General features: G+C 39.7%; 1 protein-coding gene and 1 long non-coding RNA gene across 4 annotated transcripts; one reads left to right on the top strand and one right to left on the bottom strand.

Annotated features, from left to right (window-relative positions):
• Positions 1 to 31,994: 31,994 nt before the first annotated feature.
• SLITRK4 (SLIT and NTRK like family member 4) lies at positions 31,995 to 44,671 on the bottom strand. Of its 3 annotated transcripts, none has more exons than XM_072818353.1 (2): positions 44,286 to 44,671; positions 31,995 to 39,958 (listed from the first exon to the last, which is right to left on the bottom strand). In XM_072818353.1, exon 2 carries the CDS (start codon positions 39,906 to 39,908, stop codon positions 37,392 to 37,394), a length of 2,517 nt encoding a protein of 838 aa, XP_072674454.1. In that variant the 5' UTR covers positions 39,909 to 39,958; positions 44,286 to 44,671; the 3' UTR covers positions 31,995 to 37,391. The 3 variants fall into 3 exon arrangements, with proteins under 3 accessions (XP_072674454.1, XP_072674453.1, XP_072674455.1); XM_072818352.1 differs by lacking the exon at positions 44,286 to 44,671 and adding an exon at positions 43,480 to 43,605; XM_072818354.1 differs by lacking the exon at positions 44,286 to 44,671 and adding an exon at positions 42,898 to 43,332.
• LOC140628823 (uncharacterized) lies at positions 43,769 to 134,239 on the top strand. Its single transcript, XR_012026764.1, has 3 exons — positions 43,769 to 44,218; positions 59,110 to 59,269; positions 134,138 to 134,239. It is a non-coding gene; the product is annotated as an uncharacterized lncRNA (long non-coding RNA).
• The last annotated feature ends 9,940 nt before the right edge of the window (positions 134,240 to 144,179 follow it).

The raw sequence follows: 144,179 nt of genomic DNA, 5'->3' as shown, positions 1-144,179 counted from the left end.
GAGGCCAAACGCTTCCTGTTACCCATGTTGAGACAGGGAGAGGCTCCGCCTGGGCGGTTTTGAGGTCTCTCAGGCAGCCGAAGCTGGTCCGCTCGCCCCACTGCGCCTGCGCGTACTGCCCTGCTGCTCGGCTCCCACCTTCCCCTGAGCCAACATGCCTGTGTAGAAGGAGCCCTACTTTCTGTCTTTGCTGGGTGATAGGCCTGCGAGGAGGTGTGGGAGGTAGAGCTGAGCAGTGGAAGATGCCGGCCTGCAGTGGGGTCGCAAATGGGGCCTCGGGTGATTCCATGAGAGCTCCAGAGCTGGGGTGGCCCTTCAGAGTTCCCTGGAATTCAGGCAAGGCTGCCCAAGGCTGTGTCCCTGAGTTAGCCAGTTGTTCAGCCCCCAGAGGTGGGTGTAACCCAGGGTAACTCCCAATGAGAAGAAGCAACTGGGAGCTTCCAGCAGCCTGACTCCAAGTAGCTGAAGATGGTGCCTGCGCAGCGGGTCTGAGCCGAATCATCCACTGCGTCGATGGGAAACTAGCCACTGATCCTCCCCGTCTCTGTACTCCTGTTCCAGACCTCAAGGAGATTGCCTCCCTCCTCACCTTAAAAATCAAAATCCGCCATGAATATCAGTGAATGAAAAAGATGCAAACAAATCCGGGATGGATACAAGGGATAAGCAAGGAACAAGGGATAAGCTAAGATACAAGGGAGAGCAAGGAACAACTGGGGAAAACGGACGGGCATGCCCTCTACATACGTTTGAGAACTCTGGAGGAGTGTTTCTCAAGCTGTGGTTCACAGATTTTCCTGGGCTGCTAGTACCTTAATGCATTAAACTTGTGTTAAAAAACAAAACTCAACTGAGTAAATTTGAAGATCTAATTGGCTTTACTCCACGACTCATGAATCGGGCACCATCCCATCTAGCAAGCAGAAAGGAGTTCCAAGGAGCTGTACAAAATGGAAGGATTTTATAAACAGATACAGGGTGAGACAAGGAGAGATTATTAGGCAAAGGAAAGAAAGAACTGTTTCAGGCAAAATCACCTTCCGTCACAGGGAAGGGCATGGGGGGGGGGTGTCTTACCTTGCTGAGTACCTCACTAGTGCTGATCAGGAAATTCCAGACTGATTGGTTTGAAATTCCACTCTTGGGAGAGGCTAATATTGCAATTAGGTTAGGTATTAAGTCTTGGTGGGGCTTAGCAAAACTGGCTCCATTTTGGGCCTTTTGCTCTTTTTAACACTTGATAAGCCAGTCTGTGGTTTTGTTTCTGAAATGAATTAGCAATATACTCATGGATATTTAATGAAAATAAAATTGAAAAGTCAACGGACACCATTTGTTCCTACTTAATCAATGTCAGCCCAGGTTTCTCCATTCTTTCCAAAGAGAGGTTTTTCTTCCTGAATTGAGTATGAATTTGTACCAACTTGAGCTCGGGACAGAAATATTGTAACTCTTTTGTCATCGCGAGTCGAATTCTTTGTACATCTTTTTTCCTTCTTCCAAGAAGCACTTACTGAGTTCTCTTCTGTGTCAGGGATGATTCTATACCCTGTGGAGGAGACAAAATTTTTTTTTTCCTGTATCTTTCTACCCTTGATTACTGCCACATAAGGCACAGATAACTTTGCTAGGGCAATGTCAGTGGTAAGGGAGAGGCGAAATACAGTCCACAGTTAACTGAGGAGCTAATGCTAATGAAACGTACTTTGTGCAAACCGCTCTTTCTAAATTCTGCAAATCAAAAAAAATTAAAAAAATAAAAAAATAAATTCTGCAAATCTGGAATCTAGAAGCATTGCTGTTCTACGTTGGTAGCTCAGTGGAGATACAGGGTGGTGGGAACATGTGTTTTGTTCTCTTGTTTTGCATTTTGTCCTATAGTGGGAGAAACTGAGCATGTTTAATGCTGATGAGAAGGAAGGAAGAAGCCACTAGACTACATTGAAGATAGAGGAGATAGGATCATTTACCTGAGGAGAGGTGGGGAGAGATGGGATTTGCCTCATACTAAAGGAAAAGTACCTGTTCAGCTGTGACTGGGGAAGGGAGAGGTTAGAGCAGGAGGCCAGCGAGTTAGACAGTTGGACTGACTCAGGGTTATGGTTTTTCCAGATACACAGGACAGAAAAGAAAGGAATTGAAGGATTTGGCCAGTGACGAGTTGAGGAGATAGGTCTAGCATCTAGATTAAAATAGAAGAGAGGGTGAAAACCGAAGAAAACTAGGGAAAAAAAATGGAAGGGCCTGAAATTGGGAGATATCAAGTAGGTTTTAAAAAGCAAGTGTTGGGATCCCTGGGTGGCGCAGCGGTTTGGCGCCTGCCTTTGGCCCAGGGCACGATCCTGGAGACCCGGGATCGAATCCCACATCGGGCTCCCGGTGCATGGAGCCTGCTTCTCCCTCTCTCTCTCTCTCTCTCTCTCTGTGACTATCATAAATAAAAATAAAAACTTAAAAAAAATAAAAAAAAATTTAAAAAGCAAGTGTTAAAGGAGAAAGAGAGAAAAAAAAAAACTGTAGCAAGAGCTAGCACTTACTATAGGCCGGTCATCTTTCTAAGCAGTTAATTCAAAAATAACCCCAAGAAGGATATTCTGTTACTTTCCATGTTTTATGTAAGAGGAAACTGAGGTAGGAAGTGGTTAAATCATGTGTGCAAGGTCACATAACTCAAAAATGGCACAGCTATGGTCAGTCTGGTTTTTGGTTTTGGTCAGTGCTTTTCTCTGCTTCCCACCAGAGAGGAGAGTTTGGATTTGTGATTTTAACTCGCCTTTTGGGTAATGATGAGGTCTAGGATATGGTCTGCGGCATGGCCTAGTGATGTGCTACTGAACTAGAACAGATGTTGGACCTAAACCCCAACATCCTCTCTGCCCTCTCCTTCTGCTATGCAGACAGGACTGCAGCATCCCAAGGACCTTCTGCTGGTCATTGTAATTGCAGCCTCACTGGCCTCTGTGACCAGCTGGGCTGTGACTGGGTACCCAACAGAGAAGGTGACTGTGAGGCCAACCCAATAGGAACTGCATCGAGGAAGTTCAAATTGAAATATCCATCCATATTGAAGATGTAAGAGAGCATGCCAAAATACACAGGAAAAGCATAGCCCTGACCTATGCCACATTTGCAAAATCTTCACTGTGAGTTTTCTTTTGCTAGGTGTTCTCTGTGATTCCAGCTAAATGTCTGGCATTGCTCCAAGAATGTCAGTTTGGGGCACACAGCTAAAGCAGCCCTGCATTATAGTTGCGTCATCGGTGGAAACCTAAAAAGTCTTAGTCACCCCAGCAAATGTGGAGTGCCCTGGGTTCAAAGCCCCAGACTTGAGATACAGCTCTTTGAGTCAGAAGGTTGCTTTATTATCTGTTTTATCCTCAGAGCCCTAGTGCTAAGAAAACTAAGTACACAGTATCTCCTCAATCTGCAGGAGCTGTTAAATAAATGCCTTAGAGCTTTCTAGCATTTCATTATGCTAGCATGGGGGGTATGAGAAGAAATTGCAGTTTGTATCCTAGTTATGCCTCCTACTGACTGTAACCCTGCCCGTGTTCCATAAGCCTCTTGGGCCTCACCTTTCTTCATCTGTAAGATGGAGATATCGTGTAAATGAGATCATCCCTGAGGAGTGCTTAAGTGAGCCTGGCTCAAGGAAACGGCACATTCGTGGTGGTGGTGGTGGTAGTTGTTGTTATACTTGTTTGTACTTCCTCACCGTCCATTCACTATTTTCTGTTCTATACCTGCCCTTCCACTGAAAAAGTTCCCACCCAGGTCATCAACATCATCCCTTATGCTAAAGCTAATAAATACCTTGCAGTTCACATCCAACAGGGCCTCTTGCCAGAGGTCACAGAGCCAGTGAGTGATGGCCCCGAGATTCAGATTCACACTCCGTGTTCCTCAAGTTACTGTCCTAGACCCTCTTCTCATCTCACTTTACACACTTGACCTGTGTAACCTTATCCATTTTCCTGACTTCAAAGGCCATTTTTAAGTGTCTATGATGTGCCGAGTGCCAAGTACTGTTAAACATATATGTGTATAATGGATGGATGGATGGATTGATGGATGGATGGATGGATATAGATTTAAAAAAAAATCTCAGCAATAGCCTTATGAGATAGATATTAGGATTCTATCATTATCTACATTTACATGGAGAAATTGGGGCTCAGAGGGATTAGTTACAAGGTCACCCTGCTAGTAAGTGACTGACAGAGTCGTGATTTGAACCCATGCCTATCTAATTCTAAGACAATCCCTCTTGGCCATTGCATTATATTGTAGTAGAGTTCCCAAATAGTGCCCCTTCCAACTTCATGTAAGACTAAAATGAACTAGACCTGAATGGAACTCAGATACAAAGTTTATTCAAGTAGCAGGGTATTAAAAAAAAAAGTAGCAAGATATTCAGGTGTCACTTTGCAAGAGTGGAGCTGGATGTGCAGAACCGCTAGCCTCACATGCTGGCTCCAAAATAATGAAGGCCATCCCCCCAGCATCCTTCATGACCATGAGCCTCTAAGCCCAGGTGGAAACACCGAGGCTTCGTATCTGAGAGGTAGAAAACAAGGGTTTTAGCATTCATGCTGCAAGTAAAATAAACTGTGGCCTCAGTTCTCTGAACATCAGGATACCCAATCATCTACTTCCCTCAGAAGGGATGAGGAATGGGCCCTCCTTACCTCTGGTGTGGCCATAACTGTACCCACAACCCCCCTATATCTACTAAGGCAGAAGGTAGGACCACTGAAGGGAATTTGGCAATGATTGCCACTGCCATAAGTAAGATCTACCATTTTATGATTCAGCATTTCTCTCTGCATGGTTCTTCTAAAGAGTATAAATAATTCACACTAAATTATAGCTACTAGAAGGATATTTTAAGCCTAAAGTTGAAATTTATACAATTAGTGTCTAAAACCACCTTGAAGGGAGAAAAGCAAACATTTTGACTATCTAAATAACACTTTATCAGGCTTTTAGGTAGCTTACTTAACATTCCTTAAATTAATAGTGATGTCTACATGAAAGTGAAATATGTATAATTTTTACATTAAAATGAAATATTATAAAATATAATTAAGAGGCTTATCGGCATTCTCACATTTTTGGGGTGGAATGCAAAGGTATGAATTCAGAAGCTTATTAAACTGGATGACTGATTGCTATATCTGTTTCTTAATTATGAAATATTTATACCCCTGATGTCATAGACCATGCAGTATTTATGCCAGATGTGCAATGAAATCTATATTCAATATTTGGGCAACTTGACAGGGGAAAGAACCTATCCCCTAAATGGATTCTAAAATTATCTTCAATTTAAGGCATTATCTCAGAATTGCACATAAAGCTCTAAATTCAAGAGAAAGTCAGATTATTTTTACTTGAATTACCATAGAATTTGCTTCAGGTCTTTAGTCACTTTGCCAATAGAGATAGCCAGAGTTTTATTAAGCACTTCTCCATCTGAATGATAATGTTGCTATAGGCCCTTTCCTGTCCCTATCCCCACGTGCCTATTTTTAGAAAGAAATCCACGTGTCTTTAAAAATTAAAATACAACTGACTCTTTCATCACCAAGGCCAGGTTTGGAGGTCTTCCAACAGAGACCAGATTATGAACACATGAGAAAGCAGCTTTCTATAAGGACCTTTGTTTTCCTTTAAGCATATAGGTGAAAATCAAGCGAAGTCCTAAGGCAGAGAGTTCTCAAACTATATCCTGCATAGAATTATCTGCAAATCCTTTGACTCAACCTCCAGGTGCTAAATCAGGGAGTAGGTGCGGGTTGGGACCAAGGAATCTGCATTTTAATGAGCTCCCTCAAATGTTTCTGATGTACATTGTCCCCGGATTTCACTTCGTATAATTTGCCCTAAGGATTCTTCCCCCGACACTCAGGGATTATATATTCATGTATAAAGGAAAGAGTTTGGGTGCTGGGGCAAATCACTTCATCTCTCAGATCCTGTTCTCTCATCTATAAACACAGAATATTAATCCTCATCATGTACCTACCTCCCAGAGTTCTTGGGAGGATCAAATTAGACAACGGCCATGTATGGCAGAGATATCATGTGTTCACAAAATTCTTTTCCCTTCCCTTGTGAGCACCCAGCTGAACTGCTTTTCCTAGCCCCCCGGCTGCTCTTAGGGGGGCCCCGTAGCTGTGTTCTGGCCAGCAGGTGATATATGTTGCTTTGCTCCAGATTCCTCACCACTACCGTCTTTTTCCTTTCACCATCTAGATGTCAATTCTCAGAGCAATCTTGAGAGCCATGTGTGGAACATGGGCAGCCTTTGACTTGAAAGACTGCTTGGAGCTGAGCCTCCTCTCTATATACCTGTGTTGGACTGAAAGGTGCACAAGAAACAAACTTTATTGGGCTAACCCACTGGACATTTTTGAGTCATTTGCTACTGCGGTTAGTCTACTCTGTGAAACACAGTCATATATAGATGTAAGACATTAAGTCAAAGGATAAGAACTGGGGCAGTGAAAAAGGAGAACTGATAGACCAGGCTGGCTTTTTTAGAGTAGGCATTGGATCTGAGGGAGACCTTCTGCCCACAGATGGCCTCTTCACTACATGTTTATCCATTCCATTGGGCCTTTTGCTGACAGTGGATCAGAGAGAGAGAATGGGAAGCAGGATGGGAGAACAAAGACATTGGCAGCTGTAAAAGTGATGGGCCAGGTATGGGGGCACAGGTGCCTCGATGGAGGGTGGCAGGCTAGGCTAGCACAGAAGAGCATCCTGGACTCAGGAGTCAGGCAAATATCCAGGTGTCAGAGAGGACACAGGTAATGAGTGTCAAGAAAGGCAGCAAAGCAGAAAGTAGGCGCTTTGTCCTGAGCCAAATAATATGTAGAAGCAAGTGGTTAATATAAGCTATGGGATTGGAGAGGACAGGTTCAAAGACCAAGACTATTCTTCTGCACCACCAGTTATATATATATATATTAATATATATTTTAATATATGTATTTGCCACCTCTTTTTTAAAACTTCTGATTTAGTTGAAGGCTTTATATCTGGAGTCCATAGACCCAAGGAGTATAAGAATGAACTTCCTAAGGGTTCTTGAATCCTCTGAATTGAATGCAAAATTATGTGCTTGTATTTTGGGGAACAGAATCCTTACTTTGATAAGCTTCTTAAAGGGAGTCTATGAAGCAAAAACTGTTTAAGAATCACTTCACTGGTTTTGTGAACACTTGAAATGCAGGCATTTGTTCTTATCCATCTCTTTACCCTCATGCAGAGCACAAAGTGGTGCTCAGTAAATGATCATGGAAGGGGTATATGTGTCTTTCTCGGGTTCTCCGAGGTGAAATTGCTCTCTTGGTCTTTGCGTTTCCCAAAGCACTTGGGCAATCTTCACAGACTGCATTGCGTCTAAGGTGATTGTGTACTTGCTGTTTTTCCCAACTTATAATCACTTTTAAGGGTAATCAGAGTAAGATTCATCTTCATATTCTTAAGCACTAAGACAACAAATAGCATAACTCAAAATACCCATTATGCCATTTTGTTTTTACAGCAATCATGAAACATGTAGTATCATCGTCCCCATTTTACAGATAGAAAACTAAAGCTCAGAAAGATAAATAGGTTTATTGAAGGTCATATCAATAGTAAGTTGAGAGTCCCGAGTCAAATTCTTGTCCATCTGATTCTAAGGCCTTGTACTATGTTTATATTATATTATACTTCACAGTATTGTAATATGCTGCTGTAGCTGTCTCTCAAGGTTGTTGAATGGAACTGCCTTGAACCGAAATAAATCTTACGGCCACGAAACAGGGACGGACTAGGAGGCTATCAGAAACTCTCAATCTAGTCCAACCATCTCATTTTACAGGTGGGAAAATGGAAATTTAGAGTAAGAGAGTGACTTGCCCAAAGTCAGGCAGCAAATAAGTGGTTGAGCTGAGTGTCTTGCCTGCTGAATTGATGCTCTTTCTTCTATTATGTTCGGTTCCTCCCTTGTTTCCTTGGTTCATGCTGTGCTGGAGTGAGATCAAAGGGTCAAATCCAGGTAAATTCCTATAAAAAGATTTGGCATGTCTTTGTAGCTTAATTTAGCTCATTAAATATTTTAAGATATCCTTTGACAGCTGGTAATGATCATGGTTCTTGATTAGACAATGCATTTTCACGCATCTAATTTTCTCCATTTTTTCTTTCAGATATTCTTTTTAAAATGGAAGCAGAAATGTGCCAGATCTTCTGATAAATGCAGTCTACTTAATTCATAGTAATTGCAGTCCCTCATTAGTAATAAATTAAATATTGAAAAGACCAGATCATTTCAATGTGTCAAAAAGAGCCTTGTCACTTGGCATAATTTAAGAGGTCAAAGTGTACATTTTATAATGATCATCCATATCCAGTATTTCTGATTCAACTCACTCAGCTTCTATGACTCATGGGACATACCTAAGACACTTGTTGAGTTACAAACAGAGCCAAATATGAGGAGCAAAATAGAATCATAATTTGTGCCTAAGAGTTGTTGGACAGATATTCAGAATTGATGCATTACATTGAACTAGAGGTTTCACCAGGAGAAACTGCATTTAATTGTTTCTATGCGACTTCAATATATCTCTTCATATTAGACTATATTTAAAAAAATCAAATTAGTTTGGTACTGATTTTACCAAAAACAATGCCATTGAAAAGCAAATAAATATAAACCTTCAAATCTCAAAATACCAATTCAAAGTATTAGCTTATTTTTTCATTTATTTTTTACCTAAATGCTTGATAATAGTACCATTTTGGGCTCCCCTAACGGACCAAGGTCAACCGCTAAGCTAGTTCAACCAATAGTGAAATCAGTCATAAAAGATGATTTTTGATAAAGAGAAACAGAAAAAAAAAACTGTGAATTAGGGATCAAACATATATTGCTTTAGTTTAAACACAACAAATCAAGTCCCTCACATAATAAAAGAATCCAGCTTTCTGTGAGAAATTTACTCAATGCTTTTTTGATAATTTTGTTACCAAATTTCGAAAAGTAGGGAGCACTAAGCAGTTCTTTATCAGAAAAGCTAATAGGGTTAAATATTATAATAGCATCTTTTATTTTTTAAATTTTTTTATTTATTTATGATAGTCACAGAGAGAGAGAGAGGCAGAGACATAGGCAGAGGGAGAAGCAGGCTCCATGCACCAGGAGCCCGACGTGGGATTCGATCCCGGGTCTCCAGGATCGCACCCTGGGCCAAAGGCAGGCGCCAAACTGCTGCGCCACCCAGGGATCCCCTAATAGCATCTTTTAAATGATGAAACCATATCATCAAAGGGAAAGGGTGTGATAGAAATGCAATATAAGTAAAAATGTCCGTACATAACATTTAGTCATTTGACAAGCATTGATTGAATGCCTTGCAATTGAATGCAAGCTAACAGGTCTAGGTCCAATGGCACCTAGGTTGCAGAGTTGACTAAAGCAAGAGTCCACCATCCAGGAGCTATCACCTAATAGTGGTGGCAGCAGTGCAGAAGTAACTGTAATAAAAGGCGCTTAAAGCAAGAGATAGATGAAACATAATGGTAGTTTAGGGAGGGACGAGAGCAATTTCAGCAGGGAAGATATTTGAAATCACCTAGTGATTCTCTCTCATGCTGGTACGATCATGTTATGCTGGTGGTCTAAATGGAGTATTTACAGGAGCCTGAGGAGGTCTGGGAAAAATCTCGAAGTAAGTCCATGTGAGCTGGGCTTAAAGAACAACAGAATAGAGGTGCCTGGGTGGCTCAGTCGGTTATGTGTCTGACTCTTGATTTTGGCTCAGGTCATGATCGCAGGGTTGTGGAATTGAGCCCTGCCTTAAGCCCGGTGTTGAACCCTATGAGCTCTGTGCTGGTGCTGGGCATGGAGCCTGCTTAAGATTCTCTCAATCTTTTCCTCTGCACCACCCCCCCCCAGAAAAAAAAAAAGAACAACAAAAAATAAAGATGGAGAGGTCAGTGGAGACTTAATTATTTAAGGTCTTAAAGACCATATTAAGGTATTCAAATTTTGTCCTGTGGTCAATGGAGAGCCAGTCAAAGGATTTTCAGCAGAGGAATGATGTGGTCATATTCGCACTTCAGAAAGATCACTCTGGCTACAATGTAGAAAATAGATTTGAGGGGAAGGGAGCAGGTGAGAAGGGAGGTAAATTCATTGAATTAGTTTTTAAGCTAAAGATGATGAGGACCTAAGAAGGTAGTGGTGGGGAGGCTGGGGAAAGTGAAATTTATTTAACTGTGGAAATGGAACAGAAATGATTAATCTTAGAGATACTTAGGCAGAGTTGAGTAGACATGGTAAATGATTGGGTTTGGGGGCATAGGAAAAGAGAAGTCAAAACTACCCCTCAGTTTTTACCTTGGCTGATTATAGTGAATAATAACATTTTATCAAGATACAAAACACAGAGGGAACACATTTCAATGGGAGTAGTGGCAGGGGTAAAAAATGGGGAAAAAGAAAGTCGGAAACTGATCAAACTCCATGAAAGCATGAATCACTTTACTTTTCATCATTGTAGCCACAGTGCCTAGCTCAACAAATACTGGAATGAATGAATGAAATGAATTATTGCATTTGAAATGCCACTGAAGGTATTTGAATCTGTTGAGTAAAAAGAAAGCTCATTTCATTCTTTGATGTAATAGTTATTGAGCACCTACTATATGCCAGGTAGAATTTTAGGTACTGGGGATATACTGGTGAGCAAAACAGTGGTGGGCCTATATTCATAAACTTATATTTTAGTTTAGATATAACTAACAAATAAATATTTTTTTCAGTCAGTGATGGGCACCATGGAGAAAAATGAATCAGCGTAATGGGATTAGAGAGTGGCCACATGCTTTTACAATAAAATGGTTTGGGGTAGTCTTTCTTAGAAGGTGATATCTGAACAGAGAATGGAACAAAATGGAATAGGCAATGTGGCTGTCTGGGGAAAAATGTATTCCAGGCAGAGGGAATACCCAGTGAAAAAATCCTAAGGCAGGAACATGACTAACAATGTTCACATTCAAAGAATAGCAAGAAAGCAAGTATGACTTGCAGAAAGTGAGCAAGAGGGAGAGGGGTAGAAGATGAGGTCAGAAAAACTAAAGGACTGGATTATGGAGAGCTTTAAAAGCTACTGTAAGGACTTTGGCTTTTTCTTTGAATGGTACAAAGAAAAGAGCTTCAGTGGATGATTTTTAGCAGAGAAGTGACATGGTCTGACTCGTTTTAACAGGATCACTCTGCTGCATAGAGAATAGTCTGTAGAGAGGCAAGAGTAGACGCCAGTAGACAGGCTAGGAGACTCTGGAAGCCATCTAAGCAAGAGACCATAATGGTTTGCACAAAAGTGAAAGCAGTGGAGATGGCATGATAAGAAGGGGCTTGGTTCTGATCTTGTTGATTTTTTATTTGATTTTTGTCTATTTTCTTAAAGTAAAACTGGCAGGATTTACTAGAGAAAAAAAAGGAGGCAAAGCAGATTCCAGAGCATTTGGTTCACACAGTTGAACAACAACAACATTGCCATCTACTGAAATGGTAAAGATGACAGGTGGAGCAAGTTTTAGGCTGGAGTATCAGTAGTTTGGTATTGCGTGTGTTAAGTTTGAAATGCCTGTTAGTGTAGATGTATAGTTGGCAGTTATGCTTACAAATCTGTAGTTCAGGTAAGAATTCTGGGCAGGAGATAAAAACCTGGGAGTCATCAGTATATACATGGTATTTATATCCACGGGACAGAATTGGATTGGATCACCCAGGAAATGAGTATAAATAGAGAAAAACATAGATCCAAGACTAATCCTTGGGACATTCCAATGTTTAGTTTGCAGCAGGATGGGAAAGAGCTAGGCAAAGAGCAAAAGAGATCGGTTAAGGTAGGAGAAAAAAATGAGAAATAGCGGTGTCCTCGAATCAAATGAATTAGTATTTTGCACAGGAGAGGACAATCAACTTGCCAAGTGGTGCGGACAGGTCAGGTAAGGGGAGGGCTGAACATTGATCTTTATATTTGGCTACTAGGAAGTCACTTGTGACTTTGACAAGAGCTGTTCAGCGGAGTAGTGTGGTTTGGATGTAAACATGATTATAGTGAGTTCAAGAGAAAATGGGAAGAGAAAAAGTGGAGACAATATGTGGTAATTAATATTCCAAAGAGTATTGATGTAAGGGGGAAGACAGAAATGGGCCACTTGGTCAGAAAGCGAGTGGGGTGCAAATCAGGTAGGGTTTCATAGGCCAGAATGAGTCACTTTGGGTTTTACTCCAAGCTGGGGAACCATCATCCTAGAACCAGAATTCTGAAGAATCCAAATATTTAGAGGTCTAGGAGAGAAGAAGGAAACAGCATAGAAGACTGATGGACTGATGAAGTAGAAAGGAAAACCAGGAAAGTATTTATGCAGAAGCCAAGACAGGAGAGGACACAGTGGTCAACTATGTCAAATGCTGCTTTGCAGGCAAGTAGGATGAAGTCAGTCCATTGGGCTTGGAAAGATGGAAACTTGTTTTCCTTGCAATAGAGGTGTTTCCAATGTTTCAGTGGAATAGGAGAAGATAATATGATTTTATACTGTGTTGAGGAAAGTTGGGAAAGCTGAGAAGATCCAAGAATAAGGGTGTAATTAGGCACATTGATCTAGGAAAGAGGAGATCCTCTCCAATGACATATACAGAAGGGGAAAACGTGTGTGTGTGCATGTGCGTGCACCATAAAATCCATAATAGTTCCTTTAAAAAATTACCACCAGGGATTAAGGATTTAAAGAGTTAACACAGGAGGGCGCCTGGATGGCTGAGTCAGTGAAGCATCGGACTCTCGCTTTGGGCTCAGGTCATGATCGCAAGGTCTTGAGATCAAGCTCTGCCTCCATGGGCTCTGCACTCAGTCTGGGAGTCGGCTTGGGATTCTCTCTCTCTTTCCCTCTGCCTCTGCCTCTGCCCCTCCTCTCTCGTTTTCTCTCAAATAATTCATTTGGGGAATATAAATAATAGTGAAAGGGAATAGAAGGGAAGGGAGAAGAAATGGGTAGGAAATATCAGAAAGGGAGACAGAACATGAAGACTCCTCACTCTGGGAAACGAACTAGGGGTGGTGGAAGGGGAGGAGGGCGGGGGGTGGGGGTGACTGGGTGACGGGCACTGAAGGGGGGCACTTGACGGGATGAGCACTGGGTATTATTGCATGTGTTGGCAAATTGAACACCAATAAAAATAAATTTATTATTAAAAAAATAAATCTTTAAAGACTTAACCACTGAGCTTTAGGGAACTAAAGATTGCTAACCATTAAAGAAGATTTGAATGAATGACCAGTATAATTCTAACTCTTATAAAGGTGTGAGGTTGGTGATTAAAACCAGGAATAATAATAATAATAATAATAATAATAATAATAATAATAAACAAAACCAGGAATGAAGTGACTGAATTTGAAAAGTAAGTGGAATTCAAATTTTAATGACTTCAAAGCTAAAATTAGTGCATAATTACAATAATTACATCTTCCCTTTTTCCTGGTACAATTATCTCCCCCATCTTTCTTTGGTTTTGAACTCTTCCTGATATTTAAGTCACCCTTTGTGAATGTACTTTTACTATGAGTTTTTTCATAGTAAATCTCTTTTGGAAATATGCAACTACACCCAATACATACTTTAAGAACTAGTGCTGAGTTAGAAATTTTGAAAAGGAAGTAATTCTAACCTGTGTCTCTCCTACGTAAGAATGTTGCTCGGAAAGTCTTACAGAGAAGTATTTGGTAAATGTGAAGCTGGCCAGAGGGTAAATTAGTGCTGGAGAATTCTAACAGTATACTTCAACTTTGACAGATTAATGTGGTAGGGGCTGACCTGTTGAGGAGAGAATCTTTGTGGACACTGGTCAAAGCAACCATCTACAAGGTTACTGGATACATATAGAACATTACTGCTTTCATTCTCCCCCTACTTGCCCCCACCCCGCCCCACTGAATTTCATACCGACTCTAGCCTTCCTGTTAGCATGTTTACTTCTGATTAAAATTTAACTACCATTTATTGAGCAATTACTCTGACTCAAGTATTGGTTAAGCTAAAATAATAGCTTATGTTTAGTGGAATGCTCACTGGAAGTACTTCAAGGCCATTCAATGCTCACAACAAATCTCTTTGGTAGGTACTATTATCCTTTCATTTACTAATGAGAAAACAGAGGGAAAGTATGTTGAAATAACTTGCCCAACATCACATAAATAGGTAGCCATGGAGCCATGAATCGAACCCAGGTGGTGTGGTTCCAGCATCTAGGCCCTTAAACACCAAGCTCTAATACCATCCTGGGGCTAGCATACCTTATTTCACTCAACATTTTAATCTCCATTTTATAGAAGGGAAAATCGAGGCTCAGAGCAAAGAATCAGTAAGGTTTCAAGGTAACACAAATAGAAAACAGAAATAATTTCCATGGAAAGCCTGTTACTCTTTCCACACTCACAAAACACTTGATATATTTAGAGCTTTTTTTTTCCTTAACTCAGTAATTGCCAAAATGAGTTCCATGGTCTGTTTCAACAGGCATGTTTTTTTGTTTTTTGTTTTTTTTTTTAAAGGGTGGGGTGTTCCATTAGCAAATACTTTGGAGAATGCTGGGTTAAGCAAAACTAAGAGGTATTTTTCTCTACAGGTCTTTTCAATGCCTTTGATATGGTAATGTACCTTTTGAAGCTTTGCAGGGTGGGTATTTAGCAACTTAACCATGTAATTTTTTTTTTTTCTCAGAGCATCTTACTAGCAAGTGCATAGGACATACTTAGTCTAACTACATAACTACATTCCTGAGCACATATACTCTGATGACCTTAATTAGATTGAAAGGCAATCTGGTTTCTGGTTTCTGTATTCAATTAGGAGACACTGATCTTCATGGCTGAGATGCAGGATGTAGCCTTTTCTCAACAATCCCAAATTTACATGCCATTCATTATGGTAAGTTATTTTGAAGATGTCCAATCATGTCTAATCGATATTTGTTGTTTTAGAGAGTGATGTTTTCAGATTTGGTCTCAAAGTTAGGGGGAAGTCTTTGTTTGCAGGCATTCCATGCCCTAACATACTGACAATCATCTTCAAGGGTGCTGACAAGCACTTGTGATGTAATTTTGTGGTTTTTGTTTATGTAAAGCTAAGTGAGTGTAGTCCATTCACTTCTTTCATGAGTGTCCCTGCGGTTGAATGAGTTACATGAGTAGTAACCAAGATAAGAAATGAGAATATTTAAAACATGGGAGGATAAGAATCTGATAAATATATTTATTGATTTTCATATTTTAGCTCCAATGAGGTGACACCTAAAATGATTTCTTTTTCAGTGATGACACATAAGTGATGATAGTGATGAGGAGGTCTCAAGCCAGAAATTATTCCACATCCCTATTATGACATCAAATGGAGAAGGGGTATTTTGAGATAGCACTAACCTTAGAGAATCTACAGGAAGGTGCAACCCCCCAAAATATAAATAAATGTAAAAATATTTTATGTGCTAGAAAAGAAAAGGCTAAAATGCAAATGCTCTTTTGTTTTTTCCCCCTCAGGGAAGTCATTAGGAATAAAAGCCAATAGTCAGGTCATTGTGACATATTGCCAAATTTCATAGCTGTTTGGAAAAGGAGCAGAACCTTGGTTTTCTTAAAAAGACCAATTGAGATGGGGTTGAGTAAAGTCCGTATAAAGTACATATGTCTTAGGCCTAGAAAGGAAGAAAAGGGAAAATACAGACACAGACACATGCACTAGTTTTGCACTTGGGTTCTTATAACCTGTCACAGAATCAGGCAATCATGGAATACCAGAGTTGGAAGAGACCAATTCAGTTATCTGGCTTATCGATCCCATCTATGATAGTTCTCCCGAGTGATTATCAAATATTTGCGTGAGTTAACTAATGAGATACTCTTTTTCATTGTTATAGAACTTATACTGGCCATCTGGGAGGCCTTGTATTACAAAAAATAACACAGATTTTAGGAGTAGAATAGACTAGGTTCTACCTCTGACTCTTCTGTTTATAGCTGAATCAGCCAGGATGGGCTATGTTACAGTAATAAATAACTCCAAAGTCCCAGTGATGAAAAAGACTTTATACAACAGAACATCTACAGCTTAGACCAAAAACATAGACTAAGGAGATAGGTAGGTAGGTAGGTAGGTAGGTAGGTAGGTAGGTAGATAGATAGCAGCCCTCTCTTGGGCCTTCATGGCCAGTGAGAAATGTTTATTTCTTATGATATCTAGCCAATCCGTATTAGCAGTCCCCCCCCCAACCTTGTTCCAGTTTGTCTCTGCTTCCTCTTAGAGTGATGGTCATATCTGAGCACAGTGTCCTAAGTTATAATCTCAACTTGGTGCTATGTTGATGAGATGAGAACAGGCCTCATCCTGGACACCATGTTTCTCTTCATGCAATTAGGGACATGTCACACTCATAAAATCAAAGGCTATCATTGGACCACTTAAACCAGTGGTTCCTAAGGAACCAGCAACATTAGGTTTGTTTGTAGAGTGTTTCATAAGGAGACATTCAGGAGCCCGACTCCTTTGATTTCTTGAAATTGGTACCGGGACAAATTTGGTGACTTCTCTGTAGCATCCCCACAGCCGTTTCTCACTCTGTATCTTAGGTTATTTCCAAATGTTCACCATGGACCAAACATATAATTCAGAATAGTTGGAGCACTTGTTTAAAATGGTTTCTAGAGCCTTCCCACAAAATATAGAATCAGAATTTCTGAGAATTGGGTCCAGAAATTTACATTTATAACAAATATTTCAGTTGAGTCTGATGTGCAGTTAGATTCGGGAACCTGTGATCCAGTTAAACCTTCTAGCTAATGTTTGAACTACCCATAATCCTGCCAAAAAGTTCACCTTGGGCTCAGTGAAGAGCTTACACAGTATAACACTTACAGATTAATTGCCAAGAACATAGGATAAGAATGCGTGTACATAGCAGCCTTCGCTTTGGTCTTCATGGCCACTAACAGAATCATGAAATCATATATATATTTGGAGGTAAGAGGGGACTTGAGATTCTGATTAGTCAAGATTTCCCAAAATGTGTTCCATGGCACATAAGACCTTTAAAAAGGGAATTGCAAATGAAGTTGGACTGAGAAATACAGAACACTCCATCATGTGTCTTGGAGTGTTAAAATGCACATTAGTACAATTAAACACCCTGAGAAGTACTGCAGCAAATAAAACTGTTTGACTTTAATAAAATCAACATTTTCCAAAATTATTTAAGCATAGAACCTATTTTTAAAAAATCACCCTTAGCCTGAAGAATAAGTGTTCTATGGAATGATCTTGACAAATAGTGATCTATGGCATTGTTTATCTGATGCCTCAATGTCCTATCCAATGCTCTAGCAGGAACCCAATAAAATTGGAGACTAATAATTCCATTTCTAACATCTCTAATGGTTCACACATGGATCAGCATCTTGTCTTCTATCTCTCTCACAACCTAACTTCAGGCCATATGTTTTATATTTGGAGACAACATAAGACAGTGGAACGCATGTGAAGTTTACTGTCAGAAGTCCTGGGCTTCAATCTTGGCTCTACCAACTACTAATTATTTGACCTTGGGAACTATTTAGGCTTCCTGAACATAATTTTTTTTTCATAATTTTTCTCATATACAAAATAATATTCATCTCACATAGTGTTGTGAGAATTAAGTGAGATAATGCCCATGAAAAGCCTAGCATGGTGCCTGGAACACAGTGAGCACTCCAATAATAGCAGTATTCATTTTATTTACAGATGAGAATGCAAAGTGTTTAGTTTCAATACTGAGGGAAGGAAATTCTGTCTTGTTCTTGCCCCTACATCCTGCCCCATATACAAATCTCCTTTCCTCAGTGCTTTCCCTCCCAATTTTCCTGACCTGTACAGATTCATATCAGTCTGATAGTAACATCCCAACAAATTTCATTTTAATAAAAACAATTCCATTGACTCGATTATTCTCTAATATGTTATTTTCAGAACACCAAGGAATGAAATACAATGTAAGCATATTAATCTTCTAAGAAGACATGATAAATGAAGAAACACTGAAACAAACTTTGTGGGACAAGTGGGGAGGTGCAGGAGATGCTATTATAAGAACCAGTGTGTTCTGTGAAAAGATTTTTCTTGGAAATATTTAGTGGTGACTGCAGTGGGATTAATTACTCATTGACACTACACGTTTATAGGGAAGTTAAGTCGATAGGACGTTCCACATACTGAAGCATATGGCTGCCTTACAATGAAGCAAAGAGTGTAATAGGGAGACAATTATGGCTGTACCTATGTGTTAGCAAAGATGAAAAGTGGTGTTGTTTAAAAAGCAGTGCAGCTGCTCCCATCAGGAAAAAAAAAAAGAAAGAAAAACAAGGAGGTGTTAAAATTCCAGCCCTGTCATTACCTAACTCTAATATTAAATTATTTGAGACTTCGTTTCCTCCTCTATAAAATGGGTAATGCGGGAGGGTGTTTTTTTTTTTTAATTTAATTTGGCATCCGAATTCTAGAAACTTCCATATAATAGGATTGATTTAAGATAACTTTTAAAATGATAATCAGCTTTAAAAACCACTCAATTGTCAAGAGCATAAACAGGCAGTTAATATAAAAGGAAGTATAAATAGCTTATAAACATAGGAAAATATGTTTAACTTTAATCATAATTAAAGATATGCAAATTAAAACAGTAATGATACTATTTTTCACATATTGGAACAGTAAGTAAATAAGACAAAATTAATAGTTCATGAAGTTTTTGTGGGTGTGTAAAAACTAACACTCTCATACGATGTTGATGGGAGAATAAATTGGTATAGCTTATTGGAAGTCAATTAGGCGTTGCAGATCAACATTTCAAGTACATATCCACTTAAACTTAGCAACGCCACTTCTCAAAAATTATCCTAACAACGCATTCGCATGTGTGTGCAAATGTGGTATGTGTAAGGAATCTCCCTGCAGTAATGTTTTGAACAGTAAAAACCTGGAAACTACCTCAATGTTCATCAGTAGACGACCGGTTATATAAATTTTGGTTCAAATACTATAAGGGCATTAAAAAGGATGGTGATAGGTAGGGAAGCTGTTCATGGCACAAGATGCTCTATATACACTAGATGTGAAGAGATAAAGGAGGGGTGGGCTAACTCATATCTGATAATTACTGAGTGACTGGAACTGGCCCTTTATTTATTAATTCACTTAGTCTTTTTTTTGCATTTTTTAAAAATATTTTATTTATTTATTCATAGAGACACAGAGAGAGACAGAGAGGCACAGACAGAAGCAGGCTCCATGCAGAGAGCCTGACATGGGACTCGATCCAGGGTCTCCAGGATCATGCCCTGGGCTGCAGGCGGCGCCACCGGGGCTGCCCCTCACTTAGTCTTTTACATCAAACCCTATGAGGTAGGCTCTCTCATGATCCCAGTATTATAGATATGGAACTGGAGATAGATACACAGAAGGTTAAGTGGCGTGGCCATGTTCAAACAGCTGGATATGTGACAGACGCCTGCTGTAAACCCAGGTAGTCTGGCTTCTCAAGACTGCACTATATCAAGTGCTATGTTTTTCTGCCTCTTCTTTTTTTTTTTTAAGATTTATTTATTTATTTATGATAGACAGAGAGAGAGAGAGAGAGAGAGAGAGAGACAGGAGGAGGGAGAAGCAGGCTCCATGCTGGGAGCCCGACGTGGGACTCCATTCCGGGACCCCAGGATCGCGCCCTGGGCCAAAGGCAGGTGCCAAACCGCTGAGCCACCCAGGGATCCCCCTTTCTGCCTCTTCCTATAGAGAAGCCTCTATATTCTTCTATTGGAAGAAAACATAAAAGAAAATATGTACGTATGCCTAGATATGACTAAAACAAGTCCGGGAAAGATATGTAAGAAACTGTTAGCAGTAGTTGACTATGTGTATGTGTGTGGGGGTGGTGGGGGGTGGTGGAAGAGTTGCTCTGGGTCACATTCATCTCTTTGGTTTTGTTTGTCTTTATCTGTTGCCTAAATTACTTTTCATTGATTGGTAACTATAAGAGCAACTATCTTTTTAGGGTAAAAATAAAAGAAACTAATACCTTCATTCGATAGATTGGGAGGCTGAGGATGAGAAGGGGGACAGGACCCACTGAGTTCAAGGAGGCAATTTATGGATGAGTAAGAACCACAAACCTCATCTGTTTTTTTTTTTTCAGCTTTCTTAGTTCTCTAATCCCTGACCCTCAGAGACTCTGGGTCAGAGATAAGAGAGACTTCAGTTTCATTGTTAATCTTTTTTTTTTTTTAAGATTTATTTATTTGAGATAGAGAACTCGTGAGCACACTTGAGTTGCAGGGAGGAGCAGATGGAGAGGTAGAGAGAATCTACAGCAGACTCCTCACTGAACGTGAAGCCCCATACAGGGCTCCATCTCAGGACCCTGAGATCATTACCGGAGCCAAAACCAAGAGTTGGATGCTTAGCTAACGGAGCCACCCAGGCACCCTTCATGTTAATCTGTTTAATTTTTTAAAAAATATTGTGTATTTTTAAAACTAAATTCTTTGTTTAAAATTCCTTTGTAATGAGGATCCCTGGGTGGCTCAGTGGTTTGGCGCCTGCCTTTGGCCCAGGGCACAATCCTGGAGTCCCGGGATCCAGTCCCGCATCGGGCTCCCTGCATGGAGCCTGCTTCTCCCTCTGCCTGTGTCTCTGCCTCTCTCATAAATAAATAAATAAATAAATAAATAAATAAATAAATAAATAAATAAATAAATAAATCTATCTATCTATCTATCTATCTATCTTTCTATATTAAAAAAATTCCTTTGTAATACTAGCAAACTGAATTTAACAGCACATTAAAAGGATCATATGCACCATGACCATGTGGGATCTATTCCAGGGATGCAAAGATGGTTCAACATATGAAAATCAATTGATGTGATAAACTACACTAACAGAATAAAGGACAAAAATCACATAATCAATCATCTCAATAGATATAGAGAAAGCGCTTGATTAAGTTAAATAAACTTCCATGATAAAAACTCTAAATAATGTAGGAATAGAAGGAAACTACTTCAACATAATAAAAGCATATATGACAGGTCCACAGCTAATATCATATTCAATAGTGAAAAGCTGAAAGTGTTTCCACTAAGCTCAAGAACAAGGGAAGTAAGCCCACCCATACTGTGGCCACTTCCATCCAACATAGTACTGGAAGTCCCAGCCAGAACAATTAAAAAGAAATAAAAGGCATCCAAGTAGGGAAGGAAGAAGGAAAAGTGTCTCTGTTTGCAGATGATATGATCTTACATATAGAAAACTCCAGGGCAGCCCGGGTGGCTCAGTGGTTCAGTGCCACCTTTGGCCCAGGCCCTGATCTTAGAGTCCCAGGATCAAGTCCCACATTGGGCTCCCTGTGTGGAGCCTGCTTCTCCCTCTGCCTGTATCTCTGCCTCTCTCTCTTTCTCTGTGTCTCTTGTGAATAAATAGATAAAATCTTAAAAAAAAGAAAACTCCACCAAAAAAAACCTGTTAGAACTAATCAACGAATTCAGTAAAGTTGTAGGATAGGAAATCAACATACAAAAATCTGCATTTTAATATACTAACAATCTCATCTACAATACCATCAAAAAGAATAAATTACTTGGGAGTAAACTTAGCCGAGGAGATAAAAAGACTTGTACCCCGAAAGTGACAAAACACTGATGAAAGAGAAATAAGGAGACACAGAGAAATGGGAAGATATCTTATGTTCGTGGATTGGAAGAATATTTTTAAATTGTCCAGACTACCCAAAACAATCTATGAATTTAATGCAATCCCTATCAAAATCCCAATGGCATTTTTAAGAGAAATAGAAAAAACAATTCTAAAATTCATCTATGTGTCGGCAAATTGAACTCCAATAAAAAATTAAAAAAAAAAAAACCCTTTATTGTCCCAGGTGGTCTGCTCTTACGGCCTCCTCAATTTCTGCTGATAAGAAATTATATTACATATAGTAAAAGAAACTTAAAAAAAATTCATCTAGCACTACAAAGGACCCCAAATGCCAAAATAATCTTGAGAAAGGAGAACAAAGCTGGAAGCATCACACTTCCTTATTTCAAAATATATCCTAAAGCTACAGCAATTAAAACAGTATGGCGTTGGCATAAAGACAGACATAGAGTCTGACAGAGCAGTGTCCCTGAGTTTTTAGGATCCTTGGTGCCAGAGCTATATAGGCTTTCTAGAATATCCCACTAGACTAGACTTTTCTAAAGTTGCTGATCTATTTTTTCTCACCTTGAACTACCAGTGCTGATAAAACTGTTTATTTTGCTCAGGCATGGAAACTTGCCAAGAAGTTATTAGCCTCTTTGATATGCTGGGATTCCCTAGAGGTGGAACAGTTTAGTGTACTTAATCACTCTTGTTTTTAAGCAGCACCCCTATGGAGAGACAGCAAGAATAAAGAAACAAACCAGATACACCACCAGATCGAGAGAAGCATTAGCCACACTTGACCTTTCGAATGTTCTATCCTTGTCTTCTAGGCCCACATTAGGGGAGATCTCTGGTGGGCAGCTCCAGGTGGAGACAGACATTATGTGTTCAATAGTGAAACCTAAAAGAAAACTGAAACAAGCAAGCAATGGTGTCTGAACATATTAGGTTACAAAGAAAAGCCTGAAGTGGGGTTTTTTTTAGTGTATTTATATGGAAGTTGAAGGTAGAAGCGGGAAGGTGAGAGGAGAAAAAAATTCAGTTCTTTTTTTTTTTTTAGATGAAAACATAACACAGGAAAGGTCCTCTTTTAAAAATGTTTTTCAACTTTTATAGGATGAGGAGTCCTTTGACTCTGTTTAATTCAATTCATTTATAGTCAGTGTCTTTCCAAATTAATTTTGCTCCTCTTCTCTGACCTTTCCCCTGTGAGGAAAAACTAAATTCAGTGCCCTGTAAAATGTCTCAATTTTTGCTGTGTAAGTGTGTAATGATGTTTAAGGCTAGAAAATGCTATTAGGTCTCATCTTTCCACTTGCCCTGAAAAGTTTGCAGCCCTATCCTGGGCTGCTACATAGGAGATCATCATGAGTATAAAAATAATTTTGAGTGTTGCCACTAGGAGCAAGGAAATGTCCATCTATAAGGAAGCAAGAAGGGACGGTAGTAGTGGCTGACCATAACATGACAGATGCTTTTCATATTGAAGCAACCCTTTCCAAAGTCATATGATAAAGAGTGTAGCAATGATTTCTCCAACCTCCATCCCAAAACAGAAAAAGAAAGGGAAAGGGAAAGGGAAAGGGGAAAGGAAAGGGGAAAGGAAAGGGGAAAGGAAAGGGGAAAGGAAAGGGGAAAGAAAAGGGGAAAGAAAAGGGGAAAGGAAAGGGGAAAGGAAAGGAAAGGGGAAAGGAAAGGAAAGGGGAAAGGAAAGGGGAAAGGAAAGGGGAAAGGAAAGGAAAGAAAAGGAAACCCTAGAACTTCAGAAGAGTGAAACCATGGAGCTTCAACAAATGTATCCAGGGCCTCCTCCCCCATTTGTCACTATAGTCTGAGATCCTAAACTAGGCTACCTCCTTACCACTTTGCATTCAAGACTGGGGTTCCTGCCTTTCTTTGCTGCATCCTCATGGAGCAAGGAATCATCTGTAGAGACTCCTCTTCCCCAAATCCACGTCCCATGGGACACAATCAACTCCACCTCCCTGAACAGAAGCACCTTGGGAAGAAGGGTGGGGAAGATAGGAGTTTTCCTTAATAAGAGTGGTTTGGGGTTTTTTGTTGGGGGGGGGGGGCTTGTTTTTTGCCAGTTTTATGTTGGTACCCTGGAGGCCGAAATGGAAACTCGGTTTCAAGTTAGAAAGAGGAGGCTCCTTCTCTTAACCCTGTTACTATTTCATCCAGGGGGTTCTAATTATTGAGACCCAAGTGCAACTGAGCAGACCACCCAGCCTGTTGCTTTATTTCTGAGATGAACAACGGAGTATGAGCTCTGTTCACAGAAAGGTGACAGCTCACCAAGACCCTCCTTCCTCAAACACAGAACAGACGTACGCACAAAAGAAAATGAAAACTGACTCTTATTATAGAGAAAGAGGAAAAACAGGAAAGGGAGGCAAAAAAAAAAAAAAGAAAAAAAAGAAATGAAACGACACCCTCCCTATCTCCTGAAAGCAGCGGCGAGGGCGCCCTGGAAAACATAAAGACCTCATGTGGAAATTGCTAGGAGGGTGCAGAGACTTTGCCTGGGATGGAATAGTTGAGAGCTGTTTTTACAAATCTGTGATAGTCCATTCTTTCATCCCCGAGATGCCTGAAAAGAAGTAGAACAACACAAATCCCAGCAACAAAAGCTTCATTTGAGCTCAGCGGCGTGCACCCACCAATAGAAGTAGGACTAATGCAACTGCCTGCCCAGCTCTCAAGGTTTCCAAAACAATAACCCCAAACTCCCTCAAGGGCTTTGCTGAGCTAGGAGGAAGCACAAACTCTTGCACTTGATTAAAAAAAAAAAAAAAAAAACACCTTGACTTCAGTCCTTTCTCATTCAGATTGGAGATAAACAGCCAGAAATACAGGCCAGTGCAGAATGGAGGAGTCCAAGTCGGTGGTATCCCTGCAAAGTGAGATTTTTGCCCGAACAGGGCCAAACTTCTGTGTTAAGGGAAACGTTGCTGGAGTGACCCGAGCTGCAAGCTCTTTGAAGGAAGGAACAGGACTTGTTCTCCCTTATTTTTCCAAGCACATACCTCAGCACCTGGACTATGGTATTTGCTCCTTCTTGTGTTCATTTATTGGAGGATTTGTTGGAAATACTTATGGCATGTAGGGCGGGGTGGGGGGAAGGAGGAACTGCAATAAAGACAGGGGAGCCCTTGCAAGAGAGAGAAGGCCAAAGGTAAAGGATGCTCGAAAGGATGAGGTAATGGGGAGGTGGTACGAGCAAGGGTGACCCCTAAGCAGTTAGAGATATCCCTCAGGAGGCACTTGCTCCAGCCACACTGACCCGTCCACGACCTGGAGAACACCAGGCTCTCCTGTCCCTTTCTGCCTTCACCCAAACTGTGCGCTCAGCTGGGACTTCCCTCTCCACCTATCAAAATCTCATCCATCGTCCAAAGGTAAGGTCAAACGAGGCCTTCTCTTCTCCCTATGGCTGAACACCTGTTCATGCAGCGCATCATCTTTTTTTTTTAATTTTTTAATTTTATTTATTTATTTTTTGCATCATCTTTATATTACAGCAGCGAGGATGGGGGTTTCTCATTGGTCACTCTCACGTCTGCCTCCTTTCCTAGGCTGTGGTCTCTATGGGGACTGGGACACGGTCCCACTATTTTGCACGCTCCAGCCCTCAGCCCAGAGAGAGCCTCTCAGAAATGTTGGGGTTTGGTGACCTTCCATGACAGCCCAGCCCTGATGCCCTCTGGTGCTAACTCGAGGTGCCCACTCTGACCTCCTGCCCTGGATGGGATCTGGCTGCTGGCCTTGCTCTGTTTGCATACACCTCCCCCCCGGAATCCTGCTGTCTCCCCGTGCACTGATCTTTTGTTAGCCTAGTCTTCTGATCCCGATTCTCATCTCATTTCTCAGACCATCTCCATCTGTGGTTTCTGTGTTCTGTTAGGGCATGGAGTCCCACAGCTGTTCTGACATCTGTCTTGGATGCAATCCAAGTGGAACTGGTACCAGACAACCCTGGTGAGATAGTACTGAGGTCTCTTGGCAACACTGAACACCGTTGGTCACCCCCTCTCTCGAAACGCTCTTCTTTTGCTCCCAGGCCCCCTCAAGAGCTTCCTGGATTTCCCTCTGGCTGTCTGGTCCCAATTTCTCTTTTTTTTGCAGGGGCTACCTCTTCCAAGTTACTTCAACAGCAGAGATTTCCCCAATTTAATGGAAAGAATAATAGCCTGGAAAGCTTAAAATGCACATTCTTGGGCCCTGCCCACAGATATTCTGGTTCAGAAGGGGTCTGAGAGGCTGAGGTTTAACAAGCGCCTCAGGTGCTTTTCATACCATTGATGCACGGGGGACACTGAAAACCAAAGCTTGAAACAGCTGCAATCCTTGCTAGGCCTTTGTATTTTCCTTCTGGGACCTCCTTCTGGGACCTTCAGTGTCAATTCTGTCTCTGGCCCAAGATGCTCCTCGGAGCTCCTGTTGGACAAAGACACTCGCCCACCCAACAATTTGAGCCACTTCCAACTCTTCTAGAGTTCCTCATCTCAGTGAATGGTATTCTCATCAACCGAGCTGCCCCACGCAGAGGACTCTGAGAATCCTCCTTGCACCCCGCCCCATCACCCTTGACTCACATATCCAGTGTATGGGCAAGGCCCACAGGGTCTTCATTCGCAATACAGGCCACAACCATGTACTTCCTTCATCTTTAACAGCTTAGCTCACCTTTGTCTTTTTTCGGTATTACTGAAGGATCTTCCTGACTGGGTTCCCCACATATACTCTGGTCCTCACTCGCCCTCGTTCGGCCTCAATAAAGCAGCCAGTAGTCTGTCCTAAGGAAACGTAACCATGTCACCTCAATGCTTTCTCAACCTCCGTTGACTTCTCCCAAAGCATCCGGCAGTCTGAATCCTACCAGGCCTTTCACAATTTAGCTTCAGCGACGGCACCCGGGGCTTGTGGGCCAACCGACCCACCACCTGTTTCATTAATGAAATTTCGTTGAAACACAGCCACACCTGTTTGTTGAACTCATTGTCTACAGCTACTTCCATGCTACAGCAGCCGAGCTGACTAGTTACAGCAAAGACTGTGTGGCCCGCAAAGCTTCAAGTTATCTGCTCTCTGGCCCTGTGCAAAATAGGTGTGGCAACCCCTGGTCTAGTCTCTGCCTACCCCACCAGCACCACGTGATGAGCTAATTCCCACACTGGGGTCTTAGCCATGTTGCCCCCTCAGTTTCACATGCCCTGGCCCAACCCCACTCTTTGACAACTAACTTGACCTCACCCTTTAGGTCTTTCATTCAAATGTCTTTTCCACAGGACAGCCTTAATTAACCGATGCCACACCCCCTTTCCCCCACTCCAATATGAACAAGGTCGCATGAATGAAAGCCACTTAGGGGACACACGTGGGTCTTGAGGAGAGTCGGTTTAAGTCAGTCTGCCAGTTCCAATCGACCTGAGCTACAACAGCTTCACATGTGATATTCCGGAAGGGTACAAAGAGAGGCCTCAGTCCACTGTCACGGGCCGAAATGCCAGCCTTTGTTCTAGGAACATGGTCTCCTCTTCTCCTCCTCAATAGCCTCTTAAAATACCCCTGAGAGTATTAACATACTAATGTACGTGTGAATTAGCTGCAGTGTGAATTTGGTATTTAAATGTGAATCAGGTGGAAAGAAAAACATCAAACAGAATTAGAGTTTTAATGGGAGTGGGGAGGTTACTTACTTGGAGCACTCGGCCACTGTCACAGAAGAGGACTTTGAACAAGGAGCTAGGGGGCTGCACGGGCATGGGTGGGCACGTACATGAAGAAAGAGGGGAGGCCTGAGGGTCAGTGTGCTGTGCTCTAATAGACATCATGATGTGCCAGCAACCAATCAAACTAAGTATTTTTTATTCCCTTCTATTCTTTTCTACTTAAACATTAATGAGGCAGAGGTTATTTATACATTTAACACGGTGACTATTTAGAAGTGAAGTAGGATCCGGATGTGTAAAACTGCTAATTTTGAATGAATTGCTAACTAGTACCTGAAGGAATACTCTTTGTGATTAAAGGGGTCAGCGAATGCACAGTGGCCACTTTGAAGGAGCCCCTGGTTAATAACACTTAATGAAGACAAACTCAGAATTGCATTGCAGAGTGATCTCGGATGTATTCAGAATCTTTAAAAACTAACGGCACCCAATAAACAACCAAAAACCCTTGAGGTTTCAAGGGTGTCTTTCCTTTCCAAGTTCTTGTTTTTAAGAAAACTTTGACTCTATGGAATGAAATTCAAGTAAGTATTTCTGAGAGTTTTTTTTTTTTTTGGTAATTCGGATAATTTGTGGTTGCTATTCTTAATATAGTCTGTTGAGCTATAACCTGAGTTAAAATTATTTGGAATAATTTTCAATTCTATCTAATTGAGGGTAAATAATAAAAAAAATAGACCCAACTCTAATTAGGGAAGACGATATAACAATACACTAACCTTTGTGTCCCATTTGCCAAGCTCAAGAAATAACCTCAAAATTGAAATGTAGGACTGAAATAATAAATATAAGCACATCTTATCACTGCTAGTGTGAGGTTGTTACTAGAGTGCCATCTTCAGTGCAATGTACAAAGGAGGTTGTTTTTTCCTTTGTGAGAAAAAATTAAACATCAGAGAGTATTCTCTTTGGAATGCTGACACAAAATGAAAACACTAAAAATTAGAAGGAAACTTGTGTCTCTTCCAAAATGATGCTTCATATCTAATTGGTACTTGGGGTTATTGATTCGTTATTCTAATATCCAGTAGGTATCACCTATTAGCGATTGAGCTACTATAGATTGAGGATTTGAATGTTTGGGACAAAATACACATTTGATAGTCTTGGCTTGCTTGAAAAATGACTTTGGTGTATAAACCAGGGAATCCTAGGATCTTAGAGCTAGAAGTGTCCTCCAAGATCAGCTAGGCTAAGCTTGCATTCAAGTACATTTTCTTGAATAACATCCATCCTCCTTGTCAAAACCATTCTCACTTTGGATACTTGTACGGATAAAGAACTCCGTATTTTGAAATCTAGCTCATTCCTCCAGTTATGGGCTGCTATAAAACCTTATGGAAAATGTCCTTATGCTACATTGGAACGTCTCCCTGAAGCCTCACCCACAGATCCTCATTCTCCTCCTTGGAACTTCCAAATAGAACAGTGTAATGGAAATAGCATTATCCTGTGAGTCAGGAGAAACAGGTTGTAGACCAGATTGGTCTTAATATGTTGCTTGGCTTTGGGCAAGTCACCTTCCCTCTCTAGCCCTCGTTGCTCTTCCAAAAGAAAAGGAATTGGGATGAAATGATCTGATTTGCAAATTCAAGGAGCATGTATACTCTCGCCTTCCTGTGATGGTTCTTAAATGTTGGAGGTATTTACCAACAGGCTCTTGGCCTAACCCTGTTCCGATAACCTTTAAGATGGAATAAAGACCATTTAGTTCTATCATAAGGACACTATGATAGGTCAGCAAAACTGGCCTTCTTCAATATGTTTATAGTCAAATGAGCAGCTGAAATCAGATACACATTTGAGATTAAATAACCAAGTGAGCGCTCACACATTCTACACTGCAGTCGCATCTAAGCAACCAAGATGACTATGCAGAGAATGGAAATGCTGTTCCGGAACTGAGTCCTACTTCCCTCATAACGCACATATCGAAGCCTACAAAAAGCCAACACGTTCAAAGGAAGGCGATCTCCACCTTGATGTAATTAAAAAAAAAAAAAAGTCTGCATTTTGGTTCTCTTAAAAGCCCTCTTTTCCTAAGGGCAGGCTGGTTCCCTTCTTAAGCCTGATGGTTTTATCCAGTTTCCAATGCGCATTTCTTACATGTAGACACAAAATGCTTTGTGAATTTTCACGGTGAGAATTGATACAGCAGCATTTCAGCAGCTGTGCCAAATCTGAGCAAATGACTATTTTCTGAAATAGTGCAAGGAGAAAATAACAGCCATGTTTATGGCAACACATGGCAAACCTGCCCACATGTCAGCAATAATAAACTTCTTTAGTTATTGCAGGGACTCCAGAGGACAAGCTGATTTCTCGGAGTCCAGCTCAGGAGGTAAAGCACTGCACTCCAATTCCACTGCAAGGAGATCTGAAACACAAGAAATATCTTCCTAAAGTTGGCTCCCTCCGCCCCCCATAACTCACTCTATCTTCCTATAATTATTTTTGTGTCAGCAGGACTTCCTTTTAAATCAATCACTTACTGTACTAAATTTTCTATATTTCTGGAAGTTATAGAAGGAAATGAGCAGATAGAAGTGTGATGATTCTTTCTATAAATAAACTGTGAGTTTCTAGGATGGAATTACTTTCCCCTTTGAAGGAGAGCTAGGCATAAGACAACTAGAAGCTGTCGTGGCCTGCAAGTTAACTGGTAAGTAAAAACAAAGACAGCAATGTGGAAAATATATTCAATTGAAATCCCTCAGGGGACGCGTGGGTGGCTCAGTGGTTGAGCATCTGCCCTTGGCTTGGGTCATGATCCCGGGGTCCTGGGATCGAGTCCCGCGTCCGGCTCCCCGCAGGGAGCCTGCTTCTCCCTCTGCCTGTGTCTCTGCCTCTCTCTCTGTGTGTGTCTCTCATGAATAAATAAAATCTTAAAAAAGAAAAGAAATGCCCTCTAGACATGGTAATACTACAATGGAAAATATATGCTTGGACATAGAATCCTAGATTATTTTATGTGTATTGCCACTAATGACCAAACAGCAGTTAAAATATATATATATATTTCCCTGAGCTAGCCTGTGCCATAGATGATGTTGGCTGTTTATAGCAGCAGAAGAGAAGAATTTCCAGCAGGGAGGACTTGGCAAATGTGACACATCCTGCTATGGAACAAGGAGACCCATGGCAGAGACATGGCTTCCCGGGGGTTCTCGCAGGAAATGGCTTTTGAAATATGCACTTGGTAATTTGTATTGAAATACAATTGCTGAAAACAAACCAAAAGGCTCAGCAGCTTTTCACCATGGGATTAGGAACCCAAACGTTTGTATCGATTTCTGTTTCTCCTTATCAAAATTCATTATATGTACTACACATGTTTCACTGGCTATTCTTATGAAGCACAAATACTGCTTATTGTTTTTTACAGCAGAGCTCTACCAGGAGGCCCTGACAGGCAGTTCGAGATGTCAGTCATCCTGGGAAACAACTCCATGGAAGCTGAAAAGGTAACCAGTTGTTTTAATTGACCTGTGAGTTCCTTGAAAACATGTGTGTTACGTGTGTTGTGTTGGTACATCCTGGATTTCATATATATTTGCAAGAAATAAAGCAGAGAGAGAGAATAAGGAGAAAGAAGTCTGTGATTTGACATATGTTGCCACGACTCTTGTTCAGTAATCAGATTCTATCTGATAAACTTTTTTTGTTTTTTCTCTGAAAAACTCTTGACTTAGGTACAGAGCTCTTTGGTCGGTAATTTGCAACCTACTTGTTCTTCTTCCTTTTAACCTCCATGTTCTAATACCTTCTAATCAAATCCTTACCCTGGGGTTCTTTAGTTTGGATCTAGATGTCTCTACATGGTTCTCTGAATGATATTTGTGAAAGGCGGCAGCAGCATTGATTTGTACCTTGGTTGGCTGCCTGGGAGGTTCCATACCGCACTGTATCTTAAATATGCTTACAGATGGAAGGATGATAACGATGATAAAGTTAACAAGGAAAATCAAAACCAAAAATCAAGACAGTGGACATTACTGAAATCCAAGGAAGTCCCGGGAGGAAACTTGGCCAAATTTCCAGTTTTTATGAATACAGTGGTCAGGTTTCCATTCAAAGTGAACAAAAAAGTGAACATTGATCATTTGGGCCCCAATATCCACTTTGATTTGGAAAATCTAGGTAGGTAGTCAAGGCAGAGACATTTTATGTGTTTATATCACCTAAGTAATTCCCTTTGTGCATAATTCATAATTTGTATATACTCCTGTGTATGTGTATGCGTGTGCATGTGTATGTGTGTGGCGTGGCGGGGGGAGAGGAGGCAGGTAGGTAGACCTAGCCTATTTTTTTGTTGTTGTTGGGTTTGGTTTTTCTTTTAGACCTGCCCTATTGTATAAGCTAACAAAATAATCGCATTGGCCAAGAAACAAATTATTTGCATTTCTTCTTGATGTTGAGCTTTACTGATTTCACACTAAAAAACACACTAGATGGCTACAAATATGACCTATAAGAAAAGACTTTTATTAGTGAAAACAGCATTAAAATTACTGAATATCAACTCCAGAGTTTTACCACAATGGTTCAGTTTACATGAAACAATAATGAAAATATACATTGTAATTCGTAGTCAGGAGAAATGAGCTCATTATGATTTTCAAAGGCTTCCATGAGCAGTATCCATTGCACAACATGGCTTCCTCAGGTTGTTTACCAGCAACACAGGACATGATCTAGTATTTGTGAGGCGTCAACTAAGACAAATGTGTTGTTCAGAAACTTTAGAAGACTATTTTCTTCCCATAGCTAATTTGAAAGTGATATTTTGTATTTTTTCATTACATACTCATATAATTTCTCTGAAGACCTTATTCATGAGCTTTGTAAGTTACACAAGTCACTTCTCATTTCTGATGTATTAACGGCATCACTAGGATTTCTGTTTAGCCAGTGTCTACAAAAGCAAATTAAGGTGGTGGGCTGAGTGATCCTTTCCTGGTTCTGGGTACTATAGTCAATGAGTCTGGTAATTATTAGGATTTAATGAAAAATCTGAATCTTTTTCTTCTCAATAGCAATTATTTGGCTCGAAGTATTTAAGCAGTTGTCTCACAGCCCCACTTCATTTTCCCTCTGTAGACATAGGAACAACAGGCTAAACAAAACCTTTAAAAAATGTAAGAAGTCCTAGTCTATCATATAAGATAGACAACACAGTTTGCCTTCCCGGATTTCCCCTTCTAAAGTGCAATCTTATCAACCAGTGGAAACTGAGACAAAACAACAATCGAAATTGGATTAAGGGCAATTTTGTCCAAAATAAGTTATTCAAATTCATTTAGCTTCCTGTTTGCTTTTAATTTAACAAAGGACAGATAACCAGCAAATCTGAAATTGAGGGTTAACAATTATCAGGTGAACTTAGTATCTGTTGCCAGTTATTCCCGGTGAGTGAAGCCACAAACAGGATATTTTAGTTCAGCCCATCTGACCATAGTGACTAATTGAATGAGCACTGGAAATGAAGCCAAACTTTCATTTGATACCGCTTGTCTACATAACTGAGTGGCTGGGACCCAAAGTCCTATGCTCAGGACTCACAAAGAACTAAAACAAGTCATACAATCACGGGATGTGTATCCTGTGTTACGTAAAACACTTAGTCCAAAAGCACTTGTATGTGCGATCTATACTGGTCACTTCTTCAGCATAGCTAGGTATAGCCTGAAGACCACAACACTCTTCATTTATCTCCTCTGTTTTCCTCTCTCTTTACATCTCTTCCCATAAGGAAATGTGCAAAAGTTTTTAAATAGATAGGTAAGATTGAATATTAATATAAGCTTATATGCAGTTATGTCAGATTCCAACTGATTAGTGGGACTGGGCTGCCAGTGGAAAGGGACACAGATTGCAAAGATGTCTGAAAAAAAAAAAAGCATCTCGTAATATAGATTTAGCAATTAAGTTTAATACAAATAGTATTCTAAAGCTCTGAATCTTACCCTCAAATCTAGGTGAAAAGATCAATTTGGTTACTGCTTTATTTCTTCTGAAAGATAATGGAAAGATAAATATATTTAACAAACTGTGGCTTCAGAAATACCATTGTAGCAAACAATTTTATTAATACTTTCATAAAAATGGCATTTAATAAATTCTCTCTAATACCTTGATGTTATTAAAAGCAAACAAAAGTCATTAAAACAGTTTCTTTCTGTGATTTACATTAGCTTTTATAGCATTACTTGATTTTTATCTTATAAACTAACCTAAAATACTAATAATCAAATCAGGGTAAAAACAATACAATGATTTTTCTTTACTTTATTTCAAAATAGTGATTATAAATACATTCTTAATATATTTTCTCCCCAGCTCTTTGGATGCGACAATAACAAAAAAACAAAAAAACAAAACAAAACAAAACAAAAAAACAAAAACCAAAACTCACTGTGCTCATTTCATACAATGTCAATGTACAAATCATGCAAACGATATTATAGATTAATATTACTGCCATACATTTCTAGATGTGTTCTGTTATTTCTGCAATACCTGCTGACGTTACTCATGAGGCCATGCCCTGTGTATATGCATCCTTATGGCTTAAAGAAACAAAATGCTTTAAAAAAAGCAACAAAAGAAAGCTGGTCTTAAATGATTTTCTAATTAATATATTTATTCAGTTTATTTTTCAGAATGGAAAACTAAATATAGAATATAAATTGCCTTACAGACTTGAATCACTGTATTTTAATAGCTGCTTTCTCATAAAATTACACAAAGATTTACTTTTAAAGAATTGAATCATCTTTATTGATTTCATAAAAAAATAATTTAAAACTTGATTTATAGTACACGGACATAATATATTATCTCAACCCCTCTACTAATTTCATATGATCTAATCTTCTTTCCAACCCTTCTAACAGAGTCCAAGCACATGATACAATGCCAAGAAGCCCATGATGTGTCAGACCACATTAGAAGTGAGCACTTCTTGGCTTTTCTAGATTTGAATCAAATTCTACTAAAGACGCTGTACTGACCTATAGATCATCCCTCAAGGGGTTAAACTAACATCAAGGTTATAGTTGAAGCCAACAAAATGTAGATACAGTGTCTTAACTGCTCTTGTACTCAACTCAAAACTTATGCCTAACTACATTATCATAAAATGTACAAGTAGAACTAATGAGAGACAGGTGCAAAACAGTATACACTGTATAATGTAGGCACAATGACTTCGGTTAAGGAAAATAGATCAGCCTTAACCAAGGATTTGTTACTGTCATTCACTTACAATTAAAACCTCCAAATAACCACACACATTTAAATTACTTTTTTAAAAAAGTTGAACATTTTATACCTTTCGGCAGAAGAGTTATGAGATAGCCAATATGCTACAGCAAGCTTTGAGATGATGGCAGGTACTCTTGCCATTGACAACTGCAGAAACCATGAAACATCTTCAAAGCATCACCACACTGAATAAAAGGCGTCATCCCAATGACCTATTATCCCCAGATCATGGATAGAGCTTTCCGGTTCCTCCCATAAGCTTCTACTTAAGATTCCTCAATCCATACTTTATTGACAGGATAAACTAAAACACTCTCTTTGAAGCCTTTGCGTCTTTATCCTGTCAGTATGCATTAGGAGCCCTTTAATCCATGGATGCATGCAAGCATGGTAATGGCATATTAAAAGTCCTTATGAAATTGTAGATGAAAACACACTGTTGGGCACACATCTTCATGTCTTTTCTTTCAAGATCAGAAAGCAAGTATTTGTTTGTATTTTTTTTTAATATTCATATAAAGTTTTCACAGACATTGTCATGAAAATTAAAATTACACATTAAAGTTTTAAGAGCACCAGCACATACATATGGAGACAATTTTTTTTCCGCTATTTAAAAAAAAAAATCTCCAAATTATCTATATGTATGCATATATACTCAAATACACACACACGGGCACACACACACATACACACACACACCCTCTAAGAATGCCAAGTTTTTTTTTTTTTTTTTTTAATCCTGGAACAAACATATAAAGCCCTGAAATTAGTACGTAATAAAGGGACTACTGTTACAACGTCAACCATAATGTCATTTTGGAAGCTGCGCCAAAACATCTGCCACTTGAAGTTCATGAAGAATGTCTATGTTTACCTTCTTGGTCATCTGATTAATACAGTAATTATAAGAGATGGAGCACAAAGAAATATACATATGCAGGCAGGCCAAGAAGGTAATGTGTTTCAGGATGTCACTTTGCTAATTGGGAGCTCCTACAAATCTTCGAATGTCTCCCATTATCAAGTCCTTCCTCTGACCAATTTTGACTTAGAAGTTAACAGCACAAGCAAACACAGTGGCATATCATTTGTAGTTGCAGACTGTGAACTCATCTGAGACCAATGAAAGCATTTTACAGTGTGGCTTTGAGAGCCGAGAGATTACCATGATGTTCACTGCTCTACTGGATTATCTGATAGTAGCTGGAATGACGACAGAACAGGATACTGATGCGTACGAGATATAACTATTAACCTTACCCATTAATTTCTTTTTTAAATATTTGTAGTGAAAACTATTGGAATTAAGCTCATAGAATCCTGAAAAGCAAGACAACTGATGGCAAATAACAACTGCCCCAGACACGATACTTTAAAACTAAGGAACCTATTTTAAAATGCACAGTTGGTAACAAATCTGAAGATAATATGCTAACTTCTCAAGAATAGCACAGAACTGTTGTTTTTTTTTTTTGTATTTTTGTGTTTTTGTGGTTTTTTTGTTTTGTTTTGTTTTTGAATCATACCTGATCACAATGTCCAGAATATTTCTGTACACAGAAGCTTCAGTTTCGGTTTGGTATATTTTTTTTCTGCCTAGATTTATACTCATTGATAAATTCCCTGTGATCAGGAAAACAAGTCAGGCATATTAAATACATCTTAAGGAGTACATATTTTCCTATTTAGTATACAAAGTACTTCATAAATATGAATTATGTTACAAAAATAGCTTTGGGTGCGCTCACACGGTAAGCACTTTGCTAATTTTGGACAACCTTTAAGGATTGTGGGTATTTCACGTAACTGAGAACAAACTCTAATGTTTAGTTTGAGCCTTGTTTAATTCTGATAAACATCATGTATTTCTTCAGATCACCACAAACGCTATGTAACTCACGTTGACTTTTTTCTTTTAGGTTTTATGTATAGACAGGTAATGCTTAAAGTGTTCAAATTTATTTTATAGTTATGTAATGCATGGTATATTTTAAACAAATATTTGCACAATTTAACATTATAAATCCAGCGGTTTCAAGATGCAGGCCATAAAGTTTACCGATTTACAAATACTATCGAATGTTCTCTCTTTGCATGCTTTTTTTTTTTTTTAGACTTTTCAGATAATCTTTACACAGAGTTGTTACAATGCCACAAATCAAAAGGATTTATTCCAGTTCCACCAGCTTAATCTACGTGCAAGATGAAGGACCCAGCTGAGGTACAAACATCGGTACCAGTTTTTCTTGAGTTTGCTTTACAAAGCACAAAGAGACGAAGGTTTTGCATTGGGGTACAAAACAGATTTGCCTCTTGAGGTTAAATTCAGTGTATTCTGTTATATAAAGCATCCCTTTGGCAATAGAGTTTGCAGTATCCCCACAGGACTCCACAGTATAGGTTTTCTGTAGTAAAATCTATTAAGGAAATTCTCTTCTACTGGACACATCTCTGCAGCTACAGTTAATGAGACAGCCTCGGAAACACCTGCCTCTATGCCTATTGATAATATAGTATTTGGAAGTTAGAAGTCAACAAAAGGCACTTTCATCATTAAATAAATGTCCTCTGTATGAAGCGAGATTGCATGACCTAGATCTTGTTCAAAGCTGTCTGCTCCTCAAGGACCTGTAGGTAGTCAGGGGAACTCTGGAGTTTCGCCTTCAGTTCAAAATACTCGCTGCTCTTCCTCTGCTCCACGACGATTTTACTGTGGTTGCCGCCTATCAGGGACTTCTTGGTTTTTTTGTCTTGTTGTTTCTCTGGGTAGCGGATCTCAAAGCCACTGACGCCGATGCTGTTGTACTCCTTTTTGTTTTCCAGAAAATTCTGAATGAACACATTGGAATCCCTGCTCGGGAATAACTCATCCAGCTCATCAATTGTGCTCAGTCTCTTCCTACTATCCACGTGCAATAAATCTTTCTCCTTGTCGGCAACGTTTCTCATAATGACTTTCTGTCCCGGAGGATCTGAAAACATGAACCCGGTCTCTGACTCTTTCAGGCCACAGGTGTGGCTCTTGCTCATCTGTTCTATGGTTTGGGGGATGAAGGCTTCCGTGCTCAGTCCGTCTTTTTTATTGGTCTTGTGGTCATGCTTCCTCAGCTGCAGCTGCATGGAGCCACACTCGGGATTCCCCAGGCCCTCGTGCTTCACCGTGGGCTTCTTGTTCCGCCGCAGCACAAAAACAAGAAGACAAAAAGCAACGAACACAGTCAAAATGAGGACCACTAGGATACTTAGGATTAAAATAGACAGAGGCACCGGGCCACCGGGAGGACTTCGAATGGGACCCAGCGGGGTGGTGAATGTGATGGCAGGTGCAGGGCTCGTGAATGGCGCAGATGGCTTGTTCAAGAGTTTGGGACATAAGATCTCATTTTTGAGGGACTTCAGTTCGATGTTGGCAAACTGAACAGGTGTCTCACATCTCAGTTCTTTCACGACAATCCCGTCATTCAACTTCTCCAGCCACAGCTTTAACGCCACCAAGTCACAGGTGCAGTCCCACGGGTTGCCCTCCAAGTCAATCTGTGTAAGCGACTGCAGCTGATCGAGGACCCCGCTGACGGGTAAGTACATGAACTTGTTGTTTCTCAGGTTCAGCCTAGCAAGGGGGGCTCCCGCAAAAATGTACACGGGCAGGCTTTTTAGGAGATTGTTGTTTAAATACAGTAGCTGCAAATTCGGCATCGAGTCGAAGGTGCCGGCTAAGATCTCCTTAATCAAATTGTATTCCAAATACAGATACTGCAGGTTATGAAGGCCTGAGAAGATTTCAGGATAGAGTCTTTCGATCTGATTGCCATTGAGATACAGCCTGCGTAAATTAGTGAGATTGTGGAATACATCTCCCTTGATCGCTGTAATCTGATTGCTGCCTAAATGGAGCAAATCCAGTCCCTCAAACTCAGCGAAGTCTGAGACGTCCACGTCTTTGATGCTATTGCCATTGACGTGCAACTTCTTGGCATTTAGAGGTTTCGGGACCAGTTCAGACATGGACTGTATATTTTTCTCTTGGCAGTTGACGCTCAGTCCCAAATCCGAAGGATGTGTTTTGCAAAAGCAAGGTGCCGGGCAAGGTGTCAGAGGTGGCACCCTTGTCTGGTAAGAGACAATCTGACTGAGGTTGCGGTTGGAAAGGGACTTGCCTGCCACGATTCCGGAGATCTTGGAAGGATTGGTTGTTTTCGGTGGTTTGGTCACTAATCTGTGTAAGGATGTTTGGGTGGTGTGACCATTGGGAGTGGTGTAGCCGTTCTCCAGCTGAGACGGAGGCAGGACTCGAACATCGAAGTCACTGCCCGTACCCATGGGGCATAATTCTTGCTTGTTGGTTTCTTTCAGAAGCCTCCCGTATAAGTCGCTGGGAGTTTCACAGATAGCCTCCCCTATGTAAATGTTATATGGCATATTCTCCAGCCAAGCTTTCAAAGGCAACAAATCACAGCTACAGTTCCAAGGGTTATCTTCCAGTTGCAATTCAACTACACGGCCTATGTGTTCCAGAACTCCGATATAGGGGAGCTTCTGGATTCTGTTCCCTCGTATATCCAGATGGGTCAAAGATGCGAATCGGAAAATATTATCAGGAAGGAATGAAATCAGATTGTCGTTAAGAATGAGAACTTTCAGTTTGTGGAGCTTATTGAAGGCTCCTCGTTCAATATACTTGATTAAATTGTAGTCAGCCTGGAGATACTCCAAGTTCTCTATGCCAAGGAAAGTGTCAGCTCGGAGAATCTTTAATTCATTGTTGTTCAAGTGCAACTGCTTTAATGCACTGAGCCCAAGAAAGGCTCCTCCCTCAATGTTCTGCAGTTTATTATTTCCCAGCTGCAGGGATACTGCGTGTGAAAAATTCAAGAATGTATTCGGATAGAGGATATTTAAAAAATTGTTTTGGAAATTGAGGTGGTAAAAATTAGACCAAGGTGGTTTCAGCTGATTTGGCCTGTAGACTGAAACCTTCTCACAGTTGACATAGAGCACATTCTCGACTGACACGCAGGAGCACACATTGCAAATTTCCACCGATACGTCAGAATCTGCGTTTGTCGAAGAAATCAGGGCTGACAAAATCAGAAAGAGCCAAAGAAACATCTTCTTGCAATCAGCAAACAACTTTATGCTTCTGAATAAAGAGAAATAATCTACAAAATAAAAAGAAAACATTTTTTCAATGGTCATTACTTGCAAGATGATGTGCGTTTACATCCTACCACAGTGAACACGTGGCTGTAATGATTAGCTTTGTATTATGCTGCAAGTATTCTCACTCAGTTGAAAAGCAATCACCAGATATGCCCTAAGTTTTATTTCCGTACCTGGAGTCTATGCACATTTTCCCTGGGCAAGAACACACAACAAATGACCGGAGAAAAAGGCTTGACTGTGCTTAAACCTCAACAATCTGAAAATACCTTCTCTACACGGACCATCAGACTCCACCCTTGCACACAGACCTCCTGTGACTCTAACGACTGACCCAGGCCATCAACTCTGTCTCTGTAGTTTGCACCACCCAAGGCGCTCCAGTCTGTAGAAGTCTACTCTCTGGGCCTCAGCTTGACAAGAGGCCGAACCAAGGAGATATTAGAGCCCTGGGTTCAGAGGAGGATGGCGATGGGAGGATTTGGTTGCTCTAGAAGGGACAGTCCAAAGATCAAGGCGGAGGGCGCCCTGGGAAGAGATGTGCCCGAGCTTCAGCCTGTAGGTAAGCACGCTGCCGTGACTCAGTTCACTCCTGTACATGGCTGCCTTGCACAAACACAGATGACCCAGTGAGGTTCTAGAAAAACGACTGAATAGGAAATGGCCACATTTTAATTTCAAGTAAATAAATGGTATCTAGTTTCCTGACAGTCATCTCCCAAATGGGGGTGGGGGAGCCTTTGGGTCCCTGAAAGCAGGAGAGAAACCTGCTTGCTCCTGCATTGCCTAGCTGACGTCCAGACGGCTTTCCTGACACCCCCCCCCCCCAAGAACTGGCTCCCCTGCCTTCCTGGCCCATTTGTATTCCTTTCCATGCCATTTTGAACCCAGGTCCGACAGACACTTGGCTCGGATGCTCCTCTCCTTCACTCGGACCACAGACTAGCACTGCTGAGGAACAGGAGTTCACACGCTACAGTCCTGGAGGGGCTTTAGCTGCAGCACCAGATGCATTTAGTGCAGCAAACGTCTGTCCTAAAATCATCACTTCCCCAACGTCCCCTCCCAATATCACCACCCCAAGTCTCGGTCTCTAAACAAATCACGAATCACTTAGTGGAGTTTAATGCTTTGCAAATTAACCCGTTGTAGCCACTTCCTTAAATACCGCATGCACATACAAACATATGCAGTGTTTCACGGAAAAGCCTAAAAGGAAACACAAGCACTGTGCGTTTTACTGATGCAATTTTAGGCATGTGAGCCTTTTTTCCATCTTGAATGGGAAGCTGGCTGCAATTTCAATATGGTTACCACCAAATATTAATGAAATAAATAAATTACCCAGGAACACACGATGAGGGAATGATACAAAGAAGTGTCGCACAGAAACTCCTTTGTTTATTTTGCCCACGAGGAATCAGCTAGTGGTAAAAGCAAACATGTCTCAAGGTAGACAATCCATTTGCCACGACCCAGAAAGATTTGCATTTTAAGTAGTTTGGTTCAGAATACAGCCTGGCACTGCCGAGATGCTCCTTGCCTGCCATGCAGACACGCATTTCCCCTATTCACCGTGATAGTTTGATTGGCAGTGCAAAAAAGAAGTCATAAATTCTCAAGTATGACATCATCCAAGCCAACTTTCATTGTAAAATCAAGATTTCACATGATCGTTTTGCCTTCCTATAGATGTGGTTTTCAGCAGCTATTCTGGTTCAGTTGAGTCATTTCGTGGTACGACCCCCCAACCAAAAATCAACCGAACTAGAAACCAAACAAGCCAAAAAAAAAAAAAAAAAAAAAAAACCCAAAGAACCCGAATTCCGTACAAAAACAAGAACGAGGAGCATCAGCAGATCTGAAATTGCATAAGGAGCTGCCCTCCTCCTCGGAATTTCTACTTTAAATAGCACGGGGGGAAAAAAGCCACAAGGACGAGCTAGGAAGTTCCCAAATGCATCTCCCGTGCAACGGAGAAAGCCGCAGGCAGCCGGAGTGTGGGGCAGGGGACAGGGCGGGCGGATCGCCGAGGACGGGGGACCGAAAGGGCAGGCGACCGCGGAGGGTGCCGAGCCCAGGGAAGGGAGCCAGGAGGGAGCTCGAAAGAGGGGAAGGGGGCGCGGAATGGAAGCGAAAGAAACCTCCCATTCACAGGCTGCCGCTAAAGCAGGCACATTTTCAAATCTGGGGGGGGGGGGATTGGAAAAAGGTCAATAAGCAAAAAAAAAAAAAAAAAAAAAAAAAACCCCAAAAAACCCAACCAACCCCGGCAAAGTAGGAGTTGGGTACCCCGCGGCGAGAGCGGCCCGTCTCCGCGTCTCGGTGCCTGCGCCCTGCAGGGGCCCGGTCCCCCGGCCGCCCCGAGCGCCCGCGCCCGTGCGGAAGGAGCGGGCCTGCGGGGACCGACGCCGCCGGGCGGGGGCGGGGGCGGGGGCTCGGCCGGGAGCCGCGGGCCTCGTCGCCCCCGGTGCGCTCCCTCGGGCCGGCGGCGCCGCGGCTGGAGGGGCTGCCGGCGGTGGCGCGTACCGCAACGTTTTGCCGCATCCCGGTGCCCGGGGCCGGCGCGCGGCCCCCTCCCGGGTCCCGGGCCCCAGCGGCGGCCTCGTGGGGCGCGCAGCGGAGGCGGGGACCGCTCGGGATGTCGCGGGGGCCTTCAGCCGCGCTGCGCACGCATTTCTCCGCGCGCTCCCGTCCCACCCGGGGCAGCTACTGGAGTTTCCAGCGGCCTCCCCAGACCCGGGCGTGCGGTGCTGGAGGGGTGAGGGACGGCCGGCTCGGGCCACGCGGCCGGGGTCCCCGGGGCGTCACTGGCCCGCCTGTCACTGGCGGAGTGAGCCGGGGGCTCCGTGGCCGAGAGCGGCGGTCCCGGCGCCCCCTGCCCCCCACCCTGCCGACCCCCCCCCCACACCGCCAGCCACAGGAGGGCTGCTCTCACCAAGCCCGGAATCCGCTCAACATTGGGGCATCTTGCAAAGTCGCGCTGCCAGCACTTGCCCGGCTTCGCAGGGCTTTTGGAGTTAGCCACCGGCTTCTCCCGATCCCGCGTCGCCGGCTGCCTGGGGTCTCCGACCAGCTCGGGGGCCACTGCCCTGAGCCACGGATCCACGTCCGCCCGGGGTGCTTGCGAGGGGGGCGCAGAAGACAAAGCCAGCGCAGCGGCCCCGACAGCCCGAGCCGCCCTAGACCCGGACACTTGCCCCGGCGCCCCGGCCGCCGCCGGGGGAGGCACGGGATTAAGGACACCGGATCTTTGGGTCCTCGGGGACTTGCGAGCGCGCCGGGTCGGCAAGCGGCTGCTGGTGGGGTAGCCACTATGGTCGCTCTGGCCACTCCGCCGGCCCCAAACCAACACGACCCAAACTAAAAATAATAAGCTACCTGCCCCCCTCCGCGCGCACGCGCGCGCGCACACACGCACACACACACACACACACACACGCTCGCGCTGCCGAGCCGATCGGGGAAGAGGCAGCGAGTGTCAGCGCGGCCCGCGCGGCCCCGCTGGAAATTCACCCACCTCCGGAGCCCAGCAGCTGTCGCAGGGCCCGCCGCGCCGCGATCCGCTCTGCGGTTTCCGCGCTCGTGTCCCCGCGATCCGCGACCGCGCTGCTCCGCGCCGGCTCGCCCGTCAAACCCGCCGAGCAGCCCTCGCAGGCGAGCGGCGGGCAGCGGCGCGCGCGCACCCGGCCAGACACCGCGCGCGCACCCAGCCCCTCGCACACGGGCTGCACCTTTACATACACGCGCCGAGTCCCCGCCCCCGCCCCCCGCCCCGCACACACGCAGCCTCCCTCCCGAAACTCAGAACCCCCGACCCCCGCACATGCCGGGGGGCCCCCGTCCCCCGTCCACACGCCTCCACTGGATCCCTCTTCTACCCACGCGCCGAGAAAGCGCACTTTCCTCCCGGCATCCGCCCCCTCTTTATGCCTCAAAGCCCCCCCCCGGGGAGGAGCGACCCCTTTCCTCCAGCGCAGAGACCCCAGTCCCCACGCGCGAGCGCGCCAACCTCCATCCTCCCACCGCATCCACGCACACTCGAGTCCTTTCTCCTCCCTCAGTCCCCAGGAACGGAGGCGCACACACACACACACACACACACACACACACACACACACGCCCGGGGCGTTCCTTTGAGGAGCAACCAAGAACCCCGGCGAAGCCAAAGGAACGTCGGAGGCGGGGGTGGGGGGCCGAGGGAGGTAGATGGGGTCGTCGAGTCTACGCGGGATTGAATAATTCCAGGATCCAGGGGGGTGAGTCAACAACAATGACATCCAAAGGCTACACTCGCACTTGGGCTTTGTAGCTCGGGCACGGTACCTTGGGCTAGTTGTCACCCCGCAGATCAGAGGGCTCCGGGGACACTTCTTCGGCAGGCGGCGGGCGATCCTGGATGGAGGCTTCTTGGGACCGGTTTCCCGGGATCCAGCAGCGTCCTCGCTCCCCCTACCTGTCTGCGCGCAAGGGGCCGGGGGCTTTAAGGCAAAAGTGTGGAGCTTTAGCCCAGAGTGAGACTTATTTAGTGGGTTTAGGGGGAGACGGGTTAATTCTCCGCGCCTCGGAACTCCGCGTGCCTCCGGCGTAGAACGGGTTAAGCGGGAGCAGGACGCTTAGGGAGCTGGGGGTGGGGAGAGGGGATAGGGATAGAGGAAAGAGAGGTGTGGGACCCGGAGGGATGCCGCACTTGCGACCGAAAGAAGAAAAAAAAAAAATCAGCTTTGGCTACTGAGCATGCCCAGTTCCCAGCTCGAGCCCTATAAGGGAGGCATTGTGTGCGTTCCACTTCTCCGGGCTTTGGTGGTGACCGGGAGGGGACTTTGGTTGGGGAGGGTGGTGGTGAATGAGAGGCTTTAGGGAAGGGGGACGAGGTTTGGAGCTCTGGGGTTGTGCGGGAGGAGACCCTTGGGATCCCTTGGGGAGGCAGGGAAGGAGGCAACAGAGGGGACTACGAAAAGTCACTTCAGTAGCCCCCCCCCCCCCCCCGCCCTGTCGTGTCTATACCGAAGAGGCTTTAGCAATTGAATCTCAAATATCCAGAGGCTGCAAATCCAGCGTGTGGATTGTCTAGGCCCCTTTCTTCTACCCATTCGCTAGGGCTTCCACGAGCGACTAGGAATATCCCGGGGGAGAGGCTAATGTTCCAAGCAGTCTCCTGCAGACTGGGAATTTAGTTAACAAGCTTGGCACGAAAGCGGATGTACCTGTGGGGTTGGGGGACTTGGGCTATCCTGTACGTGTTGCAAATAGCTGGCTTTCCTAAGGAGGAAAGGCTAAAGCGGTCGTTTACTCCCTGCCCCCCCCCACCCCACCTTACTGTTTTTGTAGGTGCTTGGCTAAGAAAAACAACTCTCTTTACTTTGTGTCTGTGGGGATAAACTGGCTTTAGGTAAATAGAGCTAAGTTATAAATGGCAAGTCTTTTCCGAGCCCATTCTTTGCCACATTTCAGGTGATACTGCAGGGCCCGTTTCTTCAGGACCTATGTTCTCGCCTAATCCACTTACTCAAATTCCAGTCGCTCTAGCCACACTGGGGTATAGCCAGTACCCAGAAATGCTTTTACTTAAAAATGAAAAACTCTTTAAACTAAAACTAGCGATAGCTTTGAAACCAGAATTTGGCTGGCTGCCTGAACTCCTACAGTTAAACATTTACCATAATTGGTTGATGTTTAAAGGCCTCAAATCTAGGCAAAAAAAAATCTGATGAGCAAAGGATTTATCACATTATTTGTGGATGCTGTCCTGTCCTCTATGTTATCTGTGATATCTATTCATATATAAGTTCGATTTTTTTCATTTTTGTCATTGCATGGGGCTGCCTTCAGGTTATATTCATGCAAATGTTTGCTGGGCACAGCATGTATATAGAGATGCATGTACAATATGTAAATGAATATTTAAATAGATATGTGTGTAGAGGCATGTTTTCTTATGACCTTGGTAAATATTGCATCTTTCATAAAGAATCCTTTCTCTACCCCCACTCCCCACTGCCCTTAGAAATTACGTCCTCCTCTTTTTTAAAAACCTAGAGGAAGAAATTGAGTGGGCAGCAATGGTAAATTTTGCTCTATTCCATGTGAAATCCGTTACGAAATAGCGTCACTTAAGGAAACACTAAAGGATCCGTCCATAACAACATAGGCAACTTGTGCAGCTCCTCTTAGTAAGGTGAAATTTGTTTCCTCCATAGGTAACAGCTGCAGTATGTTGAAAAATCCCTCTACTGTTGTACATTTGAACAAAACAGATCCTGCTAATTAAGAACTCACATTTGCATTATATTGTATAATGCAATTTGAAAGTGGTAATGGATACCAAAACAAGTTGGCATTTATTCTAAATGCAAAGGATTCAGGAAGCTACAATATATTTTATCAGGATAGAGGAATTGTTTGTCCTTTACTATAAATGTTAACAAGATTCAATAGAATGAACAAAAATTGTTTTACCTGAAAATATAATGCACATTCCAAGCACTGTGATAGCTGAAAAGGCCAGATTTGGACAGTAAATATCAGATGATTTAAATGCCTGCCTTTATTCAACTCTAGAAACTGTTCTGAGAGTTGACTATATTTGACTGTAATAACTGTGAAATGTTCTTTTTCATATGGGTATAGACACAGAAGTCTGAAAACAAGTACAGCGAGGACATCAATAAGCTACAATTAATAATAGTGCTGAAAACATACCGGTGATTAATATCCAAGTCATTAAAATTAATGCTTTCAAATAAAATATTTTGCTGCTTAAAAATGATAAAGTGGCAACTCCTGAAAATAGCATAAAGTAACAGCTTCCGTGCCTTCTGCTTCTTTTGCTTTCAAATTTAAAAACCCAATCCTTTAGTCCTGCAGTGTCTTCTCTAGCTCCTAGAATGACACGTGATATCCATAGAGAACAATAGTAAACTAAATTGCTAGCTTAAAAAAAGGGAGGTAAATATATAAATTAATAAAAGTGTTAAGAAAACGCCAGCACTATTTATGGCAATGGGGGAAACACAAAGTTGGTGTTCTTCCTGAAATATATGGATGCAAATATTGTGAGACAGATTTGCAATAGCCTCATTGTCTTTCTACAAATGTCCCATCATACTTAATCGTGGCTTTGCCAGGAGTACAACTGGGACTACAATGGGACTATATGCCGATTTGCTGTGTCTCCCTCTTTCAGGGCAAATAAACAGTAAACTTGTCCCTTGTCAATGGTCTCGCACCCATATTCCCCACTTACCCTACCTTGTCTTGCTGCTGGTTTTTATATTTTATTATTTCCTTAAGTAATCTCCGCGCCTCACGTGGGGCTCAAACTCAGGAACCTGAGACCCAGATCAGGAGTCACATGCTCTGTCAACCGAGCGAGCCAGGCACACCCTGTTTTGTTGCTGTTTTAAATCAAATTGGCCTTCATTCTGGTATCCAGGTATCACATCCAGATCTTTCAGTGGATCCTAATTTCGAAAATGTATTTATACCCTGGCATTTCAAGAAGTTACAAATTTGGCATCTCTCGAAGTGGAATACAAGAAAGTTCGGGGGATGTTAACGTATCTTCTGGGAAGACACATTTTTAAGATCAAAGTAGTTTAGAAGACCCTTGCGTCCATAAAGCTAAGCAGTTTCGTCAACTTTGGGATTTCTCAGCAAATTCAATTCTATTAAAAATGAATTCTGACTTACAAGGGTCAAGTGGTACAGCATGCGACATCTCCCAAACTTATTTGACTGTGGGAGCCCTTTTTGTTTGTTTTCATCACATACACTTAGAGAAACCATGTAGTACTTGCTCAGTTTTGCCCATTTGGTGGAAACCGGGAGCTGAAGGATAGCTTTCAGATCACAATCTAATCCATACCGTAGAAGCTACTATCTATTGAGTGCCATATTGCCTCCAAACAGTATTTCCTTTAGTTCTCTGAGCAATACTGCAAGGGAGAGATTCTTCTTCTTTAAAAACCAGGGTTCAGGGAAGTTAAGTGTTAAGTTAAGTCAAGTGTTTTTGCTCAAGGTCACATGGCAGTAAGGGACGGTCAAGATTGGACCCCATTCATCTGAGGCCTTCTCGACACTCCACACTTCCTTGTCCACAGAGGAACCAAGGCACTTTTAATTTGGAAAGCATCATAGATTTTTCCCTCAGAGATAGACATTTGGGACACAGATGTTTGTTTGCAAGTAATGAAGTATTAAGACTCAACACTAGATTCAACCAATAGAGGACATGGAAATCGGGTTCGATCAATTGCGTGTGACTGGGTTTCTTAAATCAGCTGATTTCCCCCTCTGCCAATAGTGGACTTGTTCCATTCATCTTGCTCTTTCAACTTTCATACCTGAGTTGATTCTGAAACCTGTGATGTCTCAACTGTCTCTTATTAGAGACAGTTGCCTTTGCTACTGGCTAAATGGAGCCATGTAAAGCAGTAGTGTTCATCTCTAAACTTACTCTGCTATCCAGTAGAGCACTGAGTAAATGGGAAAGGTGAGATTAGTCGGTTAATTGATTAGATTATACCAACCAATGTGACCTTCCATTTTCCCGGGGTACTTCTTCATATTATAGCTGGTAACCTGTTCCCCCCGCCCCCAGAATCTACGGTGTGAGCTATTAATGTATTGAAATCTGAGTATTCCAGGCATTGACTGATTTTTCACAAATTACTTCTGAAGGATTAATAAAGAGTATCTCGTTTCAAAGGATCTTTGTGATTTTGGCTCCTAATGAGTACTCGTTCGTATAGCTCACTCATATCGCCTATATTCTCTAGAATAACATTTTTTTTTCCTAAGCCACAGATGCTGATATAATAGCGTGTGTTCTGTTTACCCACTTTCTTACTGAGTTTTCTTTAACTTGAAAAAATATCATCTTTCTCACTCACTGTCAAAGATTAGAGTCCGGAAACAAGCTCCACTGCTCTCAGACAACTCAAAGATAATAAAGATCGTGAAATAAAAAAAATAAGAAGTTAATAGCCAAACAATCTACTGTGAGAATTACTCCCATGGGCTGTACAAGTTCCAAAACACCAACCAAAGCTTTGTCAGGAAGACAGAAAGTTGATGAGAATCCTTCCTTTTTTTACCATGCCCAATTCTATCTAGGGAACCAGAGTACTATCCCCAGCCAGCAAAACATTTTTTTTTAATTTTGCAAAAATATTGAGGGTCTCTTTGTCCAGTGCTTTTATAAGAATATTATTTTGCCTTAGAAATTTAAACTGGAAACTTTCCTTCAAAATTGATCATGTTTCCAGCCCCTTCTCTTTTGCTTTAGAGATTCCCTTTGGACAGTTCAAAACGTAGGTCAAAATCAGGGGCATAAAACAAGGCAGAAAAGGCATAATATGAAGATAGGAGCTATGGTGTGACTGTATCCCAATTACTATATCAAAAATAAAATTTATCTCTTTCTGAAGCTCAAAGGGTGAGTCAGAGGAAAGCAGAACATCTATCTGTGTAAGCCAGTGTCATGTATCTGTGATTGACTACCTTCTTTTTCAGCTCAAAATCAGAGCTTCTATTTCTCTGATCTGACTCAAATTGAGTAATGTGTACCCATATAAGGTCTTCATGAGAAAACTGTCCCTAGTCTTGTGTCCAGGGATCACAGTATAGGAAAAAGGGTCATCACGGAGAATTCCCGCTGTATCGGTTGTATGCGCATAGCATTGTTGTTAATCATAGAATTTCAGGGTTGAAAAGGACCTTAAAATTCTTATGGCCTGGTTAACCATTCCCAAAGCTGAAATCTTCATCAGATGAACACTCAGTGTTTGAATACACTCAGTGATGGGGAGCCTACTGGTAGAAGTTCCAGTGAGTCACCTAGAAAATTAATTATGGAGTTTTTGCAATCTCTACTGATTTATAAATGTGAAACAAACATAAAATTAGTTGTATGAGGATTTTAAAGAATACCCCAATTTTGGAACCAGATGGATTTGGGGTTAGTAGTTCTATGATATAGGGCGGTTAACTGTTCTCAGCATTCATTGCCTCCTCTGTAAAATGGGTGTGACAAACTCAATCTCCCTGAGTTTTATGAGGATTAGCTAAGATAATGTTTAGAAAATTCCTAGAATGGTGCCTTTCTGGCACAGAGAATTATTATTTCCTTGTATTCATAAGTAGAAGAAACTCCTAGATACACACACAAAAACAAAGAATGGTAATTGTATCACTTGTTAAGACTAGTGCATTTTCTGCTTGAGTCTCTATAAGGATGATGAGTAGAAGAGGATGATGGGATTATTTGCTTGTTTTGATTATTTTTAATTATTTCAAAAGATAGAAACCATTATGTCAAAATAAATACATGAGTGTTTACACTTCCTCGTATGTTTTAGTTACTTTTCTATTTTCATCAATTAGGTTTTTTTTTTAACCATTAATTCCATCAACAACCTCTGTAGAGCCGAGCATTACCAACACCATCATTATTTTTTTTGAGTTTTGTTCCAGTCTAGCTTACAGTCCAGAATCTCATCTACTGTGCTCCAGAGCCACAAGAAATGGGAAATACTATTATTTCAATGAAGTTCCTCACAATGGCCCTGGAGAGAATATTAAAAATAAGTTTTCCGGAAGCCTGTTACTGAATATGTTTTGGGGAAAACAGAGAGGGAGACAGAAAAGAAGGGGAAAGGAACCACAGTATATATAGCTGTTATTTGTAGCATTGTTTGTACCATATGTGCAAAAAAAAAAAAAGTTCAAGTCACTTAGGGGCACTGATTTTATCATTTTCTCTATAGAAAACATGTATTTTTAGAAACATAATGACCTAAAGAACTAGCATTCTTCTGTCCATAAGATTACTTTGTCATGAGAGTGACATGTGTTGTTTTTAGAGAAAAGAAAGTCAGATTTGACAAGATGTGATACAATTAATCTAAGATCACCACTGAAGGATAAATTATGTATGAATTAATTCAATCTCAATCATCTGATAACTATTCAGACAGATATGATGACTACAGGCATGAGTCTGAGCTACTGTTAATTGACTCTTCTTAGAATACTCATTGTTGGAAATGTTGGACTCTAACTTATATTATCTGGATTCTGTTTGTCATTTCCCGTAGCAAAAAAATTCTTTTTTTTAAATTTTTTTTTTAGCAAAAATATTCTAAGCTAAAAAAATTGTTCAAGGTATGACCTCTAACCAAAGTATTTTTCACAGAGTAAAAGTTGTTGGGCATTTTACTTCTTATAGCTGAAGCTATTCAATAAAATTTCATTTTTATTATCTTTATGGATGAAAGAATATCCAGAAAACCAAAACCAAAACTATAGGATCCAAGTACTCAGGGCAATGAGAAAAAAAATTATAAATGGACCATATAATGATGACTCCTCTCATTTCTCTGCCTGTGTTTCAAGAGATATGAGTTTCCTGAACCTTGAAGGGAGAAGAATCTCATTGATAGCCACTCTTACTTCTCCTTGAGAATCTGTCCTACGTGACAAGTGGCAGGGAATGCCTGTGTTGGGGCGGTGGTCTTGGGAGCCTGATCTTCCATTTTACCCCTCCATGTACACTTAAAGAGAGTTTCTGGTCAAAAGTGTAGGAAATGCCATTCTTCAGTTTAAAATTTGGTGAATGGTCAGTCTTGTGCTGGTCAGTTGATCAGTCATGTTGTGCAAAACCAAAGACCTGTGACATAGGTTGAATGTCTCTAAGCACTAACACTTCAACTTGAAATTAAATATATTGACAAAAGAAGCTTCTATTTTGTCAATAAGTGTTTGTAAAAAGTTGTAAGATGTTATAGAAGAGAAATTTCTAAAGGGGGGGTATGTCTTGCAATAAAAGAAGTTGAATTTGGTAAACATACTGGGAACTATAAGGAAATAATTTCATATATTAATTCCATAGTAAGGAAGGACTAGTAAGAACTGGTGATTAAGTGGACTTTAGCCCAAAAGGTAAATATTTTTGGCTCTCTTTTCTGGATCATTACTAAATATTATTATGTAAGATATCTCCAATTCATTAGAAATTCTGCTTTTATCGTTTATTAAGACTAGTGGCAAGAACAGATTGGCCTAGAGGGGAAGAATGGATGAAGGAGAAACTAGCATATCCATGCATATGATCTATAAATTACACATAATTCAAATCATTACCCACTTCAAGTAATTATTTTCTTCTTAACCACGCATTTTCCCTTCTTTCCCACTGATTGTAAAACAATTGCACTCAGAGCTTTTCTGGAAAAAGGCAAGCTTACTCCTCAGAGTTCCTAGAGAGCCACATTGCATCTTATGTCTCATGGACATAAATTCTCCAAAATTAAAAGAAACCAATACCACTCTCTCTTCCCATCCCCACCCCAATTGTTGATTTGGTAGCTGCACATCGAAAGAGTCAAAATGTATACGGAAAATAAATTAACATATTTCACTCTATCTGTTCTAGGAATAGAAAACTGCCTTTCCTTTCAGATTCCAAGAACTCTATGAATTCAAGAACATATGAAGTTGAGTTAAGATAGCCTGACTGCAAATAATCTGCTCAACCATAACATTCAGCTCATTTCAAATCTTTATTAAATACCTATTACACACCAAGGCCCTGAATCCCAAGGTGAAAGGCACTGCCTCTGTCCTCCAAGATCTCTTAGTTTAGTGGTAAAGCAGATGAGACCATGTTGTAATAAATAATATTCTATAACGTATTGGATGGAGATGCCCTTGAACCACCAAATGCTCGTTTTTAAACTTTACCAAATTTCTCACTTTCATTAACACTGTAAAGTCCTAGAGTTGAATGCAGTAGTGATAGGCTTCCATGGCACATATTCAAGGAAATTAAGAAAATCAGAACATTGCCTTCCATCAAATGGCAAGGTCAACAACTTGTATGTCCTTCTGGAGATGACATAGTCCAAAACTTTGATATTCCTCCAGAATACAGACTCAAAATTTACGGTGTGCCAGACATATTTGGAGAGGACATTAACAGGAAATGTTCTATAAAGTAAGAAATTAAATCATTTAGGAGGGCCAGGAATTGAAACGACCAAGATAACCAAGGGAAACAAAATGAAAGGAGGCACCAAAACAGTTAAAAATCTTTTCATATTTGATGTCCAAACCGTGAAAGCTGCAAGAAGGGTGACATACAAAGGAAGAGAAGCTCATGTTGTTTTACTTTTCAAGTGGAACTGAGAGCAAAATATAATAACTATCTCCTCTACTTAGTGTGTGTGTGTGTGTGTGTGTGTGTGTGTGTGTGGTGTGTATATATATACAATTTTATATATATATAAAATTTATACATTTAATTTTTTCTTTATAGACATTATATATACTATATATAATATAACATAATAATATAATATAATAATATAATATAATATAATATAATATAATATAATATAATATATAATGAAACAACAATAAAAAAAACCAACCTATTCTCAGGAAATAATGGCTTCTGGCACTAATATCCTAAATATAAGCATGTCTGGTTTTACATTATTACTTTTCTTTTTACTGATATATACAAATTGCCACTATATTTAAACGGATCATTTGAAAAATATTTCAAGAAAGAGAAGAATCTTACTGAAACTGTTTTCCCAAGACTGAAAAGTGGGTTCCTTTGTATTTTTTTTTTTTACTGTTTTAGTAGGTCAAGACAGACTGTAAATTTACTTCTTAGAGCCGGTTAGCCTTGGGACTCCTACTGCAGTCTGACAGTGATGCCTTCTAATTGTTGTTTATGGATATCAAGAGATTTTACACCTTTTTTTTTTTTTGTCTTTGGTTTGCTCTGATTCTCTTTTTCAATGTGGTATTTAATTTGTGTTTTTTTCTCAGTCCACCACCAATAAACAATCCTTGAGGGAATGTTGCATTTGAATTCGAGGAGATTCCATCAGAACTTTCCTAGTCAGGAGTTGCCACTATTCTTATTTCTGATGCTTTACTGAATAAATAACCCCTCGCCCCACCTCTACTTTCTCCCTCTTCCAAAAAGGAAGAAAGGTAGAAGGATTGCCAGAAAAGCAGCCATTGGCATCTTACACTGAAATCCTGTTTTGCTATTCAATCTACTTGAGGTTTAATTTCTTTCTTTACGAAATTATTTGGGGAGAAAAAAAAATTTTCCCTGCTGTTGCCCTGCTATATTATTATTTGACTGATTTTCAGTTTATTAGTCATTCATCTGGATTGGTGCCTGTATATTTTCCCAAAGGTTTAATATGGAAAATTATTTCTTTGGCCATATTGAATCTTAGCTCAAAATTGTATCTTTTTCATATCTAAGAAGCCTCACAGATATTTTTTCTTTTTTAAAAAAAGGTTTTATTTATTTATTTGACAGAGAGAGAGAGAAAGAGAGAGAGAGAGAGCAAGCACAAGCAGGGGGAGTGGCAGGCAGAGGGAGAGGGAGAAGTAGGCTCCATCCCAGGACCCCGGGATCATGACCTGAGTCCAAGGCAAACGCTTAAGCGACTGAGCCACACAGGTGCCCCACAGATATTTTCTTATTCATGCTCACAATATTCTTATATATTATAACAAAAGACACTACAGTAACATGATTTATAATATAAGAAACTGAATAAAGCAAATCTGATTAAGGCGGTATTAGTTGATAAGTTAGGAGCTAGGAAAGAACAAAAATTAAAAAAAAAAAATCCTGGGTCTGCTGGTTCTCAGACGTGCTATGATGTTCTTCTGTGACTTTATAAGACAGATAACTGTAATATTGTCATCATGGGTGAACAGAAGAAGGTTCTTGGATGCTGATAGAAACTGGAACTGGAACCAGCTGCTGCTGCCTGGGGAAAGAGCAGTTGTTGGGCGCTGCTGGCAGGAGCGGCAAGCCATCAGGACCTACATCCCTTGTCGCTCCTCCGGACTTGCAGTCTCTCTCTAACAGAATTTACCCCACTGGCAAAACTGAAGAATGCACCAGCTAGCAAAGGAGAAAGGAAATGTGTGGAGTCCCAGGGCCAGGATCACAGAGCAGTGTATAGAAGTGTGTATTTGAACCCCCCCTGCCCCACTCGTTGGTACTCAGTATTCCATATCCACCCTTGTACACATATTTACCTTCCATACAACACTCTATGCTTTTTGTCCTTCCTCCAATGAAGATCCTTCGTCCTTTCCTCCAGTGTGAGGTTCCAAAAGTCATGTTGTCCATCTCTAGCTGCTATTAAATACTCTTCTAATTCCGCCTAAGCATGATGCAATCTAAAGACTAACCTGTAGTTAACTGCCGACAACCATCCTTATATAAAATCAGAAGGGGGAAAAGAGGATGGAGGAAAAACAAATTGTGTGTGTGAATATATATAAAATTATTACTATGCAATATATGTGTGTGTGCACACACACACACACACACACACACAGCAAGCCAGGTTGTTCTGCATAGCTGCTACAGTACTTTTTTTCTTTCATGAGGCTGTAAGTAACATAGGTACTTTCTTTTTTTTAATAATAAATTTATTTTTTATTGGTGTTCAACTTGCCAACCTACAGAATAACACCCAGTGCTCATCCCGTCAAGTGCCCCCCTCAGTGCCCATCACCCAGTCACCCCCACTTCCCGTCCCCCTCCCCTTCCACCACCCCTAGTTCGTTTCCCAGAGTTAGGAGTCTTCATGTTCTGTCTCCCTTTCTGGTATTTCCCACTCATTTTTTCTCCTTTCCCCTTTATTCCCTTTCACTATTTTTTATATTCCCCAAATGAATGAGACCATATAATGTTTGTCCTTCTCCGATTGACTTACTTCACTCAGCATAATACCCTCCAGTTCCATCACGTAGGTACTTTCTATACCACCCCTTCCAGGGTTCCTTTGCCCTAAGTCAGGACTCGACTAGTTATTGTCCTTTCCCTGATGCGGTGTCCCAAACCTTCACTCTTGAAAGCTCTGAATTCTTAGTCTTGTCCTTCAACTCTTATTTAAAGTATCTGCTTTCCATTAACCTCTTGTATTGGTCATAAAAATCTCAAGAGGCAGCATGGGCGTACAAAGAAGGCGGTTCCAAACACAAAGCCTTCTACTTCTGTTGTATAGCGGCAATCAAACTTATCCTTGGTAATCAGGTTTTATTCTCTGCAAGGGAAAAGGTACAGGTGTCAGGTGACTTTCACTGGCATATTGTTCAATAATATCAGTTAATTAAACTACAACTGTTTCTGATGTCAATCTTCCAGATCTCTTGGCCCATTATGGCCACAGGAGGCAACAACATGGGCTGTATCCTGCAGAATGGCGCACTGGAAGGATCAGTAGCACACACTGTCAGGGCACCCTAGTGAAAAATGGGGATAATTCAGCAGATTGATTTTGGTTAGACTTTTTTGATAAAGATGTGATGTGACTGTACTGATTTCCAAGACTGCATTCACCTTTCATTTGTGACAGTCAGAAACTAAGACTAGTTGATTACAGGACAGCAGGGAGATTTGACAGTTAAATAATGGATCAGTTTAGGGAAACCACACAGGCTTTCCACAAGTCAAATATCTTTGGCCCAGGCGGGCTCTCCGAATGTTCCTCTTCTTTCCTTTATGGAGGCTTCACACCTTACTTTGTGTTTCTCTCATCCTTTTCATTTCTGCCATACACTGTAGTCCATGAGCGTCCTCTTCTCTGTAAGACTAGCTGCAGAATAGGATTTAGCAGTTCCTCTATTTTCTGTCTCCTTGAATATTCTTCTTAATTAAAATGTTCTTCTGTTAATTACTATGAGAAAAAAGACTGAGGCAAACGGAAGTACCATTGTAGGGGGGCGCATGGGTGGCTCAGTCGGTTGTGCGTCTGACTCTTGATTTCAGCTCAGGTCAGGATCTCAGGGTCATGAAAAGGAGCCCCCACTCCCCCCCCCAACCCTGTTGGGCTTCCTGCTCAGCGAGGAGTCTGCTGGAGATTCTCTCTTTCGCTCCCCCATCACCGCCCCATCCCTCCCCTTTCAAATAAATATTTAAAACAAACAAACGGGCACTGAGGGGGGGCACTTGACGGGATGAGCACTGGGTGTTATTCTGTATGTTGGTAAATTGAACACCAATAAAAAATAAATTTATTTAAAAAAATAAAATAAAATGAGAAGCGTCACTGCTTCAATTCATTTAGCAAATCATTTTTGAACACTTACTTTGTGCCAGGGTTTTAGCAGTGGAACTGGACGGGCCCTGCCCTCATGGAGATTACAGCTTTAGGAAATCATGTGATGATGGTTATATAGATCTCAGATTTCTTTCAGTTACTAGAATGATTGTCTCTGCTCTGTAATTTCTTACTGTTCTGCTAGATTAGGATACTATCTGTGTTTTCTAAAAAAAAAAAAAAAAAAAGAAAAAGAAAAAAAAAAATCACTGCCACCTAGTTTGAAATGAAAAGATCATTTGAAATAAGAGTGGTTTCAGAAAACCCGCAACCTATGGTCATTGGAAGTTAGGCTTAACTGCTTAGGCTCCAGCCCAAAGCAGTGGTTTCAGGCTTGCACCATCGTTCTACTTGGGGAATTTGATTATGATTTTGAGTCTGTGGAGATTTCTCTCGCTTCCAGGATCATTTTCATAATCTCTGAGTATGTCCCTCTCTGCCACCTGAAGTTTACTTTTATGATCTCCTTGCCTAAGGCAAGTGGCTTCCTGCCTGACTTCATTTCTTTCATCTCTCTGGGAAGTCTCCAAATCCAAGAAGTCTTACTCTCTTCCCTGTTTCTGACCTCTACACTGAATGAATAATTTTCCTAAAAAACATTAAGTAACCATATTTCAAGACTAGTTCTGTATTCAAGCAAACTGTGATCCCCCCCCCTTATTGTTCTAGGTTAATGGACCTTCTTCCATGAGCCTGATTTCTCTCTGTCTCTCATTCATTTTCATGGAACTTACTTTGTGTTAGGCTCTGCTTCAGGTGGGTTTTTTTTTCAGGTGGGTTTTATGTGTAATTTGACCCTATCCTTCTAAGAGCCCTATGAAGGTGATTTTATTATCTCTCTTTTATAGAAGAAGGAACTGAGGTCCAGAGAGAGTAAGATCAGTTGCTCCAGGCCATATGGAGGCGAGCCTGTGTGATTCTAGTGGCTGGTGTATTTTTTTTCTCAAGATCTTTCTCCTACCATCTTTTTTGTTTTTTCAAGAGAGGGAGGGAAGGAGGAAGGGGAAGAGAGAGAGAGAGAGAGAAAGGCGAGAGGAAGAAGGAGAGAGAGAATATGAGGCAGGCTCCACTTCTAGGGCAGAGCCTGATGTGGGGCTCGATCTCACAATCCCGAGATCATGACCTGAGCCGAAATCAAGTCAGATGCTTAACTGACTCAGCCACCAGGCGTCCCTCTCTTCAGTCTTGTAAGATATAACTCCCAGCTGCACTATATCAGTTCTTTGCAAGATTTGACTGGGTTCAAGAGCAATGTGAGTCAATAGTATATGTGGTTACCGGAAATGCAAATAGGCTTCATTTATTAAAATGCAGTGCTGGTAATAAAGAAGGTGATCATTTTGTCCTGTTCTCTGTTGGACTTGCCATATGTGGAGCCACGTATTCCATTCTGAATTCCATCTTTCATGAGGAATATTCAAACTAGAAAGTGTCCAGGAGGAAACCTTTAGGTTTGGAAAGCACGTCAGCTGAGAAGCCACTGAAAGGACTGAGGGATGGTGTCCTACCTGTAAAACTGGAAGCTTAGGTGTTTTGAGTCATTTGGAGAGCATTCTTAGAGAAAAGGGATTAACGTTTCTGTACATTTCCAGAGGGGAGAACTATGCACAGTAAATGCATGTGAGAAGAATGTATTTGAACTCACAGTCAGGTAGAGTCAGAATTGTCCACAAGTGGAATGAATGGGCTACTGCAGAAGATTGTTAGCTGCCTGTTTCTTGCAGGATTCAATCAGCTGGGAAATCGCTTTTGGGGAATGTTGGAGAAGAGAGCCCTATTGATTAGTCACATCCAATGAAATGCATTGATACATGATAAATACCTAGCACATAGGCATGCAACAAATGTCCCTGTTTATGCCCACTCTTTCCAAGAGGCAGATTCCATCCCTTCGCAGTTCTCATCTTTAATCACTCACTGCCTGAACCTTTCTTTACTCTTTCGCTAAACCTGACCACTTCCTATTATCTCTTTTTTTCCCCCTGCATCTTTAGGTATTTGCCTCTGTTGCTCCCTTTGCCTAGAAGCCTTACCTAGTCCCATTCATGCCTTTGGGAGTCCTGAGAAAATACTTCAAGCTGGATCCTAAATGTCATCCTCTCAACAAAGCCTTTAATTGAGCTTTCCAACCCATCATGCTTCCTCAAAAACAGTGTAAGTACTTCACTACCTTTTAGAGTCGGTCGTACCTAAATCCTTCTCCATCAAATTGTAGACTTCTCGTGGGACTGTTGTCTTAATCCATTTTGGTATTTGCCTCCTCTTATCCCCATTCAGCAGCATGTAGGTTATATATCCCAGTACCGGGCACAATCTGCTTGCTGGATATATGTCGGTTGAATGGAATGGAATAGAATTATAGGTCGTTGGGTTAAAATGTTGACTAAGACAATACGTGGACCTGACTCAGTGGTAACTGGTCAGAAGTCCTAAGACTGTAAGCGTCAGTTGGAGTGAGTAGCTAATAGATATGTGGGTACTTTTCTCTAGAACACCCGTCTCTAGATACATCCAGAAAGGTCCAGTAAAAGAACTGGAAAATAAAGAAAAACAAGTCAGAGGCAGTTTAGGTTTCCACACCTGAACTGTTCACACATAATAAGCAAGGGCTTATTTCTCTTCACTTGGATTTTTCTTGCCAGTGGCCAATGACCTGCAGGGAGTATTTTTCTCTTATTCCCTTTGCCACTTGGTGAATAATTACAGGTTCCATGCCCCATACTAAATTAAGGTATCTCACAAAGAAAGCTAAACCACTGTTTCCTAGATAACTTCTAATACTTAACAGCGAATTATGGTGATGACAGCATCAGAGTTTGATTTATTTATTTATTTATTTATTTATTTATTTATTTATTTATGATTTTATTTATTTATTCATGAGAGACAGAGAGAGAGAGAGAGAGGCAGAGACACAGGCAGAGGGAGAAGCAGGCTCCATGCAGGGAGCCCGATGTGGGACTCGATTCCGGGTCTCCAGGATCACACCCTGGCCGGAAGGTGGCGCTAAACCGCTGAGCCACCTGGGCTGCCCAGCATCAGAATTTTAAATGATTTATGTTGCCCCTCAAAATAAATGCCATTGTAATTCCATGCAAATTATTGTAGAAGGTTTCTGGTGGTAAATTCAAAGTACTTGAATCATCTTTTCTTTAAATAATTTTTAATCAGCCAACATTATACAATCTTGCATGCAATTAAAAATGTCATAGATAGTGGTTGAGGAATCTTTATGTTTCAGCATTTTAAAAATCTATTTTTGGCTTAGAGTTTTCTGTTAAATCCCAGTGCTTTTGTTGCTTCATCTATTTCAAGCTTATGATAGGAATCAGGCAAGATCAGTTGGGAAGATTAGCAAGTGTTATAGGTAATAGAGTTAAGGCCATGACTTATTACTGTATATTCATTTGTATTTACTTTCATTTAGGCATATAAAATTACAACCTAATTTAGCAAAGGTTCTTTTTATTTTGCAATAATCAATTCTATCACGAAGCACAAAATATTATTTTTTCATCTTTGCAACAGATCTTATTTCATTCTTTACTCTCTGTTTCTATTTTCCCTTATCTACGCTTTTTAAAAAGATTTTATTTATTTATTTATTTATTTATTTATTTATTTATTTATTTATGAGAGACAGACAGAGAGAGAGAGAGAGTCAGAAACACAGGCAGAGGGAGAAGCAGGCAACATGCAGGGAGCCTGATGAGGGACTCGATCCCAGGTCTCCAGGATCAGGCCCTGGGCTGAAGGCGGCGCTAAACCGCTGAGCCACCTGGGCTGCCCAATCTACGCTTTTTTAACATTAAATGTTTTTGGCTACCCTAGCCCATTAAATAACCCTAAAGTTCCACAATTTCTGCAGAGTTTACCAAGATAGCTTAAAGAGGGCTAACCTTTTTTTAGATATATTTTGTATTGGAGTTCGATTTGTATTTGTTATACTATAACACCTAGTGCTCATCCCATCAAGTGCCCCCTCTCAGTGCCCATCACCCAATCACCCCATCCCCTTGCCCACCTCCCCTTCCACTATCCCTTGTTTGTTTCCCAGAATTAGGAGTCAAGAGAGCCAACCTTTACTCTTCCAGCCCCAATGCAGTTTCCTAAAATGCTATTGGATGATGTTTTGTGATCATTTCACTCTGTACATCTTGGTTTGGTGGTTTGATTCCATTTTTCTGATTTTAGTTCTTTTTTTTATTGTCTGATGAAAGTTGCTAGGTTCCAAGAAACCATCCACGTCATTCACTTTGTACAAGACCATACAAAATTAGGCTCCCAATAATTTTTTTTAAATTTCATTTTTTTTATTCGAGACGGGGAGAAGCAGAGGGAGAGGGACAAGCAGACTCCACATTGAGTGCAGAGCTCAACGAGGGGCTAAAACTCACAACCCTGAAATCATGACCTGAGCTGAAACCAAGAGTTGGACACTTAAGCAACTGAGCCACCCAGGTGCCCTGGCTCCCAATAATTTTTAATGATGAATATTACGTTAAAAAGGCAAACAAGAACAATGCTTCTTTCAATTTAATATCTATTGGAGGATAGAAGAGGTTTGCTTCCTTGTGCTGTAAGGGATTTGACTGAATTAGTATTTGTCCTTTTACGACTTGTTACTGGGTGTTTTCAGAAAAGAAAAGAGAAGGAAAATGTCTTCACAGATTTCTTGCTTTGTTTGTTCTATGGCTGACTTAACATTAGGAAGCTTGCCCTTTAGTCATATAACCAGATTCTGGACCAAAGATAGTCGGGTTGAAAAGCATGTTATCTTTGAGTAACTATGCTCAGATGTTAGCTAGAGCTATGCTCAAGGTGTATTCCACTATGTACACTAATGTCATGACCACTCATGCTCATAGTGTCTGGTATAGGTGCACAGGTACATTCAGTGAATGTTATCAGACAGTTGTGCACTTGGAGAAGAGTGCACACCACGTAACTCTTAGACATAGTTAGATGGTTAAAATCAGCCCAGTGCCTCAATTTTGGTGTGTTGTCATAATCCACGCCAAGAAGGTAAACAAAGTTTATAAAAAGTTCCTTTTCACGTGTTCTGTTTGAAATCTGCTGGCACCTTCAATTTTGACTAACTATTTAAATACAGCTTCCTCTATCACAGCTGGTTGCCTGTGAATGAGAAATATTTAAATACACTGCTAAATTTTCTAAATGGAATTTTTAGAAATTCCACATTATGCATCTGCATATGCAATTTCAGCTAAATCATAATACAGCATGGTAGTAATATAGTTCTTACTTTGGTAATTACTTTATTAGCTAATTAGTATTAAAACAGATTGCCAGAGCACCTAATATGATTTCCTAACTGCTGCTTAGTGTTAAAGAGTAGAACTGCTACCACTGGTAATTCACTGGGAGAGTTTTAAATGTTCTTGTCGTAGTAATAATAATTATAAATGAGTTGAAGTTAGATTTCTATACTTTTATAGTATGGTGGCGGTGGTATGGCCCTCACAACCTTTCTCTTTTTTTTTTTTTGTTCTTTTTTTGTATATTTTTTTTATTGGAGTTCAATTTGCCAACATATAGCATAACACCCAGCGCTCATCCTTCCAAGTGCCCCCTTAGTGCCTGTCACCCAGTCACCCCAACCCTCCGCCCACCTCTCTTTCTACCACCCCTTGTTCGTTACCCTGAGTTAGCAGTCTTTACGTTCTGTCTCCCTTTCTGATATTTCCCACATATTTCTTCTCCCTTCCCTTATAGTCCCTTTCACTATTATTTATATTCCCCAAATGAATGAGACCATATAATGTTTGTCCTTCTCCGATTGACTTACTTCACTCAGCATAATACCCTCCAGTTCCATCCACCTTGAAGCAAATGGTGGGTATTTGTCGTTTCTAACGGCTGAGGAATATTCCATTGTATACACAGACCACATCTTCTTTATCCATTCATCTTTCGATGGACACCGAGGCTCCTTCCACAGTTGGGCTATTGTGGACATTGCTGCTAGAAACATCGGGGTGCAGGTGTCCTGGCGTTTTACTGCATCTGAATCTTTGGGGTAAATCCCCAACAGTGCAATTGCTGGGTCGTAGGGCAGGTCTATTTTTAACTCTTTGAGGAACCTCCACACAGTTTTCCAGAGTGGCTGCACCAGATCACATTCCCACCAACAGTGCAAGAGGGTTCCCCTTTCTCTACATCCTCTCCAACGTTTGTTGTTTTCTGCCTTGTTAATTTGCACCATCCTCACTGGTGTGAGGTGGTATCTCATTGCCCTCACAACCTTCTTGAGAAAAATGAATGACTGCAATATTTAGCCACCTTTACAAATTATCTGGGATGAATTTGATGAACCTAAGACAGCTAGGAAATTCTCAAGTGAGATCAGTATGTCATATAGCATAAATTAAAAAGGCCATGTGTTTTATTTTACTTTTATTTCATTTTATTTAATTTTTTTTTATCTTTGTATACCTCTTATTGCACCTACTACCAAGTAGTCAAATAAGGTTTGCTGAAGGAGTGAATGGGTCTCTAGGAGTCCAAGATCTGTCCAGAGCAGGGGTACGGTACATAGATGCTAAGTGTTTACTCACCTTTTTCTGTATCCCCCTGGGGAACATGAACTTTGCATACATTTCTACATAAGCCAGAGATCAAGTCAGCTGTGTAACAAGCATGGACTGAGCCCTTAAAAAGGTATATTTCTCAAGAGTGACAAAAAATATATCACATGTCTAAAAATGTAGAGTCCCTTGAATGACAGACTCATACATGTATATTCATGCTCTAAGTTTTATGTATGCATATACTTATAATAAAAATATTCATGTTGGAAATCTTCAGCATATAGCTTCAAGAAACAAGTTCTGATAACATTCGCCATCAGCTATATACTGAATTTCTCCATCATCTTGCAGCTACGTGGATATCACAGTGTCCTTTTCCCTAAAAGCTATAATGTAACTCTTGGTATAGTGCATACAGATCTGGGTTTTAATTTTGGCCCTTCCTTTTATTTGCTGTGTGGCCTTGGACACATAACTACACATAGCCTCTTTGGGGTTCAATAGCTTTACATATGACGTAGGACAATAACACCATCCATACCACAGGCTTATGGTGATGATTAAGTGAAGTCATATATGTAAATCACCTACCATATTATCGTTTTCCAGGGCATGCTTGTCTCCTCGTATCTGTTCACCACAAAATGTTTACACATGGAGCTGTGAGAGTCTCTTTTTCAAGCCCATAAATCTTGATCTCAGGAGCATTTTTTTTTAATTTTCCAAAATCATCTTAAAATCTATATGCTTAAAAACCTGATGCAATTCTGTTGTTTGGAATCTCTACTGTTTTTTAAAAATTAAAAATTTGTTAAAAAGTAAAAATTGTGTATATTTAAAGTATACAACATCATGAATTGATATCCATGTACCCAGTGAAAGGATTACTACAGCCAAGCTAATTAACATATCATCTCCTCACACCATTATTTTTTTTGTGATGAGAGCATCTGAAATCTACTTTCTTTGTAAATTTCCAGTATCCAACACAGGGTTGCTCCTATAGTCACCATGGTGCACATAAGATCTCCAGACTTATTCATCCCACATAACTGCAACTTTGTACCCTTTGGTCAGCATCTCCCTATTTTCCCCCTCCTCTCCACCCTTGGTAACCACCATACTACTCTCTGCTTCTAAGTATTTGACTTTTTAAAAATAGAGAATATCTTATTGTTGATCAATATGCTATTTGCCAGCTCGTGATCTTATCACCTGACAGTAAGCATTACCTGACAATTTATTTACTTTTGTAAACACATCATCACAGTTACTTTGTGATGTGTATTTTACTATGCTGCTCAAACCTAACAGAAGAACCAAGGGACACTCAACTAAGGTAAGTTATCAGATAATAGGGATAAGATGTCATTTCCACTATTCATGGGTTGGTCTCATGAGCCACAACAAATGGAACTTCCAAACTCTCTTGATTACATTTGGAAGTCATTACATTGCTGCATTGGGTAGATGTGTCCTCTCAGGTGACCTCGGGTCATTCATCAATGAACACAATAGAAGAATAAGACTTAGTCAGCCTTTGGATCCTGCTGTAGGCAGATGTAGCAGACTTGACACAGTCTGAGAAAGGGTCCAAGGGTTACTCAGGAAGACCATACATTTAAAGATTGCATTGTATGGTACAGTGATTCTCTCAGATACTATATTTAGTAGAGGCCTATTCTGTGACACTTTCAGGGAGGGAGAGTGTCCAGTGCCTTAGGCCCAAAGCCAGGGTGATGAAGCATAATCCTCATGAAGGAAGCTTCAGCAGATTAGTTATTGGTTAGTTAGTGAAAGATTAGGGATTGCCCAGGGACATAGAGGATAACACACAAGGCCAGCCCAAGGAGAAAGAAATGGCTAGCTAACCAGAATAAAAGGCACAGATAGAAAGTAAAATGAGACAGTGCTTCTAGGGGTGTAAGCCATGATAGGGAAATCCCACGGCTACAAATGGGATGATTAAGTTGCCGGTATGGATGATCAGTGCTGGAGATCTTTTCAAAATGAGAGGTGAATCTGCTTTGATCAGATAGGAGTGGAAGTGAGAAATGTGAGTAAAGAAGTTTAATCATGGCATAACCCGCATCCTTTGACAGGATGAACCAGGAGGTTAAGAAAACACTGCTACACATCACAGCCTAAATTTTTATGTCATATTGTTCTGGGTCCTTTGCAGGAATAGAAAAAAACAAATCCAAACATTCGTATGTCATCTCAAGGGACCTTGAATTGTCAAACAATCTTGAAAGGGAAGAGCAAAGTTGGAGGTCTCACACTTCCTGATTTTAAAACGTATTACAAAGCTACAATAAGTGAAGTGGAGTGGTACTAACATAAACACACACAAGCATATCAATGGAACAGAATAAGAAACCTAAAAATAAACTAATGTGTATAAAGAAATTATCTTCAACAAGAGTACTAAGGCCACACAAATGGGAAAAGAACAGTCTCTTCAACAAATGGTGTGGGGAACACTGGATATCCACATACCAAAGATTGAGGTTGGATCCTTACCTTATACCATATACAAAAATTAACTTAAAATGAATTAGAGAGCTAAACGTAAGACCTAAAACAGTAGCATTCCTAGGAGACACCAGAGGGGGAAATCTTCATGACATTGGTGTTGGTAATAGTTTCTTGGATATGATACCAAGAGCATAAGCAACAAAAGCAAAAAGAGATAGATGGGGGTGGGGACCCCTGTGTGGCTCAGTCAGTTAAGTGGCCAACCCTTGACTTTGGCTCAGGTCATGATTTCAGGGTCCTGGGATCAAGCTCCACATTGGGCTTTGTGCTCAGCAGGGAGTCTGCTTGAGATTATCTCTCACCCTCTTCCTCTGACCCTCCTCTCCCTCTTAAACAAATGAATCTTTTTTAAAAAAAAGATAAATAGGACTTCATCAGGCTTAAAAACCTCTGAACATTAAAGGAAATAACAGAGTGAAAAGGTAATGTATGGAATGAGAGAAAATAATGTTTCTGATAAGTGGTTAATATCCAGAATATATCAAGAACTGCCACAATTCAGCAACAAAAACCAAGTAACCTGGTTTTAAAAATGGGCAAAGGACCCAAATAGACATTTCTCTAAAGAAAACATACAAATGATGAACAAGCGTATGAAAATGTGGCCAACATCATAAACATCATAATCACTAGAGAAATGCAAATCAAAACTACAGTGCGATGTTTGCCTCACACCCATTAGGATGGCCACCATGGAAGAAACAGAGACTAACAAGTGTTGGCAAGGATGTGGAGAAAATGGAAACTTGTGCATTGCTGGTGGGAATGGGAAATGGTGCAGCCACAATGGGAAATATTATGAGGGCTCCTTAAAAAATTGAAAATAGAATTACCATGTGGTTCAGCAATCCCACATCTGGATACATATATACACAGAGTTGAAATCAAGATCTCAAATACAACCATTTCACTGCAGCATTATTCACAATATCCAAGAGGTAGAAGCCCTCTAAATGTCCATTTTCTGGTGAATGGATCAAGAAAATGGGATATAAACAAACAATGGAATATTATTCATCCTTTAAAAAGGAAGAAGATCCTGTCATATGCTACAACATGGATGAACCTCGAGGACATTTTGATGAGTGAAATAAACCAGTTGCCAAAACTCACATACTGTATAATTCCATTTATATGAGGTATCCAGAGAATTCAAAGCCATGGAAACAAAGTAGAATGGTTGGTTGTTAGGGGTTGGGGAAAGAAAAAATGAGGGATTGTCATTTGTCAGGTTCATTTTTTCCAAGCAATAACGACCATAGCCAACAAAATCGATCCTAAAACCTTAAAAAGAAGGGCTTGCATATGTGACTTATGTGAACCAGGTGGCTTAACACTTAAACGGTCACACAATCTTTGGCTGTGAGCTGGAGGCCAGACCTGCTTGTCTTTCCAAAGCGCTTTCCTCCAGAGTTTTCTCTCCTTCAACTCACCCTCTGCTTGCCTGGCACCTGGCACAGAGACTACTACTCTAGTAAAAATTCTGGAATAAATGAATGGCTCCTCCATTACCTAATCACTTCCCTCCTTTGTTAGTTGCAAGAAAAGTAAATATTTTCCTCAGGCTTCTAGATAGGTACCAGACCAAGCAATTCTGCATGTAAATAATGTGACCACTGCCTAATAAAATGCACATGACAAAATGGCACTAAAATATTTCAAAATACAAAACAATTCTGGAAAGAGGTAAAAAAAAAATATCTAAAACGGAGCGTCATCATTAAATGTCTCTTGATATAGCCTCCACTGAATGTGTAGTTTTGAACCCGTAGGATTTCCTACTGTGGTGTGCCTTGCCCCAAAATACATATTTGCTACTGATTTAGAAACACATTCAAAGTGATAATTTTGGAACCTTGAGCTTTCCACAAAGTGTTTTCAAAATCTATTATGTTATATATTTCTTTCAGCCACCAGGTGGCATGTGCTTTGCTGCTGAAATACACAATAAAAATGTATCCTGAAGAGAGAAATTATATCAAGTCTTACATATCTAACAAAAAAAATAATGATAGTGGATTTTATCATGAATTCAATCAACAGTAACCTACGTGCTAATAGATTTGACGGTTATGTGTACCTCACATAAAGACCTTAGGAGCTTTAGGGTAGACATTTATCCTAGCAAAGAGCTCACAAATAAAATTTATAGCTGATTTAAAACAGTTGAGCATAATTGTTTAAAATTGTCCTTTCTCAAGGAATTAATTTCATTAGTGACCTGGTCTTGTAAGATGGAGGTAAAACAAATCTTTTTTCTCAATTCTATTATAATTTGCAACCCTGCTTATCTGTGGTGAAACCACACACTAGTATCTAAGTATCAGACCCAATAAAAGTAAAGGTATGCTTCACATTAAGAAAACCGCCAAACATTAAGAAAAAACAGGAGGCAATTCATTTTATTTTAAAAAGTCACTCTACAAAAGGATTCACAGCAACATTGCTTTCCAGAGCGAATTTTTGATTTTAGCTTTTCATCTGACATCCTGAAAAAGGGAAAGAGGCCAACCAGGTGCTTATGAAGTTGTACCAGCCCTTTGGGGCTGGAGGAGTCTTTGGGAATGTGGCAAGATAAAAATCAACCATTTTTTCCCCTCTCACTAGTTTACTTTTCTTTCTACCTCCGATCCCAAAGTAGCTAACCCTTTCTGTATTCACCATTCAGGAGAGCCGTCTGACAAGGCACAAAGCAGAGGAAATGGTTTTCTTAGTTTTGCTTTCCAAAAACTTATACTCCTAGGGAATGCATATGACTACTGACATAGGGAAAAAAAAAAAGATACATGAGGGAAAAATAGCATTGTAGGAGCAAGGGAGCTGAGGAAACAGGTTTTTCTAAGGGGCTAAAATAGATCTTCATGGGTAGAGAGGACTGAGGCATTTGCAGCTCCCAGCAAAGAGTGTCAATGCTCCACTTCCACTTCCCAGGTGGAGCCCTGGGGAGGTTCCAAACTCAAGAGAATGAATGGTTGTGTGGTGTGTTTAGACACACGGTGCCTTAGAGACAGCCTCACAGAGATTTGTCGGCCTCAGAGTAGCAGGGAGACAGCAGAAAGGGTCCTCGGTGCTGAGGACAAATGGTCCTTTTCCATGGCCTGAACTATTTTCTACAAGGGGAAACAGTTGTGCCAATCAACATGTACGGAACTTATTATAATTGAGTCTGACAAATGCCCAGGTAGAGATTAGCAACAAGATATTGCCAAAGCTTGGGAAGAAATAAGGAGAGCTATGTAACACCCCCCGAGAGAAGTGAGTCTCACCCACATATGCTTCGATTGTCTGTAGCTGTCAGTACTTGGGAGTACGTGTGTTCGGGTGTATGTGGGGTAATTTATGTAGTTTTGTGCTCCTGGACGTAACCAGTAGGGTCCCTTCAATCTAGATGTATAACTATAACAATATTCAAGGGGTTATCGAACTTGAGGCTTCATGAGAATGACAAGAATGCTTGTGGAGACGTACCCACACTCTGGAATTAGAAATCTCATGTCAACCTAATTATTTATAATAAACTCTGCAGGGACTAGAGGGGGCCCTGATCTTGGTTTCCAGTATGGTGAAGAGAGGAATTCTTGTCCTTTCTCAATCGATTCTTCGGTCCCATGAATCCTGGTTTGTGTTGGAATACCCATATCTTATTTGGGCTACCTAGTTACTAGTCTTGGAAGGTTCTTAATCTTTGCTTATCGGGATCCCTGGGTGGCTCAGCGGGTTGGCGCCTGCCTTTGGCCCAGGGCGTGATCTTGGAGTCCCAGGATCGAGTCCCACGTCGGGCTCCCGGCATGGAGCCTGCTTCTCCCTCCTCCTGTGTCTCTGCACCTCTCTCTCTCTCTATGTCTATCATAAATAAATAAATAAATCTTTAAAAAACATAAAAAAAAAATCTTTGCTTACCAACACCAGGGACGGCTACATAATGCCATGTCTCTAACCCGAGTACCTCAGGATTGGCGGCCCTTTTCTCTGAAACTGCAGTAGTAGAAAGAGTTGTTTAACATTTGTCGAGTATGAACTACGTGTAAGAATGTCTTCTAGGCATTATACATGTATAAATTATTTTAATACTCATCCCACACTATGTGTGGGTCTCTTACATGAAGGGCCTCCTTTAATTTCAACTGAAACTGAAAATAGATCCCTGCTTTTGCTGTCATGACATTTCATAGTCAACACCAGTAAAATCTCCCCAAGCAAGCATTAGTTTAGCACTTGACTGTGTACTCACTTCACGCTCAATATCATAGGGATAATACTAGGATTAGCCATTCCTGGAGATGTCAGAGAAGGCCTCATAAATAAAGTCATACTTGAACTTTGACTTAAAAAGGTGAGTTGCAATTTGATGTAATGGGTGGAGATGAGAATAGCTCACCAGAGCGAGTGGTATATATAAAGGAATGTTCCTAGAACAAGAGCCTGTGGCTTATTTTAGGAATGGCAAATATTGGGTTCATCACGTATAGCAAAGCGGATGTTTTTGAAGAGGGATGCACTTGACATATGTACACCCTGAGACTGATGAACCAAAGCAAATCATTTAGCCAGTGAATGAGCCTAGCTGGCTGCCCAGCCTCTCCACCCCAACCCCTGTGGTTCCCTACTCATCGTTACTTATATAGTAGCGCTCAAAGAGTGGTAAAAATAAGGTTTCTCTATGGAAGAAAAAGGCTATAAAAGAGCCAAATGCTAGAGCTGGTGACGGAACTGTAGAATCTAGTAAAGTCATGTTCCTTAGTCCAAAAATAGAAATTGTGAGCAAAATAGTTAATGGTATGTGGATTTAGTAGCTATTTGAACTTGTGACATAAATAGGTCCACTAAATGCTCAATATGGGAACAAAAAAAAGTGATTCAAAGAACCACTCATCATGCACTCCAGTAACAATTCAGTGAAATTTGAAAAAGTGGTATTTAACTTACAGTTAGATGTTTTAGTTACTCTTTACTGCATGTTAAGAGGGAAATTATTTACAATAATAGCTTGCAAAGTTGGAATACTGTAAGTCTCAGGCTTGATTTCTCAAAAATGTAAAGGGTCTGTTATAATCCAATTTTGTGTCCCACTGTGTCTCACAAAATATTAACTTCGAGTTGTTTTCCAAGGGTTTACATCATCCTCAGATGTATCCTTTATGGTAACTGCTTAATATTATGTTATATTAATTTAATTTTTTTTAATCATTAATTTAATTCTTACACCCAAATTCTTAATACTAAAATCTTTGGCTGAGCATTTAAGTTGTTTAGTTTTTTTTTTCAGGAATAAATAAGGTGACCATAGACATTTTAATAAACTTACATAACTTTGTTTTTTTTTTTTTTTGATTAGTCACTTAGAATAAATTTCCAGGTGTGGAATTGTTGGGCAAAAGTGTATATAAGTATTTTATGTCTCTTGATAGGTGTCACACATTCTCCACTGAAAGGGCTGCATTCGCATGGTGCTAGCCATAAATGAGCAGACTTCTCACAGCCTGGCCAGCACTGGGATTTATTATTACAATTATTTTCATTTCTTTATTATATAAAAATTGGGGTCTCATTTTGTTAGATTTTGCATTTCTTTAAGTCCTTAACCAAGTTGGACTTATATTTCATGTATATTTACTATTTGTATTTCTTGCGAGAACGCTTCAGGTCAGTTGATAATTTATTGCCTGGGATTTTGGTGTCATTGCCTACCTTTCTTCATTTATACGGCTCTCATCTGGGTAGCTACCACAATTATCCATTACACTTTGCATTCACAGATGCAGTTTTAATGCATATCTATTCTCCACTGGCTACTTTTCCCATTAAGGAAGTCATTCTTGAAATTGAAAAGTATGTAGAAGGGTGGGGACAAGCAGCATGTAGACTTTTTAGAAATGCCATCATTAAGGAAGTTAATAAGTGATGAACAAGAATCGTCGACCTTTTATGATTCAAGAAAACAAAAGAATATTATGACAACAGTTTAAATAATTATGACATTACTATGCAACTGTGATGGGCTACTGTAGAGTTGAATATTCAGATTCCATTTCCATAAATATTCAAATATTCAATTACCTATTTGAAGCTTAGCTCAAATGAAGATTTCTTTGGACAATTTCAAAGCATGTTCTCTGGAAGTGGTTTTAGAGTCATGTAGGTACAATTGAAAGCATGGGTTTTGGCTGTAAATATTTCATGAACGGACTTTTCTAGGCTATTTTGGCAATTGTGGTTGGATGGGATCAGTTAAGATTTCAAAAGATGTTAATATTCCTAGGTTTTGTAGACTGACTTCAGGTTATTTTACAAAATGTGCAAGAATTGGGTTTCTTTTACACAGCATATCATGTACTGCTACTACTAATAGTAATAATATGTTGGAGGCCTTGGGTCATGATCATGTTAGCTAAAAAAACAGAATTATATAGAAAATGTGTGTTTTAATAATAAACAAGGTGCTTCAATATAATATTCAGTGTGATGAGCCATATTTGTGCTCTTCTAGACATTGCTCATGTATTAATTCTTTTAATGCTCATCATGACACTACAAAGTAGTATAAGGGAGGGCAAATAATTTTCCTGTACCCTTCTGAGTTATTGGCTGAGATTCCCTATAATAAAAGACAGATCAACAGGGAAGAACAAACAGAAGTTTATTAGCATGTGCACCTCAGGTATACAGAGCAGGTGCCCAGGACAACTAAGTAGCTCAGAGAGATGGCTTAATTAATTAATTAATATCATCTTAATAGGGAAGAGGGAATATAGGCCTCTCAGGGGAGGGTAAATACTTTTTAGGAACATTGACTAGGCCCTGAGAACAGATGGAAGGTATGATGGTTGGTGACAGAGTTTAACTGAGTATAGTGTTGACTTCTAGTCTCCTCTCCCATAATAACAGCCAATCCTCCCTGGTGGATGAAACTCCCAGGGAGAGGTTCTAGGACAGTTGAGTTCCTTCTGGAGGATCCTGTCCTCAGGCATGTAAGGGAAGGTCAGAGAAAGCATCTCCCTGCATTTGCTGTCCTCGAGTGCCTGTAGCCCAAAATAATCAGTATGTCAAAATGGCATATTTGGGGGTGGCGTATTCTGCTACCCCTCAGTAAGTACTCTTATAACTCTATTTTATAGGTGAAGAAACAGAGACATAAAAGGTTATAAGAGATGTATTTGGATAGCGGAGACCCCTATTTTCCATTTTTTCTATATTTTCAAATTTTCTCTTATAAACATGCATTCCTTTTACACTGGTAAAAATAGAGTATGCTTTTAAAAGCTTTTGCATCTTTCGTGCTGACTGGGACACACGTTTAGCTTCACACCTGCTCGTATAGAAGACAAGTGTCAGCTTCAGCCATCCAGATGGACATTTGAGTAGTCACTATCTGTGTATGCAGTTTTGCCCACAGGGCACAAAGACAGAACAGTCAACACCAGAAAAAGCTGTCCTTTTTCTTTATGAAATAATAAAGAATAAAAAAAGATGTAAGACATGATTGATCTCACAAGAGGGGTGTGCAAACAAACAGCCTCCTGGTGAAACCAACAAGAAAATTGTGGTTAAATAGAGTATTCCTTGGAGAAGAAGAATACAATAGTTTGCCGCAAACTCCAGCTGAAAATATAGGATGTCACGAGGATTTTTTTAGACCTTATGATGATGTCAACTGCAGTGAAAATACACCCCCTTCCATTCTCAAACATGAGGGCTTTGAATTCAAAGCCTTTCTTACAACACAGTTAAATGTAGCAAAGGAAGGATGGTCACCTAAAAAGGCACCCAAATAACTTGATAAAAAGCAGTTAAATTCCATTCATCCTGACAAGAATTTATTGAGTGCATGACGCGTACTAGGGGCAGGGAGGGCTAGGCGCTAAGAATGTAAAGATGAACAGGTACGCCTGGGTGGCTCAGTCGGGCAAGTGACTGATTCTTGGTTTAAGCTCAGGAAATAATCTCAGGGTTGTGGGGTCAATCTCCCTGTCGGGCTCTGCACTCAGCGCAGAGTCTGCTTGAGATTCTCTCTCTCCCTCTCCTTCTGCCCCTCCCCCTGCTCATGTTCTCTCCCTTTTTCTCGCTCTCTCTCTATGAAATCATTAAACAAAAGTTAAGCAAAGCATGCTTCTTGGCTCATCACAGGTTTTCCCCTATTGGGTATGCAGGCATGAAAACGGTTCATTTTAGTATAATGGGTTAGTATAAGAGATGCTTTCCAAGAGCTGCTGTATTTGTGACATGGAGGGAAGGTGGGATAAACATATACCCTCAATGTCCTGGAGTTGCTACGAGGTACAAGGATCTCCTTTATGTCCAGGCTTGTGCCCCATCTGCAAACTCTGTAAAGGCAAGGGCCATGACTCTTTTACCCTCCACTGTATAACCAGAACTTGAGTCAACTCCCTGGCTTTAAGTGAGAGCAAGGGCGACTTTGTTGTCCCCCTCCCCCATCCTGCTGCTTCATCTAGAACAGGGGTCGTAAAATGATGGACCAAATCCTGCCATGTTTTTGTATGGCTCACAAGCTCAGAATGGTTTTGCCATTTTATTTTACTTATCTATTTTTTAAAAAGATTTTATATATTTGAGAGGAAGAGAGAGTGTGAGCAAGAGAGAGAGAGAGAGCACATGAGCAGGGGCAGAGAGAGAGGGAGACGCTGACTCCCCTCTGAGCTGGGAACCTGATGTGGGGCTCAATCCCGGGACCCTGAGATCATGACCTGAGCTGAAGGCAGACACCTGACCGACTGAGCAACCCAGGTGCCCCTGGTTTTGACATTTTAAAATGGTAAAACCCATGTTTTACCTCTTAGCTTGGAAAACCTAACATACCTCGTATCTGGCCCTTTACAGAAAAAGTTTGCTCCCTGTCCTGGAACTTAGAGAGCTGAGCCAGTAGACAGTGAGTGAACAGCTTCATTCCACATTGCCTGTCTTTGATACATAAAAGGAATTGAATCTGTGGTATATTTAGGGGGATCTCTGCCAACCCTTTGAGGAATTAACAAGACCAAGGTTGCCCCAGATAGCCACAAGTCCCTTAGAGGTCACTGGCTCAACGTAAGTCCATTGCTAGACCCTGAACTTTGTAACTGCAAGAAAGAGCATGAGCCACTTTTCCCCTGTCATCCTCCATACTGAGTACAGGGCCTGGCATATCAGAGACATTCAGTAAATTTTTGATGAATGGATAAATAAATGGATTAATGAATCACACAGGAGAAAATCACTTTATATCTCCATTTAGACTGAAGTTAACCATACAACCTTATTAATTTTCAAAGATAAAAAATATGATAGTTCTGCAGATTCGATCTAACTTGGTATCTCTAGTGGTGGCCAATCATAACCCATCCACCCCCACTTTTTGGCCACATGTTCATCTCTATTGCTTCCACGGACACTTGACCTTTATTTCCTGCCTTTCTCATGCAACTTTCATAGAAAGCGCTTCAGTCTGTCCAGTTTAATTCTGATTTTCCCAACTTGTCTTTGAGACCCAGACTTCCCAATTCAGCACCTATGATTTTCTTTCATTACATATATATATATTCCAAGAAAGATACCTTTTAAGTTAACTGACTTAGAATATATCATCTGTATTTCTTTTTTTTTTAAAAAAGATTTTATTTATTTAGTCATGAGACACACACACACAGAGAGAGAGAGAGAGAGAGAGAGAGAGAGGGGCAAAGACAAAGGCAGAGGGAGAAGCAGGCTCCGTGCAGGGAGCCCGACGTGGGACTTGATCCCGGGTCTCCAGGATCAAGCCCTGGACTGAAGGCAGTGCTAAACCGCTGAGCCACCGGGGCTGCCCCTCACCTGTATTTCTAGGCCCTATTGAGATGTAATATATTGCAGGATCTGGATGTGATTTGAATGGATATTCTATTAGTTTTAATTTAAATTGACAAAAGGAAAAATATGCGCTCATTAAAAAATTCAAGCAATTCAAGTAGAGTAGCAGTTAAAGTGCCCTTTAACTGTCCTGGATTCCTAGCACCCCGAACATCCTCCCCATTCCCCTCCCTTCCTCACAGAGGAAACTTTTTAACTAGCCAGGCATACCCTGTACATTTTTAAAGACATTTACAGGTACAAATACACACACAGAAGGTCTGTTGTCTTTTATTATGAGTAAATGACATAAAAAGTCATAGGATATATTGATTTTCAGCATATTTTCCACCATGAACCTTTCTCCATATTAATATCTCATTTAATTATCCATGGAATTCAATAGTATTCATGTACTGTAATCTGTTTAATTAATTAGTCTTTAAGAGTGAATGATCATGTCATTTAGAGCACCGTAGTCATTCATGTGGATTTTTTCATTTCCCTCCCATTCCCTGGCCACTTGTTTTATCTTTGTCCATTTCCCCTTTTATCCCTTAAATCATATAGGAACTCCAGGTAAGAGACTTCCTAAAATAGCATCAATTTTCTTGGAGTCGAGTGCCTCATATATCTATAAAATGAAGGCTCATTTTCTCCCAAGAATATCTTTAAGATGTCTTAGGAATGCGTGTAATGTTTCGATGATTTCTCAAATCATTTTCTGGACCTGGACTATATTCTTGACGGTGTTTCTATTGGGGGACTATTGGTCTACCCTTTCTGTTTTCCTGAATTAAGTAAACAGTAAACAGGAGCAGAAGTAAATTCAAACACAGGACTGTTTTTAGGCTGTCCACATGATATAAACAGCCAGAAGGAAATGAAAAACATGTCAGTGCCCAGCTGAGAGTGGTGGCTCAGACAGCAGTATATTAAGTGCAGTAGTAGAGAGCGTAACTGAGTGCTGGCGGGTGTACAGAAGAGGGGGATGCCTTAAATTCTGCTCTGGGGAGGCAGGGAAAGCTTCAGGGAGAAGGTGATAAAGTAGCTGAACCTTCATGAAGAGTTTTCTATGTGGGCAAGGGGCACCTGGGTGGCTCAGTCAGTTAAACATCTGCCTTCAGCTCAGGTCATGGTCCTGAGGTCCTGGGATCAAGCCCCATATTGGGCTCCCTGCTCAGTGGGGAGCCTGCTTCTCCCTCTGCCCCTCCCCTTGCCCGCTGGCCCTCTGTCTGTCTCAAAAAATAAAATCTTAAAAAAAAAAGATTTAGAAGACAGTGGTTTGGAAGTGTGAAGTCATCGCAGACACTGTCCAGTTTTTGTCTCCTTAGAGTGTTGGGGGTGGGAGTGGCGAGGTGGAGACCCGTGAGGCCTTGGTTCTGACTGGCAGGGTTGTAGGTTAGGGCACTGAAGCCTTGTTTTGAGGCATGGGCTGCTGAGAGGACATCTGGAGCAGAGGCAGCATGCTTGGGGTTTGGGGGCCAGCTCCACCATCAAGGATGTAGACAGGCTGAGGTGGCACGGGAGTGGTTCCACGAGTGCAGCTGGCCAGATGAGGCTGAGGGGCTCGCAGGACTTCCGTGAGGTGTTCAGCAAGCTTTTTGTAGGAAACCCATGGCCTCGGTGTGGGTGAGCTGGAAGCAGTTACAAGGACAGATGCAGGGCAGACAGTTGGAGAAGCAGACCATTTAAGGCCCCATTCTCTAGAAACACATATGAAACCATGCTTGAAACCATAAAACAGGTTAGTTTTTTTTTTAAAAGAACTCTATCTCCTTATGACTTAAAACTTTTTTCATTCTATATGCCATGAGAGCTATTGGAACACCAATGATAACTTCGATCGGGTGAATGTCTACAATGTGCTGGGCACCATTTGAAGGGCATGACATGTTTTCCCGAAACCTCCTCATGGCCCTCGGAAGCAGACATTCTTACTTACTTACTTTCTTTTTTTAGATTATTTTATTTTTATTTTATTTTTTTAAGGTTTCATTTATTCATTCATGAGACACACACACACACACACACACACACACACACACACACACACACACACAGAGGCAGAGGGAGAAGCAGGCTCCATGCAGGGAGTCCGATGTGGGACTGGATCCTGGGCCTCCAGGATCACACCCCGGGCTGAAGGCAGGTGCCAAACCACTGAGCCATTTCTTTTTTTTTTTTTTTAAGATTTTATTTATTTATTCACTAGAGACACACAGAGAGAGAGGTAGAGACACAGGCAGAGGAAGAAGCAGGCCCTATGCAGGAGCCCAGAGTGGGACTCGATCCCAGGCCCCCAGGATCAGGCCCTGGGCCACAGGCAGGCGCTCAACCGCTGAGCCACCCGGGGATCCCAACATTCTTACTTTCATCCCCATTTTCCAGATGAAGACACTGAAGCAGAAAGGCATGGACTAATTTGTTCTAGGTGATGCCCCTGGGATTTTGAATCCAGATACTTCTGCACCGTTTTTCCTCGTAAGCACCACGCAGACTGCTCCCAGAGGGAAGGAACAGAAGATGTGATATCACAGTGGCCCTAAATCGCCTTCTACAGACAAGCTCACCACTTGTGTGCTTCCGTATCTTTCCTCGGCAAGATGTCTTGAGATACCATTTTCATATCCACAGTAATTTGCAAGTCGACTTAAAGCTAAGATGTGCTGAGAAAGTTTGTCCACTGCCTTTACCCTCGGGAAACAAATATCTTTTAAAGTTCAATTGCCACATTAAACATTTACCATTTACCTTTCATACTTCCTCCTCTGAACAGAGATTTCCTTACCAGTCTTCTGCTCTGAATTCTGAGTTTATATGTGCGATTCATTGCATTCACAATCTCTGAGATATTCAAGAGCTCAGAAACCATGGCAAATTCTCGGAGGGGGAAAAAACATTCAAGTTTATAAATTTGGGTATTAAGCAAATTAGACCCTATTATGACAAAGAGACCTTTGGTTTTCACGCATGATGTGATAGAAAAAAGATAACAGAAGAATGTCATTCAATGTTAATCTGCACATTTCATTTTTATCCTAATTGTGTGCAAATGAAAAGGGTCTCTGAACATTCAAAAGGGCTTTTCACTACTCATTAACCACATATAAATGCATGGGCAGTAGTTTGCCCCAGAAAATTGCCTTGAAGGTGACTTGAATGTATAGCTTCTGGTTAAAGGGCAGACCTTTCCTCCTGGCCTCATCAATTCTTTGGCTCTCAGTAGTTAGAATTGCTAATAATTGTGGAATTTATTACCAGCTCTGATGGGGTTTGGGTCATAGTCTGTGCACCAGGGTCAAAGTAAAAAGAATACTGTCATGTGATACGATGTGTGACCTCACACCACATTTAAATGGTTACAGCCCTAGCTAGCTCTTCAGAGATCAGATTCTAGAGCTCAGATTCGTTCCCACACATGTACCTGTTGCCCTTGCTACACCAACTACCTGAAGGCCCTCCAATCTCTCAACTCTTTGGCCTCCATCCATTGTATAGCTTCTCTCATTCAGAAACCCTCCCATCCGCTTAGAATCTACGTAATTTTTGAGATTTTTGGAGGCTTTAAAAATCTGTATTGATATTTAAAAATAAATTACAGGAAAATAAATTTAAAAATAAAAATAAATTACATGTATGACACGTGAGAAGTGTATTCTCTTTGTAATAGATTTAAACAACATGGAGCCAAATGCGAAAGAGCCTCTTTATCATTGCCACCCCTGTCCCATGCATAAATTGTTTTGAGACACTTTGTTCTTTTATTGTAATATATAGTGCACTTAGAAAAATGCATAAATATTATATAGATGTGATCTTTTGCTTTTCTTTATGGTCTAATTTCCTATGTTTGCACTCTTAAATATATAATTTAGTTTTGCTGGGTTTTGCACTTTATTTAAATGGAGTAGTGTATAACGTGACTTACTTTTTTCACCCTCCATTTGGTTTGTGAGATGATTCATTAACTCTGATGTGTGGCAGCAGTTTGTGTAGCGTTCTGTGCACATAGGGACAAGGAGGGGGGAGAAGAGACGGGAAAGGCAGGGGGAAGGGGCAGGGATACAATCAATTTTTGAATATTTATTTTCTCCCAACAATCTTGCAACACTCACATTAATTCTGATAATTTATCTGTAGATTCATTAGGATTCTCTAAACACAAAAATGTAACAAGCTTGTTCCTTTTTCTACACTCCTCATCAAATCCTTCTTTTTGATCGCTTTCTCCACTGGCTAGAACACCCAACACTGTGTTGACTATAGGTGATAATACTGTGCGTACATCCTTGTCTTAATCCTCGTCTCAGAGAGGAAACAGTTCAACTTTTCTAACAAGTATATGTTTACTTTGGTTGTTTGAAATCTCTTTGTCAAACTAAGGGAGATTTTCTTATATTTGTAATTTGCTGAGAAGTTTATTATTCTTTTTGAAATCATGAATGGCTTCTAAATTTTATCAAATGTTATTTCTTCATCTATTGAGAGGATTATAAATTCATTTTTCATCTGCTCATGTGCTGCTCTACTTATGTGAATTTCTAATGATAGAATAACCATGCATTTCTGCAATAAATGCAACTTAGATGTGATGTATTATCCTTCGGAGATATTGCTTTATTCCCTTTGTTAATGTTTTGCTTATGATTTTTTACATTATGTTAATGAGTGAAACAGACAAGATTTTTTCTTTCTTTCTCCTTATTAGGATTTGGTATCTATTATATGCTAGTCACATAAAAAAAGAGTTGGGATGTGCTCCTCTCACTATGTTTCTATTTTCTAGAAGAGTTTGTGGAAGATTGGAATTCTTTCTTCCTTTACTATTTGGTAGATGGCAAATTCAGTATTTTTAATTATTTAAGAAATATTCTTTTCTGAGCCCATATTATATTTATTGTTTTCGAGTTTTTTTTCCTTTGATCTACTTTTCAAAAAGACATTGGCATAAAATTAATCAAAATATTGCTTTATCTATAGAATTTGTCCCCTTCTCATTCCTAACGTTATTACGGGCTGCTTCTTCTTCTTCTTCTTCTTCTTCTTCTTCTTCTTTTATGAATCCCACCAAAGATTTGTCAATTTTATTGTTTGTTTTCTAAAAACAAACTTTATTGTGTTGATCCTCTCCATAATAATTTTTTAATTTCACTTATTTTGGCTCTTAATTTTCTTCTTCTTCTTCTTCTTCTTCTTCTTCTTCTTCTTCTTCTTCTTCCTCTTCTTCTTTTTTCTTTTACTTTGAGCTTGCTTTACTGTTCTTTTTCTTACAAACTGGTTTCCAAAGTAGCTGTACAATGTTCCATTCCCACCAGCAATGCACAAGGGTTCCAATTTCTCCACATTCTCACCAATTCTTATTCTTATCTGTATTTTTTAAAAGACTTATTTATTTTAGAGAGAGAGCATGCTTGAGAGTGGGCAGGAGCAGAGTGAGAGAAGTAGATTCCCTGCTGAACATGGAGCCCAACTTGGAGCTCAATCCCACAACTCTGATATCATGACCTGAGCCAAAATCAAGAGTTAGACGCTTAATTGACTGAGCCACCCAGGCACCCCTGTATTTTTTCCCACAGCTATGCTAGTGGGTATGATACTGTGGTTTTGGTTTGCACAAAATTTTATTCTTAAAATTTTATTTAAATTCAACTTGCCAATATATAGTATAACACCCAGTGCTCATTTCATCATGTGTGATTTGCATTTTCCTGATGACAATTTACATTGAACATTTTTTTTTCATTGAACATTTTTCATGTTCTTATTGGTCATTTATATATCATCTTTGGAGTAATATCTATTCAAATACTTTGGCCAGTTTTTAAAATTGGGCTATTTGGCTTTTTATTATTGAGTTATAAGAATTTTCTAATTATTTTAGATACTAGTCCCTAAGAAGACATGTGATTTGCCAAATTTCTCTCTCGTTCTTTGGGTTGTCTTTTCGCTTTCTTATGGTGTCCTTTAAAACACAAAATCTTTTAATTTTGATGAAGTCCCATTTAAGTATTTGTTCTAGTTTACTTGTGCTTTAGTTGTCAAGAAACTCCTACCTAACTCAAGGTCACATATATTTACAACTACATTTTCTTCTAACAGTTTTATAGCTTTGGCTATTATTTTTAGATTTTTGATTCATTTTATGTTAACTTTGTATGGAGAGAGGTAGGGGTCCAAATTCACCTTTTGCTCCATTAAAGCCATTATGAAGGTCTGCCCATATTTAAAGGGAGGGAACACAGCCCCAGTCTTTCAATGGCAGAGCATCAACTTCATATTGGAAGAAGAGTATGCAGGACGTGATAAATATTCAACGCTGCCATCTTTGTGGAATACAACATGTCCTAATTGGGGTCACTGAACAATCTGAGAGCTGATTCATGAATTGCAATTGTAATCAAAATTGAACATATGTTCATTTTTTTGAGGAGAGGGTCTATAGTTTTAATCAGATACATAATGGTGTTTATTTGGTGAAAAGTCAAAAAACGTAAAATTTAAAGGCTTTAAACTTTAAGTGACTGATAATTCTATGTCATCTCTTGGAAGGGTGGGAATTCTATAATAAGGGGCTTCAAATATTAATTTATAAGAATAAAGGCCTTCAGGTGGATTTTTAGGACTCAACTAATTGTGCAAATATAGCTGATAAAGCAGAACAGGTGGGGCCCTTGTTCTCTCCACTCATAGCACCAAATAGGTGCATTAATAACCGTATATGGCATTCATACTTCATGGCTCAACTTTTATCTAATTCACACTTTAGCACATTCTACTCTTACTTCCCTAAACTGTCTATCATATATCAAATTCTGAGTTGTTATAAAACAGCCAAGAGAAGAGTATTGTACCATATATTTTGAGCTATCATATAGCAGCACTTCCAGCCAGACATCAGTTCAATTTGAGCAGTTCTTAGTGAACATCAGGGCTTATTGTACCATTATTTGAATGTTTTACATTTATTTTATTTTGTCCTTATTAGCTAATACAATGAGAGGAAAAGAGAAAGTAAAATATGCTAATGCATAGCTCTCATAAACTTAATGTAAGTGAGAGAAAAGAAATCATGGTAGCCTCTCAAAGCTATAAATCTTTAACCTCAATCAAACTTCAACCCAATAACTGTGTATCCAAATATGAAGAAAAAGAACCAAATTAGAATACATGAAATGATAAAGATGCATCGCAATCATGTTTTTTTGTGGAGTCTGGACTTAGTGGGATATAAACATGAAATGGATTTATTTTTTTTCTCTAGTCACTGCGTTCAATCACACTCTATTGAATCTCTCCTTCCTGTCCTTTAATAAAGTCTTGGACAGATTCCATAAGTATCTGGTCACTTTTGGTTATTAAAACTCAGCACAGTTTACAGTTTCAATCTCAATCTCTAACTTGCAGTTCTCTTCCCTTCCCTTTTGAATAGATTTAAACTGGGACCCTGATAATTTAGGGGTGGCAAGACAGAGTCTGAAGAAGATACTTCTTCTCTCCTCCTTCTTCCAAGTCTAACAGTATGTTGAAGTGAACAGGAATTGGGGGGAAATGGACACATGAACAAATCTCTCCTTACTTTCCGGCTGTGATTATATTCCTTTTTTTTTTTTTTTTTGTTATTGTTGCTTCTCTGTAATCTCCTGGCCATCAAGGTTCTCTGCAAGAAAGACATTGAATTGCTGGCTCCCTTGTGGGCCTGTTTAAGTTTTGCAAGAGCTCAGTGGATTTGTGATTGATTGATTGATGATTGATTTTTAATAATCTTTACACCTAACATGGGACTCCAACTCATGACCCCAAGATCAAAAGTTGCATGCTCTTCCAGCTGAGTCAGCCAGGTGCCCCTGAATTTGTTTATTTACATAGTTCCCTAGTGTGGAAGATGAGGAGGTGGTTCTCAACTTGTGTGGTACAGTGCTTTCCTACCACCCAAGAAATCCTTAAAAATGTGTGAAGGCATTATTGGTTGTCAGGGTAACTGAGACAACATTTAGTGTCCAGGGACCAGTGATATTAGATGTAATACACAAGGAGATTGGGGTCAAGAACAATGCATGTAATGAACAAACAGTCCTTGGAGAATAGTGGTACCTCAATGCCAATATCCTTCCCTCTTTAAGAAACACTGTTGAAATACTAAAATACTTTTTATTCACTAGCAAGTAACCACTAACCTGACATCTCCCTTGCCTCACCCCCTGCCCCACCAGTGGTCCTCTGCAGTAGCCAGCTCAGCCCCTAGCCCCGTATCCTCCATGATCTAGTGAATATAGAGATCATGTTTGGCACAACATGATCCCCACCAAGGCCAGAGTCCATTCTGGTTGCATGATGCCTGCACATAAGCCCAATCATCCTTGCAACAAGTATTCTTGACTCTGATTCCTTTGTTCTCTCTCCCTTTACCAGCCTTTGTAAACATTTTGGGAAGCTATGGAAAGGAAACATTTTGAGATGATGGTTGGAGGTACCAGGACAAGACACACTACCACTTGACAAATTTAGTGAGTCCTTGCAGAGGTGTCTGGCCATGATTGTTGGCATGTATCTTAAGAAGACAGGGTAGTTAATGCCTCTCTGTTCTCAGCTCTAAGTTCCAGGTTGTCTTTCTGGGGTAATAAGAAAAGTCTCATTCAGCATCCTATAACATCATACTGAAAAATCTAGTTTCAGTGTGAGAGGTAATTAGGAACTTTTAACATTTTTTAATTAGCTCCCTGGGAATAGTGCCCAGTTTTCACAATTCTACTTTAGTATGTATTTCCTTCCCTCCCCCTCCCCCTGGGAATGCATTATGAACAAATACTGGTGACTAAATATAGAGAAAATAGGTCTGATAAGTTCAAAATCATGAAATGTTTGCTTATTAGACTCTGGGGGTCTTTGTTACTCTGTGGAATAGTGAGGTGGTACCAGACTTGAAGTCAATATATCGGTTTAAATTGTGCTTCTGCCACTAAAAGCCTGAATGAGATGGAAGTATCAAGGATGAACCTTAAGTTTTTGACTCTACAAATGTATGGGTGTGGTGTCATTTACTGAGATGGGGATGCCAGAGGGGCGGGTTAGAGGAAGAAGATCATGAGTTTAGTTTGGGGCATGCCGAATTGAGTGGGAAATATCAGAAAGGGAGACAGAACATGAGAGACTCCTAACTCTGGGAAACGAACTAGGGGTGGTGGAAGGGGAGGTGGGCGGGGGGTGGGGGTGACTGGGTGACGGGCACTGAGGTGGGCACTTGACGGGATGAGCACTGGGTGTTATTCTATATGTTGGCAAATTGAACACCAATAAAAAATAAATTTATAAAAAAAATAACTTTGAGAGTCCCGTGTAGAGATATTCAGGAAACAGATGGAGACTTCCTGGAGTTCAGAAGAAATATCTGAACCAGAGTTACACCCGTGGACATTAGCTGTGTATGGATCATAATTGAAGCCATAGGAGTGGAATGAATGATCTAAGAAGAATGTAGAGTCAAAGATAGGAGGATCTAGGACTGGGAATGAGGAATTGCAGCATTTAGTGTTTAGGTAGAAGAAAATGAATCAGTGCAGAAGCAGCAAGGGATATGAGGAAGCTCCAGGAGATGAGGAAGGTTAGTTCGCTTCTTATTTTTACATCTTTTTCTTTTACCACGTGTGTTGACGCATTACCTGACATCCTTATCTTTCTTATTGCCTAGACTTAATACCAATCAGCAAGCTTGGCCTCTGTTTCAGGTGGATATCGGTGCACTCATTGCTGTCCCTTTCATCTGCATTTTTCTTACTTGAAAACTCTGTATTCATTCCTCTGGAATGTCAGAAAGACACTTTCTGAAGCATGTGGTACAACTGGCTTGGTGAGAGGAAAAAAAAGGATCCCAGCAAATGGTTGAAACTGCACCTTCTACCCTATACAACAGAAGGCATTGTTACTGTTATTTTCTTATTACTTAAATTCGTCAGTGTTGGATACTTTCTCAGGAAGATGGTCTAACCTTTTTTTTTTTAATTGAAAAAATTTATTGGAGTTCAATTTGCCAACATATAACATAACACCCAGGGCTCATCCCGCCAAGTGCCCCCCTCAGTGCCCATCATCCAGTCACCCCAACCCCCCGCCCACTTCCCCTTCCATTACCCCTTGTTCATTTCCCAGAGTTAGGTGTCTCATGTTTTGTCACCCTCACTGATATTTTCACTCATTTTCTCTCCTTTCCCTTTATTCCCTTTCACTAATTTTAATATTCAAGATGGTCTAACCTTGAGCACACTCTTGCATTCACTTTATAGGGATGGCAATTTGCATTTTCTTTAATTTAATGAACTGTGGCAGTGTGTAAAGTAAAAGAATGTTAGCATTTATGATTAAAGGGGGAAAGTAGCAAGGACTATCGTCATTTGTCCAGTTTGGTGTAGATCTGTTTGGCTGTGTGTGTGTGTGTATTCTCCCTTGATCCTCTTGAAGTAAAAATGTCATATTATTGCTGCAAATAACAGATTTCTTCCTCCAAGCCTTCCTCCTCCCCACACCACACAGAGATATGTTCACATGTGTGCGCGCACATGCACACACACACACACACACGCACGGTTTTACTTTTTGAAAAAAAGTGTTTTCATATACTTATTTGGTTTGTTTGGAAAATTAAAATTCACAGAAAGGTAAAACTAGAATGCCTAATGATAATAGATTATCACTAAATTGCAAGTCACTAGTATTGTTTGTGATGAATTCTTTTAATTCTATTCTTCAGTAATATTTTATAATTCATAGCAGTCTTGTCTGGTTCCATACATGGAGTTTGATGGCCACAGAGCCAATTGAACAACTCGTTAACTTTTATTTCTTTTTTATTTTAAGTTCACTGCAACTTAATTTAGCCCTACAAAAACACATGCTGAAACACTGCCAGAGATTGGCTAGCTAAGTACCATGGAGGTTAGCTTTGTAGAAGCAGTCAAACCCAGAGCAAAGAGCAAAATTGTCCTTTAGTTTAAGCCTAAATTTAGCATGTCAATAAGGGTGATAACCTAAAGCCAACAACTCTGAAAGATTGATCTGCTCCCCCAGAGGGCAAAAAATGTTCCCGTTCAGAGTATTAGGCAAGAGCATGACAGTCAAGTTGTAAAATAAAAATAAAAACTTTGATGAATATTCTTGGCAATATGGTCTTTTACACAAGAACCTAGTCAGGGGGCAGCCCGGGTGGCTCAGCGGTTTAGCGCCGCCTTCAGCCCAGGGGTGATCCTGGAGACCTGGAATCGAGTCCCACGTCAGGCTCCCTGCATGGAGCCTGCTTCTCCCTCTGCCTGTGTCTCTGTCTCTCTCTGTGTGTGTCTCTCATGAATAAATAAATCAAATCTTAAAAAAGAGAACCTAGTCAGTTACCACTTAGGTGAAGATACCAATAATGGCCTTCTCAAATCTGATCAACTGCATTCTAGAACACATTCTAATTAATGCACGCCATTAATTCTTGTTTATGGGAGTGGGAGTGTGGGAGTGTGGAGGAAGGCACTAAGGAAGAAAACAATCCATTACTTTTATCAGGAATATTATATTCTAACTGCAAGAGGGTCAGGGAAGAAGAGTAGAGTTCTGTGTTTGCAAGCAAGCAAACCAACGACAAAACAAAACAAAACTTCAGACAAATCTAAGCTCCATAAGGAAATTGTTGATGGTAGGTGACTCCAAATATCAAAGGAAAACAATTTACACCTATACTTTCTTCTAAGAGTTTTATAGTTTTACTTCCTTTACTTAGGTCTTTGATCCATTTTGAATTAATTTTTGTATAGGGTGTGAGGTAGGGGTCCAGCTTCATTCTTCTGCATATGGACATACAGTGGTCTCACCACCATATGTTGAAAAGATTACTCTTTCCCCAATGAATTATCTTGGCACCCTTGTCAAAAATCTTTAGAGACAGGAGGTAGATTAGTGGTTGTCAGATGCTGGGGAGAGGGAGTTTGGAGGAATGGGGAGTGACTGCAAAAGGGTAGGGTGTCTCTGGGGGAATAGCAAAAGTGTTCTAAAATTAGTGGTGATGGTTTCACAGTTCTGTGAATATATTAAAAAGCATTGAATAGTATGTCTTTAGTAGGTGAATTGTACACTATAATAATTATCTCAATAAAGCTATTAAGGATTTTACAAAATAACAATCTGTTAAAAAATCAAAAGAAGGAGGGGAGTTTGGTGGGGGAATGAGCTAAGTGGGTGATGGGCATTAAGGAGGGCATTTGTTGGGATGAGCACTGGGTATTATATGTAAGTGATGAATCACTAAATTCTATTCCTGAAACCAATACTATGCTATATGTTAACTAACTTGAATTTAAATTAAAAAAAATCAAAGGACCCAGCAATTGCACTGCTGGGGATTTACCCCAAAGATACAGATGCAATGAAACGCCGGGACACCTGCACCCGATGTTTCTAGCAGCAATGTCCACAATAGCCAAACTGTGGAAGGAGCCTCGGTGTCCATCAAAGGATGAATGGATAAAGAAGCTGTGGTCTATGTATCCAATGGAATATTCCTCAGCCATTAGAAACGACAAATACCCACCATTTGCTTCGAGGTGGATGGACCTGGAGGGTATTATGCTGAGGGAAATAAGTCAATCAGAGAAGGACAAACATTATATGGTCTCATTCATTTGGGGAATATAAAAACAGTGAAAGGGAATAAAGGGGAAAGGAGAAAAAATGAGTAGGAAATATCAGAAAGGGAGACAGAACATGGAAGACTCCTAGCTCTGGGAAATGAACGAAGGGTGGTGGAAGGGGAGGTGGGCGGGGGGTGAGGGTGACTGGGTGACGGGCACTGAGGGGGGCACTTGACGGGATGAGCACTGGGTGTGCTCATTCTGTATGTTGGCAAATTGAACACCAATAAAAAATAAATTTATAAAAAAAAATCAAAGGAAGACTTAATCAATCTGGAAGTATAGAACCAAGGCAGTTCCAGGGATGAGGTAGCAAGAAGTAATGGGGCAATTTCTTAAGAATCTGGCTTTCAGAGTCAACAGTTTTATAGCATTAACAGTTTTTTTTTTTGTATCATTCAATACAGAATTCAACTTTTTAGGAGAAAAAGTCAGATTGGTCTAGCATGAACTGCCACGCCCATCCAGTGGGAGTGGATTCAGTGGGTGAGTGAGTGCCCTGGTTGTCAGTACTAACCAGCCTGCCTGTAATAATAATAATAGTGAGGCCTAGCACACAGGCTCATTTAGTCTGTACCAGTCACTATGCTAAGTGCTTTACATTTACTGACTTATTTAATCTTTAAAATCACCCTATTACATGACTATTAGCATTATACATCCATTATATAGAAATGGGAACAGAGGATCATCAAGGTTAAGGAAATTGCCCAAGGTCACGGCTAGTAAATGGAAGAACTGTGATTCAGACTCTGGCAATCTTGTTCTAAAGTCCATACTTTTAATCACTATGCTACAGAATCTCTCTCTAAAAATGGATTTTTCAGACACTTGTATTTTTTCACATTCCATCTCTTATTCTGGGGTTAGTGTGTTTACCAAAGGAAGAATGTTAACAGAAGAGAGAAGCAACACTGAGCTGGCAAAAACAACATAAGACCTCCATACGAGGAAAAAAATAAATTATCAATTATTAAGCCCATGCTACATGCCAGGCATTTTCACACATATCATCCATCCTGTTATGGTATCAGTGTGCCCTACAAATCCATTCTTCACTCGTATCTACCTGGTACTCTAGGCATCCGCCCTGTATGGGCTACAACAACTTGAGTCCCTGGGCCTCTGTCTTCTGTTAGGTTCAGTGAATAAAAGAATAGAACAAGGGAGGAGTGAAAGGGCAGGTGATTTATTCCCTGGCTTTCCCCCATATGGTCATCAAGAACTGGTGGTGTCCACCAACTAAAGCTTCCAGCTCCTCTCAGGGAGCCTTATCTTACCTGCAGTGACAGATATTTCCTTTGGTTCTATAACTCCTCCTTCCCTTTGATCCTTCAGGCCCCAGAGTGATAATGGCTACCCACTATTGCTTGAAACCCCTGCTGGTTCCCCTTAACTCTGCCCACAGCTTGTAAATAGTCTGTTTATTGAATCTCTCCAATCACTCTTTTTGAGGGTGAATCATAGCAGGACTCTGAATGATACACAGCAATTCTGTAAGGTCAATAAAATTATGTTGGTTTTGTTGTTGAAGAACTGAATCTTGACCAGGATTCCAATCAGAAAGTGACAGAGGCAGAAATCGAACTACATTATTTTCTTAAAAACTTTCAAGCATTGGCTCTTTCTTTTACTCGGAGCTGGTTACATAAGCTGCAGCCTGTTAGCTATATCCACAGGAAAACTAGAAATCTGACTGAAGAGGGGATGTATTTCAGAATGGATTTAAACGAGCATGACTCATTTTGAAATTCAATCAAATCTCCCTTCAAATGTTCTATAGCTACAGTAAAGGGTTTCAGGTGGGGTGTGATGGTGAAGAATGTGAAATCTGAAGTCGCTGCCTGACTCTCCATCTGTTATCACTGTGTGACTTTGGGTAAGTTACTTGGATTCTTTTTGCCTCAATTTCCTCAATAATAAAATTAGATTAGTAATGGTGCCAACTTCATAGAATCATGGAAAGGATGAAATGAGCTAATATATGTAAAGTTCTTAGAACAGTGCATGACCCATGGTAAGGGGTCAATAAATGTACTTATTGTTATTATTGACTTGAATGTAGCCACTTCTGTTGCTTCAAAACTTATAGAGCTGATTCTCACAAAGAGAATCCCTCTACTTTCTAGAGATCAGAAACAAAATGAGCAGCTTCTCCTGTGTATTTCTTTTTTTTTTGAACTTTACAAATTTATTTATTTATTTATTTTTTAGTATATAAACTTATTTTTTATTGGTGTTCAATTTGCCAACATATAGCATAACAACCAGTGCTCATCACATCAAGTGCCCCCCTCAGTGCCCGTCACCCAGTCACCCCACCCCCCGCCCACCTCCCCTTCCACCACCCTTAGTTCGTTTCCCAGAGTTAGGAGTGTCTCATGTTCTGTCTCCCTTTCTGATATTTCCCCACTCATTTTTTCTCCTTTCCCCTTTATTCCCTTTCACTAATTTTTATATCCCCAAATGAATGAGACCATATAATGTTTGTCCTTCTCCGATTGATTTATTTCACTCAGCACAATACCCTCCAGTTCCATCCACGTCGAAGCAAATGGTGGGTATTTGTCGTTTCTAATGGTTGAGGAATATTCCATTGTGTATATAGACCACATCTTCTTTATCCATTCATCTTTCGATGGACACTGAGGCTCCTTCCACCATTTGGCTATTGTGGACATTGGAGCTATAGACATTGGGGTGCAGGTGTCCCACCGTTTCACTGCATCTGTATCTTTGGGGTAAATCCCCAACAGTGCAATTGCTGGGTCGTAGGGTAGCTCTATTTTTAACTCTTTGAGGAACCTCCACACAGTTTTCCAGAGTGGCTGCACCAGTTCACATTCCCACCAGCAGTGTAAGAGGGTTCCCTTTTCTCCGCATCCTCTCCAACATTTGTTGTTTCCTGCCTTGTTAATTTTCCTCATTCTCACTGGGGTGAGGCGGTATCTCATTGCGGTTTTGATTTGTATTTCCCTGATGGCCAGTGATGCGGAGCATTTCCTCATGTGCGTGTTGGCCATGTCTATGTCTTCCTCTGGGAGATTTCTGTTCATGTCTTTTGCCCAGTTCATGATTGGATTGTTTGTTTCTTTGGTGTTGAGTTTACTAAGTTCTTTATAGATCTTGGAAACTAGCCCTTTATCTGATATGTCATTTGCAAATGTCTTCTCCCATTCTGTAGGTTGTCTTTGAGTTTTGTTGACTGTATCCTTTGCTGTGCAAAAGCTTCTTATCTTGAAGTCCCAATAGTTCATTTTTGCTTTTGTTTCTCTTGCCTTCATGGATGTATCTTGCAAGAAGTTACTGTGGCCAAGTTCAAAAAGGGTGTTGCCTGTGTTCTCCTCTAGGATTTTGATGGAATCTTGTCTCACATTTAGATCTTTCATCCATTTTGAGTTTATCTTTATGTATGAGGCAAGAGAGTGGTCTAGTTTCATTCTTCTGCACGTGGCTGTCCAATTTTCCCAGCACCATTTATTGAAGAGACTGTCCTTTTTCCAGTGGATAGTCTTTCCTGCTTTGTCGAATATTAGTTGGCCGTAAGTGGAGGGTCCACTTCTGGGTTCTCTATTCTGTTCCATTGATCTATGTGTCTTTTTTTGTGCCAGTACCACACTGTCTTGATGACCACAGCTTTGTAGTACAACCTGAAATCTGGCATTGTGATGCCCCCAGATATGGTTTTCTTTTTTAAAATTCCCCTGGCTATTCGGGGTCTTTTCTGATTCCATACAAATCTTAAAATAATTTGTTCTAACTCTCTGAAGAAAGTCCATGGTATTTTGATAGGGATTGCATTGAACGTGTAAATTGCCCTGGGTAACGTTGACATTTTCACAATATTAATTCTTCTGATCCATGAGCATGGAATATTTTTCCATCTCTTTGTGTCTTCCTCAATTTCTTTTTATTTAACATACTAGAAGGAAGGTAACCCTTATGAGCATCTACTTATATCCCTTCTTTGACCTTTTAGGTTTCTTATTGCTAAATGGTCTCTTTTACTGTAATTGTTAGGTAGGTAAATATGGTTTCATGGTGAGGATAGCTTCACGTAACCTATGCTTATTTCTATGATACGGAGCTTCTTTTTATTTTTAATTTTTTTAAGTAGGCTCCATGCTAGGCATGAAGTCCAACATGGGGCCTGAACTCATGGTCCTGAGATCAAAACCTGAGCTGAAATCAAGAGCCAAAAGCTTAACCGACTGAGCCACCCAGGTTCCTGACAGAGCTTCTTTTTACACCATGTATTTGTCTTATTGTATTTTCTTACCTAGACCCCTCATGACCAGAAGCAGTCTTTTTTGTTTTGTTTTTGTTTGTTGTTGTTGTTGTTGTTGCCAGGGAAACTGCTCAATGGCTACACTGGAATCAAGCTTTTCCTCTTGTTCCAATCAGCACCTTGTTAAGCTGTCATTGGTTTCTGATGACAGAAATTGGAAAGAGTAATAGATTGGGAGTTATAAAATCTGGGTTCTAATTGAACTGTTTCAATATGTGACCCATGACTTTGGTCAAGTTGCCAACCCCCGCTTAAGTATCTCATCTGTCAAAAAAAGATGTTGGGTCAGTTGATGGAAAAAGTCTTTTTCTCTCCTGAAATATCATAGCATTACTGAGGGAATCACAGCAATTTTTTCAAGTGGCTGGCCCTGTCCTTGCCTCATGGGAGAGCTCAATGGCAAAGCAGAGCACAGGCTGAGGCAACAAATAAAAATGGAAGCCTAGTGTGACTTTACCACTTACTCCTTATATGAAAATTGAAAAGTCATTTAAGATTGAAAAACCTCAATTTCCTCATTTTAAAGGTAAGATATACTTCAAAGCATTATTATAAGATGATTCATGTCAATTTCCTACTAGATCATATGGCAGTTCTACTGAAATTCAAGTAACTTACCATTTCATTTGAGGAGATTAAGAAAGATCTCATCAGGGAATTACTAGAGCATGGGAACTTGTGATTATCTTTTTTCAAACCACAAATCAGGAGATAGTATATGAGAAAAGACTTTTCTTCAGATTTGTGAGTTTATTTATGGGAAAATTCATATGACTGCATTAAAATTAAATTCTATTGTGCATTTAAGGAATTCTCTTAATTAAAATAATTAGAAGTCGAATGACATGACATTGAGGAGTCCTGGGAAATTTCTGGTGGTCATCCATGTAAACTCAATGTATGTACACGACAGGGATTCAGGGATGAATGAGATCAGAAACATTTGTCCTGTACTTCACTGTTATTGTGGCTCTAACTGACCATTCTGTCTTCTCTGCTAAAGGCTTCTAGAATGGTTCTACAGGAGTCAATGGCACTACTTGCAAAGCTGCTGTGAATCTCTGAACCACAGTACAGGATAGTCTTTCAGACTCCTTTCTGTCTGCTCTAAATCACATAAAACTTTATACCTTTACAACTCTTTAATTTTCCATTCTGACTCCCTTCTTATTTCCTTAAAAAAAAAATCCTTCGGTTTATTGAGGTATAGTTAACCTACAGTAAAATTCAGCTCATGTTAGTGTTTATAGTTAGATGGATCTTGACAAATGTCATGTAATCACCACAATTATGACAGAAATTCTATCCACCACTAGCCTTCCCAAATTCCCTCATGTCTCTTTTTTTTTTTTTTTTTAATTTTTATTTATTTATGATAGTCACAGAGAGAGAGAGAGAGGCAGAGACACAGGCAGAGGGAGAAGCAGGCTCCATGCACCGGGAGCCTGATGTGGGATTCGATCCTGGGTCTCCAGGATCGCGCCCTGGGCCAAAGGCAGGCGCCAAACCGCTGCGCCACCCAGGGATCCCCCTCATGTCTCTTTGAAGTCAATTTCCATCCTTTGGCCTGCTGGGCCCAGGCAAGCACCGATCTACTTTCTATCAACCGTTGTTTTGTCTTTCCTAGATTTTCATATACATGCAATAGTACATGATATAGTCTTTTGTGTTTGGCTTCTCTCACCTAGCATAATGCTTTCTAGATGCCTTCATGTTCTCATCTATAGTATATTATTGTAAAGTTGAGCATTTTCTCATTGTTTGAATATGCCGTATTTTGTTAAGCTTTTCCCCAGTTGATGGACATCTTGATTGCTTCCAGTTTTTTGTGATTATGAGTAAAGCTTCCATAACCAGTCATACAGAAGTTTTCCTGTCAATGTTGTTCACTTCTTTTACCTGGGAGTGGGATTGCTGGGTCATATGATAATAATATATGTCACTTTATCCGAAAAATGCCTAGCTGTTCTCCAAAGTAGCTGTATGGTTTTGCATTCCCACCGGCAATCTATGAGAGATCTGTTCACTTTGCATCTACAGCAGCATTTGGCATGTCAGGCCTTTTATTTATAGCCCTTCTGGTAGGTATGTAGTGATACCTAATTGTGGTTTGAACTTGCATTTCCTTAATGAGACAATAGTATTTATGCCCAGAAATGTGCATGCTGCTTCTGTCGGGCTGTTAGTGTGCGGGTGAGCCAATCTAGGCAGGAGGTGAGCTCAGTTTAGGTTTTGCTGTTGCAATACATCTGCCCAGAGGAACTGACACATTTCTTCAGTGATGGGTTGCTTCCTTGTGAGGACAGAGGACTGGAAGTCTTTTCTCAGTGTTCCTGCCCCACCTTCAGCTGTTGGCAGGACTGATGTACCTATATAACAGAGGAGTCTCCTTGTTAGTCAGTGAGAGCCAGTGCTGGGGACTGGGGGCTCTCAATTCTCCAATTCCAGCCTCAGTCTCGGGCAGACACTGTGCACCTGAGCCTCAGAGGTAGGGATTTCACCACGTTCCTCCTCCTGCTGACAGTCAAGGTCTGTCATGTATCTGCTTGGTGGATTGGATGGAAGAGAGCTTTTGGCCACTCCTCTAGTGGTAGCTGGTCTTCTGGGTCCAAGAGTTTCCTAGTTTTCCTCCAAAGGCAGATGGGATTTGAGTCTCCCATTCCTCCAGAGGCTGTGTGACTTCGCTTGGGCCCTGAGAACAGGAGGGTTTCCTTTCCTTCCCTGGGGCAGATGGCTTGCATTTGGAATGAGAGAAGAGTCTAGGGAAGTAGGCAGAGTTTCTTGCCTGTCCCACAGTAGCAGCCCATCACCACCTACCTGCCTGCAGTCCAACAGAGGGAGCTCTCTCTAGTGCACAGCCTGGGGTGGGGGAGCCCTGGGAAAAGAGCTTGCAAATAAGTGCACTCAGCCTCCTCGTTTGTCTGGGTCTTTCAAGCATTATAAATTAATCACTAGCCCAAAGTAGACCTTTAAGAATTCATTAAAATTTCAGTTATTGTCTTCTTACCTGCTTTTTATTGGCTACTTCTTCCTGTCATGCTCTCCTAAAGATAAAAACGTTTGCAAGTCGTCTCTCTTTTCAAAGGGGCTTGTCACTCTGAAATTTGGTTCAGCACGTTGCTTTGTGACCTCAGCAATCCGAGTGATTCAGGAATAGCTACAGGTTTGTAGATTTTCTGCCTTTTTCTTATTTCTTGGATGGAAACAACATTCCCATATAGCTTTCTGTGTCCTAAGTAGAAGCAGAATTTTTTTCAACTCATACTTTTTTTTTTTTTTTTTTTTTTTTGATTTGGTCACTCAGTCTACGCTATTTACCTTGGAACAGACCACACCACCTTGTAAGTCACTGCTATGGCAACTGTAATGCTGGGCAGGAGGCACTTTATACCAAGGTTAAGCCCTTGAAATACTTCCAGCTCCCTCCCGTAACCCAACAAGCCAACTCTGGGAAGGAGGTGAGAAACCTGGAAGAGGTAGGGCTTAATCTGTACCTTGAGAAAAGGAGAGGCTTACCTGGAGGAGATGCGGTCCAAAGAGTGCTATGTGAGGGAAAATATGTGCTTTCTTTTTAGCTTCCTTCCCTCTTTATGTCTGAGGTGAGTCAGTTAACATTGATCCAACCATATGACAGCTTCTTTAGGGCACTTCTTTCTGATTGAGCTACTTTTCTCTCCAAAAGATCATGATCCTTCCTCATTCCATGGCTTGGCCTTCATCCAGGAGAATTGGCTGTGCAAGAATTCCCATGAGGTAACGTGCGTGTGTCCAAAAGTAAATGTTGCCAGAGAACTGCCCTTTGGCAAAGCCTCAGCTTATATAAATCATAGATTTGTAACCTGCCAAATGTTAGCCTGCTTTAGCAATGAGCTTGAGAAGATGGTGTTTCCCTACAATTTCCAGTCCGTGATTTCTACTTGTATAAGACCCTTTTCCGGGATCCCTGGGTGGCACAGTGGTTTAGCGCCTGCCTTTGGCCCAGGGCGCGATCCTGGAGACCCGGGATCGAATCCCACATCGGGCTCCCGGTGCATGGAGCCTGCTTCTCCCTCTGCCTATGTCTCTGCCTCTCTCTCTCTCTGTGTGACTATCAATAAATAAATAAAAAATTAAAAAAAAGACCCTTTTCCACTTTAAATAATTCCTTCTCCTCCCAATTGACCTAATTGATGACTGATGATTCTATACTCATAAAGTCCATTCCATTGTCTTCTCTTAATACATAGACATGTCCATAAGAACTGACTCTAAAGCCTTATCATCAAGTGATAATCTCTCAGGGCACCTGTGTGGTTCAGTCAGTTAAGTGTCTGCTTTCAGGTCAGGTCATGATCCCAGAGTCCTGGGATGGAGCCCCGCATCGGGCTCCCTGCTTAGCAGGGAGTATGTTTCTCCCTCTGCTCATGATCTCTCTCTCTCTCTCTCAAATAAATAAAGATCTTCAAATGATAATATCTCACTGTGGATGAGTATATTTTGACCCTTCCTGAAATTCAGATGAGATAAGAGGGGTACAGAAGAGAACGTGTGCTTATTGGTATTCTAGTGACCTGGGGAATGGGCAGGTATTATGGGCCCAGAATAAGGAAAGGAGAACAGAAAGTAGAAGATAATGTCATTGAAGATGGACTTCTTGAGGTTGATCATAGGCCCAACCTAGCTGGCAGCAAGTTACTCTGAGGAAGAAATGTTCTAAGTAGACAAATATCTTGTTCACAAGGGAAATAATGATCCAGTATATTACCTTTTTAAGGGTCAGAAAGTTCTTATTTACCCCACAACTCTAAAAATAACTCAAGGAAAGAAATGGATGTGGGACACGGATCATATAGATCCCATCTGCTTGCCGCTTCACAATTTTTCCATCTAAGAAGTGATAGCAATGGATTTGAGTATCTCTAAGGACCCTTCCATATGTATTTTCACGTTTTTAACCTGTGGCGATAATATTTCTTTTCGGTGATGTAAAAGTCGTTATTCTGAATAAATAAGATGAAACATATTTTAGGCTGTTTTCTGGGCTTTGTGTTAGTTAGAAAACCATGTATCAGAGGCATTGATGCGGCGTTTCGGTGTCTTTCCTTCATTGATTGTTGATCATATTCCAAGCAAAATTTATTTTAAAAACTTGAAGCAGTAGTCTTGGAAATGAAATGACAGTGATTTGTAATCCTTTATGAAAAAGATGGAGTTGATTTTCAGACCTGGTGTCTCGTGCCTGTTTTGGCACAGGCTGCAAGGCGCTGTGAAGAAAACCTCATAGCCTGGGTAAGGAAACACCTCCTATCTTTGCATCCGACCACCTTGCCAACAGTAAGAAATACACCGATGTGATACAGATGCAGTCCTGCACTTTTTAAAATTTCTTTTTAAAAAGATTTTATTTATTTATTCATGAGAGACACAGCTAGAAAGAGAGGCAGAAACACAGGCAGAGGGAGAAGCAGGCTCCATGCAGGGAGCCCGATGTGGGACTCGATCCCGGGACTCCGGGACCACACTCTGAGCCAAAGGCAGACGCTCAACCACTGAGCCACCCAGGCGTCCTTGGACTTTTTATAATAATTTAAAATTGTGAAGTCTTGGCAAACAGGTGACAATCTGGATACCAAAAACATACAAAGTATATATTTCCAGACCCAGGTGGGGGGTAGGGTGGGAGGGGAGAGGGCTGGAGAGAGGAAGGAAGGGAGCGTGGAGGAGGAGAAGAAGAGAGAGACATAGCCTATTGACTTCCTTTACTCACATGATCGATATCAGGACTTTATCTGATGCAAAATTTACTATAAAATCAATATAAAATCTTCCAATTCTGGAGAGCCATATATCAGAAGCTTTGCTAAGGGCATTACAGACTTTATCCCACTTAAGTCTTCAAAACCACCAAATGAGTTAGTGACTATTCTACTCACATGTTAAGTTATTCAAAGTACACATAGGTAAGTGAATGAACCATGACTTGAAAACGGCTTGATCTGATTTCAAGGCACTAATCTAGATACCGCTGTGAAAGGATTTTGCACATCTAATGAAAATCCTAAAGAAAATGACCTTAAAGAATATGAAGATTATCTGGGTGAGCCTGGCCCAATCAGGTGAGCCCCTTAAAAGCAGCGAGTTTCTCTGGCTGGTAGCAGAAGTGCAGAGAGATTTGAAGCCTGAAGGAGATTCAACGCAAGGAATCCTACTGCTCACAGTGGTGCTGTGAGAGGGCCTGTGGGAAGGCCTGAAGACAGGAACTGCAAGAAGCCTCTAAGAGATTAGAACGACCCCCCAGCTAACAACCAGGAAATGGGGCTTTGGGTCCAACAACTGTAACAAACTGATGTAATATAAACCACATCTGAGCAGAAGCTTTCAATGCAATTGTATGGTTCAGATACAGCTCAAGGTTCATGCTCTTTATCTTTGGCACAAAAATGGGAATGCCTGACATAGGGGCTGCTCATTTAGTCAGGATCCCAGAATCAGTACATGGAACTGAGTCGAGCAGGAGTAAGGAAAATGAAGCAGAGTCACAGCAGCCATAGCTGCCCTACAACCACCAACACGTAGCACAACTTAAAAATAGTGCTTTTTTTCGTAAGCTACTGAGGTTGGGGGGCTGTTATGCAGCAAAGCTGAGTGACATGCACAATATATAGAGTTTTTTGTCTTGCTTTTTTAATTTAGTATTTTGATAGTGTATTAGTTATCTACTGCCAAATGATGGCATCACCACAACCTTCATGGTTAACTTAAAACAGCACATAGTTAGCACACACTTTCTGTGGATCAGGAATTTGGTCATAGCTTAACTGGAGCCTCTGTTTCACAGTCTCAGAAAGTTGCAGTCAAGATGTTGGCCGGTGTGTGGGTTCATCTGGGGCTCAACTGGGGAAGAATGTGTCTTCCAGCTCAATTAGCTGTTGGTAGCATTTGCTTTCTTGCAGGCTGCTAGACTGAGGGTCAAGATTTCTCACTGGCTATTTGCTGGAAACAAACCCCTTTCATTTCCTTGCCATGTGGCTCTCTCCATAGGGAAATTTCAAAACATGCCAGCTTTCTTCTTCAAAACCAGAAAGGAGAAGGTGTCTCCAAGCAAGACTGGTGCTACAAACTAACATTATCAAAGAAGTGATATCCCATCACCTACACTGTTTTATTAGAGAGATGAAAGTCATAGGTTCTCCCCATACTCAAGGGGAGGGGATTATACAAAGGTGTTGAAACCAGAGGAAAGGAGTCAAGGGGGGGGCTACCTTAGAGCTTGTCCATCACAGACAGAACTTCTTATGTTACTAAATGTTCTTCAAAAACAGAATTTTAAATATTTGAACAATACTTTATAGAAATAGACAATAATTTAACTCATCATGGTGTAATAAATGTCCTTTCATGTCCAAATTGGCTTCTTTCATTAAATGCTAAATTCTTATATATACACTGACTTATTCCAAGAATGCTTATTTTTCTATTATTCCATTGTTGATTCTCATGCCAATGCCACTGTTTTTAATTACCCTACTTTTAGAATATGCTTTAAAATATACTAAAATTAGCCTCTAAGACATAGACATGGCCAACAAGCACATGAGAAAATGCTCTGCATCACTTGCCATCAGGGAAATACAAATCAAAACCACAATGAGATACCACCTCACACCAGTGAGAATGGGGACAATTAACAAGACAGGAAACCACAAATGTTGGAGAGGATGCGGAGAAAGGGGAACCCTCCTGCACTGTTGGTGGGAATGTGAACTGGTGCAGCCACTCTGGAAAACTGTGTGGAGGTTCCTCAAAGAGTTAAAAATAGACCTGCCCTACGACCCAGCAATTGCACTGCTGGGGATTTACCCCAAAGATTCAGATGCAATGAAATGCCAGGACACCTGCACCCGATGTTTATAGCAGCAATGTCCACAATAGGCAAACTGTGGAAGGAGCCTCGGTGTCCATCGAAAGATGAATGGATAAAGAAGATATGGTTTGTGTATACAATGGAATATTCCTCAGCTATTAGAAACGACAAATACCCACCATTTGCTTCGATGTGGATGGAACTGGAGGGTATTATGCTGAGGGAAATAAGTCAATCGGAGAAGGACAAACATTATATGGTCTCATTCATTTGGGGAATATAAAAAATAGTGAAAGGGAATAGAGGGGAAAGGAGAGAAAATGAGTGGGAAATATCAGAAAGGGAGACAGAACATGAGAGACCCCTAACTCTGGGAAATGAACTAGGGGTGGTGGAAGGGGAGGTGGGCAGGGGGTGGGGGTGACTGGGTGGTGGGCACTGAGGGGGGCACTTGATGGGATGAGCACTGGGTGTTATACTATATGTTGGCAAATTGAACACCAATAAAAAATAAATTTATAAAAAATAAAAAATAGTAATAAAATTAGCCTCTAACTTAAGGGATGGGTGATATAGTTATATATTTTGCTTTCCACAATTAATTTATCCATGGAATGTCTTATCATATTGATCTTAATACATAGATCTATCTGAAATAATCCAAGAAGACCCACTAAAATGATTCTATGTACGTTCTTTTTAGTTATCATCTCAAAGTATATTTAGAACAATTTAATTTTTAGGAACCATACTGGCGTTTTATTAAATGGAATCACACATGAGCTCTCTGGAGACAGTCTACATAATTGAGGAAGAAGAGATAGTGGCGAGCAAAAGTTCTTTCAATATTTTGTCCACTGGTAAGCATCTTAACTCTATTTGAGTATTCATGAAATAAGTGAAGCAGAGATAAACATATGCAGAAGTGGTAAGTATGAGCAAGCCAGGAAGCAGTTATGTAGTATGCACTAGTATGCAAATTGTTTATGTTCATTTTCATTACATATGCATAAGTATATACACCTACATTTAGTTTTAATGATATTATTTGGGTATCTTTAAAATACATTAGAGTATATACATTTTGAAAATCTAGAAGCAAGAAAGGACAGAGAAGTCTTTTGTCTATTTCTAGATTTGCCCATCCGGTTTTCTTTATATCTACTAGCTAATGAGCAATATTCCATCCAGAGGCAAATGTACCATATAACTCAATCCTTCCCTTATGCTAACATATTCAAAAGGATATGCAAATTATGTAACAATAGTAGAGTCATCACAGTTCTCAGGAAAATAATTTCCATTTCCACCAGGAGGTTTACATAGATAAATGAGCATAATAAATAGAAGTAAGGTCCTTGATGCTTGACCAACTCCTGCCACTTCTAATGCCTTCTCAGTCCCATATTCACAAATTGGAGTGATAAATAGTTTCAAATAGTTTCTTATTATTTGGATGACTTACATTTCACTGTTTATCTAGGGAAAGGTAAATGTCCATACATTTCTACTTCATGCCCTCATTGAACTTTCCTGAACTCTTCTTGTGTACTCAGATTTTGAAACTGAAATCTATTTTTCATTTCTGTACAAAAGCAGAATTTGCATAATCCATGTTCTCTCTACCCTGTGGAAATGTATATAAACAGCCCAGGATGGTAATTAGAGAGGATTTCTGTGGATTCCTTCTGCATAGGTACTGCAGCTGGCCTGGTCCTAGGAACCTGAATCAGCCAGAGAGGTAGGGCTCAGAGCACACCATGATGGGGACTTTCCAAACTGACAAGAGTTATGAATTTCTACTGCTTGGCAGCCAGACTGAAGAGTGCTCCTCCTCAAGGGATACGGTACATTTATTTTCAAATAGAGAGTCTGAATGGAGAAAGCATCCTGATAAAATAGAAAAACTAACACGTATTGAATAAGTGATGTGCCAGGCACTATGTTAATCACTAAATGGTGTTTCATTTAATTATCACAGCACCACTATGAGGTAGGCACCATGATAATTAGAATGCCCATTCAATTTATTTTCCGTATTAGAACACTTTGGAGAATAAAATGACAGATATTAACAATTAAGCTCAGACAACAGGTATAACCTGGAGCCTTTCTAGGAAAACTGTAAATATGGTCACTCTTTTATAACCCCTATGTTAAAATAAGGAAACTGAGGTTCAGAGGGATTAAGTAACATTCCCAATCTCCATGGCTAGAAGACGGCAGATCTAGGAGTCCAACATTTTTGAACTTACCATTTCATGGAGTAAGCAGTTAATTAAGAAGCAGTAATTCAGGAGACTTTTGCTACAAGATGACAGATTAATAACATTTCCACTCTATTTCCTTCAATAAAATCCTCCACAAAATAGTAAAAAGATTAAGAGAAGAGACCCTCCATCTTTAATGAAACTAAGAAGTGATCCTCAAACATATGTAGAATTTCTGCCAGAACAGTAGTGCTCATAAATCCCTTTTGCAAAAATGTACTGAAGGCAAAAATCCAGTCAACCCAGACAGCAAAGCAAAATTAAGGACCGAAAAAAAAAAAAAAAAAAAAAAGGAGAAGCCATGGTATGAAAGAGACATCATCAAGTATTGAGTCCATTAATATTTGGAATTTAAAATGAAAAATGGTAGGAATTATAGAACAGAAGGCAAATGTTATGAACACTGACAATGTAAAAATTATAATAGAGCTGACAAAAATGTGGAGGTGTAAGGTAGGAGGAGAATGGGAAGATATTTAAGAATATCTTCCTTATCCTTGGAGAGACACCAAGAGATATCATTTAACTTGATACGTCAATGAGTAGGTGTTTAATCATATTATTTAAATTTAGAAAGTTAAAGAGAAGTATGAAAACAAAGACTATAAACCTTCAATATTACCAAAAGGAGAAAAAACACAAACTGAATTAAATCTAGAATTTTATAACCTTATAAATGGTATAAGCAATCCCTCCAGCATACCAAAACAGTAATAAAGTAAATAAAATGGAAAGAAAAATAGCCTGATGATGAACAAGGCAAAGCTAAGACTATCACGGTAACATACATTTCTAGATGTACTAGCCAACACAACTCGTCAAATGAAAGAAATGAAAAGCAGTGACAAAATTACCCACATTTGCTAATAATATGGTTATTCATCTGGGAAATCCAAGAAGATAAACTGAAACCCTATTAGAAACAATAAGAGAGGGATCCCTGGGTAGCGCAGCAGTTTAGCGCCTGCCTTTGGCCCAGGGCACGATCCTGGAGACCCGGGATTGAATCCCACGTCGGGCTCCCGGTGCATGGAGCCTGCTTCTCCCTCTGCCTGTGTCTCTGCCTCCCTCTCTCTCTCTGTGTGTGTGTGTGTGTGTGACTATCATAAATAAATAAAAATTAAAAAAAGAAACAATAAGAGAATTTAGTGAGGTTCTGATTACAAAATCAATAAAATTAACTAATGGTTTTTCTGTATATAAAAGCTAATCAGGTACAAAATAAAATGGAGGAAAACTCCCAATCATCTGTAGCTATATGATCTAAAACATCTAGGCATATTATTCAGCCTTAAGAAAGAAAGATCCTGGGACACCTGGGTGGCTTAGTGATTGAGCGTCTGCCTTTGGCTCAGGTCGTGATCCCAGAGTCCCGGGATCGAGTCTCATATCTGGCTTCCAGCATGGAGCCTGTTTCTCCCTCTGCCTATGTCTCTGCCTCTCTCTCTCTCTCTGTGTGTCTCTCATGAATAAATAAATAAAATCTTTTTTTTTTTAAGAAAGTGATCCTAACATTTGCAGCAGCATAGATGAACCTGCAGGATATAGTGCTAAGTGAAATAAGCTACACAGAAAAAGGAAAAAACTGTATGATCTCACTTATACGTGGAATCTCAAAAAGTCAGGTACACAGAGGCAGAGAGTAGAATAGTGGTTACCAGGGATGGAGACCTGGGGGGAAATTGGGGAGCTATCGATCAAAGGGTACAAAGTTGTAGTTGTGTAGGATGAATCAGTCTAGAGATCTGATGTGCAGTATGGTGACTATAGTTAATAATACTGTATTAAATACTGGAAATTTGCTCAAATAGTAGATTTCAGAGCTCTCATACACAAAACATGGTAACTACATGTGGAGAGGATGTGTTAATTAGCTTGGCTGGAGTAATCATTTCACTGTGTGTGTATATATATATGTATGTATGTATGTATCAAGTCATCAGTGTTGTACAACTTAAATATATATATTTTTATTGAAAATAAAATTTAGGGGAGCCTGGGTAGCTCAGTTGGTTAACCGTGGTCTACCTTTGGCTCAGGTCATGACCCCATGCTCAGTGGAAAGCCTGCTTCTTCTCCCTCTCCCTCTGCTTGCTGCTCCCCCTGCTTGTGCTCTCTCTCTGTCAAATAAGTAAGTAAGTAAGTAAGTAAGTAAGTAAGTAAATAAATAAATAAATTAATTAATTAATTAATAAGTAAGTAAGTAAAATCTTTTTTTAAAAAAAGAAAATTTTAAAAAATCTAGCATAAATATAAGAAATGCACAGCATTCATATCAACTTGAAGCTATAAAAATTTACCGAGGCTCTGGACACTTGACGGGATGAGCACTGGGTGTTATTCTGTATGTTGGCAAATTGAACACCAATAAAAAATAAATTTATTATTAAAAAAAATTAGCTTTAAACAAGTGGAAACATACATCAAATTGTTGGGCAGTGAGCTTCAATATTCAAAATTATTGATTCTGTTTAAATCAATCAATTTGTTATAGGTAAGTCTAATCAAAACTAGTATTATTTTAAATACAACTTAACAAAACTATTCTAAAGTTCATCTGGATAAGAAAATATGAGAACAGCAAGGAATCCTCTGAAAAAGAAGAGCAAAGAAAGGGAACTAGGATTACTATATATACGACAACGTTGTATAAAACAACAATAATCATAACTGATTATGGGGCTGAACTGACTGATAGATCCAAACACTTCTGGAATTTAGTATGTGGTAAAGTAATATCTTTAACAATGGGGAAAATAGATTACTCAATGTGTATACAATGAAATATTATTTCACCAGAAAAAAAGAAAGAAACCTTGCCATCGGTGACAATGTGAATGAACCTAGAGGACATTATGCTAAAGTGAAATGAGCTAGACAGAGAGAGACAAATATTGTATGATTTCACTTATATGTGGAATCTAAAAAGAAAAAAAAAGCTGAATTCATAGAAACAGAGAGGAGATTGGTAGTCATCGGGTGCTAGGCAGTGAGGGAAATGGGATGTTGGTCAAAGGGTACAAACTTTCAGTTATAAGAGGATGTAATGTACAGCATGGTGACTATAGTTAACAATACTATATTGTATACTTGAAAGTGGCTAAGAGTAAATCTTAAATATTCTCACCACCGCCACAACAAAATGTTATATGAGATGTAAATTATATGAGTATATATGAGATGAAGGCTGGGTTAGCTAACCGTATTGTGGCGATCATATCACAATATATATGTGCGTCGAATCATCACATTGTGCACCTTACACTCACGTAGTGTTAAATGTCAATTATATTTCAGTATCTGGAAAAAATAAATGATATTGGGGCAACCGGCTAGCTGTGTTTGTACGTAGTTGTAAATCTTATTTCCTACTTCCCTCTTTACTCTGAGGTGTATAGCAGATAGATCAAATATTTAAATGGGAAAAAGCAGAAATAGACCAGATGGAAACATGTGAAAATCTATGTGTACACTTGGAGAGAAGACCTATCCAATATGAAAAAAAATCCGTTAAGTGACAAAAGAAAAGGATGGTAATTTGATTATAATAAATCTTAAAAATTTCTGCGTGACAAAGATATTACAACAGTCTAAAGAAAGATGACATATTCGAAAAGAGAGATTACTTTTTATTTTATTTATTTATTTGAGAGAGATTTTATTTATTTATTTATTTATTTATTTATTTATTTATTTATTTAAAAGAGAGAGAAAGAGAGAGAGAGAGAGTGAGCTGGACACAATGAGGGGAGGGGCAGAGGGAGAGGGACAAGTGGACTCACTTCTAAACACAGAGTTCGATCCCAGGACCCGGAGATCACCACCTGCGCCAAACACTTAACTGACTGAGCCACCCAGGTGCCACTCTTTCTTTCTTTCTCTCTTTCTCTCTCTTTCTTTCTTTCTTTCTTTCTTTCTTTCTTTCTTTCTTTCTTTCTTTCTTTCTTTCTTTTTTCTTCTTTCTCTTTCTTTTTTTTTAATAATAATTTATTTTTTATTGGTGTTCAATTTGCCAACATACCCAGTGCTCATCCCGTCAAGTGCCCCCCCTCAGTGCCCGTCACCCATTCACCCCCACCCCCCACCCTCCTCCCCTTCCACCACCCCTAATTCGTTTCCCAGAGTTAGGAGTCTTTATGTTCTGTCTCCCTTTCTGATATTTCCTACACATTTCTTCTCCCTTCCCTTATATTCCCTTTCACTATTATTTATATTCCCCAAATGAATGAGAACATACACTGTTTGTCCTTCTCCGATTAACTTATTTCACTCAGCATAATACCCTCCAGTTCCATCCATGTTGAAGCAAATGGTGGGTATTTGTCATTTCTAATGGCTGAGGAATATTCCATTGTATACATAGACCACATCTTCTTTATCCATTCATCTTTTGATGGACACCGAGGCTCCTTCCACAGTGTGGCTATTGTGGACATTGCTGCTATAAACATCGGGGTGCAGGTGTCCCGGCGTTTCATTGCATCTGAATCTTTGGGGTAAATCCCCAGCAGTGCAATTGCTGGGTCGTAGGGCAGGTCTACTCTTAACTCTTTGAGGAACCTCCACACAGTTTTCCAGAGTGGCTGCACCAGTTCACATTCCACCAACAGTGCAAGAGGGTTCCCCTTTCTCCACATCGTCTCCAACATCTGTAGTTTCCTGCCTTGTTAATTTTCCCCATTCTCACTGGTGTGAGGTGGTATCTCCTTGTGGTTTTGATTTGTATTTCCCTGATGGCAAGTGATGCGGAGCATGTTCTCATGTGCTTGTTGGCCATGTCTCTGTCTTCATCTGTGAGATTTCTCTTCATGTCTTTTGCCCATTTCATGATTGGATTCTTTGTTTCTTTGGTGTTGAGTTTAATAAGTTCTTTATAGATCTTGGAAACTAGCCCTTTATCTGATATGTCATTTGCAAATATCTTCTCCCATTCTGTAGGTTGTCTTTGAGTTTTGTTGACTGTATCCTTTGCTGTGCAAAAGCTTCTTATCTTGATGAAGTCCCAATAGTTCATTTTTGCTTTTGTTTCTCTTGCCTTCATGGATGTATCTTGCCAGAAGTTGCTGTGGCCAAGTTCAAAAAGGGTGTTGCCTGTGTTCTCCTCTAGGACTTTGATGGAATCTTGTCTCACATTTTGATTTGTTCTTTAAGCATTTACTATACAGATAAATTTGCACCTGTGATCAACTACATGTATAGAACTGTGTCTGTTGCAACATCCATGTTAGAGGGGAAAACGACAGCATTTTCAATGTCTTATTGGTTATGTACATCATGGCACATCTGCAAGATAATACTATTTATAATATTCAGGGAAATGTATAAGAAAGATGCCTAACATACACTGTGAAGTGCAAAAGAAAAGTTGCAGAAGAGTATGTGTGGTATGATACCATTTTATATATAAGTTTAGCTTTCTATCTGTATACATTATTTCTGGGCAAATTACACTAAAAACTTTAGCCATTTTTTCTGACACTAGGATTAGCGTTTCTGGTGAGGGGAAGGAAGTGACTTTTTATATTTTATACATCATAAGGCAATTTGATTATTTTTCCATGACCATTTCTTTCTTTTTAGACAAAAGTAGCTTGTATTTTATTGAGTATCTATTGAAGGTACATTAGTTACAAGTCTTATTTGTAGACATTGACTGTTCTAGCCAGAGCCTTCGTGAAGTAGAAATTCCAGTCGTTCAAAGAATAGTTAGTGAGAACCTACTCTAGGCTACTGGCATCTACTGAGGAAATATAAAATTTCTCATGGGAAAAAAGAAAACTAGAATTAGGCTTTTTCCTGAACATGTAGCTCTATGTCGATCATTTGGGTTACCCTTTGGCAATCCCATTGTTAAAATAAACACAAAAACAAACAGTGTCTAACCTTGAAAATTCCCTGAGCAGAGAAAACCAGTTTGCTCATACACACAAAGCTTAATTTAGCTTATTTTTGTACGACTGAGTTGACCCGGGTCATTTCTTGCTTATGCCTCTGGAAGTCATAAGCAAAACTTAAAATGTTTCTCAAGGTCGATTGTGAGATAACCACTGACCAATTCCCTATCATTTAAGAAAATTCAAATATTATGACCAATCACTGTGAGGAAGAAACAGCCACTGCCTTCTTACTATATAAGCTGCTTTATAACAACACACACTTCAGCCTTTTTCCATGTTTTGGTTTGAGTGTTCTTGGTTGGCAAACTGTCTTTTTGGTGTGTGCACAATAAATTTTTACTAAGTCCTACTTCAGCGATTCATTCATTTTACTTCTGTTATTTATAAACTTTTGACAACACTTTATCTGAGCGTGCTAGGCGTTCCTAACAAGAACATAATTCGTGGCTACTTACAAAAAAGATACCTTAAGTACAAATAACCGCGATTGAATCTGTAAAAAAATTAACTGTAAGATCCAGGAGAGGACATTAAGTATTTCAATTCTAGGACCTCACATGCAATGCGTATCCTTAATAAAATAATCATGTCCCTTGATCTATATTAGAACCTATAAAATATACTTCCATCACATCAGTGTATTGTAATGTGGAGTCACATAACACTGACTGGAGTGCCAACTGGGAACAGATTATCCGAAATTCCTGGCTTTCTAGAATCTTCCGAATCGCTCTCCCTTTTCTTTCTTGATCTTCTTCTGATTTCATAACATTGCTCCGTTAAAGTCAAAAGTCTCCAAGCCTTTCGTGGACTACTGACTGCTCCTACTATGCTTGATTCCTTTGCACCCCAGCTCACCCCAACGCACACCTTATACAAACATAGCCAGAGGGAGAAACAGCATAGCACAGTGCAGTTAAGAGCACAAACTATGGAACCACTTTCTAGTTTCCTGACTTTGGGCAAGTTACTTAACCCATGTGTGGTTCATTTTCCCCACTTCATGGAGTTATTAGAAGAAGTAAATGAATTAAATTAAATTAAAAGAGTAATAGCTCATTTGTAAAGTGCTTAGAACCATTCCCCTGGCACATAGCAGGCATTATGTAAGAACTTGTTAAGTCAATAAATGAGTGCTACAAGGCTCTGCATAGACATTACTACCACCAGGATACTTTCCTCAGTTTTCCTTCCACAAAACTGGGTTAAGTGCCCCTTCTCTTTGTTTACCTCCTCCCTGGGCCCTGGCTTGTCATCACACTCACTTTATTTATTTATTTATTTATTTATTTATTTATTTATTTTTGAGCATTTTTTTTATTGGAGTTCAATTTGCAACATATAGCATAACACCCAGTGCTCATCCCATCAAGTGCACTGCACTTTAAATGTAAATTGTTTTTAGGGCTCCCCTACTGAAGTGATGCATCATGAAGATAGTCCTCAATTGGCCAATACAAGTTTTTTTAAGGTAGGAATTTTGTCTTTTTTGCTTTCCGCCAAATCCCCTGTGCCTACGGCAGTACCCAGTACAGAAGTACTTGACCAGAAACAAAAACAAAAACAAAAACAAAACAAAACCCCCAAACCAAAAAAAAACATTGAAAGAAATTTCTAAGTGCTTCGACCGCTAGGGCTCTCACTCCTTTTATTTACCCACCTATTACAGTACTGCACATAATAAGTATCCAGTAATAATAAAACTCATGATAATAGTAATCACAACATGCCTGCCATGGACTGAGGGCTAACCATGTGGCAGAAAGTGGTAAGTGCTTTATATAACTACAGAACTGAAGTTACTCCTCATGAGAATTCAGTGATGGAGGGGCCAGTGTCATCCCTCATTACAAATGAAGATACCGAGGCTAAGCAAGACCGACCACCTTATATAAGCCACGCAGCTAGTAAGTCACAGCTTGAATCCCCAGCATCCTGACTCCAGGGTCTGCACTTTAAATAAAATTGGCAAACTGTTGTTGAAGGCACTTGCTGTCCGAATGAAACGTGCAGTTACGTAGCTGGAGATACATGGAAGCAGAGACTTCGTTCCTCTCAGGGACATCTATTAAAATGAAATGGTATAAAAAACAGGGTGGAGGGGCACCTGGGTGACTCAGTGGGTTGAGCATCTGCTTTGGGCTCAGGTCATGATCCCGGAATCCTGGGAATAAGTCCTGAGTTGGGCTCCCTGCTCAGTGGGGAGCCTGCTTCTCCCTCTCTCTCTCTGTCCCTCCCCCTTGCTTGTGGTCTCTCTCTCTCTCTCTCAGTTAAATAAATAAAATCTTAAAAAAAAAACAACAAACAAGGTGGAGAGTGCCAGAAACAGCTTCACCCTTTGTGTGGATCATCTCACATAATTCTCATACTAACCCATTGATGTAGGTGCTATCACCACCAAGCTACTGATGAACAAACCACTTGTGGGAAGGTTAAGTAACTTGGCCCATGTCAAATGTGAAGACTCAAATACACCCTGGTATGACTTCATACTAGTTTCTTGTGACTTGTAACACAGACATTTTTAAGGAGGTTAATTAAAAATGACAGTGTTGGTGACGGCAACTATATCATCACAGACATTATGATATTTGAGTAAGAGAACTACAGCAACAGGATCCTCCAAATGTGTAACATATCAGTTTTTCAGCAAACAGAGATGAACCCTGGAGAACAGGAGAAGGCAAGTGAAGTCCAGTGTTGGTTGTACCACTTCCTTTCCTTCTTATCATTTCAGAATGGTCCTGTTGAATGCATTATTATTCTTGCATTTTTGAGGTTTGGGGTTTTAAGAGATACAGATTCCTGAATGACTTGATGTTCTAGAATCTGTCCACAAATGCACATTCATTACTCAATTTCACTCTATAACGTTGTCCTTCATAAAGCATCAAGAATTTTTGCTAACTTTTTAAAGCATCTCTCGCAAAACTGTATTTTAAACTACAGTTACATTGATAGATTTTAGCTGATTATTTCGTAGAGCACTTTCTGGACCAAAATTATGACAATTGAGACCACATGGTACGCAGTCTATGACTTCATAACTGCATATGGTAGCTGAAAATTCTGCAGCACATTTATTCATGTGCAATCAATATTCATTATGTTATCCATCCCCTTCCTAATCTTCACAGTCTTGCTGTCCCTGAGAAGATTTTATTATAGCTTCCTCATTGCCTTGCAGGTGTATCACCTTCTAATTTACATGACTTACTGTAAATTTATATGCCCTAGCATGTAATTTGCTTTACTTGTGGCTTGTTTTTGCCAGAGTCCACACAAGATTGCTTTTCTTTGGAGAGTAAGGCCTTCCTAGATATGCTTACCTGAGCAAAATGCCTAACAACAAAGAAGCTAAGCCAAGCGGTAACAAAACACAGAGTTCTAGCCTTTTAATGTTTATCTTTTGTCAAGTTGTATTACATTGATTAATTTGTGAAGCTGGACTCCTTCAAAATCCTTAGACTTTTCAGTGGTGGCACCCTTAGCCACACAGTCAGGAATTCCAATTTGATAGCTTCGTGGAACGTGTCATCATGCTTATACTTATAGACCAGATGTCTAGGGTCAAATCATGCCACTGTACTTGGTTCTTTGAGCTTTTGGTCAGAAAAGAATAATAGATGTCTAACACTTAAATAAATGTCATGTTCAATGTGCCAGAAAACTCCCAAGATCAAATTGGATGGCAGATGTTGGCAGCAAGTCTTCCATCCACACTGTGGATGATCCACATCCACATTATACTGATGTGACTTGCAGGCAACATTCAAAACAAGTCCATGTTGTTGGTCTCCGATAATGCTTTTCATGTGAATCCCTGTGCAAATACGGCCAGGATGGAACCTACTAGAATGGAAGGCCAATGATAGAGAAGGAGTCCTCTAAAGTGCAACAGCACAGCATCTGCCTTACTTTGGGGTAACCAAATACTCTAACTCTCCAGGACACTTTCCTTCTCTCTTGTGTCTAACTATGAGAGAAAGAGAGAGAGAGAGAGAGAGAGAGAGAGAGAGAGAGAGAGCGCTTTGCAAGTGATCTAAAGAAAATGGAAACTTTCATTCAAATCAATCACTACTTACTAATAAAAATGGTCCCATGGACGAAAGGCCAAATAGTCAAAGATTTGTCCTTTTGGTAAAGACATGTAGACTACATTGGAAATTCGTTAAGTAGAAATTTCTGAGTATTTCAATAAAAGTAAATGTATGCACATATCTATAGAGATAAGGCCTAAGTATTCTGAAGATAAAAACTTGCACTGCACAAAATCAATAAAGAACACATTATTTCCTCAAAATTACCTTTCTTCAGACATTGTAAAGCACTGGTAAGTAGACTCATTAGAGAGAGGGCCAGTCTGAACTGGTGAAATGCCTTCAGTATTTAGAATTCACTTTAATCTATATAAATTTTATTGCTCTAAACTAATTTCAATAATATCAGTAAAGCATAATCTAATAGAACGTTTAATGAGCTTTATTTTAATTAATAGATAAGGATAATTTGTAACCGACTCCTTGTTTGTATTCAGGTAGATTTTGCTCATGTCCTTGGAAGCATTTGTTTCTCTAAGCAGTTTACTATCCTTCAACATTTTTTATTGACATTTTGAATAGGTGTGCCAAACCTTTTCTGCATAGATAGCACAGAATAGGAATGTCCATAATTCTTTAAGTCATCTTAAGATTCGATAATTAAAATTTGAGTGACTTTTTGAAAAATTCTTCAGGGGCTCCTGGGTGGCTGAGTTGCTTAAGTGTCTGACTCTTGGTTTCAGCTCAGGTCGTGATCTCGAGGTCATGATATTGAGCCCTGTGTGGGCTCCCTGCTCAGCAAGAAGTCTGCTTCCCCTTTCTCCCTCCTTGTGCCCCTGCCCCTGCTCATGCTGTCATTCACTCTCTCTCAAATAAATAAGTCAATCTTAAAAAAGAGAAAAAAATCTTCATAGTGAATTGATTGTATGCGAGACAAAATTTCAGAAGTATTGGAAAAAAATTAAAAAGAACTAGAAATCTAGCAAAATTCTATTTTACTCTCTCCAGACAGTACCAAAATAACGGGTCGGTTAGATCAAACTAAGATATTTTGTTGAAACAAAATAAAACAAACAGAAACTGCTCAGTTTGTTTAATAGAACTGACTAGTCTTTTATATTTTTTCAAACCAGCTGATCCCATACCCTCAAAATACCCCAAATTCATTTGTTTTTTTAAAATATATATTTATTTGAACCAACAGTATTTTTTTAAACGAATAATGTGGTTCTCTTTAGAGAGGTGTTTTGGGTGCTGAGATTATTCATCACTCCTCAAGAAACTATTGAGATCATTCCATGTTAAGGATAAAATTTTTGAGACTTTACCTCTGCTTGCAGGTTGCTAGCAACAAAATGATAATATTATATATACATATATATATATATATACACACACATAATGTAATACTATATGTATACTTACATAGATAATATATAAAAATACATATATACTATAATATATATATACAAATTAATATAAATATATGTATATAAAACGAAACTGTGTATATGTATGTATTCAGATAGATACAGGGTAGGGTTCATTCATTTATTCGTACTTTCAACTAAACAAACATGGTTTGAACACTTGCTGTGCCCGGTTCTAAAGTTTAAATATGCAGATCATTTTTTGCCATCTAGGATATGGTATAGGATATGCTACAATTAACCAAGTATGTTAGGATAAGAAATACTATTTTGAGTAACAAACATGGAATATCAGCAATTTATGATAATAAAAATTTCTTATTCAAGCAAAGGCCTATACAGGTCAGATGGCTGTCCTCCATCTTATGACTATGCCATTTGGAACATGTAATACCCAAGGTTTCCAAGACAGAGGAAAAGTGGGTTGAAATACTGTGCAGGAAGTTTTTAACAGGTTCAGTCACTTCTGTTGACATTGCACAGTTCAGAATTGTGTCATAGGCACCCTAGCATTACTTCAAGGAAGCTAGTGAGTGCTTTTTTCATTTGCACTCAGGAAGGGTTAACTATGATGAACACAGAACAATTTCTCTATCACACGATCTTATTTTAGGTTCTCCTGAATGTAGAGCTGAAGACGGAGATCCAAGTACAGGTAGTTTATTTGGGAGTTAATTCCAGGAGCAGGAATAAGGGACCAGAGAGAGGAAGTCACGGTAGGAGGAAAAACCAATATATAGATTGGGACCACCGTTGTGGGCAATAGGGGTTCAATTGTGTTGGGATCTCCTGAAAAGTGTACAGAATTCCTGTTAGAACTGTCTACATGACAGAGGCAGGATAACATATCCATTGGTTTTTGTGTTCTGTTGGTTAAGAACTATTCTTGGAGATAACAATCTCATATTTCTCTATGTGGAAAGAACATTCTTATCCTCTTACCACTGGGGAAGGCCCTTGAAAGAAAGCAGAAAGACAACATGGCAAGCTCTTGAGGTAGGATGCTGCCCCCATGAGATGACTCTGAGTTCACACGAGAGTGTCCACTGCTCCTTCAGGTGAAATCAGATGTGTTCTGAACATGTGACATGAAGAATCAGAGGCATCACAAACTTACAAAAATTAAGGAAATGAGCACCTTTTCTTCAAAGATGTCCTAGTTAGGAGCTACGGTCTGGAATCACCTGGATAATTGTTTTAATGCTGCATATGACTTTCCTATGAGAAGCAAATAGGGGTTGTATTTTTGGACTACAGAATCAACTGGAAAGTAAAAGGGGGGAGGTGAACATTTGCTTAAGCAATGTAATCACTGTAGACCACGTATCCAGATGACCCAGCCCAAGTTCCTTCTGCTTTTCTAGAAGTCTTCATCCCCAGATCCTATTAGATAATGATCTCAGTGCTCTACTTCTGTAGACATTATTGAAGTGTTCAGTTATCATTCCTTTCTTTCTTTAGCTGACAGACTTAACAGAGAAATGTGTTTATTAGTTATTAAAAATGAGGTGAGGGGATGATCTGTAGGAATTCTCCATAGTCCTTCTCTTGAGGCACCCTATATTTTCCTTCCACATTTTCAGATTTGAAGTTGACAGGAATAATTAATCACACAAAGAGGCAAGGTACTCAAATCCAGCAAACATAATGTATGGTTCTCTTTGTGGCCTTAATAAATACATCCTTAGTGTACCTTTCAAAGTGCATATTCAGTGTGGTTCTGTGATAGTGCAGCCATATCCTCTTTTCTGTCTTCTTGTCATAGCTTCTGGTTAGTCTGTTCTAGTTTGTTTATGGTTGATACTTTCAAAGAAACATGATTTATTGACTCCAGTGAGCCTGCTGAATATTCACATTAGCCTTACTTTATATGTATTTCCATTTAAATGTCTATAAAATAAAAGCCATCTCTTCACCATTTTGGCTATAAATTTTCAAAACAAATTTATAAGCTAGTGGTATATTTCAAAAAACTCTCCTGAATTTTATGTAATCAGAAAACCTTCAACTTTTGCTCCTTTTCTGTTCTTTAGGCCCTGTGTCCTTATCACAGCACTCGTCATACTATAATTTTATGTTTTCTTGTCTGTTCCTTCATTGTACTTGGAGCTCTCTATCCTAACGGCCCTTAGTAGAATCTTTGTTCTCCTAAGTAATATTTATTCAATGAGCAAATGGTTAAATAATGTGTGATTTAAATACCTGGATTGTGCTAATTTTTCTTATTTGGAATATTATGCTTCTCTTGGGATGTTGCCCATGAATAAATGCATACTGAATCCCAAAAAGGACTGCAGAAGTATAAAGATGGTGATCAAAGCATGCAAGTGATATCCACATGAGAAGACATGAATATAATCCAGCAAACTGTGGACTGAAATGGGACCTTATGGATGTTCATTTTATAGATGAGGGAATTGAGGAACGTATGAAAATGATTTCCCAGGGTCATCAAACTATTTAGTGCCAGAGCTAGGTTTTCAATCCAATCTACTATACAGTATGAAAGAGAGAAGCTAAGAGGGATCCCTGGGTGGCGCAGCGGTTTGGCGCCTGCCTTTGGCCCAGGGCGCGATCCTGGAGACCCGGGATCGAATCCCACGTCGGGCTCCCGGTGCATGGAGCCTGCTTCTCCCTCTGCCTGTGTCTCTGCCTCTCTCTCTCTCTCTCTCTCTCTCTCTCTGTGACTATCATAAATAAATAAAAATTAAAAAAAAAAGAAAATAATTTAAAGGTTTAAGGATGTGGTTCAAAGATAAATGTTATTTTGACTAAGATTGATTGGGGATTGATCATACTCAAGGGGCCAATGGTGACCCCTATCTCACCAAAAACAATTACAGAAGGATGAAGGTATTGAATAGAATAAATGAGCTGGGGAAGAGGGAGAGAGGAAAAGTGGACCAATCACTGTATTTCTGACATTCACAATTTAACATTTCCTGAAATAAGAGTATATTTTGTAATTGAAAGGATCTATGTAGGTCTTAAATGTGGCCAGTTACCTTTTGACTGAATTATGTTACTCCCTCCTTGGCCCCTCCCACCCAACAAAAAGATGATCCATCTAGGAAGGGAAGCAAAATTAAGAAATTTACATGTGTTTGTGCTGAGCTGAAGTCATTCTGTAGCATTGCTTAAGTACTTTTTTTTTTCCAAAAGAGCTCTTTTTATTAAATACTTCTCCATCCTATTATTTCCAGCTAGTGGAAATCCATCATAAGTATTTAAATCTCAAAGATGAGCTAGATTCTAAATCTGCACCTCATGTTTCTCAGCTGAGTCTCTTCTTCAAATTATATATGCATTTTCTGTATCTGTATTCCGATTCATTTTTCACACTTTCACAGTCTGGGATGGGAACCATACATTTGGTAGTTCTTGACCTATTTTTAAATTTTGTCAATTTTTTTTCAACTTTTGCCTTTGCCCGGGAGGAACAACCACTTTAGATTGAACCGCATTACAATTATTTTTGTAAACTGAATCCAAATTGGGTCGCAGTGCTATTTTTGTCTCTAATCAACTTAAAAGTATTTTTTCCCCACTATTTCTGCTTTATGGGTTTCTTTCTAGATATGTTTGCTCTTATTCTGAGGACCTTGCTAGCTGTAATTCTGGGATATAGATAACTGTACGGTGTCATGATCAACAACTATTTCCAGCTTGTTCTTGAATAAAATCTTTGAAAACACGCTCTCATGTTTCCAGCCCTCTGTGGCCTCAAACTATCATGCTGAAATGACTCCCAACCATTAGAGTTTACCAATTTTAAGTGATTTTACTTTCCACCATCCAAATCACTAGTGTTTCATAAGATTGAAAGGATCATCCAATTCAATATCCTTATATCATGACCAACAAAACTGATGCCCCCCAAAATTAAAAATTTTTTCCAAAGCCATATAGCTTGATAGTAGCCTAGCCTAAATTAGAACTCAAGACTCTTTACTTTTGCCACAAGGCCTTTTCCACTCTATCATAGTATACTTATTTATATGACTAGTGTCTAATTCTAGTTCACTAGAGTCAACTTAACTTATTTTAAGTTCCAAAATATTTGTAATATTCTGGTTATTTTAACCTTTGACTTAAGTTTTTGTGAAAATAAAGATAACAGTATCTATTCTTATCCTGATCATCCCAAATTATCTCTATTGTCATAAAAGATGTCTTCATTTCCTTGTATGGTAGGAAGCACATTGACATAGCATTTTAATTTGAATTAATGGTAGCATTTAGAAAGGAAGGCCAGATCAAATACTATAATTGATCTTCATTATAATTCCAGTAAAGGCCAGCAGCTATATAGTTATAGCCATGTTGTGTTATGAATGTTTTGAAAAAGTAATTAAATGAGTGGCTCTGGACAAGACATTAGAACCATAGAACCAAGGTGATAAAGTCAATGATGCAGATCCGAAAAAACAAAACACAACATAACAAACCCACTAAAACAAAAAACAAAACCTGAAAAACACAACCCACAGTCAAAATACTTCCTATATTTAAATATTGTTGCCCATGATTTTAAGTCTTAATATCATTATTTTTAGAAATAGGGTACTCCTAGGGACTCCAAATGTTGGCATGAATTTTTTAAATGTTTTATGAATTAGGACAAAGATTACATGTTGTTATAATGACATTTGGAGGCATTCAACAACACAATAGCATAATAAATCTATGGCTATAGACCAGAGAAACCTCATTGTCAAAGAAAATGTGTAACCAAATACAAAAGTGAGAATGGTTATGTACTTGAGGGGTGTTAAAGAAAACACCCTCTGTTTCTGTTACAAGTGTTTATGTTCTAAGAGAATGATACAGTCTAAAGTAAAGCAAAGTATTAACTCATAGCTCCTGTGTAGTCTAATTCTTTTAATTTTTTTAATAATAAATTTATTTTTTATTGGTGTTCAATTTGCCAACATACAGAATAACACCCAGTGCTCACCCCGTCAAGTGCCCCCCTCAGTGCCCGTCACCCATTCACCCCCACCCCCCTCCCTCCTCCCCTTCCACCACCCCTAGTTCGTTTCCCAGAGTCAGGAGTCTTCATGTATCTAATTCTTTTTAAATCTACATGTAATACTTGAGAGGTGGATGCAAAGGCAAAGTCAACTGAGATAAGTAAAAATTCTGTTCAGAAAAGCAATGGTAGGGGCGCCTGAGTGGCCCAGTCAGGTATGTGTCTGACTCTTGATTTTGGTCATGTTCTCAGGGTTGTGAGATGGAGCCCTATGTTGGGCTCTGCACTGGATGTGAAGCGTGCTTAAGATACTCTCTCTCTCCCTTTGCTCCTCCATCCTTCTGCCCACATCCATCTCCCTACATCTCTAAGAAAAAAGAAAAAAAGAAAAAAAAGCAATAATATATTTTGTGACACACTAGGTTGTGATTCTGCTAATAATTCCAAATTTGCAACTGGCTTTAAAATCATTAAGGAGTGGTTCTATCATGTGGCAATAAGCAAAGATTTTCCCAGAAGAAGAGTCACAGGAAGCCCATACCTCTGATTTTTGTTATTTCAATTTAAGAACAGTTGTACACATTCAAAAAGAATTGGAAAAATTATCAGAAAAATCAATGATTAGAGCACCTGTCTTTCAATTATGTGGGTGGGTCATCACAGAAAATACTCCAAGGGGAAGAGAAGCTAAATTACTGAGATAATTTCTTCCATTTCCCTACTCATTTTTCATGTGTAAGCTCAATACCTTGCGTTCTATATTAAAAACCTTTTTTGGCCATTTGTTGATGTTACTGATGAATTCTGACTTCTCTTCATGGTCTTTATTCAAATCTGAGAGCATATATTTTAAAGTCAAAGGAAGACAAACTTGTAAACTAAAACAAAATGTTTCCAAGAGGGGACTGAGGGTTAAAAACTACAATCAATAGACTGGAATTATCTGGGGATCTTTAAAAAAAAAATAGATTCCCTGGGCTCACCATAGACCCTTCTGTTATGGAGTACAGGGATATGTATTTGTAACTGGCTTCCCAAGTGATTCTGATGCATCTAGGCTGGCCAGTCCCAGTGATTTTGGGGAACCACTAAACTGTGCAATAGCAAACATTTAGCTGCTAAGGTTCTCTAGGACTTCTCTAATATTTTTCATAGTCTGAAATCATGCTTTTTAAAACCTGAATTCTTTTCTGAGTCTATTTATAAGCCATGGAAAGTAGTAGGGAGAGAACCATTCCCATTAAAATTCCTGATTAGAGCAGTCCCCATCTGGTATTTTCATAGCAGCACAACAAGAGAAGTGGGTACTTTAAGATCTGTGCAAACTTTTACCTGGTTCTATACCTGAAACTAATATTGCACTACATGTTAACTAGCTGGAATTTAAATAAAAAACTTGGGGGAAAAAACCCTTTCTATCTGGTAGAAGGCCTATTGACCTGAAACTTTTATTTGGAGGATGTTTCAGAAATAGCTGATTGGGTACAGACTCACTGCTTTTTGTTGGAACTAAATAAATGTATTGTCCCATTTGTCATAAACACTACCACTCACCAAAAAACACGCTAATATTTATGGAATTTATGCACAACTCATCTGATGCAGTTCTTAAGATGACAAAGTTAACAAAATCAATGTAGTTACTACACATAGAATCATCAGTTACCCAGATTTTTAGGCAATTATTACAGAAGAAAACTACAGATCTTCAAGCCAGTCATGAAGATGTGATGGGGAGAAAGTATTATCAAGTAATCAGGTGGTATATTTGCACCATTTGCCACTTTACCAAAGTAGACATAAATTGTTTGCAGCACTGTGATGGTAAATGGAAATAACCACATCTCTAGGGGAAAAGAAATATGATTTGTATCATTTAGCCATGTTTTGTGGCATTTTCAACTACCATAGCTAATTTCAAACCACCAAACTGATGTCACTATCTGAAGAGTTGAGAAGCGTTGTACATAGTTGCCTCTCACAAGCTGGCATGATCTGGTTCCAGCACACCACTGGCTGTGTGTTTTATGGTTATAGCTACCAACTGGTAAGCAAGGCACAGTTCCATCTTACCTCCTCATTCTATGACAGCCAGGATCACTGCTAGGAAGTGGGGGAAAAAAAGAGAAGAGGAAAAGATTCCTGCTCTCAAAGAGCTCTCAGCCTTTATGGAGAAAATGGATAAGGAGAAAGACAGTTGTTCTGTCCTAAGTACTTTAAAGAGAATGAGCACCAAAGCGGGTCATGCAATCCTATATGGGGATTCAGAGAAGGCTTCCCTGAGGTGGTGGTATCTAAGCTGAATCTCCTAGGGCAAATCTATGGGTCACACTTTGATAAACCTCACATGGGGTATTTTGCTGGGGGCAGAAGAATAGCTGAGTTTAGAGAGGCAATCAGGGACCACGTTCTAGAGGAACTTGAATAGCATGGTTAGGAGCTTATACATTACCCCCATTGTTAATGAAGGACCTCAAAGGGTTGGAAATTATTGGATCCAGGGCAAAGAATGCTTTTAGATGAGATGGGGATAGGCTGGGGGTAGAGACAGATATTGGGCAAAACTCAAGGAGCTTATACATTCCTGTAAGCATAGGATTTACTTTGATACAGGCTGTAAGGCTTTAATAAAGTTATGAGCTTGTTTGTGGATTGGTTTCTAGTTTCCTGTCAGGTATATACAACTAGTTTGTAAGTTTCATGAGTAGAATATGGAAGTTTAGAATGTTTCCAATTACACAGCTGTCTCTGAACAGTCATGTGGTGGTAGGGAGAAGAAAAATATGCCTGTATTTTATTGAATGATTCCATTTCCACCTGGAGTTTGATTTTATGTAGCTATACCCCCATATGATACTTAAAACAAATAATAATAAAAGGAAAAGCACTTCCTTTGTTTAGTCATTTTTCAATTAAAAATACATGCAAAATCAACATGAACATGTAAATGTATTATCAAACTTATTACATCACTTATTAGTATACAGAAATGTTGGATATCTCTAATTTCATCTAACATTTACCAGTTATTTATACATTAATGTCTCTTTCTTGGCAAAAGAGCAAAGATTTTGAATACAGATCTCTCTCGACTTACGATGTCTCAATAAATCTATTGTAAGTCAAAAATATTAAGTCAATAATGGATTTAATACACCTAACCTCCTGAACATCATAGCTTAGACTCGCCTACCTTAAATGTGCGCAGAACACTTACATGATCCTATCTATGGTTGGGCAAAATTATCTAACACAAAGCCTATTTGGTAACAAAGTGTTGACTGTCTCATGTAATTGATTGAATACGGTGCTGAAAATGAAAAACAGAAGGGTTGTGTGGGTTCAGAAGGTTTTAAGTGTCTCTGTTGTTGACCCTTGTGATCGCATGGCTGATTGAAAGTTGCAGCTTGCTGCCACTGCTCAGCTTCACAAGACGGGATCAGACTGCATGTTGCTAGTCAAAGTTGAACCATTGTGAGTTGGGCACCATCTGCACTCAGAAAATTTCTAATTATGAAAGAGTAGTTGTGTTGTTTTAATAATACTTGGAAATCAATTGCGGTGGTTTATAATAACACGTGTATGCTACAGAGAAAATGACCTTTGATTTGACTGTGCTCTGGGATTTGTGACATTGTGTTCTATTCTCAAATCAGCTTCCGATAACGAAGCCCTATATTATCAACACAGGTTATTTCTCGACTCTAAAATTCAGTAAAACAGCGTTTTCTTTAGAAAGGATTTGAAGTATTGGATTTATTCATCACAACATAATATGTGCCCACTTCAGTGTTAAATATACTAAAAATAATTCACCCAATTTACTAGCATTAACAAATAAGCTAAGCAAGTATATAAAAGCACTGCTGCGTGAAAAATAGAGAATGGAGACATATTTTGTTTAACTGTTTCTTAAGTAGGGAGACATGCCTAGTTCTATGTGATAGGACTGAAATGTTCTTGATGTTTTAGCCTGTGCCCCATATTGCACAAGCAATGTTTTAAATATTCTTCAACCTCAAACATTTGGTTAAAAGAAGATAAGGTAGTTAATATGCATGGGTGAATGTATGCTCTGTCTGTGGTTGGAAGCCTTTATTTAAAATAAAAAAGTGAGCCACTTTGCTGACTCAATCGGTACAGCATGCGACTCTTGACTTCAGGGTTGTGAGTTCGAGCTGATGTTGGGTGTAGAAGTTCCTTAAAAAATAAACTCTTTAAAAAAAGTGTAATCTGCATTATGCTATAGTAAGAATGTTAAAAATCTCAGTGATTTAACACAAGAAGGCCTCATATTTGCTCATTCTACATATCCCATACAAACAGGCAGTGAGATTGGGTATGGTAGGTTCACAGATCAATGGATGGTCTACCTTGTGATGCGGCTATTTCAACTGGGGACTTCTGGAGCACCAACGTCAAGGAAAGAGAAAGCATGAAGACTTTCTCCTAATCTTTTTTATTTAAAAAAATTTTTTTATTGGTGTTCAACTTGCCAACATATAGAATAACACCCAATGCTCATCCCATCAAGTGCCCCTCTCAGTGCCCGTCACCCAGTCACCCCCACCCCCCGCCCACCTCCCTTTCTACCACCCCTTGTTCGTTTCCCAGAGTTAGGAGTCTCTCATGTTCTGTTTTGGAAGGAAGTGATAGAATCATTTCCACTCATATTTCATTGGTTAGCTTTAAGCACATGCTCCCACGTAGCGAGGGAGAGTGGGAATGCAGTTGTCTGCGTTCAGAAAGGAGAGGGGAACTGGATGTTTGTGAATGCTGGAATACTGACCATAAAGAATAAAGGGCTAATTGTTAAATATATAAAATCAGAGCAGGACAAATCCAGGCATGCCATTAGAATTTGTTTTTTAGATTCTACGTGCTTTAGCTCCAAGAGCCATGGCTTATATGATTTCATATCTTTAGTGGATATGACAAGGCCTGACACATAGGCATTCAAAAAATTTTTGTTTGAATGACGATTTTCCCGGAATCCATAGAAGAGTGAGAGTTTGAGTTGTTGGAATTGGAAGTGATATCTGCACCCAAACTGCAAAAATACTAAATTTATTAGATAAAAAAGATATAACCAGTTGATAATAAGTCAACTGATATACATCAGTTTGGTGTAAAGTTAATCCACAAGTTCAACATGATCACCTGTTTTTTTTTTTTTTTCCTCTTTGTTTAACTGTTTCTTAAGTAGGGAGACATGCCTAGTTAAAAGAATTCTAAAAGCTGGCTGAACTGAATTGAAGTAGCCAATCAAGGAAAGCTGTCAACATCCCACATATGCCTACTATAAATTCCACTGCACATGCCGCTAAGGTGGTTAACCTCAATCTGTGCTGTTCTGGTATCCACAGAAACATAACCTGAAAGCTAGAAAACATCTTAGAAAGTATTTGGTCTTGGGATGTTAACTAGTAGAGCACTACTCCTCAGTCCTCTGCCTGTGGCAGATATTTTGCTATATATTTATTTGGGCTTGTGAGTTGAGGGCCATGCAGATAGTTTTCTATACAGACCATGGGCTCACACAGTAAGGTTTTGTGCTATCAACTTTATATGATTTGTCTAATGCATTCCTTACGATATTAAGGCATGTAATATTATTCTCATTTTACAGGTGAGGGAACACAACCTTAGGGAAGTTAAGTATCATGCTAATGGCTACACACCTAGTAAGGGGGTCCAGGAAATTTTGATTCCAAATCCAATACTCTTAACTACTGCTCTTAGCCATTATGAAATAATGCAGTCAAAAAAAAAAAAAAAAAAAAGGGCAGCCCCAGTGGCTCAGTGGTTTAGCACCACTTTCGGCCCAGGATAGGATCCTGGAAACCCGGGATTGAGTCCCGTGTCGGGCTCCCTGCGTGGAGCCTGCTTCTCCCTCTGCCTGTGTCTCTGCCTCTCTCTCTATGTCTCTCATGCATAAATAAATAAAATCTTAAAAAAAAAAAGAAATAATGCAGTGACAACAGAGTGCAGTGACAATATTGAACCTGGACACTTAGAATCTTTCTGAACACCGTGACCCAAGCAAACACTTCCAATCAGTGCTGATTGGAAGGTATTGACAGTGACCAAAATTTATTTTCAACTGTCTTAAATCACACGAGAAAACCGAGGTCCAGAAGGAAGAGCCTGTCCAAGGCTACCCTCGGGGAGATAGCGTCAGAACTAGGAGTAGGAGAACTCTGCAATCCAGACTTGGAATCCCAGGCTCGTACATGGGGATGTCTACTGATATCTCTGCTCCAGCAAGGGTGGCAGCTCAGAAATCGGGGACACTCCATTCTCTCTCTTTTTTTTTACTTTTTATTTTATTTATTTATTTATTTATTTATTTATTTATTTATTTACTGGAGTTCAATATAGCATAATACCCAGTGCTCATCCCATCAAGTGCCCCCCTCAGTGTCTGTCACCCAGTCACCCCCACCCCCTGCCCACCTCCCTTTCTACCACCCCTTGTTCATTTTCCAGAGTTAGGAGTCTCTCATGTTCTGTCTCCCTTGGACACTCCATTCTCATTTGACAATGGACCCACAAGAGGGCCCAGTTTCAGGGCGTGTAGTACTTGAATACTTCTAGAAGACTCAGTGAACACTTCTTCAATGTTTTCTCATAAAGCATTTAGTCAGACAAATTAGGTGTGCCAAGGGTAATGCAGAATTTTAAGGAAGACAAGAATTTCAGTGACAGCTTTAGTTTGATTACTCCCAAGTAGGCTAAATCATGTCTGGTGCCTCTGGTCACCAGTGAGGCCAACTCACAAAGCAGCAAATCCAGAAAGTCACAGAAAGGAAAATGCCACAGAAGAGGAAGAGAGGATAAGAAATAGGAAATGGAAAAGAGATAAAACGATAAAATATTTGTTACACTGATTAGTAGAGAGGGGCTTAGCAAAAATTCTCATGCCTATTCCTGTGAAGTTCAAGTTCAGTCATTTGGGTCCTCAAATTTAACACAAAGTATCTCACTTCAGCACGAAGGCTGTAGCTTCTTCAGTGCTTGTTGGTTTAAGATCTTCTTTTTCCTCCCTTAATTCCTCATTTTGTATGGTCTGGATTTCACCCTTTCCCACTGAGCCAGTTGCCTAGGTCACTGTTTTTGAGGCCTTGAAGCATACCAAGGACCCTCAAAGGCAGGCTGTGTGCCTGCTGTTTATCTCAGGCCAAAGCTGTAGTGAATCTCCTCGTCTGATGCGTTTAGGGGCTAACTCAGAGATGAGAGCTAGCTTTGGATGAGAGGTTTCGGGTTTGTAGAAGCACTTGAACCTTTTCAAGAAAACTCTTTCAATTTCCAAAACATGAAGGGTTACAACAAATGAGGGCTCTGGATGTCTTCACAGCAACTTTTCTTACAATTCATTTTCTGTTCATGCATTGCATGCACTGTGCTCTTCACATTGCTAAGAAAGCAACAAGAAAGGAACCTCATTTTACTGCATCTCATTGTGTTAGCAGAACAGAAACGTTGAATGAAAGACGGAAATTAGTGAGGGAAATTCTACATTAACCTTAAGAGCATCTGACAGTACATCATATTCAGTGTAATTTAAACACCCGAATAGAGCAGGCAGTTTAATTAAAGGAAAACTATGAGCTACAAACTTCAGACAATGATTCTAAAGGGTGCTTAACAATATCTGCACTTAACTCATTTCGATTATTTCCAAGGCCCCAGTACCATTATTCTGAGTATCTAACATCACTAAGTTAAGAGAGTTGTAAATGTCAGCCTTGGAAAATGACAATCCAATGTGCTAGTCTAGAAACTAATGTTCATGATCATTGTTGATAAAGTGTACTGCTCTTATGTCAGGGGTGTCAGGCAGGTGTGTGTGTGTGTGTGTGTGTGTGTGTGTGTGTGTTAATGGAAGCGCAACCTGATATTTTGGTGTTGCCAAGAGAAATCTTGCTGGAGAAGCATAAAACTTCAGTGAATTCACTACCAGTCCCATGTCTGACCTTCAGCCTTAGTGTCAGAGATTCTTCTTTACATTGGCATGGGGCGGGGGGCGACAATTGCCTTGGTATATGCGTTACTGTTGCCTCTCATAGGAGCAACTGCATTCCCACTTTCCCTTGAGGCTAGGTGGGATCATGTGAGTAAGTCTAGCTAATGAAATATAAGTGGAAGTGATTATGTCACTTCCCCTCCAAGGCAGTGAAGATATCCAGTCTGCAGCCTAAGGGCCTGGGAGGTAGAGCCACTTGAAGATGACTTCGTTTAACTCTATGGACTAATTTTATTGTCTCATAGACACACACTCTGAGAACAGTCCTATTTTGTTCACTCACACTGTGGGGTGGAGGCTAAATTTCTCTCTGATAAGTTGTGTGAAAATCACTTTTTCAGGGACACCTGGATGGCTCAGCGGTTGAGCACCTGCCTTCAGCTCAGGGCATGATCTCAGGGTTCTGAGATCAAGTCCCACATCAGGCTCCCCTCAGGGAGCCTGCTTCTCCCTCCGGCTACATCTCTGCCTCTTTCTCTGTGTGTGTCTCTCATGAATAGATAAGTTAAAAAAAAAAGAAAATCACTTTTTCAGCTACTATTAATGGAGAGATGAGGAGGCTTAGACTGAGGTATGTGTGGAGAGCTTAACATGAATTGTAGTCACATATATTCTAGAGAAAGGAAGAAAAACATAGAAAATACCTTCTAAATTAAACCTAGTAATTAGGTCTGAACTTCAAGAATAGCAGGAATGGAATCCTATTACCCTGATTTCTGAGGCTGATCCTTCAAGATTAATGTCTGTTGATGACTGGACCCTTTTGGTACACCTACATTCTTGAAAGGGCACTTTTTCTTGTTTTCTAATGCTGAAACTCTGTGACAGTGCCTACTCACCCTGGTCACACTGTTATTTTATACACCAGTTTCAGTGACTGGATCCATTATTTATATCCCTGCTTATGTATTTCCAATTTGTTTCCTTTCCCACTAGTCTCAGAGGGCTTAGGGTTAGGAATTAGGGTTCTGCTTTGTCCCCACTCAATCCCTCCAGGAGTTCAGTTGCTGCAACTTAGGCCCATGGTTCAGACTGGTTGCCTAGTGCTAGACCTCCCTAATACTGATGATTTGTCTTCACTAGATCCCTGCTTATAGTTGATGGCTAGACCATCTTGGTGCACCTGCATTCCTTAGAGGGAAGGGCATGCATTTGACCTCTAGACAGAATTAACGACAGTAACCCTGGGGGCTCCTGGTGACACTTATAAATTTCATGGATAAAAACAAAATCTTATAAGCTTCTACAGAAAAATAATAGGTAACTTAAAGAAGGAAGTGACTCAGATCATTATAAGATAATCCAATCTGCAACAGTGGAGGCTATGTGAGAAGAATTTTATTTACATATTCATAAGAATAAAGGACTTTGATTTTACAATTTGATCCTCACATATATTTTTCGTATGTGAGAAAGGAAAAAGGGCATTTTTGATATATGAGGGCTTGGAAAACAAAACACAACTTTAAGGAACCACTCCAGCTTACTGAAAGATGAATCAGAAAAAAACTAAAGTTGGGAGAAGATTAAATATACAAGGAGCAATAGTGACAATAAAACATAGATAAAATTGAGTAATTGTTGCTAATGTACATGTGAATTATCATGAAAATGTTAAGAGCAGTTTCTGGACAGAGAAAATAAATTAGCTCTGTAAAATATAGTAACTTAGAACCCACATTTCAAATAAATGACACCAAAGATAAGAAGTGGGGAAAGAATAAAAATATTCAAAGGTTCTCAACTCAGTGCATTGTGGATATGTAGTCATCTTCAGTTTTTGTACATTAATACATCAATATTCTCTTCAAGTAGGTGTTTTACAACATTTAGGGTATAGAGGAATTATGCAGTGCCTCTTTGAAATTAGTAGCAAAGGGAAAAGAATGCAAAAGGAAAAAATGAAGCATTTAGAAAAAGATAAAAAAGTATACTAATTAAATAGAAAATTAAACAATAAAGTTTTAGAAATAAGACCAGACATATTGGTAATTATAATAAATGTGAATGAGTGGAATTTACCTGCTTAAAATAAAAGTTGTGATTAAATGTACTGCTCACAAAGAAAATACCGAAATTAAATTATATAGAAAGATTAAAAATAAAGACATAATTAAACACATATTAGGAAAATACAAATCAGAAAGTAGGACAAGCAATATTAATATCAGAAGCAATAAAATTTTAAGCCAATAGTATTGTGCTCAGAACAATATATCAGCAAAATCCATAAGGTAAATGCTTTAAGAATCAAGAATTTGATGAAAAACACAATCGCATTGAAAGACATTAACACAGGATAAGTAGGACAAAATCAATAATGATATAAAAGAATCAGATAGGTGTAAATGAGGTTGATTTAATAAGAAGAGAGCAGTTTTTCTAACAACAAAGAATGTATATTTTCCCCACATGCCTAGGGGACTTCTATTTTTTAAATTAAAACTTTTTAAAGAATTGAAGTATGTAGTTAACACACTTATAGGACTTTTTAAAAAATGAATCATGTTGTTGAACTAAGAGAACATTTTAATAGATTCCAAAAAGTCTAAATTTTATAGGCCTTGTTTTCAGACCATAATGCAATTATGACTGTTAAATCAAGAGCAAACAAGAAAAACCTGTGTGTGCATGTGTATACGCACACACACGCGTGTGTGTGTATCTGTGTGCACATGTGCAGATGGGTCATTGTGTATAATAGTAGTAGTGATAGAAGCAGTAGTAGGGTTAAAGAAAAATTGGTACAGTTTGAAGCAAAAGGAGACTGCAGAGGGCTTTAAAAGAGATGTCTCCAAACAAATCAGTCAGACAAAGGACAAATACCATATGATTTCACTCATTTGTGGAATTTAAGAAACAAAACAGAGGAACATAGGGGAAGGGGGAAAAAGAGAGGGAAACAAACCATAAGAGACTCTTAATGATAGAGAACAAACTGAGGGTTGATAGAGGGAGGTGGGGGGGGCCGGTGGGCTAGATGGGTGATGGGTATTAAGGAGGGCACATGTTGGAATGAGCGCAGGGTGTTATATGTGAATGATGAATCACTAAATTCCATACCTGAGACCAATATTATACTATATGTTAACCAAATAGAGTTTTTTTTTTAATTTTTAATTTTTATTTTTCCAAATAGAGTTTAAATAAAAACTTGAAACAACAAACAAAAGAGATATTTTCAGGAAAAAAAAAAGACAACGATGTGAAACAAACTGTAAGAATGAAAAAACAGAAAGTATTATAGAATAATGGAAGAACTTTATTCTTTTGATAACAAAAACAAAAGGATACTTAAAGGCCCTGGGAAACAACAGAAAACAAAATCCTGTACAAGAAAGTCATACTCACAAATGTAAAGCAAATGAAAATGGAGAAATGTTTCAAGTACAGTGTAAAAAAGGGGAATCCATTTGACTTACATGGGAAAACCTTGTCTTTATATTTTATTTGTTTATTTATTTATTTATTTGGATTTATTTATTTATTTATAAAGATTTTATCAATTTCTTTAGAGGGAGAGAAAGAGTGTGTGTGTATGAGTGTGAGTGGGAGTAGGGACAGGGGGAGAGGGAGAAAGAGAGAGGATCTCAAGTAGACTCCCTGCTGAGCATGGAGCCTGAAACGGGGCTCAATCTCACAACCCTGAGATCATGACTTGAGCAGAAACCAAGAGTTGGAGGCCTAACTGACTGAGCCACCCAGGTGCCCCATTTTTAAACATTTTTATGTATCTTCAAACTTACAGAAAAAGTGGCATAAATACTGAAATTTTATATACTATCTTCAGACTGACCAACTGTTTCTCTTATATTTCTTCTGTTCTGCTAATTTTGGGCTTATTTTGATCTTCCTTAACATGACAGTTGATATCATTGAATTGAAACCTTTCCTAATATAGATGTTTAGAGTTCTAAATTTCACCGTATGTAATGCTTAGCAGCATCCCACATATATTGTGTTTTCATTCAATTTAAAATGTTTTCTGATTTTTTTTTATCTCTTTGACCCATGGCTTATTTAGAAGCATGTTATTTTTCAAATATTGTGGATTTTCCAGATATTTTTCTGTTATTGATTCAGAATTCAATTATAGCCAGAATACATACTTTTCATGGTTTGAATGCTCTTAAATATATTGGTATTTGTTTTATAGCCCCAAGCATGGTCTGCCTTGATAAATGTTTCATTATTTTTTAAAAGAATGTATATTTTTCTATTGTTGAATAGATATTCTAAATTGTTAATTAGGTCAGGTCAATTGAGAATTGTTCAAGTATTCTGTTTCTTTCATAATTTTCTGTTTACTCATTGTATCAATTGAAAGAGGGTTCTTAAAATCTCCAATTCTAATTGTGGATTTGTTTGTTATTCCTTTCAGTTCTATCAAGTTTTGCTCCATGTATTTGGAAACTCTGTACTCTTGATGAATTAATTGACCATTTTATTTTTCCTTCAATTATGAAGGATAATTTTGCTTGAGTACAGATTTCTAGGTTATGTTCCCCCCCCAACACTTTATTTTTCATTTTATTATTTTTAAAGATTTTGTTTATTTATTTGACAGAGAGAGCACGAGCACAAGCAGGGGAGTGGCAGGCAGAGGCAGAGGGAGAGGGAAAAGCAGGCTTCCTGCTGAGCAAGGGTGGCTGTGCAGAGCTTGATATAGGGCTTGATGTGGGGCTTGATCCCAGGACCCTGAGATCATGACCTGAGCTAAAGGCAAAGGCTTAACCCACTGAGCCACCCAAGTGCCCCACCCCCAACACTTTAAATACTGTACTTCACTCTCTTGTTGCTTGCATAGTCTATGAAGAGAAGTTGGATATAATTCTTATCTTTGTTTTGCTATAGGTAAATTGTTTTGCTCCCCTTCCATGGCTTCTTTAAAGATTTTGTCTTTGTTTTTTTTTTTATAATTTGAATATGAATACCTAGGTGAGATTCTTAACAAATTTATTCTGCTTATTGTTCTCTAAGAGTCCTGGATCTGTGGTTTGGTGTCTTTAATTAATTTTGGACAATTCTCAGTCCTCCTCATCTTTGTGTATCTACTATTTTTCCCCAATAGTTATGTGGTGGTGAGGTGTAGGGGAGGGAAGGGTTCTATGTTTCTATGATTAATTCTCAATCTTTTAGTGAGCCAATGCTCTGGATTATGAACTTCCCATGAATTTGAATTTCCTCCCCCCTTAGGTGGGGCAGGTTGATTAGAATGAATTGGAGTTTGTTATTTCCCTTCCCCTAGGTGATACCGTTCTGATAATACCCCAGAAGGTCAGGCTTTGGTTAACTAATTTTCTCTGAGGGCAAAACTTTACACAAATAACATAATGCTCTAGTATACTTCAAAATGATTTTTTTCCCTTCCTCCTGCCAGAAGCACAAGGGGATTTTTTTCTGATATTTATTGTGGGGACCTGGTCTAACTCCTAGAGGTAAATCTCAGTATCATGGTGGTCCCCACACAGGTGGTGCTGGTGGCAGGACCAAAACCAAAAGGGGTTGTAGCTGAATTCACAAGGGGATGAATGGAGCTGTGTCTGAGTCTGTTAGCTGGACCACAGTTGGTATGCCACCAGAGCATGGACCAGCCTTGTCAAAATGGCCTTGCTTTAGGGGCTCCTGGGTGGCTCAGTCGGTTAGGCATCTGCCTTGGGCTCAGTTCATGATCCCAGGGTCCTGGGACCCAGCCTCAGTTTGGGCTCCCTAATCAGAGAGGAGCCTGCTTCTCCCTCTGCCCCTCCCCCTGCTTGTGCTCTCTCTCTCTCTCTCTCTCAAATAAATAAAATCTTAAAAAAATGGCCTTGCTTTGGTTTTTGCTCCACCAGGGTTTCACAAGCTCCTACTTGAATCCCAACAGTCTTACAAAGGTAAATGTTTTTGTCTGTGGATGGCTGTCAAACTATTGTTGCTGTGGGAGGATTTAGATGGGGGACCTCCTATTTTGCCATCCTGCTTTCAAATATGTTTTAAAGAGACTTAAAAATAGGGGGAAAAGAGTTGTTTACCCCCAAAGTTAGTGTTTTCAGTGCTTTGAATTGGGTTGTATGGATCCATATTTTCATCTGGTAGGATTTTCCTCCCGTTTACAGAATACCTTCCATATTGTTTGGTAGTGACAGTCGGATGGTGATGAATTGTTTCAGTGTTTTTTTTCCCCCTGAAATAGTCTTTATTTTGTTTTCAGTTTTGAAAAAAATATTTTGTACTGGGTATAGAATTCTAGGTTGAGAGGATTTTGTGCTTTTAATACTCTAAAGATCTCACTCCAATGTTTCTGTTTTGGACTGATTCCAAGAGGTCTGCTACCATTTCTGACTTTTATTTTGTTATACCTAATACATTTTTTCTTATTTATTTTAAAAGATTTTACCCTGATCTCTGATTCTCAGCTGTTTGATTATGATGTCTGTCCGTTTTCTTCATGATCTTGCTTGGGCTTTGAGCTTCTTGGATCTCAGGGATTATAATTTTCATCAAATCTGGGAATATTTTGGGCTTAATTTTTCAAACCCTGTTATTATTTTATTCTAGAACTTTAAATTCATATATGCTAGGTTACTTTTTGTTGTCATAGATCTCTTACAATGTGGAGGTTTTTTTCCATTTCCTTTTCCCTATCTATTTTGTTTTGAAAATTTTCTATTGCCACTTATCTAGTTCATTAATTTTTTATTTTTCAGTGTTTCCACTGAAGTCCCTGTCAGCATTGTGCAAACTCCAAATTCCCCTTCGACTCTGAAACTCCCAGAAGCTCTTTTCATGAAGCCAGGGTAGGGTAAGTGAGCTCTATCATTATTTTTTTTTCAATCTCTGGCTGTCAATAGATAATACTAAAGATGATAAATCATGAAATAATGATACAATATATCTGCTTCTCCTGCTCCTAGAAAAGTATCTGACACATATTAGGTGGTTAATACATTTAATACTTTAATAGATGAAAATAGGATTGGAGGTGTGAAGGGTCAGTTAAAGTGGATGCTTTTCTTCACAAAGTCTTCTTTATTATTTGCCTTTTAAAATGTGACCATATTCATATATTTATTTTAAACGTTATATAGAAAAAGTTAAATTGTTTAACTCCCAGTTTAACTATAAACAAACTATATCCACATAACTCATATCTGCCAGAAAATTTAATATGAATATAATACTTTGCTCTTCAGAATTTGCTCTTCAGAAATAAGCATTCTTCCTATTCATTAAACAACATGGTTGATTACTTTAGATTATCCACATTCTATTGCTGCATTAGGCAAAATTAGCAGAAAGCAAAGTACCTGAAACCCATTCTCTAAATCAGAATTCTTCAATGTACGGTCCATGGAACATTGGTTGCCTTGTATGTATTAACTATTCCATAAGTGGTTTAGTGGTTTTTTTAAAAAAGATTTTATTTATTTGAGAGAGAGAAAGAGAGAGAGACAGAGCAGGGTGAGAGACAGAGAGAGCACAAGCAGGGGAAGGAGAAAAGGGAGGAGGAGAAGCAGACTCTCCACTGAGCAGGGAGCCTGACATGGGGCTTTATCCCAGGACCCTTGGATCATCACATGAGCTGAAGGCAGATGCTTAACTAGCTGAGCCACTCAGGCACCCCTGGTTTAGCAGTTTTAAAAGAATAATAAATGAAGTAAAAATTTTAAAGTAAGATGAATTTCACAGAAATTCTCTTTCAAATTTCATTATTATATTTTTAAAGATTTCACATGTATAAGACTGCATTGATCATTTAATATTAACGGCCCTTCCTTTAATAGTCACAGTTCATCTCAGTTAACATACTTGAATGTCATTAAGAAAACATTTTTGCAATCTGTAACATGCACACAATAAAAAGAACAAACATTAAACATACTTGAACAATTCAGTGAAATTTTACTAAGTAAACACACCCACATAACTAGCACCCATATATAGATATACATTACCACCAGCATCCCTTAAACCTCATGAGTGCCCCTTCCAGCTCATCATCCCTAAAAAGGTAATTGTTTTCTCATATGTGTCAGCATAGATTTTTTTTTAGCCTTTATGTAAGTAGAAATACACTGTCACGTCACTTTAATAGTATTTTTAATGTCTGCAGTATATGCGTTTTTCATTGTAATTAATCCATTAAGATATATCCCCAATTCACAAAAAAATGGATCAGTGGCTGCAAACAGTGTACTAAAGTGTAAATGTAGCAATGAAAGAAATGGTAATATAAATAGTACGATCCAGAATAGCATCATAAACATACCTAGAAAATAGGACTCCAGTGAGAACAGGGAACATGTATCTGTGAGTTTAAGTAGGAAAAAAAGAAATCTGTGAAAGTGCTGGTTTCACTAAAGCATGCAGAAAGGAAAATTGAAACCAAGAATAATGAAAAGGAATATTTGAAAGATTAGATTTTATTGAACCAGTGGTAAAATTTCCCCTAGTTATATTCAGTGTTACAAATTTTGCTAAGTGACAGCCTAAATCCATCAACAATTTTATATTGTTTTTCAACAAGACATAATGATGTCACTGGTAAACCAATCTTTTCCCAACCAAATCTGACATATATGTATCCAGAAGGGTATGGATAAATGTGCTACTTAAACCAGAGGAAACACAAAGAATACATGGGTATCTTTCAATATCATACTCATTATGGCAAAAGAGGTGCAATGAGATGTAAGTAACACTCTGAAGAAAGTTGTTAAAATCAGTTACAGGTATTTCTCATGAAAGCATAACTGGTATGGGAATTGTGTTCCTGCTATAACTTACTAGAGAAGTGGGAATAAATAGTATATATGAAATAACTGTTTGCAAACAGTAGGTAAGAGCCAGCACAGGAGTTTGAGCCCAGAGAGAAAGGAAACAGACAAATTGAATCCTACTTTTTCCATGAGTTTCTATCTGGATGCAATTTCTAGTCTACTACACAGGAATGGGAAACCCAAGAAATACTTAGAAGCCTTGCTCAGTTGAGGAGACAGATATAATTGCTCAAGGAAACTGAGGGGGCTAGAACTCTGGGAGATACCAGAGAACAAAGAGCTATGCAAGAAAGATGGCTAGAAAGGTATTTGAATGAATATTAATCTTAGCATGTTTAGAGTGAAACTCTTTGAGGAGCCAAGCAAAATCCAATTTTCAGGGAGATGACAAACTGAACAAATTTCAGAGCTTACAAAACTCCCCAAGACATTTTAATTCCTACCACCTATAGTGAAGAGACTTCCTTGCAAAACTAGACTATGTAGTAGAGAACCAAGAATGGTCAACCTTAGTAGCAGGGATAACCTAGGCCTAGAAAAAAGTCCCTTCTAGAGCTATTCCAGCAATTCTTAAGTATAAGACTCAAAGGGATCATGCTTATCTACAAGCAGGTTAACTGCTTTCCAAAACAGAATTCAACAATGCTTAAAAGAAGAAAGAAAACCCCCAAATAACTAAAAATGAAATATTACAATGGCTAGCAATCAATGACAAATTATTAGATATGGGACAAAACAAAAAAATGTGAATCATAACTTAGAGAAAAAATAGAGGCAATAGTAGCTGGCCCAAAATTGGCAAAGAAGATGAAATTAACTGACACGAAGTATAAGAGAGCTTATTTAAATTTGCTCAAAGACTTAAAGGAAAGCATGAACAAAACTAAGAAAGGATTAAAAAGCTATTTTTAAAACTCCAAGTAGTACTTCTGTAGCTGGAAACCGTAATATCTGAAAATGTTTAAGAGCAGATTGGGTACTTCAGAAGAAAATTTTAGTGAAATAGAAGTTACAGTAATAAAAATCAGCCAAAATAAAGTACAGATAAATAAAAACACTGAACACAAAAAATGAACACTGCCCTCACTGACTTGTAGAAAAGCGTCCCACAATCTAACATGTGTAACTGCAGTTTCCCAAAGGGAAAAAATGTTTGAATATATGTTGGCTAAAATTGTCAAGATTTAATGATAATCTAAAGATGCAAGAAATGCAACAAAAGCCAAACGAAATAAAGAAAACCATACCAATGTACATCCTAATTAAAGGAGGGATCGCATGAAAAAATATTAAAAGAACTCAGAGGGAAGAAAGATATCACTTAAAGAGCATGAGAATGGGTATAGTGGACTCATCAGAATCTATGCAAGCCACAGATATTGGAGTGGCATTTTTAAAGTACTAAAAGAAAAAAAAATATCTAGCAACCAATACTTATATCCAGCAAAAATGTCTTCCAAATGAATGCAGAATATAGATTTTTCAGACAACCAGTAGGTGAGAGAACTTATCTCCAGCAGACTTGCAGTACAGGGATTGATAAAAAGACTTTCTTCGGACAGAAGGAAAACAACACCAGATGGAAAATTTGATCTCTTTCTAAAGAGCTGAATAGTACTAGTAATAGTTAATATGTGGGTAAAATAAAATGTTTTCCTATTTTTATTTATTTTTTATTTTATTTTATTTTTATTTTATTTTATTTTTTTGTTTTCCTATTTTTAAATTTTTATTTTATAGCTGACTTTAAAACAAAAAATGCTATTGTATTCTTGGATTTTTAACATGCATAAGTAGAAGGTATGAGAGCAACAGCACAAAGAATGAAGTGGGGAAATAGAAAAATATTACTTTAAGTTCTTACATTCTTTGGGAAACTGTGTAAGGTTATTTGAAGGGAGAACGTGATAATTTACAGAAAAACAAACCTTGGGCCGCCTGGGTGGCTCAGTGGGCTAAGCATCTGCCTTTGGTCAAGTCAGGATCCTGGGGTCCTGGGATGGAGCCCCACATTAGGCTCCCTGCTCCGCGAGGAGTCTGCTTCGCCCTGTCCCTCTGTCCCTTACCACCTCCGACTCCACTCGTGCTCTCTCATGCCCTCTGTCTCAAGTAAATAAATAAAATCATTTTTAAAAATCAAATCTTTAGGAACCAACTTTAAAAAGTAAATCAAGAAGGTACAGCTTATAAGCTAAAAAACCCTGCAAAGTTAATAATAAGAGTTATATCTAGTGAAAAAGCAGAAGGCTGGTTGGGCAAAATATGACAGAGAACATAGGAGATCACATGATATCAGTGACACCCAAAGTGGAAGAGTAAATATCTATCAAACATGAAGATATTTTTCTTTAAAATTTGCTTTACTGATGTGTAAGGTATGAACCAGTCCCCTGTATATGTGTCACGTGTACCTCTGGAAGAAATGCTAGATCACATTTTGTTTTGTTTATTGCTCAAAGCCCACATACAATGGAAGAAGGAAAATTTTGTAACTCGTGGTTATTTTGTAACTCGTGATTAAGACTAGAGAAGCTGGATCCCTGGGTGGCGCAGCGGTTTGGCGCCTGCCTTTGGCCCAGGGCGCGATCCTGGAGACCCGGGATCGAATCCCACGTCGGGCTCCCGGTGCATGGAGCCTGCTTCTCCCTCTGCCTATGTCTCTGCCTCTCTCTCTCTCTCTCTCTGTGACTATCATAAATAAATAAACATTTAAAAAAAAAAAAAAAGACTAGAGAAGCTGCATTAGGAGCCCACCTGAAGGAGGACCAGCTCTGTGTGAAGAAAGTCGCAGTTTATTTCGAAAATAAAGACCTGGCACCTGAATGTCATTCTACAAATTGCTGTAATCACAGAAAAAATAGTTATACCTCCTGAAGTGAAGTTAGTGAAAGTTGTGAAAGTGATGAAACTATGGATATTGAAAACATGTTTTCTGCATGCTGTGTATAGAAATGGCAAAAGAAAAAGAACATTCAGTTAAGAATGATTAGCCTTGAGGAAAAATAAGCACATATGAATTTTTTAAGGGAAAGATGAAATAAAATCTTGTCTTCACAGCAGACACAGTATTTTGAACAGCCTAAGCCTATGATTTCATGGACAAAGCATCATTATGTATAATACCGTGGAGAACCTATGAAAATATCTTAAGTGCAAATGGTTTCCAAAAGGATTGGCAAGAATTTGACTGTTCCCCCAAATCTAAAGATCTTCCTAAACGCATTGGAGAAAGAAACTAATGACATATCATTAGGCATAGTTAAAACTCATACTTAAATGCTTTACTAGAACATGTAGAATATTTTTGAGAGCCAAATGAAACTGGAGACTAGAATTGGAACCTATTCTCTGACAAGTTGAAATATCCAATGTTCCAGCTATTGAGTGCAATGTGCTTGTCAACTTTGAATCTGATGGCGCACTGATAATAGTTTTTATTGAGACATGTCTCCCTAATTTTGGGCTCCTCATTTTGTCTTAATATCCCAATTAATCTGAAAAGGCCATGAAATACTTGCTGCAGTCTCCAATATCCTAAAACTGTGAGTTAAGATTTTATAATTTTAAATAAATAAAGAGTAAGAAAAGAAACTGACCATCTGGCTCAGTCAATGTATAAGTCAGATAGATGTAGATTTCTGGTGAAAAAGTCACATTTGTAGACTATAGACTAAAATAGTGTTATTTTATAAAATAGGAATATATATGGTCAGAATTAATTTAAATGTCATTATGCATGACGGGCATAAAAGGGACACAAGGGAGGCAAGAATGCTTGAATAGAGACAAGGTTGGAGATTTTTCAGTAGTTCACGAGAAACATGACAATTGTGTGGGTAAGAAAGTTGCAGTGGAGATTTAGTTTAATGCATGGATACAAGGGTAGGTGCTAAATCTATGGGACATGATAAAGATAAAGTGAGGAGAGGAATCAAAAAAAGGCCCATGTTTTTGGCTTCTGTAGAACATTTTATCTTTTATTGTGAGTAAGAGCACAGGAAAAAAGAACAAGTTTTAGGTGACAGAAAGAACATTCTCTTTTATCATGTTGAGTCTAAGGACTGTGAAAACTCAATAGGAAGATGTCAAATAGGAAGTCATTTATATGAATCTGGTATACAGAAGAGAGATTTTGATTGGACATTAACATTTTGAAGTCATCAGAATACCTATGGTAATTAAAGCCATAAATTTGATGACATCATCCAGGAAGCATGTGAGTGAAGAATGTATAGGGCAGATCTATGAGGAACTATACGTTCCAGGGGAAGACAGAGGAAGGATATCAGGAGAGTATGTCAGAGAAGTCGAAGGGAGAGAATCTTTCAAGATGGAAGGGTGGGGAATCAAATCATAAAAGTGTGACTGAGAAATGCAGTGGCATGAGGACTAAACGTATCTATTACATTTCTTGAAATAGAGTTCATTTAGCAACCTCATTTTGAGCAGAATCGTTGTAGTGATCGGAGTGGAATTCAGACTGGATTTTGGTTGAAGAGTGAATGAAACACTCTTTAAAGGTGTATTGAAACAGCGAGTACAGACGACTCTTTAGAGAAGTTTGTACGTAAGGATGACTCGGGCAGTGAAGTCAAGGGGATAAATTTTAAAAAATAAAGACAGGTGAAAAATAAGAGTATGTAATTGGTGGGGCACCTGGTGGCTCAGTAGGTTAAGCATCCAACTCTTGATCTTGGCTCAGGTCATGATCTCGGGGTCCTGGGTTTGAGCCCCACGTTGGGCTCTGCACTTAGCAGGGAGTCCGCTTGAGGATTCTTTCTCTCCTCTCCCTCTGCTCTCTCTTTCTTTCTCTCTCTCTCAAACAAGTAAATAAATCTCTAAAAAATATGTAATTGTTGATGGGAACAGTTCAGTAGAGAAGGAAAGGTTGAGATACATGAACAATGAAAAGGTGGGAGAGTGTGAATCCCAAGCACAGTGTGAGTGATATAGTTTAGATGAGGTGAAGCACACCTCAATTCCAGCTGGAAGGAATGAAGAAAAAAGTGGGCAGGTTTGTAGAAGGTGAATCCAACCACTACGAAGTATATGGGATAGGTTTGTGGTATTGAAAGTTTCAGGAATCACAGAAGAATACTTCCATGTTAATAAGGCAACTCAATGAAAAATGAACAGACTACCTGAATAGGAACTTCACAAAAAAGAATATCCAGATGGTAAGTATATGAAAATATGTTCAACATATTCATCAAGCTACGCATTAAGATTTACGCACTTTACTGTTTGTATTTTATATTTGTATAAAAATGTTAAGAGAACTCTCAAGACCTTGTCCCTATGTGTCCCTGGAATTCCACTAGAAGGTAAGATCCACGAACCTAGGGATCTTGCCAGTCTTATCAACAAAATGAATGAATGAATGTAAAGAGAATTTGAAGGCTGGATCAAGGGAGAGGAAGCCCAGGATGTGATGCTGAGAGGGTTCGCTAGGGTACGTAGTCTCGAAACATGTAAACTACAGAGTATAGCAGAATTCTTGGAGGTGACTGGACTTCCCAAGAACTTTTGATGAATTCTTCTGGGAGTGGGGCCTAAGAATCTGAGGTTTTAACAAGTGTCCCAAATAACTCTAATGTAGATATTCCCTGGTTCACACATTGAGAATTATTTTTTCCCAAGTGTTTATATTGTGGAAAGAATCAAAAGGAATCATAGAGGAATCCTTGCATCCCAAAAAGGAAGGCCAATCTTTGTAATAGGGTTGGCCACTCCTTTCTCTACAGACCTCCAGTAGCGACCTATAGCATGAACCTTGAGATCAACACTGGTAGTGGAGAGACAGGGAGGCTGTAGTGAACATCGGCAGAAGGGCAAGCGTGAGTATCTGGGGCCACCACACAAAAGTATGGGCTATAGGAGGTGGTTAGTTAGAAAAGACGAGTCGACTAGATTGGAACAGGTGTGACGGGGGAAGGTCTGGCTGATGCCACTGAATCGCTGAGTTCTCGAAGCATGCTTTAATACTACTTCAATTCTGTTTAAACCTTTTGTTTTTTTTTACATTTTTTGCACTTCTCATTTTTAACTTCGTGTTACTCTTGTTTGTTTACATGGCTAATGTGGCCTCTGAACCGCGAAATTCTTCATGGCAGAGGCTATGTCATGTTTTTCTCAGTAGTCTACGTACCTGGTATGGTTTTTCTTTAATGAACAGATGTCTGAATTTCACTGAGGCCAGAATTCAAGGGGAAGTGGAATACTGAACATTGAGTTTCAGGGAACAGTGTATAAGTTTCAGTGGACATAGGAATGATGAAATAAGAGGACGTTGGCAAAGCTGGGTAACCGAAGATTTCATGACCAAGCATGCTGACACATGTCATGTCAACGAAAGTCACCTTTGCGTATGTCGATAAGATCCTTTACAAAGATGTGGAAGTATGATAGAGGCCACATTTTGGTTTGTTATACTTTGGCATTGAGCATAATAACCATCTCAGGGCAAAATGCTTATTTCCTATGAGTGATTAATTAGGCATTACACAACTGTGTGTTGTCAGCATCAAGTGTTTTCTGTCATCAGATTTCAAAAGAACTTTTTATCTTGTTTCTGCATGGGAATAAGGAAATTCAATAACCATGAATATTTCAAAGTGCTTATAATTAAAACTTCATGTGCTTGGCACAAAAACATGTTTCAAAGATTGAGCCAATTGTTTGCTGATTCTGCTGTCAGTCTGCACCCGTGCATGCTAACAGCTGGCTAGTAAACACTGCATGGCATTGCTTCTCAGCCACTGTGGAAGGAATGGAATCTCTCTTTCTCTCTCTCTCTTTTTTTTTTCGTATAGCACCATTAATATTCAAAACAGAGTCAAATGCTCATGTGGTGTTTTCTGTTAAGCTTTCCATCTGAGGCAAAATAAGCTCGCCCAAAGGTGAAGATAGACCAACTTTTACCACGTTGAGCCCCTGAAATAGAATATAGCCTGCTAGTGCTGAAGAGGAATATGGTGGTCTTATTCCTTTCCAGCTGAACCTAAGGGAAGGCCAACCTGAGCAGAGTCCTTAGAGATGGGCTCGGTGTCCTTGTGCAAGTTTGAGGTCGGATGGTGGTGAGCAATTAGTGGTATGTGCACCCAAAGTAATACGTGCCAGGGGTTGTGTACTCAACAGTGTCAAAAACAAGGTAAACAGGCCTGAACTGTCTCCAATATGAGGGTCCTGCATTGACAGCAAATTGAAGCCTAGACCCTAAACAGGGCAGAGAGAAGAATAAGAAAAGCCCCGAGAAAGTGGTACAGATGCAGATAGATCTGGGATGTGACCCAGGTGGAACACAGGCATCCATGATGGCTCTTTGTGCCATTGTAAAAGTCATGTTTGAATCATTTAAAGGAGACAACTGGGACAGACCGGGATCACCCACCTTTTGCCATGCAATGCGAAGAAAGACTAGATTCAGAGGCAATTGTCAAAGTGCCTTGTTAGGAGCTTGCATCCCTACTTACAGAACCCCGCTCGATTGCTCAAAATGTTGACCACAGAGAGTAGGAAAGCTACTGAGCTTCATTTATTTTATAATCAAAATGTTCAAGAAACACAGACCTGAGCTATTACCATTGTCATTAAGCAGATGGGAAAACTGATGCTTGGGAGGAAGTGGGAGCAATGGGACCCTTTCCATGTCTCCCCGTTCCTTGTAAGTCAGAGACTTTGGCTCAGTTTACTGCTTTCTCTGAGTCAGCCTCTGTGATCTCATTCATTACCTCCTTACTGTCAAGTGACCGATTTGAAAGTATTTCTTTTCTATCTCTGCTCTCGGTTGATTACAAAGCTCCATTTCTGGAGAGCAGCTTTCATTAAATCATTCCTAATAACAGTGAGCCAAGGTTCATTCAATTTACAGTGTGATACGCAGTTCCTTTATTGTTTCTTCTACAATTTATGATTATTTTCTTTGGGGAGTGCAGGTTAATAGTAAAGTGCAATAGTCTATGCCATCGTC

The sequence above is a fragment of the Canis lupus genome, chromosome X (assembly GCF_048164855.1).
Source record: "Canis lupus baileyi chromosome X, mCanLup2.hap1, whole genome shotgun sequence".
Taxonomy (NCBI): Eukaryota; Metazoa; Chordata; class Mammalia; order Carnivora; family Canidae; genus Canis; species Canis lupus.
Note: the sequence above shows the minus strand (reverse complement) of the source record. Positions and strands in the feature narration are given on the sequence as shown.

What these genes read in the sequence shown, in the direction of transcription:
- SLITRK4 (XM_072818353.1), bottom strand. Translation starts at nt 39,908, where the DNA reads ATGTTTCTTTGGCTCTTTCTGATTTTGTCAGCCCTGATTTCTTCGACA.